This window comes from Psammomys obesus, unplaced genomic scaffold (genome assembly GCF_907164565.1).
Source record: "Psammomys obesus unplaced genomic scaffold, mPsaObe1.curated_primary_1811, whole genome shotgun sequence".
Taxonomy (NCBI): domain Eukaryota; kingdom Metazoa; phylum Chordata; class Mammalia; order Rodentia; family Muridae; genus Psammomys; species Psammomys obesus.
Window position 1 is genome coordinate 3,455,199 of NW_026585691.1, and position 144,179 is coordinate 3,599,377.

At 41.4% G+C, this 144,179-nt stretch overlaps 4 protein-coding genes across 7 annotated transcripts in view; 3 read left to right on the plus strand and 1 right to left on the minus strand.

Moving 5' to 3' along the window:
• Pclaf (PCNA clamp associated factor) overlaps positions 1-1,128 on the plus strand; it is a 14,248-nt gene extending 13,120 nt beyond the window's left edge. Inside the window, exon 4 of the mRNA XM_055597703.1 lies at positions 667-1,128. Within this exon, the coding sequence (XP_055453678.1) occupies positions 667-712 (46 nt within the window). The 3' untranslated portion in view covers positions 713-1,128. The remainder of the gene's footprint in view (positions 1-666) is intronic.
• A 3,554-nt stretch (positions 1,129-4,682) lies between these two features.
• On the plus strand, positions 4,683-119,662 carry Csnk1g1 (casein kinase 1 gamma 1). Of its 2 annotated transcripts, XM_055597716.1 has the most exons (13): positions 4,684-4,840; positions 35,162-35,556; positions 46,554-46,594; positions 54,379-54,448; positions 75,083-75,234; positions 77,523-77,757; positions 83,681-83,766; positions 85,850-85,934; positions 86,214-86,362; positions 88,168-88,275; positions 95,087-95,197; positions 106,493-106,599; positions 114,074-119,662. In XM_055597716.1, exons 2-13 carry the CDS (start codon positions 35,376-35,378, stop codon positions 114,126-114,128), a joined length of 1,380 nt encoding a protein of 459 aa, XP_055453691.1. In that variant the 5' UTR covers positions 4,684-4,840; positions 35,162-35,375; the 3' UTR covers positions 114,129-119,662. The 2 variants fall into 2 exon arrangements, with proteins under 2 accessions (XP_055453699.1, XP_055453691.1); XM_055597724.1 differs by lacking the exon at positions 95,087-95,197 and having other exon boundaries at positions 4,683-4,840.
• A 13,720-nt stretch (positions 119,663-133,382) lies between these two features.
• Ppib (peptidylprolyl isomerase B) lies at positions 133,383-139,415 on the plus strand. Its single transcript, XM_055598793.1, has 5 exons — positions 133,383-133,634; positions 134,536-134,649; positions 135,896-135,989; positions 138,196-138,380; positions 139,071-139,415. The coding sequence occupies exons 1-5, from the start codon at positions 133,500-133,502 to the stop codon at positions 139,191-139,193; spliced, it is 651 nt and encodes a 216-aa protein (XP_055454768.1). The 5' UTR covers positions 133,383-133,499; the 3' UTR covers positions 139,194-139,415.
• A 56-nt stretch (positions 139,416-139,471) lies between these two features.
• Snx22 (sorting nexin 22) lies at positions 139,472-142,386 on the minus strand. Of its 3 annotated transcripts, XM_055598794.1 has the most exons (7): positions 142,277-142,386; positions 141,856-141,939; positions 141,420-141,524; positions 140,897-140,991; positions 140,554-140,586; positions 140,304-140,371; positions 139,472-140,003 (listed from the first exon to the last, which is right to left on the minus strand). In XM_055598794.1, the coding sequence occupies exons 1-7, from the start codon at positions 142,349-142,351 to the stop codon at positions 139,885-139,887; spliced, it is 579 nt and encodes a 192-aa protein (XP_055454769.1). In that variant the 5' UTR covers positions 142,352-142,386; the 3' UTR covers positions 139,472-139,884. The 3 variants fall into 3 exon arrangements, with proteins under 3 accessions (XP_055454769.1, XP_055454771.1, XP_055454770.1); XM_055598796.1 differs by lacking the exon at positions 141,420-141,524; XM_055598795.1 differs by lacking the exon at positions 140,554-140,586.
• Positions 142,387-144,179: the final 1,793 nt, after the last annotated feature.

Below are 144,179 nucleotides of genomic sequence, written 5' to 3' on the forward strand. Positions count from 1 at the left end.
CAGTTAGCCATCTCTCCACCTATCATGTCTTCATTTATTTGTAGAATCTTTCTTATGTAGTACAAGCTGTTCCACAACTTAGTATGCAATCCAAGGAAGACTCAGGATTTACAGCAATCTCCATGTCTCAGCCTCCCAATGCTAGAGTTATAGGCCAAGATATGCATTTTTATTTTTTAAAGAAGGTATTGAATCCCCCGGGGCTGGAGTTATAGGAAGTTGTGAGCTGCCTTATGTGTGTGCTGTGAACTAAACACCTTTTCAAGAATGGATGAGCCATCTCTCCAGTTTGTTTCTTGTTTTGTTGAGACAGAATCTTACCACATAGTTCTGGCTGGGCTACTTGGTATATAGACCAGAGTAGCCTTATTTTTGGCAGTCCTATTGCGAGCTTCCTCTAGGTGCTGGGATTAAAGGCATACACTGCCATGCTTGGCTAAGATACTTCTTTAAATAAAACTCAGAACGAGAAATGATGATTCCATGAAACCACGGAGAATAATGTAAAAAGTTTTGTTGCACTAGTTCTTGGAATTTGTTTACGCTTGGTACCTAGTGGAATTTAATTTTTTCTCATTTCTAGTTGTGCAGACCTACCGCATTATTAATGTTCTGATTTTACAACAGCGGACCCTTGAGTGATGTGTAGTTCTCTTCTTTTCACAGAGCATGTCCTTTGCAACCTGATCACACAGATGATGAAAATGAATAGAACTTACTCATCTGAATAATGTCTTCAGTTTACTTACGTATTCTAGGATGTAAATTTGGATAGATGGGTTTGTTTAATTGGTTTGCTGAATAGGCATTTAAATTAAAAAACAAGGCTAAAATTTGGCCATTCAAAAGCAATTGGCTATGAAATTGGAGAATTTTTATAATCTGTAAATTCTAATTACATACGTGAATTTATGTCATATGCTGTTTATTTTACCTGTTAAGCTTCTTCCTAAAATCTATTACAAGATGCTGTAATTACTAATCTACTGTCTGAGATTTGCTTGGATCTTTGTACTGATGCCATTTTATGGGCATTGATTATAGAAATAGTGACGTACTGTAATGGCTTGTTTGCTTTAAAAAGCTGACTTAGTCTTTTTCACATTAAAAAATTCAGTATTAATTAAATCTTATCTCTTGTCATTTATCAGCATGGGTGGGGGACAAAGATAAGATGTTGAAAGTTAGTTGTGTATCTTTTTAAAAAAAGTCAGCCAAGTATGGTGATGCATACCTTTGATCCTAGCACTCAGGAGGCAGAGGTGGGCATTCCCTGAGTCCCTGGATATCAAGGGCATTCCAGGACAGCCAGGGCTACACAGAAAAGCCATGTCTCTAAAAAAGAAAACAAAAACATACAAATAACAACAACAACAACAAAAACCTAAGAAAAGCCTAAAGACCATTTTTCTTAAAAATCTGATAACCAAAGAGATAAAATACTAACACAGTTAGGAACAAAAATTCCATGGACACATTAAAAACAGGAATTTTTGTAGGGTACACATTGAATTCAGTATCATATTATTTTTTTGTATATATATATTTTTTTCCTTTTATTCCCCCAGAGAAAAAAAGAAAAAGCCCTGGATACCATGGAACTTACTGTAGATCAGGCTGGCCTCAAACTCAGAGAGACCTACCTGCCTCTGCCTCCCGAGTGCTGGGATCAAAAGCGTGCACCACCACCACCAGGCTCAGGTTTAACATTTTATTTTTTGTTATATATCCTGAGTTTCTTTGAATCACTTGTATAAAGGGTTATATCTTTTCAATGGTTTATTGCTTAGTCACAAAAATGGTTAACTTGGCTAAATTTCTTCTTAAACCAGGGTATTCATCAATGAACTATGCATTTCTAGTTTTCTTACTTTTTTTATGCTTAGAGAAACCAGATAAACTCTAGCAGTACGTATTTTATTGTGTGTAACTCAGATTGGCCTTGAACGTGATCCCCTCATCTGTCTTACAAGTGCTGCTGAGATTACAGGTGTGTGTTAGCATACCTAGTACTCAATGTTTCAGAACTAATTACTCTAGAGTATTGAGTTTCCCCCCAAAAAGCATCAAATGTGCTCTTTTTGTTGTTTAGTCCAGGCTGGGTTAGAATTCATGTCAATCTTCCTAACTTAGTTTCTGAAGTGCTGAATTACAGGCACCATGCCCAGCATAATTTTTTACATTATTACAAAGAAAATAAAATTTAAAAAATGAATTTAAAAAGACATTGTTGGGAGCTTGAAAGTCCCATATTAGTCATACATGATGAAGGTACTGTCTGGCTTATGAAGACTATCTGCAATACAGCCTCTGTATATAGTACTGTGTTACAGTTCGAGTATAGATTCCTGTGCTAGCAAAGTGATTCAAAGGGAAGAGCAACCGCTGCCAATGCCAAGCCTGAAACCCTGAGCTCAATCTCCGGGATCGACATGGTTAAGAAGGGACTTCTTCAACAAATTCTCTGACCTCCACGTTCACAGTGGTATGCTGGCACCAACTCACTCACACACAAATAAACATAAGAAAAAGAATACCGAGTCCTGTAATATTATTTACAAAACTCTAAAAATGTTAAGCTCACACATGTAGTTTTAACATTAGGACTCTGCAACTCATCTTTCAAAGTCTCTAAGCAATGAATTACAAAAGCTCATATGATCATTTAGGACTTAAGCCAGATTTTCATATACTAATAGAAAAGTGAATTTTAAAAAAGGTCTATGGAAGGAGCTAAATGCTGCTTATAAACCACTTAGGCAGTGGATAAAATGAGTTACGCAGAGGGATGTGCATTTCTGTGTTAGCTTAAGCTCATGGTTGATTATTACTCAATTTCCATTTAATGAGACAAAAAATTCTATAGGCCCCATCTTTTTTAATACCATAGACATATTATAGTTCTTTAGATACACCACAAGCTGTTAGCAGTTGAAATACTAAACTATGGTAACACATTTATCATCACTGTGTGTTTGTGTGTATTTCCATGTGTAGACACGATGATGGCAGGGTGGAAATATTTTAGACTTTTTAAACAACCTACTACTGGCCTATTTGTGCCAAAGATTGTTTCCTAAAAGCTTTGTTCAATTGACTACCTAGGATGAATCAATTTAATTGCCATGAGCCCAGGAAATGAATAGGCCCAGTGTTTCTTTTAAATTAGCAAAATTAGTTTTCTGTCTTATCTGAAGAGAACAACAGTCTACAAATAATTTTGCGACCAATAAAATTAGGACCTGTAGTTGTAAATGTTTTCACTGGTGCAGAAGAGAAAAATTCAGAAGTTAAGATAGAAAAGCCAGTCCATCCCAGTGGTGCAAGCTTTAAATCCCAGCACTCAAGAGGCAGAGGCAGGTAGATCTCTGAGTTCAAGGCCAGCCTGGTCTACTTAGTTCCAGGTCAGCCTGGGCTTCAGAGTGAGAGTCTGACTCAATAACAATAATTAACAATAATAATAAAGTCACGTGATTATTTTATTTTTTTTTTTACTCAGATTTTTTTCCATATGTAATTACAGTAATTATAGGGGTCATTACATAAAGAGGACTATTTTATTGGCTTTGGTTCCCGCCATAGTTTTCCAGTTTTTTTCAAAGGTAAGACTGAACCTAGTGCCTGGGGCAGGTTAGGTAAAATCTTTTAAAACTGGAACTCACCATTGCAGCCTAGGCCTTGTACTCCCTATCCTCCTCTCTTCCTCTGGAGTCCAAACATTACAGGCCTGCTTACCATGTCCAATTTAAATGAGGCCTTTGTTTCCCGCTCCCCCACTTCCTTTCTTCGGTGCAGGGATATTGCGCTTGTCAGGCAAGCGCGGTACCATACAGCTACACCCCTAGCTTAAACGACATTTTTTTAACGAACACCTTTCTTGTTCACCGTATAGGTGTGATGGTTTATTCTGAATGGAGAATTAGCTGTTTTCCTACTCAAGCTTGATTACCGGCATTCTTTGTTTCGTTGTCTTAAAAGAGTAAAAGAAAAAAAAAATTACTCTGGTCATTTGCCTAAACATCCCTCCCCACGTCGATACAGCTAGGTTATTTCCAGGACACACATAAATACGCTAAATCCTTTAGAAAAAAAAAAAAAAAGACAAGCTGAAACAAAACTTTTCTTACTCACTTCACTATTTGACTTCTGGGGCCGTTTCAGAACGAAATGCATGCAAAAGTCTGGTTGAAACGACAGGAAATCCACCAAAGGGAGATGCTTGCTAGACAGCGAGAAAGAAACTCCCGCAAGGTACAGAGAGGAGCTTCGGGAGGAGCCGCCGGGTTGGCCTAGGACTCGAAAGGGGCGAAGCGTGTGTAGTTTGGCGCTGGCATCGGAGAATAGCTGAGGGGCCCAGCTACAGGGCCGGCAGCGAAGCGCTTCCTCGGCCTAACGTAGTAAACTAAAGGTCTAAGGGTGCTTCCAAGGGAGAACACCAAGTTCCCAACCTACCTCCCAACAGCCCCCGAAGAAACGGGGGCGGGTATCGAGAGGCACTTCCGCTTAGCAACCCCACGCTGTTGCTAAGGCGGAGCCGCAGCTCGGACGACCCGGAAGTGGTGATCTAGATTTCACAGTGACTGATGGGGGTTTGTCTTATCAGGAGAGGGGCGGAATGCGCCGCAGCTCCGGGAGATGGGCGGGGCCAGCACTAGTACTTCCGGTTCGGCTCCGGCCGCCCCTCAGCTCCTCTTCTTCCCCCTCCCCTCCGCCTCCTCGTCTCCCTCCCGCTCCTGGGAAAGCGAAGCCGCCGCTGAAGGGGTGGCCGAGGGAAGCACTCGCGGTCTCGGGGAGGGGACCGCCTCCGCCCCCTGGGAGCCCAGGAGCACGGCCGAGACAGGTAGGTGTTCTGGCTTCGACGGGGTCTGGGAGGCTGGAGCGAGGAGATGTGTGTGTGTGTGTGTGTGTGTGTGTGTGTGTGTGTGTGTGTGTGTGTGTGTGTGTGTGTGTGGTGTGTGTGTGTGTGTGAGAGGGGGTCCTTTGGGGGCCCTTCGCTGGGCGGGGCATTGGACGGCGGGATCCCGGGTGGGGCGCGGGCCTGTCTGGAGGGTTGCGGGGGTGGGACGGAGGGACATGTCCCCGCGAACGGAGAGGGGCGGGTGGCGGGTTGGACCCGTCGTCGAGGCGCCCTTTCTGAGGCGCAGACTTCGGCCAATGCAGAGCAGGAGTTTCCCACCTGGAGTCCCCGCTCCGAAGAGGGTGGGGGAGAACCATCCGGGGCCGAAATCAGGGTATGGGCAGGAGGCTGCGGTCATCGCGTGCTTCACGCTGTCCGCGCCGCGGACCCTCTCCGCCGGGACAGCCGGGCTTGGAGAGCTTGCAGGGGTTTCGTGTCTGCTGGGCACCGTGGAGCCGCCCTTGGCAGAGCTAGGGCAGCAGAGTGGGTAATGAGACCTCCTTCCACCCAACTTCCGTGCGCTTCCCCCGCTCCTTCCTTTATTGCTCCCTCGCCGGGGCGCTCCACAGGAGCGGTGTCCCCCAAGTGGGCACGCATCACATCGTAAAAGAAGAGCGTGCAACTGGGTTCGCTGCCCCTGGATGGTATTTCGGGTGTTTGTGGAGTGCCAGAATGGCATACTCTAGCAGTCTCCCAGACCGATATGCATCTGGTATATTGCACTTTGCATCTGACTATATTCAAATGTAGCTTTGTACATGCTTAAAAAAAAAAAAAAAAAAAAAAAACAACTAGGAAATCCATATATAGAGGTCTAGATGAGACATGTTGAGGCAAGCCTTTTCCAAAACCTTTTTCTCACCTGCCGGCAAACCTGCTATGGTTTAAACGAATCAGAAATATTCTAATGTTTAAGTGACCGAATTGTAGGTAGTGTAGTGATATATCTCTTAGAATAACCAGTGAACATTCGGAGATACGAGAGTCCCTTTTGGTTGTTGAGCTGTCTCTTAATCTTTTAAGGAGATAATTGTACTCAAGTGGAAGTGTTGGCTTTGAGAAAGATAATTCTGCGAATGAACCCAGCCTGTGCCTCTTGCTAGTTGTTGACCTTGGCCAAGTCATAGATTGTAACAGTTTCAGTCTCTTCACAAGTAGGAAATAAATTCTAATCAATGTCATAAAAGATGTGATTACTTATATAATTTCATTTAAAACAAGCACCTTTAAATTTTAAGATTGTCATTAATCATAGATCAGGGAGCCCACCTTAGTGGAAGGGGATTTTTGAAAATGATGGTAATATCCAGAGTATACAACAGGAATTCGAGGGTTTTTTATACATCTTATTTTATATTATTACTACTTTTTTTTTCCCCAAGAAAAGGTTTCTCTGTGTAGCTTTGGTTGGCCTGGCACTCACTCTATAGACCAGGCTAGCCTCAAACGCATAAGAGATCCACCTGCCTCTGCCTTCTGAGTGCTGGGATTAAAGGTGTGCACCATCACCACTCAGCTTTATTTTAAGATTTATTTTATGTATATGAACACTGTTTTCATGCACAGCAGAAGAGGTAATCAGATTCCATTACAGATGGTTGTAAGTCACCATGTGGTTGCTGGGAATTGAACTCAGGCCCTCTGGAAGAGTAGTCATTGCTTTTAACTGATGAGCCATCTCTCCAGCCCCCTATTTTGTTTGTTTGTTTGTTTGTTTGTTTGTTTGTTTTGAGACAGGATCTCGCTGTGTAGCTCTGGCTGGCCAAGAACTCACTGTGTAGCCCAGGTTATCCCTGAACTCACAAAGGTCCACCTGCTTTCGACTCCCCAGAGCTGGAATTAAAGGCGTGCACCATCATGCCCAGCATTATTATTCTTTTTTTCTCTTTTTGTTTGTTTCTCTGTGTAACAGGCCCTGGCTGTCATTATTTCATTTGTAGTGCTGGGCATTCAACCAGAAAGGTGGAATACATGCTGTGGTTTTCAACTACTGAGCTACGTTAGCCCCTAGAAATTGATCATAAGTAGCACAAAATACAATTATCAATAGTTTCTTTGTAAAAAGTTTTTGATAATTTCTTTCTTTTTTTTTTCTTTATAAATATGCGTTGGTGTTTTGCTTCCATGTATGTCTGTATGACGGTGTTAGATCTCTGGAATTGGAGTTACAGACGTTGTGAATTGAACCAGGGTTCTCTGGAAGAGCAGCCAGTGCTCTTAACCTCTGAGCCATCTCTCTAGCCCTATCAATAGTAATAAGTACAATATATTTGTTTCTTGAAATGACCAAAGTACATTTTATAGGGTTTTCTCAGATAAACTACACTGTTTTATATATAGCATTGATTGAAATAAAAAACATTCATAAGTAACTTATTTAAATCTTAATCACGTGTCTTCTTAAAGGCAAATTAGACTTGGGATATAAAATAGAAAGTAGTTGTAATTTTAAGATTAAGGTCAACATCACTTGCATGAGTCATCTTAGTTAGATTTAGATTATAATATTAGCAACATTTAATTTTTTTTGTTTTGTTTTTTTTGACACAGTCTCAGCATGTAAATCAGGCTGGTCTTGATCTTGACATACTCTTTACCCTTGAATGCTGGACTTACAGCTGTACTCTGTTTCACCTGACTGCCAGAAAAATCTTGCATATAAACTGTAAAATAAATGAAAATACAATAAATTTTCCCTCTAAATCTAATGATATCAGAATGTAGAAATTATTTTAGAACATGAAATCTTGATATATACTTACTTTTTTGTGGATTTAAAATAATAGTTCTATGTAGCTTTTTATGTGTGTGTGTTTGGGTTTGTTTCCGTTTCTTGTTTTGTTTTGTTTTGAGAAAGGTTCTCACTGTGTAGTTCCGGATGGTTTGGAACTTGTTTTGTAGACCAGGCTTACCTGGAATTCACAAAGATTCATCTGCTTCTGTCTCCTGGATGCTCCACCAATAGCAAGCACCACCACACCCAGCTAATGTTGGATTTTCAGCTAACAGGTTTTCTTTGTGGCTAGTAATTTAAAACATTTCCAGTGTACTTTATACTCGAAAGAAGTGAATATAAATAGCTCCCTTTAAAAATTTTTGCATGAAAAGTGGGTACAAATTTTGCAATTCAGTATGACCTTTCAGAGGTGTACACATTCTTTTGTAAAATTGACAGAAAATTTCAATATCTCTGTTTTAAGCAGAGTTGAAACCATGTTTTGCTATAGTTGAGGATTTTCACTATGGTGATTAAAATTTCTAAATGGCCCTTCTAAGGGAACAGTCTTATATATATCTAGGGTTTTTACTATTTGTTTGTTTGTTTGTTTTATTTTCTCAAGACAGGGGTTCTCTGTGTAGCCCAGGCTGTCCTGGACTTGATTTGTAGACCAGGCTAGCCTCAAACTCACAGAAGTCTGCCTGCCTCTGCCTCCCAAGTGCTGGGATTAAAGGCGTAAGCCACAACCATAAACCACCACTGCCTGGCCCTGCTGTGTTTCTTGAATTGTTATTTTTTTTGTCACTTTTGAATATTAAAGTTGATGTCACATTGTCTTTGCTAGTTCTCAGCACTGCCTATTTTTTTACCTTTTTATAAAATGTTAATAATCCATTTATTTTTGTAAAAGGAATAGGATAATAGCTGTTACTATGAAAAATTCTGCCTAAATGAGAATGCCACATAAACTGTTGGAGATAACTTTCCCTGGTGATCTCTTCCATAAAAAGTATGTGAACAATCCAAAGATCTTTGCAGTTGTCAGTTATGGTATTTACTTGTGAAGGAATCTAAAAACTACTGACTCTCCCTTGAACAACTCTTTGATTATCTTAAAAGTTTAGGCATGATAAACTAGGTATTTGTAGGGAAACATACACACATACATTTGTATATATGCACCATACAGTAGAATTATAGAATGAGAATGAGTTAATTATGTTGTGGTGCTATTAAATCAGGAATAAAAGAGTTACTGTGGAAATGGTAAAATTAAAAAAAAAAAAAAAAAAAACAGTCCAGAAAGTACTTCGTTTTTACTCAGACCAAGTGACTTTTCTCTCCTGAGCTCAATTGAGCTTGTTTCTGTGTTACAGCATATTTTATGGAGATAATTATTTAGCTTCTAATCAAGTTAAATAATCCTTATTTTAAGAAGAAGGAGAATGCAGCTGGATTTTAGAAGACCAGTTTTGATAGAAACTGCTTCAGTGGCTTTACATGCATAGTAAACTTTCCTGGAAGAACTTTGAATTTGTAGAATGATAGTTTCTTTCGTAACAGCAGCTCCAGCCATTCGTGTTTAATATAGAATCTCTGAAAAGCTGGGAAGAAAAGGAGTGAATTTACTTGAGAAATACCATTTTAAGTTTTATAGATTACTTATTTAGAAAGCTAAATTGGATTTTGACATTATTGGGATTGTGTTCAAGATGGACTAAGGAAAAAAATTAGATGCCATCTGTTTCCCTTTCCCTCTTTACTCACCCCTCCCATGTTTTGTGGCTTTGAATTCATCAGATTGTTTTTCAAATATACAAACCTCAGTAGATTTAGATTACATAATATCAACTATCAGTGAATGTGTAACTAAATAACTTGGATTGTTAAATTGAATTATATAGGATGATAGCAGGCATTACATAAAGGTAATTGTTTTTGTTTTGGTTTTTTTTTTTCTTTTTCTTTTCTTTTTTTGTTTTTTTATGACAGGGTTTCTCTGTGTAGCCTTGGCTGTTCTGGATTAGTCCAGGCTGGCCGAGAACTCCCAGAGATCCTCCTGCCTCTGCCTCCCGAGTGCTGGGATTAGTGCTTCAGGCTTGCCCCATCATGCCTGGCTTGTTGATAAATTACTTAACATTCCCTGGGCATGAGTTAGCTTCTCACAACATCTTAGGGTCTTCTGTAGCCCAAGCTTTTGATCCTCCTGTGTTTCTCATAAGTGCCAGCAGGCCCAGTATTGATAGCTATTTTTGTCATTCCAGCTTACTATAGTTTAATTACTGGTGAGAGCTCTGTTTTTTTTGGTTTTTTATTTTGTTTTGTTTTTGTTCTTATTAAAAAGAGTATTAGAATAAATGAAGGTATTAGAATAAATCTTTATTCATTTGATAGATTACAACCAGAAGAAAAAATATACTGAGAATTTTTATTTAGTGACAAATTTAGTGACCCACTTCAAATTATCCTTGTAGGGCCAGTTTTTCCTTACCTGTATACCTATGTCTTGGTTTTCTTCTAAAATGTATGCCCAATTCGATTTGGATCATTTTGGCAGGCAGGTGCTGGGCACATTTGAATATAAATAAAGCCCAGAGAGGGGCTATTGGATTTCCAGAACTGAGAAAAAGCATACCTGGCTGAGGCTGTAGTAGTTGGTACTCAGTATGGCTGGGGAGACACTGGCATCTTGGGTAGGCTGTAAAAGAGAAGTAATGTGTATCCCAGAGATGGCCTGAAGAGAGAGCCATCTGGACAGAAGAGACTCATGCTTTGTCTCCAGCAGGAATGTTCTGGTGAGGTAGGAAGACAGATGGACTGTCCCTATACCACTCTAGTCTGTCCCTTACTTAAGCTTCAAGTGGGCAGCGTAGTTATGTGGGGGCTGGGATGCCAGGGACAGGAATTGTTCTTTATTTGCCTGTCACAATGGAGGTGTGGACATTCTGGGAAAGGATTTTCTCTTGGCTTTTACAGCATGGCCAGAGAAGGTGGGTGGACAAAATAGTTATGCCCTTTTCACCAAAGAGGATTTTATACAGCATCTCTCTTGGTGCTTGGGCAGTGCTCAGTGCTTGGTTCTTACCACAGGTTCATATCTCCATCAAAATGCTGCCGAACTTTTCTAGGAGACATAGCATTGGGTCTCCGTTTCTGCCACATATAACTCCTTATTATAGTAAAAAGGACTTCTGGGCCTCTCAATAAAAGTATCATAGATGTATACTCCTCTCACTAAATCTTGAAATAGTTGTGATTGCCAGGTTGGAAGGGGATGTGTGCATGCATACGACGCATACGTGAATGTCTGTGATAAGCTCTCAGATTCCTAAATCACTGACCATTACAGTTTCTTCCAGCTTCCCAGTCGAGTTTTTCTTCATTTCCTGGAGGTCATTCTGATATAGATGCCAGTGAACAGAGGAATGATCAATGGCAGGGAAATGGAGGGAGTATTACATTTTCTAGAATTTATTTAGTCTACAGTAGTACCATCTGCCCTGTATGGCTGTGTATGCCTTACTGTGTTTTTCTTGCATGTGTGTTTCCAGTTCCTTTTTTTATTAATACTTTTTTTTAAGTTTTTTTTTTTTTTTTTTTTTTTAATGTGTATTAGTGTGAGGGTGTTAGACCACCTGGAACTGGAGTTACTGACAGTTCTGAGTTGCCATGTGTGTGCTGGAGGTTAAACAAGGGTCCTCTGGAAGAGCAGCCAGTGTTCTTAACCACTGAACTGTCTCTCCAGCCCTGTTAATAATTTTTAATAGTTTAGTCTTACAGAATACTTAAGCAGATAGTACAGAGTTACGTTTATGTTGCCTTTTTTATTAGTTTCACCTATTTCACCTCATACTTTACGTTAGTGCTGTGTGTTTGTTACAATAAATGAACCAACATGTGGTGCATTGTTAACTACAGTTCATAAGTTCCTTTAGGATATGTTTTTGCCTTGTTTGGTTTTGAAGGCTTATAGAAATACCTATCATTTTAGTTTCTGCCCTTCCTCCCCCTTTGTGAGACAAGGTCACACTCTAGCCCTGGCTGGCCTTGAACTCACAGATTTGCCTGCCTCTGCCTCCTGAATACCGGAACTGATGGACAACATGTATTATTTGTTTTTGTTTTTGTTTTGTTTTTGAGAAAGACTTTCATATAGTATAGGCTGGCCTTGAACTCCTGATCTTCCTGCCTCTATCTCAAGTGCTGGGGTGTAGATGGATGATCACATATAGTATGTATGTACATATGAAGTCCAGAGCTCAGTGTTGGCTGTTTTCAGTTTTTCTGTATTTAGTTTAATTAGTTAGTGTTTTGTGTATGGATGCTTTGCCATCACGTATGTCTGTGCATCACATGTGTGCCTGGTGCCCTTTGGAGGCTAAGAGAGGCTGTCAGACCCCTTGGAATTAGAGCCTGTTGTGAACTAGCATATGGTTGCTAGGAATAAAACCAGGTCCTCAGGAAATCAGCCAGTGTTCTTAACTAGTAAGCCATCTCTTCAACCTTTCCACTTTATTTTTGAGATAGGATCTCACTCTGAACCAAGGGCTCACCTATTGGGCTAGGCTGGATACCCAGAGAGTTTCAGGGAGCTTATTTTTCCTTCACTGTGTTGGGATTACAGATATGAGCTTCTGTGCTTGGGTATTTTGTTTTGTTTGTTTAAGACAGAGTCTTATTTTGTAGCCCCAGCTGCCTAGAACTCAGGGAGGTCCACCTGCCTCTGCTTCCCTAGTGCTGGCATTAAAGGCACACGTCATCAGAGCTTAATTGGCTTTAAAAAAATTTGATGCTCATATCCTTATACACTTTACCATCTCCCCAGTTTCTTTCCTTATGTTTTGTTCCATAATATATATTTTGATGCAAATTTTTCTTTTAAAGATTTATTAATTATGTATACAGTGTTCTGTCTGCATGTACACCTGTACACCAGAAGAGGGCACCAGATCTTATTATAGATGGTTGTGAGCACCATGTGGTTGCTGGGAATTGAACTCAGATCCTCTGGAAGAACAGCCAGTGCTCTAAACCTGAGTGATCTCTCCAACTCTTAATGCAAATTCTTCTTCTTTTTTTTAAGCTTTATTTATTTATTTATTATGTAGATGAGTGCTCTATCCGAATGTACACCTGCATGCCATAAGAGAGTATCAGATTCCAGTATAGATGGTTGTGAGCCACCATGTGGTTTCTGGGAATTGAACTCAGGACCTCTGGAAGAGGAGACAGTGCTCTTAACTGCTGAGCCATCTCTCCAGCCCTTGATGCAAATTCTTTATCACACTTTCTGCAACTTTTTTTGTCTTGCTTATCTCTTTGAAAAATGTCTGTGTATTAGTGTCTCTGCGTGTGTGTGTGTGTGTGAGAGAGAGAGAGAGACAGCACACATATTTGTGTGTGGAGGGAGACAGTGTGTATGTACCAGCACCCATGAGTACAAGTAGATGTGTCTCTGAGTTGGATGCCAACCTACCTTATATGTGAGTTGAGGCCAGCCAGACCTAAACTGGGAGAGTCTGTCTGAAAACAAAGTAACAGTGAAAATCTTAGAGTGTGTGCTTATGAGCCCATGCTACAGTGCTTATGTGACGATCAGAGGACATTTTGTGGGAGGCAATTCTCTCCTTCCACCATGTCCTATATAGGGATGGAACTCAGATCATCAAGTGGACAGCAAGTGCTTTTAACCACTAAGTCATCTCCCCAGCCCTAAATAAAATGTAAAATTAAAAAACAAGCTGGTAGATGGCTCAGTGGGTGAGGGCACTTGCTGCTCTTACAGAGGACCTGAGTTTGTTTTCTAGCACCCACACGGCAACTCACAACTGTCCAGGACTCTAGTTCCAGGGAATTTAATGCTCTTTCCTCTGACCTCTAGGGACACTGCAGACACATGGTGCACATACAAACAAATAGGCACACACACACACACAAAATAAAGAAAACTGTGTGTGTGTATGTGTGTGTGAACATGTGTGAGAGGATACCTGTGTAATTGATTCCTTTATTCCACCTCTGCCTGTGTCCCCCAAATAGAATTCATGTTATTCAGCTTGTGTGGTAATTGTCTTTATCCACTGAACTATCTTGGTGGCCAATTTTTAATTTTTAAAAAGATTATTTTTGTGTGTTTTGCCAGAATATATTGTGTTTTACCATGTTCTTGCAGTGCCTGTTGAGTCAAGAAGAAAGCATCTGGACCCAGAGGGTTAGCTGATTATCAGCTGCTATGTGGTGCTGGAAACTGAACCCAGGTCCTTTGGAAAAGCAGTCAGTGCTCATAATCAGTAACCCTTCTCTTTACCTTCCATTTTTTAATGTTTATAAAGTCTAATTAGTCATTTTCCCTCTATGGGTAGTACTGTTGGTCTTGAATCTGTGAAGTTACTGCTGAGCCCGAGATTTTCCTCTGTACTAACTTTGAAATATTATCATTTGTTGAAAGAACTGTGCCTTATTTTGTCCTGTGGATACTGTCTTTTCTTTGGATGTTAGTGTTAGGCTAAGCCCTGTGCTTTGGGCTTACTAGATCACACATATTCTTTTCCTGAGCCAATTCAGTCACTAGATTCTGAAAGCAATAGAATGATGTCCTAAGAGAGTTCTGTCATAGACTGAGTGTTAATTGCTAACCAGATCTTCTTGTACCTGGCTCTGTATCTGTTCTATCCCCTTATAATTTTTCTTGTTTTCCAAAACATATTAACCTTAGTTGGTATCATAATGTCTAAATATTATGACCATCTAAGATACAATGCAATAATAGTTTACTAGCCCCGTATTTAGTGGCTATTTTATCCCCATCCCACCCCCTTTTTTTGAGACAAGGGCCTCCCTGGAACTCTCCCTGCAGACCAGTCTGGTATGGGACCCAGAGATCTGCTTGCCTCTGCTAGGCTTAAAGATATGTGCCACGACTGCCTGGCAGCCCCCGTCTCCCTTTTTGAGACAGAGTTTCATGCTGGACAGTTGCTAGAGGAGGAAGACCTTGAACTTGTGATCCTCCTGCCTATATTTCCCAAGTGCTGGATCTACAGGTATTTTCCACTATGCCCAGTTTTATGTAGATCTGGGGGTGGAACCAGGGCTTGTGCATCTAGGGACAGAGTCTACCAACTCAGTGATGTTCCCATCCCTTTGTTTTCACTTAGTTAATAACAGATTAAAGGAACTGTCCACTAGGTTCTCCAGAGACAGATGCTCCCCAAATCAATTAGTATATAAGCTCACACTATGTTTAATGGAATCCATTCGCTTAATGCTTCTGTTTGTTAAGTTTCAAACATTATGAAATTGGGCCAGTGAGGTGTTACTGCACAGGCCTAAAGACTTGAGCTTAGTGACCGGAGTTTGAGTCTGTGATCCCATGCTCAGCTCCATACTCATCATACACATACATTATAAATAAAATTTAAAAACAAAAAGATTATGAAATCATAAGGCTGAAAGAAAGCATGAAGAAAGTCAAGTTAGATGCATTACTTTTCTAGCTGTGACACTGAAGTCCAGAAAAGTTAAGTGATTTGCTTAGAGTTGTATAGCTAAGGAACTGGACAGACTTTCAGGGTTCCTGGCTTCCACTGTAGTCCTATTACAGATATAACTACATTTTAGAAAAAAAAAAAAATAAGTGAAGAAATAAAAGACATACATTTTTCAATAAATTTAATGGACCATTTACAACTCTTGTTGGTGTGAGAGAGACTGCTTGTTAGTTAAGACCATCCTCAGCTCTTGTTGAGGCCCAGGTTTAATTCCATTATCCACAAAGCAGCCACAACCATCTATAACTGTAGTCATAAGAGCTCGGACACCCTCTTCTGACCTGAGGGCACAAGGAATGCATAGATCACACGCACACAGTTTTTTAAAATGCCTTAAACTATTGTAGTATTTTTCTTCCTTTTCTTTTTGAGACAGGGTCTCACTGTGTAGATCAGGCTCTGCCTTCCTAGTATAGGACTGACATTAGCTTTAGTTTCTAGCAAATCCATTATGTTTCATATTGTAGATAGAAATCAGCAAATGCAAAAATAATGGTGAGGTTATCATATCCTCTACTTAGTGAGCAGACATTTGGCTGTATTAAAATGAATTTTAATGTATTTTTTTATTTTGTATAGTGGGAATAACCTGTTAATATTTAATGCCATAAAGCAACAGCTGAATTTTGCTTTCATGTGATAGTGTATTTATAAAACCAGAATGGGGTGTTATGTAAAAACTTAAAGGACAGATTAATATGCATCTGTTGCATTCAATGTTTGAAGTATGCACATCTGTTGAGAAAACAAATCATACAACTATTCAGAGCTTTAATATCTTTAAATGTGTGTGCTTTGATTCTTTAATTGTTTTGAAACAGTCTTTAATGGATTTAGAAAAGCTTTTTGTTCTAAGGAAGCAACTTGTGAAGCCATTTGGAAACCTATTAATTATTTTATTATTCATATCATTTTGGTATATTAATATTTTCTCTCCAATTTATCTATTGGGTAAGGAAGGAGTTAACTGACTCAAAGAAAAAGAGTTTATTGTGTAACTATATTTAAAAAGGCGGAATGCAGTTTCCTGAATTAAATATACTAGACATATTTTAAGGCTCTGAATTCTAGGTTAAATCAGTACTCAAGGAATAACTAATGTCAGATTTGATACCATGTATCCATCACTATCCTTGTACTATAGTGATACAAGAAAAGGAGATATGGCATGTACATTTATCAAGTTGGAGAAACAAGACTTCAAAGGTAGAGTGACGATTAAGTGCAAACTTGATAAAAATTTCTGAGTACTGTAGGAATATAAAGGGAGAAAACCCAATATTCATTATTCTGATGGGAAGAACAGCAATGTTCTTAACTGATGAGCCATCTCTCCAAGCCCCACATTTTTTATAGTACATGCAAGGTGCCCTCAAGAGATGTTAGGTCACAAAGCACAATATATTTTATGAAACAAATCGTATAAAATATCTTTTACAATCACAATAGAATGAAATTAGGTAACAGTTAGCAAACAATAAACAGATAATTCATAAATACATTTAAAAGCTAAAGGATGCATTCATGACCAACAATTCCAAAAAGAAATCACAAGGAGAAAATGAGAGATTACCACTCAAGACTGAGGTAGGAGAAAAAGTTCAAGTCACTAAGATCTGCCTACTGTCTTGGGGGTAAAAACAACCAGAAGATCTGTAAGTTCAAAATCATCCCAAACTCAACTACATAACCTGGGGATACCTAAGACTTTGTCTCAGAAACAAGGAAAAAGAAAAGAATCAGAATCACTTGGCTTCACAAGTAAATTTCAACCAAAATAGCCTGGGTTCAGGACCTAGAGCTCGTATCTGCTACTCAGAAGGCTGGGGTAGGAGAATGGCTTTAGGAGAGAAACAATTCCCACAAGTTGTCCTCTGACCTCCATACACACTCTATGACATAAACAACCACACACACACACATATTACATTACATTAATATTATTTTAAAAAACAATTTTAAGTATTTATTCTCAAAAGAATTGGTGTTTATAATAAATTTCCAGCTGATATTAATGCTGCTGGTCAAGAAAGAATATCCGCAAAGGGTGCATCCTTTGATCCCAGCAATCCAGGAGGCAGAGACAGCCGGTCTCTTATGAGTTTGAGGTGAGCTTGGTCTGCATAACAAGTTCCAGGCCAGCCAGGGCTATACAGTAAGACTCAGGCACAAAACAAAACAACAAAAACAAATCACACAAATCTGTTCGGCTGCACTCAGGGGTATATAGTGTTTGTCTATTATGAACAAGAGGCTTGGGTACATTTTAAGAGACAGACATATCTTTTACAATCACAATAAGATTAAATTAAACAATTAACAAACAAACAAAAAAAGGACAAAAATATAAACGTCTATAATTCCAAGAAGAAATCACAGGGGAGAAATGAAGACAATCATCACTTAGGAGACTGGGATAAAGAGAAAAAGTTAAGGCCACCAGAACTACTTAAAAAACATATCCCCAGATCCTGGCTGGGCTATGGTGACATACAACCTTAATACCAGCATTTGGGAGAAAGAGGCAGGAGAATTCTGAATTTGATGCCAGCCTGGTCTACCGAGCCAGTTGCAGGACAGCCAAGGCTACACAGAGAAACCTTGTCTCAAAAAAAAAAAAATCAATCAAGCAAACATGCAAGCAATCATCTAAGCTTACAGCTCACAATACTGCCTGTCCACTGCGAATACTGGAAAAGCCTTGTTGTTTTAAACATTTGCTCACTGTGTGTATGTGTGTGGACACATGCCTCAGCACACGTGTGGATGTCAGAGGAGAACTTTGTGAAGCTGGGTCTCTCCTTCTATCTTACACAGGTTCCGGGGCTTGTACAGCAAGCAATTTTACCCTCAAAGCTGTCTCGCCAGATCCTGAATAGGCTTTTAACTTCTACAGATAAACTCCAGGCCAGTGGTGCACATCTGTAATTTCCATACTCAGGTGACTCAAAGTAGAAAAATTTTGAGTTTGAGGTCAAAACAAGCCACACAGAAAGATGAAATACAAAGATTCTATTTCCAGTGAATGAATGAATATATTTTCCTCTTAGGTGAACAGGCTTCCCCGGATGAATTTAATGAACAGCCAGTGTTCATTAAATACGATCCTGATCCCAGCACCCACAGGACAGCTCACAACTGTCTGTAACTCCTGCTCCAGGGGCTCTAACACCCTCACACAGAGAGAGGCAGACATACAGGAAAAACACCAACGTACATTTTTTACAAAAATTGTGATTGGAGGTAGTGAGGCGCCTTCTCAAGTAGAGGTACTTGCCCAAGCCCACCAACCTGAATCAGTCTCTGGGAACCATGTGGTAGAAGGAGATAACCAGTTCTTACAAGTTGTTCTCTGATCTCCATGTGTGCTGTGCCGTGTGTGCTGTGCCATGTGTGCCCCCACATGCTCATACGCAAATAGGTGCAGTTTATACAGTGAAAACATGAAGTGTTCTGTGAGACTTCTGCTGTTTAGCTTTCGTTTTCTGTCTTTTTATCTTTTTTGGTTTGTCTCTTTTTGTAGTCTTTTTTTTTTTCCCTGCAGTTAGATTTTCTACTCATTTTGCTTCTATATACTCCCTCCTGTAATAGCTATTATATAACATAAATATAAATATGTGTGTGTGTGTGTGTGTGTGTATAATGTACTTCCGAAGTATATCTTAAAATCATTTATTGTATGTGATTATTGAAGCCTATTCTCTTAGTATTTTGAAAATTATGGTTAGTATTTTGAAAATTTTCCCATAAGTACAGAAAAGGAAATGTGGAAAAGCTGGGCATGATGGCACATGACTGTAATCTCAGCAGATACCTGCCTGTCTACAAAGGGAGTCCAGGACAGCCAAGGCTTCACAGAGAAACCTTGTCTCAAAAAACCAACAACAAAAAAGTCACTAGAGAAAGGGGAGGTGGAGGGCTGTGTTAGGTTTGGTTCTTTGGTGTTGGGACATTCCTATAGTGCTTTGCATGGCCATTAACAGCTCTGCTTAGCTTTATTGGCTAAAGTAGGGACTGAATATCTGCTCTAGAAATGTGAGATTTATTAAATATAAGTAGCATTTAACAAAGAAGACCTACTTTTTACTGATTTTATATAGTTAAGTTTCCTTTTGGTCTTGAAATTCTAGTCTTCTCACATGCAAGTATGTGCCATACCTTGAAATTTAGCTTCTTGTTAGGACAGTCCTGACAGCATAAATGTGTTTATTCACTCAGTTGTGTCACACTGTGCTCAGCCCCTGAGATCCTCCTCTCAGCTTTGGAGCATACTTGCGGTCTAAGTTGCCACACTTACAGTACCGATTTCAGGGTCATTGGGATTTATCTGTGTGGAGCAGGTTAGGACAATGAATTTTTTCCTCTTTAGTATTAAAAAAAAACAAACAAACAAACAAACAAAAAACCAAACAACTTTTTAACATTTTCAAGCATTATATAATGTGTATTTGAATAGTCACACCGGTTTGTGATTGAGAATTGCTGATTTGGGTCGGGGGTTACCTTTGTTTAGAACTCAGAATTTTTAGTCCTTAATTCTTCAACATTCCATTCCTCTTCACAATGTATTCTCTTTCATTCAACTTTGGGTTTCTTGTATTTTCAGCATGAAAAGAAAAATATACTGAAGTATATTAGGATATACTGGATTATTCAGATTCATCAAATATTTTTTTTATTTGGGGGTTGCCAAGCATCAACTCTACTTGGTCCATAATACTCAAAAGTATCTTCTTTACATTATTAGAAAATCCTACTTCTAGGATTACCAGTCACAGAGTGGGAGAATTTTGCTGTAGTTTAACTGGAGTGACCAAAAGAGTTCACGCTTCTAGTTGAGATTATTCTCTGGTGTGCTCAATAAAAAGTGATGTTACACATGGATATTAGTCATGAAATAATAAAGTGCCAGTCCTAGAAAAAGGGTACCAGGGAACTTAATTCTTCCGTACCTGTAGCATATATAACGTACATGATTGTTTTATAACACTCTGAATCTAATGTAACTTAATTGTCATGTCATGAACTGTCCTGGAACTAGCTCCGTAGATACAGTAATCTGACTTTTGACATGTTTGTTTTTCCTCTTATTTTACTGTGTGCGTAAAGCAGTCACTGCATGTGTGGAATGCACCCACACTTGTGGAGGCCGCAGGAAGACACCAGCTATCTCTGTCACTCTCCCTCTTATGCCTTCAGACAGGCTCTCACTAAACTGGACACTTGGCCTTTTGGCAAGGCTGTCTGACAGCAAGTTCCCAGGATTTACCTCTTTGCTGACCAGTGTGGGGTTGCAGGCAAGCACAGTGGCCCTTTATAGGTGGATGCTTAGGATTTGAACTCAGGTCCTCATATTTTGACAGTAAACATTCTGTGTTAACTGTTCTCTCTAACCTCACTATTTTTTATGGTGGTAATTTTCATTGGGTTGTTTTGAAAATATAATTTTGATTTAAACAGTAACATTCAACTATTATAAACAGTAATATTCAACTATTCAAGACATTCAACTTTTGTAAGGCACTACAAAGCTAAAATGATGTGTTAGAACTTTAAAAAAATATAAATAATTGTTCTGACATAGATAAATTTTAACAGTTTGGTGATTTGATATTTTGTGTGCTGTAGGTACTAGCTCCTCAAACGCTACTTTATTTGGGGGTTTCTTAATGCTTATACCTCCCTTCTAAGCCCCCCGCCCCAGGCAGGGGTAAAAGAATGTTGTAAGGGAAAGGAAACGTTGCTCTCTCTACTTCTTCCTGATGGGTAAGGTGGTAGGATTCTTTTGAGGGCAATACCAATATCCAGGAAATCCAGAAGTCCAGGTAACCAGCAAACCAGCAAATGCAGCAAGTAGTCCTCTGCTCTCTCCAAGCCGCCACCCTTTTTTCCTCTGGGCTATCATGTTTACACCCCTCAAAGTCCTCAGAATTCAATGAATTCCTCTGGCAAAGACCACGCTCAGCAGGAGACAAGTAAGGTGTGGACAAACTAAAATCCCCCACTTGGGATTATAACAAAAACATGTTTACAGATCATAAACTGAAACATCCACAACAGTGGGTTTTTTGTTTGTTTGGTTGGTTGGTTTTGGTTTTTTTCAAGATATAGTTTCTCTGTTAGCCTTGGCTGTCCTGGACTTGCTTTGTAGACCAGGCTGGCCCCTAACTCACAGAGATCAGCCTGCCTCTGCCTCCTAGAGTGCTCATATTACAAACTTGCGCCACCACACCCGGCTTGTGGGTTTTTTGTTTTTTAATTTGTGGGCTTTGTTATTGTTGCTTTCCTTATTTTTGAGACAGTTTCAGATAGCCTGGACTGCTGTTGAATTTATTTATCTGTAGGATTTTGTTATTGATTTTCAGAGGTTCACACAGCCTGGACTGTTGTTGAACTAGCATCCACAGATTCTCCTGCCTCCATCACACAGATACATGTGAAGGCTGACGTGAGCCTCAGGTGTCTTTTCTCAGCAGCTTTCTACCATGTTGGGTTTTTCCCCATTGTTTTGGGGTTTTTGTTTTGTTTTAATTATAACTAAGTTTTGTTATAATTATAACTAGGGTTGGGTGTGTGTCTGTGGAAGCCAGAGGTGTTGGCTCCCCCTGGAGCTGCACCGTAGGTAGTTATGAGCTGACTGATGTGGGTGTTGGGAACTGAACTCAGGCCCTCTGGAATAAATGCTCTTAACTACTGAGCTATCTTTCTAGCCCAAGACTTGTTCCTTATTTTTATTTGTGTGTGTTTGTGTGTGTGCACGAATGCCCCCAGAGACCAGAAGAGAGGATTGGATCCCCTTAAGCAGGTAGTACAGGTAGTTGTCAGCTGCCCAACGTAGGTGAATGTTACCTCTGTGAGATGAGTCTGCATGCTTTTAGCCATCTGTCTGTCTGTCTATTTATTTTAGTTATTTAAACAGGGTCTCGCTGTGTAGCCTTGGATGGCCTAGAACTCATAGAGATCCATCTGCCTTTGCCTCCTAAGTGCTGGGATTAAAGGTGTACAACCACCAAAGCTGGCACTCTATAATTTTTTTTAGGTTTATTTGCTTTTATATGTATGGCTGTTTTTGCCTGCAGGTATATATGTTTATCTTATGTAGGCCTGGTGATCACGAGCTTTAGAATAATTTATAGACAGTGTCTCTCTCTGGGACCTGGGACTTACTTCTTAATTAGGCCAGATTTACTATCCAACCAGCCCTAATGATTCATCTAGCACTTGAATTATAGTTGTGTGCCACCAGGCCTGCCTTTTTCTTGAGTGCCTAAGATTAAACTCAGGTCCAAATGTTTCTTCACTAAGACTTTATAGACTAAGCATTTTTATAGCCTCCATCATAATAGCTCCTTGATCAAAGAATTTGGCCGAGGGTCATGGGACTCTCTGGGTATATTTGTTGCTTCTGATGAGTAGTTTAACTTCTGAGCAAACTTACGAGAGTGGGGTTGATGTTTCCCAAAGCAACGCTGAAATAGGGGTTTTGGTTTTATTTTGCTCTGCTTGTTTGTGGTGGTCCAGTCTTTTTTTTCCGCCTCCTAACTTTCATTGCTCTAAGAAACAGCTATTTTACTCAGACTCTGTGTGTGTGTGTGTGTGTGTGTGTGTGTGTAGTTATATATATATATATATATATATATAACATATATATTATATATAGTGTGCGTGTGTGTATGGTGTATATATATATAGTGTGTGTGTGTGGTGTGTGTGTGTATTGTGTGTATGTGTGTGTTTGTATAGTGTGTGTGTGTATAGTGTGTGTGTAGTGTGTAGTGTGTGTGTGTGTGTGTGTGTGTGTGTAGATACTGGCATGTGTATGATATAGTGTGCATATGTAGGTCAGAAGACAACTTTTGGGAGTCACTTCTTCCCTTTCATCTTTTTGTGGGTTCTAGTGACAGAACTCTGATAGTAAGGTTTTGTGTCAAGCACCTTTATGTCTGAGCCATCTTGCCAGCTCTTTTTTTTTTTAAAGATTTATTTATTATGTATACAATGTTCTGTCTGCATGCACACCTGCACACCAGAAGAGGGCACCAGATTTCATTTTAGATGGTTGTGAGCCACCATGTGGTTGCTTAAATTGAACTCATGACCTCTGGAAGAGGAGCCAATGCTCATAACCATCTCTCCAGCCCCTCTTGCCAGCTCTTACTCAGTCATTTGTTTATTTTCTCAGTGCTTTTAAGATTTTGAAATGTAGCTGGTGTATTTACGCTTTTGGTGCTGGGGACTGAACCCAAGGCTTGTGCGTGTGTGCTCTACTGCTGTTCCCACTTGTCTCTTATTGTGTTGCAGGTTACTTGCAGTTTTTCTCTTTGCTTCTCTCAGACAGGTTTTTCATCTGATTTTTAGTTGGGGGACCATTTCGTAGGCACTTTTCCTTAATGATTCTGGTAATCTGGATTGGAGCCAAAGGCAAGCCATTCATTTTTACTCCATTGCTTTGCTTTTCATATTGCTTTTTTAATTTTCAGACAGTTTCATGTAGCCCTGCCTGGCCTAGATCTCACTGTGTTACTGTGCTGGGGATTGAACCCAGGGCTTCATGTACACTACCTAAGTACTCTACCAGTAGAGCTAAAACCCCAGCCCACATATCATTGTCATACTACACATAGACTCAAAAGTCATGTTGATGCTCTTATAGGTTCATATGCAGTCACACAGAAAAGAAAGGAAAAGGTTCCAGTTCTTTTCTCAGTTGTAATGAATAAAGGTTAACTAGTGCCCAAGCCAGAGCAAAACAGACTGAAGCTCTTTTCAAGATTGGAAGCTTAGTGTGAATTCATAAGGATCAGCTCCTTCAGCCTGTTTAGATCCTGTGGATCTGAGGAGAGGTCTCTTAGTAGGTTTTGGATATTTTGTTTCTAACTGATTTTATTTAATAAGTTCTGCTTTTTCATGTGTTGCTTTGAAACTGTTTTACAGAATGAACAGAGATAAGGGTAAAGAACTCTTGGTGGGTAGGCCCACATCGCTCATCAGATTTGTACTTGTACTATGGACATTCTCACTTTACCAGTAAAGAAATTAATGCATGTATGTTCTGATGTTCCTATTTCTCTCGATTTGCTGCCCATTGCTTTACCATTTCAACCCTTCTGCGAATTAGTATTTTTCTCTTACCCTTGATCTTGGGAAACCATTTTTATTTCTCTATAGCAGAAATATGTTGAAGTGATAGTCGTTTACTTGTTAGTGATTTCAGCCCAGTTCCTTTTGTTAGCACAATGCAATATTGGGATTGCATTGGTTTCGATCATAAAATACATTTCTGAGTAATTTTTATAGGTCACGAAGAGTGAGATGTGTGTGGCTCTAAAATAAAAACTCACTTTACAATGATTGTTTCTTTTTTCTTTTCTTTTTCTTTTTTTTTTTTTTTTTTTTTTTTTTTTGTTTGTTTCTCTGTGTAGTCCTGGCTGTCCCAGAACTCCCTCCGGAACCACCCTGGCCTCGAACTCAGAGATCTGCCTGCCTCTGCCTCCCAAGTGCTGGGATTACTGGTGTGCACCACCACCACCACCCGCCCATCTATAATATGGAGAGAAAGACCAGAGATCAACCTGCTTAAAGTTAAAACTGCTCCCAAAAGACTATGCTTGCTGGGGGGGGGGGGGTGGTGGTGGTGGTAGTGGTGGTGGTGAGCACAACAGAAAAGAATTAGCCTAGCAAAAAGAAATGCCCATGGGACTGGAGAGCTGGCTCAGAGGTTAAGAGCACTGGCTGCTCTTCCAGAGGACCTGAGTTCAATTCCCAGCCACCACACATGGTGGCTCACAGTCATCTATGATGACATGTGGTGCCCTCTCCTGCATGCACACATACTGACAGAACATTGTATACATAATAAAGAAATACATTAAAGAGAGAGAGAGAAATGCCCAAAGAACGCTTTCAATCTTAGCTATGACTAGAGAGAGAAGGAAGTTTGCCCTGAGCATTTGTAATTGGAAATGCTCTGATTAATATTTAGGACACTATTTGCTGTTGAAAAAAAATTCTAGGCTAAAACTTGTTTCAAATGAGTAGTCTTGGTATTGTTTCTAGGAAAAGAGAGAAATAAATCCCAGTCCTTGCTGGAATATTGCCTGAAAGGTCTCAAAGAATTAGAAAGTATTTCAGAGAATCTGTGCTTTCTGTTTAGGCAACTTTAAAATGTTTATAATTTTAAAAAATACTTAATAACTCCTAGGGTTGTAGAAAACATGATGAAAGTATAATACTTAAACTGAATGATAATGGCAATATAACATCAAAATTTGTGGTGGTAAAGATGTATTTTCCTCTGGGCAGGAGTAGTTCACACCTTTAATCCCAGCACTTGGGAGGCAGAGACTGGGAGATCTTTGAGTTCAAGGCCAGCCTGGTCTACAGAGTGAGTTCCACAGGGTTACACAGAGAAACCCTGTCTTGAAAAACACGAAAGAATGTACTTAGCAAATGCAAGGCCCTAGCTTTTGTACCCATCACCAGAAAGCAAGTAAGCAAACCAAAATATTGGTGATATAGGTCAGTGGTTCTTGGCCATGGTGCATAGTTGTGTTTTGTCAGTATTCTTTGGAGAGCTTAAAAGAATATATTTTTCAGTTCCTGAGAGCAGTGCTAATTAAAAGGAACAGGGCCTCAGAAACTGAGGTCTCTGTTCTTACTCCTGATTTAATATTAGCATACAAGGTCCTTGCACTTGAAAGCACATGCTACCACTTCCTTTAATTAGGTGTAATTCTACTTCTTTAATCAGACTAGCCCAGTGACTCTTGTAGTATGAATCAGAATCCCTTGGAGAGGTTATTAAAGTTTCATTGTCAAGACTTTCCGATTGAACTCTTCTTGCACAGGATCCCAAAATGTTTATTTTAAACGAATTAGCAGAAGATGCTCATGCTGTTGGCCACAGAGGTTTGAGAGCCTCTGTACTTGAGTCCAACTCTCTTAACCAAATGTCTTTGTAATTGCTAATTATTTTTCCTGCAGTCTTCCCCCACCCTTTTTTGAGACAGAGCCTCACTGTGTAGGCCTGATTTGTCCAGAACTTGATATGTAAACCAGGCTGGCCTCAAATTTACAGAAAGGTGCCTGCCTCTGCCTCCTGAGTTCTGGTATTAAAAGTGCCACCACATCTTTGGTTTTTTAAATTGGATCTGCTGTGTAGCACTGGATGAATTGGCATTCACTATATAGATCAAATTGGCCTCAAATTTGTGGGCAATTCTCCTGCCTCTGGCTCTTAAGTTCTGGGATTACAGGCCTAGATTTGATGCTTTGCTTTGCTTTGCTTTTCTCTTCTTTCTTTCTTTCTTTCTTTCTTTCTTTCTTTCTTTCTTTCTTTCTTTCTTTCTTTCTCTATCTGTCTCTATTTCTGTCTCTCTTTCTTTTCATGTAGTTTTTGAGACAAGAACTTACTATGTGGTCTAGGCTGATCTGGAACCCCACCTCTGCCTCCCAAGTGCTAGGATTAAACCATCCTTCTTCCTGGCACGTTCTTAATTACCATGTTGTCAAATCTTTCTCTCTCTCTCTCTCTAGCAATCTATTTATTTTGGTTTTTCAAAACAGGGTTTTTCTGTGTAGCCTTGGCTGTCTTAAACTCAATTTATAAACCAAGCTGGCTTCAACTCACAGATATCTGCCTGCCTCTGCCTCCCAGAGTGCTGGGATTACAGGCGTGCACCACTGTGTCCAGCTAACTATCTCTTGTCTGTAGTTGTACTTACTGTGTTCCCACATACTTTGTGTCCTATACCAAGTATCACCTGTAAATCTTTCTGATGGCTGCTATGTAAAAACATAGATGCAGAAAAGATGGTATTGTTGAGAATATGATGAATTTAGAAGTCTTTTTTAATTATTTGGTTAGCATATAAAGAAATGGGTTTCACTGTTAATGTTTTTTTTTTTCACTGTTAAGGTTTTATACATCCATGTCATTACACTTGATTTTTATTCTCCAGCTATCCTCCCCTGCCCTTCCCCTTTTCCATTTATTGACTATACTGTATTAACCTCTTGTTCCTGTCTCCCACCTACCTATAGATTTTTTTTTCTTTCATAGTCCATTCTACTTTCGTTTCCTACATATACAGAATTTTTTTTAAATTATATTTATGTGCATTGGTGTTTTTCCTGTCTGCATATCTGTGTGAGGTTAACAAATCTCTTGGAGCTAAATTACAGTTATGAGCTGATTTGTGAGTGCTGGGAATTGACTGAGGTTCTCTGGAAGAGCAGCCAGTGCTCTTATCCACTGAGCTGTCTCTCTAGCCCCCATATACAGAATTTAAATACAGATTCCACATGTAAGAAGAAAACAAGCCATTTATGTCCTTTTGATTCTGGATTATTTCACTTAACATAAAAATCTCCAGTTCTAGCCATTCTCATGTGAATGTCATAATTTGACTTCTCTTTACTACTGAATAAAATCCTGTGTATGTATATACCCCATTTTCTTTATCCTTTGTATGTTGATAGGCATCTAGTCTGGTTCTGTATCTCAGCTTGCTGAGGTTAGTACAGCAATAAGCATGAATGTGCAAGTATCTGGAATATGCTCACTTAGAATCTTTCAGATATTTGCCCCAGATGTGTGAGCTGGATCATACAGTAGTACATGACAGGGTGTTTTTGTTGTTGTTGTTGTTGTTGTTTTTCTGGTGATGATGGATGGTTTTATTTTATTTTATACTTCTTTTGTTTGTTTTTTTTGAGACAGGATTTCTCTGTATATCCCTTGCTGTCTTGGACTTGCTTTGTAGACCAGGTTAGCCTGGAACTCTCAGAGATCCATCTGCCTCTGCCTTCCCAAGTGCTGGGATTAAAGGTGTGCGCCACCATGCCCAACTGCCTGGGATCAAATGCATGTGCTGCCATGTCTATCTGAATTTATTTACGTAAGGACATATTTTCCTCCTCTTTGTTAAAATCTCCCAATATTACAGTGAGCATACTTTACACTGGCAAGTCACCAGCATACTTATGTTGACAAATTTACAAGATTTAAAGGTGAGGCCCAAATGTGATTGGGCAGGTGTGCAGAAACACTGTAAAGGTAAATGGAGAGCCGACTTCATGAAGTTGTCCTCTAACCTCTGCATATATGCTATGGGATAGTAACCCACACATACATCGTGTACACACATGCAGTAACAATAAACCTCAAAAGCTTCAGTAGAAGCCGTTTGAACTAATTGTGAGCTAAGGTATGGTATACTCGAAATCTTTGCCCTTGAACATTATCTCTCTGATAGGGATAACATTTATTATTTGTTGTTTTTGGGAGGGGGTTATTTTGGAAACAGGGTCTCATGAAACCTAGGCTGGACTCCCAGCTCACTGTTTCGCTGAGGATAACTGATCTTCTGATCTTCCTCCCCCACGTACCAAGTACTGGGATTTCAGATGTATACTACCATACCCACCTTTTATTTAGTTTGTGGGGTTGAACCCTGGGTAGCATGTATACTAGAGAAATACCTGTTGAGCTACTACGCCCTCTACCCTTATCCTTTATATAGATGGATCATATAGTAGGTGAAATGTTTCTAAGGAAAAAAAAAAAAATCAATTTTCTCCTTTTTCTAGGCTTAAAAAAAAAATAGGATCCCATAAAGAAATTTTGCCATAAAGGAGTATATTTTAGGTACACTACTTAAATAGTAGGGGCATGTTCAATGTGGGGAAACAGAAGAAACTAAGTTGCTCAAGGGAAGGAGAATTAGCTTGCCCAGCAAAAACTTTGTGAATATGTTCTAATGACACTCTATATGTATTTGTTTTTTGTTGTTTCAAGAGGACAGTGTACTTTTGGCTCATCGGGGGTTGATGGGTGAATAAGTGGATGGGAAGAATCCTTTGTTAGTATAGCAGAAGGAAGAGAAAGCTTACGCTGGGGTTCTTCCAGCCTAGATTGGCATGGCTGATGCAGAAGGGACCGTATCTTCTCTGTTCCCATGTCCTCTATGAAAAGCAGTAATTACACTTTTAGAAAGCAGGCACATTAAGGTTGAACCTGCTTAAGAGGTGATACAGCACCTAGAGCTAATCATTTAAGAGAAAATTTAAATGCCTCTTACAAGTTAATATCCTTTTAAATATAAATGTCATTCCCTGATTAAATGGCCTCTTACTGCTTTCAGTGACCTTTTAAAAAATGTTGAATAATGGGCTCCTGCTAACTCGTCACCCTGTTGATCATGGTGCCCTACCTCATTGGTCGTCCTTTACCAAAAGCCTTTCATCTCTAGGCTAGTATTTGCCTGTATCTGTATACTCTGTCTCTAGTTCTTGATAAGGCCCCTATCCCTCAGGACACTTTAAACGTAACTTAGTGGGGCTGAACCAAGGCCTTAGTATCCTCTCTGTGCCCTTGTGCTCATCCCCTAGACCTTGGCCTGGGGACCCAGGGCTTTGTGCATGCTAGGCAGGCCCTCTGTCATTGAGCTGTAGTAGTTCTAGCATCTATCTGAAATTCATCCTTTAGACTTAACTTCATTATTTCACCAACTCATTTAATTTACAACATGATCCCAGTAGTTGTTGTTCTTTTATTTGTGTGCTCATTTGTGGTTCCTCTTCTGTATTCCAAGCTCCAAGAACAAAACAGCTGTAAATGTTGAGTTCACTGTTACACTAACAGTGACTATCCCAGTTTTAGGTACATAGAAGGCACTTTGGAAATATTTGCTAGTTTAATTAAGAATGCTTTGAATAGGGCTGGAAAGATGGCTCAGTGGTAAGAGCAGAAACTCCTCCTTCAGAGGACCTGAGTTTAGTTCCCAGCACTGGGCTGTTGTGAGTAAGGCAGCTCACAACCACCTGTAACTTCACCTTCAGGGCATCCGACACCCTCTTTGACCTCCACAGGCAACTGAATGTACATGGGCACACTCCCACACAGATATACTTTTCCTTCCTTCCTTCCTTCCTTCCCTCCCTCCCTCCCTCCCTCCCTCCTGCCTTCCTGCCTTCCTCCCTCCCTCTCTCTTTCTTTCTTTCCTTTCTTTCATTTTTTTTTTTTTTTTTGTTTTCAAGTCAGGGTTTCTCTGTGTAGTCCTGGCTGTCCTGGAACTCCCTCTGTGGACCAGGCTGGCCTCAAACTTTATTAAAAAGATCTCTCTGCCTCTGCCTTTAGAGTAATGGGATTAAAGCGATGACACACATCCTTAAATAAAGTAAGTTTTTAACAAAAACAATGCTTTGTGTAACCATAGGTACTTATTATTTTATTTTTGGCATCAAAGAACATCAAACTTCTTGAGTAAGTGCTGTCATTCTGTAGAAGTCACATTAGAAAATTCAGTACATGTGTGTGCATTGTTTTCTTCTAAAAGCAATTCTTCAGCTGGGTATGGTGTCTTCTTATAACTGTAATCCCAGCCCTTAGGAGGCCAAGGCAAGAAGATTGGTATTCATTTAAGGTCAGCCTAAGTTACATAGTTTAAGTTGCCTTGGGTTACAATGAGAGATTGTCACAAAAATCAGAACAAACAAGGAGCTTGCTCAGTGGTTTTCCAATTTTGAAGAAATAAAACACCTCTAAGACAGGGTAAAGCATGGCAAATAAGGTGATGAATGCCTGTAACTCAGAACTCTAGAAGCTGAGACAAGAGGATTACAAGTTTGAGACCAGCCTGGGCTATTAGAAGAGTTTTTGCTCAAAATAGCCCCCACCCCAAACAAAACAGCAAACAACAAATGAAGGAGCTTCCACAGGAGAATGGCCAGGAACAATCACTAGACAGGAAGAAAATCAGGAGGAAGTAATGCTGGAGGTTAAAGGACAAGAGAAAAGCCACTGTGCCTGGAGGTGAGGATGGTAATGCAGATTTTCTAGCACAAGCCTAAGATATAGCTCTCAGCATTCCAAAAAAAAAAAAAAAAAAAAAGATAAGGGCTGGAAAGAACTTTTGGTTCAGTTTCAAATATATATGACTTACTATGACAGAAGAGAGATTTGGTTTGAGGAGATAAAATTAAAATGCAGTTACTGAGTGCTGAAGACTGGAAATAAAAACAGGGCAATTAATGTGTTTGTGTGGGGCTTGTGGGAGGGAGGAAGGTAGATAGGAAATGGTGACCAGGAGATGGGTATTAGTGTATTTTTTTAATGGAAGACGGTAGTTACAGGTGAGAGGGAGTTCAGTGAAGTTTATTAAGTAATTTGCCTTAGGCTCCTCATTGAGATGACAAGAAGATAAAATAGTTTTATAGACCTGTTTTGCTAGTTTGGCTGTAGAAAGTTGGGGAATTTTCATCTTACAGTTTAAAAAAGTTCTGTGTCTCTGTGGTATACGGTTGTGTGGGCACATGCGTATGTCTACGCCTGTTCCATGTGTTTGGACATCATGAAGCTCCCTTGCTTGCTGCTCTCATTCATTGAGGCAGGATCTCTCAGTTGAACTTAGAACTCTACTTTCTGGCTAGTCTAGCTATCCACTGTACACTCAGGATCTCCATCTTCAGGCCTTCCAAGCACTGGAGTTAGCCTTGTGTGCACACCTGGCATTTGTATTGGTGCTGGGGATTGGAACTCCTGTCTCCATTCTTTATTATTAGTTTATATTACAGTTGATTCACTGGCCCCTCCCTCGTCTCCTCCCAGTCCCACCTTCCCACTCTCATCTTCCTCTAGGTTCCTTCCCTAGTCCCCTGATAGGGGAGGTCCTCCTCCCCTTCCATTTGACCCTAGCCTGTAAGGACTCATCAGAACTGGCTGCCTTGTCTTCCTCTGTGGCCTAGTAAGGCCTCTCCCCCCATCAGGGGATCCTGTCCTCATTTTTGGGGGGGCAAGCACTTTATCTACTGATCATCTTCCAGCCTCCTCATCTTAGAATTTGTTTTCTGTTTATTGACAAGATTTAAAAAAAAAAAAAAAACTGTGTGTGCAGGTGCATGCACGCATATGCACACACATGCACATGTGAGGCCAAAAGAGCATGTTGGATTCCCTGGAACTGGAGTTGGAAGTAGTTATGAGTTAATCGATGTGAGTGGTAGGAACTTAGGTCTTCTGGAACAGTAGCAAGAGCTCTCCACCCTGAGCTATCTCTCCAGTCCAAGACAAAAGTTTTTATTGCTGAAGTAGTTCATTCTAGCTGAAGATTATTTATAAGGAGGCCAGGGCATGATGACTCATACTTGTGATCCTAGTATTTAGTAGGGTAAGGGTAGGGAGCTGCTGTGGGTTCCAGGCCAGCCTGTGCTACATAATGAGTTCTAGAGCAGGCTGGGTTACTAATGAGACCCTGTGTCAAAAAAATAAAAGTTTTATTTTTATTTTCTTATTTTATGTGTATGAGTGTTTTGGGTGCATTTGGAGGCCAGAAGAGGGAGTCAGATCCCCAGGAATTGGAGTTACAAATCATTGTGAGCAGCCATGTGGGTACTGGGAATTGAACCTGGGTCCTCTGGAAGAACAGTCAATTTTTTTTTCTCTCTTTAATAATAAAATAAACCTAGAAATTTAAAAAAAAAAAACAAACTGTGGGGGTGTTAGCACACACTTTTAATCCGGACATTGTGGAGGCAGAGACAGGCAGATTTCTATGAGTTCAAGGCCCCTTGCTCTGCATACTGAGTTCCTGGACAACCACAGCTACATAGAAGAACCCTGTCTCAGGAAAAAAATTGTGTGGGGTGTATGCATATTTTGCAGACGTGTAGAGTGTACATGTGGAGAACAGAGGATAATGTTAGGTGAATTCCCCGATTCTTTTTTTTTTGTTTTGTTTGTTTGTTTGTTTGTTTGTTTCCTGTGATTGAGTCTCTCACTGAACCTAGAGCGTACCATTTGGCTGGCCTGCAAGTCCTCAGGATCCTCTTTAAGTTCAATCACTGCCCAGCTTTTGCCATGGGTGGTGGGCATCTTAACTCAGGCTCCCATGTTTGCACAGCAGGAACTTTACCCACTGAAGCAGCTTCCCCGTGGCCAATAGAAAAATTGACATTTTTTTTCTCGTAGCCCTATTATTTTGTAATTAATTGTTTATTTTCTGATGTATTTGCTTGGGCTTCTGAGATCATGAAGTCATTTTCACAGAAAGGTGTTTGCAAAAAGATTCTGGTTTTTTTTTGTTTTTTTTTTTTTGTTGTTGTTTTGCTTTTTAGTGGGATCATAACTATACATTATACTCTCCAGCAAGTATTTTTTATCGTACATTTGGTGCCTTCTCAACCTTCCCTCACCTTTCAACAATTGTAATATTCCACAGACAAGATATGTTTGAATTTATTCTCAATGCCATTGAAGTTGGCTGTAATTTTTTTCTGTCTGGATCCTGTTTTTACTTTATAGATAACTGGTTTTATGTCAGTTTGACATAAGCTAGGCAATTTTGGAAGAGGGAACCTTTAAAAAATTGTAATTTTTTTTTATTAATTGCAGTTTATTCAGTTTGTATCCCAGCTGTAGCCCCCTCCCTCATCCCCTCCTAATCCCACCTACCCTCCCTCATCTCCTCTCATGCCCCTTCCCAAGTCCACTTATAGGGGAGGTGGTCCTCCCCTTCCCTCTGACCCTAGCCTATCAGGTCTCATCGGGAGTGGCTGTATTGTCTTCCTCTGTGGCCTGGTAAGGCTGCTTCCCACTCAGGGGGAGCTGATCAAAAAGCCAACCAAACAAATTAGAGCTGACAATTTTTTATGGTCATTTTCAAAGCTGGGACTATGAAAGTATATTTTGATTTGTGTGACTTACCTTGGGGGAGGCGAAATTGTAATTTCTATGGTCTGCTTTGGGGAGAAAAGGGAGAAGATAAAGGTGAAACAAAAGCCCTGCTTACTGAAGCTTATTCTGGTCTTTTAGGAAGGAACTGTGGCTGTGTGAGTTAAGAGCCAGGACCATGGCCAAAATCTACGTGCATCATAATATCACAACTACATGAATTATCAAATCATCTTATTGTCAGCTTTTGTCTTGGGCTCAGTTTTTATGTGAGACACTAAAGAATTCTGCTGAGGATAAAGGTTAAGATTTTAGATTTATGGCTTTGTTTTCTTTTTTTCTTTTTGGTTTTTCCAAGACAGGGTTTCTCTGTGTGGTCCCTTGCTGTCCTGGATCTCGCTTTGTAGACCAGGCTGGCCTCAGGTTCACAGATACTGTCCTCCTCTGCCTACCAAGTGCTGGGATTAAAGGCTTGAGCCACCGCTTCCAGCTCACATCTCATTCATTCATTCATTCATTCATTCATTCATTCATTCATTCATTCAGGTTTTTTAGTTTTGTTTTGAGACAGGGTTTCTCTGTGTAGCCTTGGCTATGCTGCACTCACTTTGTAGACCAGGCTGGCCTCAAACTCGCAGTGATCCACCTGTCTCTGCCTTTCTTGAGTGCCAGGATTAAAGGCGTACACCACCATACCTGTCTCATTTCTCTCTTTTGAAGCAGAGTTGGGGTTTTATGAAATAGAGTATCTGCTTTAGCATAAAGTTAAGAGAGACACTTGAAGAGAAACAACACCAAAAAACAAAAGTGTGAGCTTCTGAGAGACTGTTGCCAGTTTGTACATTTTGGATTGCATGATTGCTGCCAGTACTTGGTAAAATGGTGAGTAGAGGGAAGAGAAACACTGAATAGTCTCATTTCTAATAAGTTTTAGACAAATTTTATGTGGAGAGCCTTGAATTAAATTGTCTACAGTTTATTAAAATTAGCATTAACCCTTTTTGCTGAATACCATGTTACACAGTGATTTAAGAAAACAACTTAGCAAATATTTTTCTTTCTGGCTACATGGCCATCACTAAGAAAAATGTTTCATCTTAAATACTTAATGTGTGCTCCCCTAGCTCCCTGGTTTGCAGTTTACGTAGCTTGTGCTAACTTGCTAATCCAGACGGCTAACAAGATGGAAGATATAAAACCAAAACCTGTTTTCAGGTGTTTTGAAGATCACTGTGCTAATCATTGGATAGGATCCATTCTAATTAGTGACTTTATTAGTTTGCGTTAAAAATTATTTTTTAACTCTATTTTTGTTGATTTTTATCCAGGTTACAAAATGTCCTCTTATGCTTGAAACCTGCAGACTACATGTTCTTCAAGAACTGATCAGTGGTTTTTCATCTTCTGGAAGTAAATTAAAAGCATAAATATGGTGCCAAAACTCCTTCTTCTCTGATTGTGGTTGATTTGGACATACTTCTGTGCTAAAGAGAAGTATACACACTGAGGTCACTCATTGTTCAGAGACTACCGTGCAGGATCATGGACCATTCTAACAGGGAAAAGGATGACAGGCAGCGGACAGCTAAAACCATGGCACAAAGGAATACACACTGTTCCCGACCATCTGGCACCACAACATCCTCTGGGGTTCTCATGGTGGGACCCAACTTCAGAGTTGGCAAGAAGATAGGGTGTGGGAACTTCGGAGAACTCAGATTAGGTAAGAGCTTGGTTACATCTGTGGCTTCTGCTGACAAAAGTAACAATTACTGTACTCTGTTGGGTTTCAAGATAAGCATTGGTGCTTTGCCTATGTGTATATATGTGTGAGGGTGCTGATCCCTGCAACTGGAAGTTACACACAGTTGTGACCTGCCATGTGGGTGCTGGGAATTAAATCCGGATCTTCTGAAAGAGTAGTTAGTGCTCTTAACTGCTGAGCCATCTCTCCAGCCCTGGCTTTTCATGTGTGACAAGATTTTTAATTTTCCACCAATATAGAGTATGCCTTTATTAATGTTTACATTTTAAAAGTTATTATTATTATTATTATTATTATTATTATTATTATTATTATTATTAATTGGTTTGTCAAGACAAGGCTTCCCTGTGTAGCTCTAGCTGTCCTAGATCTTGCTTTGTAGGCCAGGCTTACCTCTGCCTCCTGAGATTAAAGGAGTTTATCACCATGCCCCGCTGTAAAAATATTCTTTTTTGGTTTTTCAAGGCAGGGTTTCTCTGTGTAGCCTTGGCTGTCCTGGACTCACTTTTAGACCAGGCTGGCCTCAGACTTACAGAGATCCCAAGTGCTGGGATTATAGGCATGTGCCACAGTGCCTGCTGTGAAATTTTTTTATATTTAATTTTGAGACATATTTTGTTCTGTGGCCCAGGCTGACTTTGAACTCATTATATAGCCCACACAGACCTCAAAGTTGTAACTCTCCTATCTCAGTCTCCTGAGTGCTGGCATTATAAGAAAACATCATCACATCAAATACGAATTTGTGAATAGTAATGAATAATGACAGAATTAATCAGCTGGAAGATATGAGATTGAAAAGAATGTATACTGGAACTTACATGCTTTTTAATATGCTATGCTATATTAATGGAGAATTGAAATTTTTTTTGTTGATTTATTTTTGAGACAGGGTCTCCATTCAGCCCTGACTAGCCTAAAACTTACTATGTAGACCAGGCTAACCTTGACCTTCTGGATATCCCTGTGGTCTTAGACCCCTCTTCTTCCCAAGTGCTGAGAGTACAGGCATGTTACCACCACCCCAAACATAAAATATGTGCAGCTACCCAAAAGAGGCCAGAAGAGGACATTAGATCCCATGGAGCTAGAGTTACAGGTAGTTGTGAGCCACCATATGTGGATGCTGGCAACTAAATTAGGGCCCTCTAGAAGAACAGCAAGCACTCTTGACTGTTGAGCCTTTTCTCCAGCCCCTAAGTAGTTGTTGAAGGTATGGATTATTATGAAAATTAATCATAAGAAATTTTGACCTTTGGACCATTGTGAGGGTAGGAACATGAGCTGATTGGGTGTTTGTTTTTTAACTGCTGCTACTTTTGATGATTCTTTAAAAAAATGAAATATTATATAGATATGATTACCTTTTTCAATCCTTAGCAAAACATCCTCTACTAGCTACATACCTCCAGGTCTGGAATTGAATTGGAAGATGCTAAGAATGAAACCATTTTTAAGTATAGAAGGCTGGTGACTTGGAATTGACCTGACTGGGATAATAAAAAGGCCTTCATAGTTAGAACTGTGTTCCTGCTCTGATTTGCTAAACCAGATGCTCCTGAGAATAGAAGGTGTGTGATTTCACACTGCATGCCTTCCTAACAACTACTTTGGTTGCTTTAGCAATTAGTTTTGCAAATACACAAAATTATGGCTGAGAGGCAGTTTCTAATACATAAACTTGAATATTCTCAGAGCCCAAAATGGCTTAATTTCTTTTAAGCCAAGACAAACCGTAGCTACGGGAACTGGAAATTTGTTTTCTTGAACTCTAAGATTTATATTACAAGTTTACATGAAAATAAAAAAGTCCATTCAGTAAAAAAAGATAAATTTGAGCCTGGTGGTGGTGGTGTAAGCCTTTAAACCCAACACTGATGAGGCAGAGACAGGTGGATCTTTGTGAGTTCGAAGCCAGCCTGGCCTACAGAGTGAGTTCCCGGACAGCCAGAACTGTCACACAAAGAAACCCTGACTGGAAAAACAAACAAACAAACAAACAAAATGTAGCCCTTTTCTTCTTTAAGAGTACTAGATTTTTTCCCCCCCTCTGGTGAATCTAGATTAATTTTGGTATTTCTTTTTATTTTTTAAAAGACTGTCTCCTGTGGAAGCACACGCCTTTAGTCCCAGCACTTAGGAGGCAGAGGCAGGTAGATCTTGAGTTCAAGGACAGCCTGGTCTACAGATACAGTTCCAGGACTGTATCTGTAGCCAGGGCTACACAAAAAAGCGTAGTCTTTTCTCAGACTAAATACTCTTGCTTCAGTTTCCAACATGCTGTGGTCATAGGCTGACACATCTTCTTTTGACTTTGTAGTTAGAAGAAAGGACTTAACCTTTCTCTGCAGCTGCCTTTATTCTTATATTAACCATAGAGTAGAGTAGGTTGTCTGACATCCTTCTCTCTTTCTGAAGTCTAAGGAGAAGATTGTGCAGAAAACAAGATTTAAGTAAGGTAAAAAAGGTCACACATAAGCAGTATGTACACCTCTGTTTGAGCTCTTCTGTGTCAGGTGTGTGGATGTGTGCTCAACACACACACACACACACACACACACACACACACACTTGTCTTTCACTGTGTACATGTGGAGCTGAGAGGATAGCTTTGTTGAATCAGTTCTCTTTCCACCTTGAATGTATTCCAGGGATCAAACTTGTGCTGTCAAGCTTTAATGACAAAAACTTCAGCTGCTGAACGTCTTCACTGAGCCCCAAATTCCTTTGTAAGAATTCATTACATTGCTCACTATCTAAAGTAAAAATGTTCATTTCTATTCTGTAAGTGAATTCTCCTTACCTGATCTTTCTTTCTTCATTTCTTTCTTTTTTTTTAAGATTTATTTATTGTTTATTCTGCCTGCATGCCAGAAGAGGGCACCAGATCTCTCTAAAGATGGTCATAAGCACCATGTGGTTGCTGGGAATTGAACTCAGGACCTCTGGAAGAACAGCCAGTATTCTTAATCTCTGAGCTATCTCTCCAGCCCCTTCATTTCTTAATATGTTTTATTTGTTCAGGCTCCTCTCAAAATTGCTGTGTAGCCTAGGCTGCCCTTCGATCTCTGATTTTTGTCTTTTATTTCCCAGATGTTGGTATTGCAGATATGTGTCATGGTGCCTCTCCTTTCAAGTTCAGGAATTTTTTTTTTCTGAGTATTTTTAGTTATCTATTAAGTAAATTGTCAGGTAGACAAGAGGGTAACTTATGCTTCCTTTGTTCTTTCCTTATATGACAACTGTAGCAGTGTCATATAAGCAGTATCTTGTAAGCAGTGGCCTTAACGTTTAAGTAATAGACTCCTCTTCCCCCAACCCCCCAAAAAACCTTGCAGAATTAGTCCACCTTCCCCTCCTTACTCTCATTACTTATTCTCACTTTCACCTTTCTTAAAACATTGTTTCTCTATATAGTATCTTGCCTCAGAGCTATGCTTTTGGCTCTCGGGATCTTTTTGCCTACTGTTTTACGATGATCTCTTAGCCTAGCCTTGGTGGTGTGGTAGGGGGTAGTATAAGTGTCTCACTTAAAGTTGAGTCCTCCACAGTCTGTTCGCTGCACTCAGGTGTGGGTATCCATATAATTGCCATCTATAAAAAAAAGAAGCTTCACTGATGATGTCTGAGAAATGTACTAATCTGATTGTATATTTGTATCTGATGTAGATACAAAGATAAGAACTGAGGAAGCAGTTTTATTACTATGCCCATTTAGCAGAATAATAAATAGTATTACGTTCTCTCCTCCAGCTCGTGACCTGGGCAGCCATCTGTTTTGGCCCTAGTTTACAGTACCAGGCAGTCATGAGTCTCATTGTGTAGAGCAGACTTTAAATCCGATCAGAAAGGTACTGGTTACTCCCATAACATCTAAGCCTCTATTACACTAGTGGACATATCTTTCCAGGCCAATCATTACTGTAGCTCATAGGATTCACAGCTGGGTAAGCTGATGATTACTCTTCTTTCCCAGCAGTATACATGGATGGGATGGCAGGGTAGAGGAGATAGGAAAGGGACAAATAGCTAATACTAAAGACCTTTGATAAAGTAATATGGGAACTTACTTCACCATAGGCTATCAATTTTTTAAATGCCCAGGGCCAGATATAGGTTACCTCTTTTTGAGTTGATGGTCAGTGGGACTGTGTATACCAGCTCCTCTCGTTCCCAGTTACCAGGAATTGCCATTGTTTGTGGTTACCCTCCAAAACTTGATAATGAGACCCTGTTTCTGGGGACTGGAGAGATGGCTCAGCAGTTAATAACTCTTACTCTTCTTGCAGAGGACCTGGGTTCAATTTTCAACACCCACACAATGACTCACAACCGTTCATAACTCATAACTTCCGGGGATCTGGTGCCCTGTTCAAGCCTTTCAAGGGCATCTAGACATGCATGTGATGCGTAAACATGAAGAAAACACTCTCTTACATGCGTGTTTACAAGGAGAGACAGACAGACCAATTGAGACCCTATTGCTGAAGACACTACCTACCTACTCAGTCATAGGACATGACAAAATCAAGCTGTTACCAACCTGGAAGTTTCATCACTACTGCTTAACTTTCCTAGTAGTGGAAAGACTTTTTTTTTACTTATTTTCCTCTCTCTTTTTCTTCTGTTGTTTGTTTGTTGTTTGTTTGTTTCAAAACAGGGTTTCTCTTTATGTAGTCCTGGCTAACCTAGAACTCACTCTCTAGAAATATAAATATTATATATGAAGATAATGTTATCTGTATATCTTTATAATATATTTATATTATATAAATATAAAAATTCTATAAATATAAATATTATATAAAGATAATGTTATCTTTATATCTTTATATTTATATTTATATCATATAAATATAATATATCTATAAAGGTAAGCGGGTAGGGAGAGATTTTTTTCTTGGGTGTGCCTTTGAAACTTGAGTTCCAGACCTAGGGAAGGGGAGAACCCCACCCTCTGGAGTAAGCACAGTGGGGACCTTAGGCCGCCGACTGAGGGTGCTCTTACCTGGAGCCCATTTGACCTGTGAGAGGTGGGTCCAAGTGGCTTATCTGAAGCTCACAAGAATCTTTTTAAGTTTATAAAAAATAAGTTTTAGACATGTTTGAATTACCATTGTTTGTAATCTGTACTGAAATTGACATTGTGGAGAAAGTCAGTAGAGACACATCTTTGTGTCATTGTAGAGGCTTGGGAGATAATTTTGGGTTAAAAGCACGAAGGTGAGCTCAGAGAAGACAGAAACCTGCTGAGCAGAAAGGGCAGGAGCTCATTCGGTTCTCAGTATGGCTACTGACTGAAAGAGGAGCTTCTTCCTTCAGAAGACGGGACGTATATAGATGTAGCCCAATGAGAAACACAGTCTACACTTCGAAGACAACCAAAGAAAATTGAAAATCTTGCGCTTGTGACTATGCTAGTGGATCATATGGTGGAAGGCTTTACCAGAGATAGACTAATAATTTATTAGAACTCTAACTGTTTAAAGTCGTAATACAACAGTAGCATAGTGAATGGAAGAAATCTAAAGCATTTTTTCTTTTCTTTTTTTTTTTTAATACCTTAAGCCACTTTCTTAGCACCATTTAAGCTTTCATTTCCATTTACCAATCTTAAAACACCTTCTTAGATCCTAAAATATTTTCTTAGGTCCTCATAACTTAAGCTTCTGTATCCTGAGGCCTTACTTAAATTTACATCTTTTTTCCTATCCAATTATTTACCATTAGACACAGGTAGTTTATTACTGGGAGCAGTCATTGTAAAGTAAGTTCCTTTAGATAAAGGAATAGTAAAAGTTCCATCTGAAACTTGTTTACCTTTTAACATGAAGCCTGTAAGCAAGGCAAACTGTAATTTTAAGTAGCTCATGAATTGATCAGTGAACTTACACGGTGGTACATTACCTTGGGTAAGGAGCTAGTTGCCTGTTCTTTTTCAGCTGTCAAGCTATAGTTAGCCTAGCTGTCAATGTGATCAGAGACCTGAGAAGGATAAATTATAATCTTAATGGCCTATGTATCGATTAAAATAACAGAGACTAGTCCATAGTCCACTACCTAGACAGTTGTCCTAGGTTCCTGTGGTCTCCATAGCAACATGGACAGTGGCAATCTGGCCATCAGGCCCAGAAGATAAGAGGAGAACATGGGAGAGACGTAATTCTCCTTGTCTTAGGCAACATAGAACAATTAACTCTCCAGGTGTCCTATTTGTCCACAGTTCAGGCCATGCCCTAGCAGTGGTCAAGGCATTGGGGCAGTCTTTCTCAGTGGTTAGTGTATCCTAATCCAGGTGGATTTCTTGTTGTTGTCCCCATATTTTCTAGGAGACCTTGTGGGGGTCACTGTTAGGATTTGGGAGTCTGTCATATTAGGTTTAAACATCTTAAATGGCATATTCAGCAAGTCTCTTGACAGGCTTGAGGACTAGTACCTACCAAGCGTATTCATGTTAAACAATCTTTGTCGCTTTTTAGTTATCTGCTCCAAACTGTACCTTGTAAACGTGAAACAGGAAGCTAAATAAGGCTTCTTCCTGTAATTAATTACGTTAGTACTTAGCATGACTACAGATGTAGTTCTGAACTCATTGAAGGATTTGGTCATTCATAAAGTTACTGACTACAAGCTTGTACTTCTTAGTTATCCTTAACAGTTTACAATAATTCAGTAGTTTTCATAAGATTAGGACTTTATGTTTTAACTCTGTTAGGTTTAGATATAAAAATCACGACTGATTTGAAGCTCTTCTAGTATCAAAATAAAACTTTTTAATCCATAAGCATAGTCCATAACTAGACCGGTAACTTTTCTGACCTTTATTTGGTGTGTAATTATGGAATATAAAAGTGTCTTTGGAGACATGTTTTTTTGTTTGTTTGTTTTTAAGATCTATTTAGTGACTTAGTTACTTAATGTATAGGAGTACTCTATCTTTATGTACACCTTCACACCAGAAGAGGGCACCAGAGCTCATTATAGATGGTTGTAAGCTACCATGTGGTTGCTGGGAATTGGACTCAGGACTTCTAGAATAGCAGCCAGTGCTCTTAACTGCTGACCATCTCTCCAGCTTGAGATCTGTTTATTTGATGAGCTTATATATTGCTGTGCTTAGTCAGGATGGCGGTGAGACCATGATGTCCACCTTCTTTATCCCATTATGAAGATGGCAAGCAGCCACGCGTTTTTATCCCAGAATGGAATCATGTCACATTGTTTAAGATTATGTAAGCACAGATTTTCGATTACTAACCCTGAGTTAGGAGTTTTAAGTTAACATTTTGTTATAAATATTACAGATTTTTAATCATATCCAATATAAGTCAGTAATCCTGTAGTTTTTTACCCCGGGTTTTAAAAACATGCCTTGGTCTGAAAAATGGTGAACAAGAGCTCATTTTTAGAGCCAGCAATAAATTAGAACAGTGTAGAACAGCATAAAACAATTTTATATTACCCGTATTTAAATGTTAGATTAGATTAGATCCAGTGACCAGAAAGCTCAGAGGTAAATTCTAAGCCTAGGCAGCTGGCAGCAGAAGAAAGAAACAGCATTTTTCACACATTCATGAACAGTCCGAAACAAGCATGCAATGGCCACATCTTAAATTAGTTTTTGTTAATCCAAATAGACTTTTATAGCCTTGAAATTTCCTCATCATATACAGAATATTTTAAACCAGGGTTGAATCATATATACAGTATATTGTAGTAAATATAACTTTGAATTTCTATCATAATGTAAAAATCTGTACCAATCTAAAATATGAGACATTGTTTTGCTATAAAAGTGTTCTGATTTTCTTCTAGTTATTCTCTTCTATTTTATATAGTAGGGCCAGGATAATGCTTTTAAAATGCCATAACAGTCTTAGCATAAGACTGTTGGTGATTCTCAGTAAGCTGAGGAATGAAGTAAAAATGTATTCATATGTTAGTTTCTCATAAAGAACATACAGGAGGGGTTTATCTAGTTCATGGTTCCAGATGCTTCAGTCCATGATTCCCTGGTTTTGTTGCTACGGATCAGTGTGAGGCAGAACATACTAAATTTTATAGTGTAGCAGAACTATACACCTCTTCAGGTCTGGAAGGAAGAAAGTCATAGAGACAGAAAGAGAAAATATTCCAGGAACTAGATAAACCATTCAAAACTATGTCTTGGTGACTGACTTCCTGTCATTAGCCCATTTGCTAGTTTTTATTACCGGACAATAGTTTTATCAAATTGTGAATTAATCCATTGTTAAGGAGGCCTCTCCTGATCCAATCAACTTCTAGTAATTGGACCCACCAGCAAGGACTAAATCAGTTTGGTGATTTTAAGAAACATCTGTTACTATATATGTCAGATACTGTATTTGTTGCTGGGGATATAAGAAGTATTGATGTTAAGTGATGTAGCTTAATGATAGAACTTTACCTATTCTAATAGACAAGGCTCTGAATTTAATCCTCTCTCACTCTCTCAAACATGCACGCACACACACACACACACACACTGAACATTCTTGTCCTCAGGAAACATATTGCCTCCCTAAAGTAAAAAGAAATACATGTAACATACCTGACATGTATCTGACATCTGCTATTGAAAGGCCGAAGTAGGAAGAGTGTGATGATGAATGAAAGGCTAGCCTGGGCTACATTTTGAGACCCTGTCTCCAAACATAGACAGACAGACAGACAGACAGACAGACAGACAGATAATCATGCCTGGTAAGGCATGGTTATACATGCTTTATCAGGACTAGGGAGGCTAAGGCATTTGGATCTCTGAGTTCCAGGCTACTGTGTTCTACGTAGCCAGGCCTGTCTTACCAAAAAAAAAAAAAAAAAAAAAAAAAAAAGACATGACATTACATTACTTTTTTCTAGAAACTAGATGTTCGTTTTTGTTATTAAGTTTCTTGAACCTTGTATAAAAAGCCAATTCTAGGTCACTTAGGGCTACATAGTGAGAGTCTCTGCCCCCTTAAAAATTTCTAAAGAAAAATTATTTTTAAGGTTGGGGATTTGGTTCAGTAGTAGCATAGGTCATGCCTGGCATGTGGAAGGCCCTGAATTCTATCCCCAGTACCTCAAAACACAAAAATAAAAACAAGGGGAAATAGCCTAGGCACAATCTGATCATGTGACATGCTAGAAATGTAGAATCTAATATTCTGTGACTGGACTCATAATTAGAGGCTGTAGTACATGAGAAGAAATGTTAAGAAGCCAGAAAGGCTCATTATTGACAGTCTGGACAGCCTTGGATAGCCTTACTCTACAGTAAGCATATCTGAGAGCATGTGGTGATAGATCGTGGCCTCTGTGTACTAAACTGCAGAACAAATTAGACACATTATTCTTGGAACCTTTTTTTTTTTTCACTTGTAGATTTAAGGAAAAATTTATATTAAAATGAATTTACAGTAACATAAAAATCAAGACTTTTTTTTTAACCCAAGTGTTCAAATAAATGAAAAGTTTCTCTCCCCCCCCCCCCCTTTTTTTAAGGGAGGGTAGAACCTTACTCTAGCGCTCTACTTGGCCTGGAACTGCTGATGTAGACCAAACTGGCCTTGAACTCTAAGAGATCCACCTGTCCTCTGACTCCCCATTCCTAGGGCTAAAGGTCTATGTCATCATGCCCTACCTGGATTTTTCTTTTTTTCTTTTCTTTTCTTTTCTTTTCTTTTCTTTTCTTTTCTTTTTTTTTTTTTTTTAGTATAAGAACTGACCTTTTCTAAATGTCACTTTCTAACTTGAAATGTTGTTTGTACCTAAATTATCCAGACTCTTTTATGTTCTTGTTCATATTTTTGTCTTAACATCATCACATTATATGATTTACTGGCTGAGTTTCTAATCAGATACACTGTACTGTGTGAGGAGCGAGAAGATATTCTCTAAAGTTGGAGAAGTGGCTCATCTTGGGTAGATGGTGTTTGTGTGTGTCCTTCAGATGCATTCCTCTCCTGCTCTCCTGCGTTTTCAGTCAGTTTTTATGCTGCCTCATATATAATCATTCAGAGTCATAGATCTGATTTTGTGATTACTCTGCCTCCAAATCTTCTGTTTTAAGCTTCGAATGGTATTATTAAGGTTTTCCTAATACAGCCACAACCTTCTTCAGTCTCTGCTCTAACCACTTCTGGTTGACCGTTGCCCTTCCCTGGAGTTCCCTACAGGCTGCACTGCTCTCAGTCTGAGGCTTCTCCTACTTTATTTTTGTTTGCTTTTCAGGGTTCCTCTTCCTGAAATGATCTTACCCATCCTTCAGCTGTTAAAATACTGCTTGTTCTTTGATACTTTGTGGAGGAGGAGAGGTCAAAGGGGGGAAATTCAACTGAGACTTCCCTGGTTCTGTCATCTACAGTAATTGTTTTCTCTTTCTGTTCATAGTGCTGTCCAGGTTTATTCCTTTGCTGAACGTGACTACCACATCGGTTCACCTTAACTATTAGATCTCTTCTTTCATCCTACCTCTTAAGTACACCCCTGATCTAAGTTTAATTTTTTTTCTAGAGATAGGAGATTTGAGACAAGAGCTCATATAGCCCAGGCTGACCTTAAACCAGTGTATAGCCAGGGATGACCTTAAATTCCTGATTCTTCTGCCTCCAACCTTTTCCACGCTTAAATTTCTAGTTTTGAAACTGTGGCATTTCTTTTCGTTTTGCTTAATGCCATAATAATTGAGAAATAGTAAGGTTGCATGTATGTGGGGACATAAAAGAGAGAAGCGGGGGCTGGATTTGGTTGGTTTTCTCTTTTTAAAAACAAAACACAGTCTCTTGTGTAGCTTAGAGTTTTCGATTCTCAAGCTCTTTTTGTCCTGGTCCTGCTGTTTAGCTTTTTACTTAGCTCTGGCTTCATATATGGGAGCCCAGTTAGAAAATCCACCTTTCTCATGACCTTGTAAGCTAATGTCACTAAATATATACATTCTCTTTTTCCCTTAGGAAAAAATCTCTACACCAATGAATATGTAGCCATCAAACTGGTAAGTAGAATGTGTGTGTTTGTGGTCTTTGTGTTCGGGCGTTTTTGTTGCTAATGTCTTCTTACAGGAAATCATGGTAGGCATTCACAATAATACTGCTATTTTTACTGTGCATATAATGCCAGATAGTCATTTTTCCTCCATCAGGATGTTATAGTAATAAATCGCTATATGCCGTGTAATGTATAAATGGTATACTAACTATAGTGCTAGCAAAGATGAGGCAAAAGTTAATTGATTAAAAAAATAGCTGAAAGAACAGGTAATTCTCTGGACTCTTTCGTGGTCCCAGTTTGATATCTAATTTTGTTGTTAATGCTTTTTATTTTATGTGTATAAGTGTTTTGCCTGTGTGTGAGAGAGACAAGAGAAAGAGGGAAAGAAGCACTTTGTATATGTCTGGTGCCCAGGGAGACCAGAAGAGGGCGCTCCAGTCCCCTGGAACTGGAGTTAAGGGATGGCTGTGAACTGCATTGTTGGTGCTGGGAATTGAACCTGGGTCATCTGCAAGAGCAACAAGTCCTTTAAACCACTGAGCATTTTTCTGGAGCCTTTTGACATCCATTTTTTAAATATAAGGTATTTACTAATATATTTAACTGAAAAAAAATCTGACCATCTCGTTGATGCTTTAAAGCAGTGCTTCTCAACCTTTCTAATGCTGTGACGCTTTTATATAGTTCCTCATGTTGTGGTGCCCCCCACAATAAAATTTTTCATTGCTACTTCATACCTGTAATTTATTACTGTTATGAATCATAATGTAAATATTTTTGGAGATAGAGGTTTGCCAAAGGGGTCACAATCCACAGGTTAAGAACAACTACTTTAAAAAGCTGTCAAGCCAGGTATGGCAACACATTTTCAGCACACGTTTTCAGTTCCAGTGCCTGAAAGGAGGAGGCAGGAGTATCATCGTCATCTTCAGGTATATGTTGAGTCTGAGTTTAAGAAGCAGGTGGATCTCTGTGAGTTAGAGGCCAGCCTGGTCTTCATAGTAAGTTGCAGGCCAGCAGGGGCTACAGAGTGAAACCCTGTTTCAAAAACAGAAAACAAAACAAAAAGCTGTCAAACTGGTTATGGTGGTGCATGTCTGTAACTCCAAGGATTGGGAGGCAGAGGCAAGAGATCAGGAACTCAGCATCATTCTAAGATGCATAGCTAATTAAAGGCTAGCCTGTGCCTTGAGACCTAGCTTTGTTTGTTTGTTTTCTTTTTCACAAGGTTTCTCAGTGTAGCTCTGGCTATCCTGAAACTCACTCTGTAGACCAGGCTGGCCTCAAACTTACAGAGCTCCACCTGCTTCTGTCTCCCTAAATGCTGAGACTAAAGGTGTGTGCCACCCTAACTCAAGAAACAAACAAACAAAACTTTCACCAAAACGTCCTCTCTGGTTCTGCTTAGTCTTTTTGTCTTCTTTAGATTGTCAGTTTGTGGGGCTGTTAAGGTTCTTTTGTGAGTCATAGTTGCCAGGTTAGTTTCTCTATGAAGGAGAGAACAGAGGAATTTAAAACAGGCAATTTGTTAAACTCCCAGCTCTGTTCCCATTTTTGAGGTGTTTCATGTAATTCAGGCCAGCCTTAAACTCAAACTCCATGTATACCTGAAGAGCACAGTGAAATCCTGATTCTCCTATACCTTCTGGGACTTGAGGTGTGTGACACCATGCTCAGATTTGGGTTTGTTCGTTGTTGTAATAGAGCTTGATCCTAGGACATCATGTGTGCTAGACAGGCACTCTGCCACCAGCCTACGTCACAGCACACACATGCACTTTGCTGTTGTTATTTTTCGTGTTTGAAACTGGAGCTCATGTTGTAGCCCTGGCTGGCCCAGTTCTCTATGGGTAGTCAGGCTGACTGTAAATGTGCTAGAGGACCATCAGTGCTGGGGTTGCATGCTTGTGCAACTGTCCTTGCTTTGGTTTTGTCTTTGCTTGGAGCTCTTAGCAGAGAAACTAGAGCAGGGAAAGAGGCAGAGTGTGCAGTGACGCAGGCCGCCTATCTTCTAAAAAGAACGAGTAAGGGGCTATCTGCTTGTTCTGCTGTGCAGACACTTCGCTGTAGGAAGGTATGCTCCAGTGTGTTTGCCCTTGGCCTTTTCCTGTTTCACACAGAACATAAGTACCTAAGGCTACTCAACAGGCAGAAGCAGCCCTCACACCACTGAAAGCCACATGTGTTAGTGGCCACTTGGAATCCCAGCACTGTGGAGGCTAAGGCATGAGTATTGTAAGTTAGAGGCCAGGCTGAGCTATATAATGAGTATAGTGAGACACTGTTTCAATAAATTGAAAACAAAACAAAACATTTGCAAAAAAAATACCCTAAAACAATATAAAAACTTGTCTATTTAAAATTCTATGTTATTACTATATATTTGACATTGTCCATTTATTTTTTTCAAGTCTTTTTTTGAGGCTTTCTGCTAGATTTCTTCTATCAAGTTTCATACCACTTTGACCTCTATAGTTATATTTCTGTGACATATTATTAATATCATTGATAGACATTTTGCTTTTCCTTCATTTTCTTTTATTAATCTTTATTCTGCTTTGTATGGCCAGTAAAGAAAGTAGGATTAGGGGCATGAGGTTATAGCTCAGTGGGAGGGTGCATATTTAACATGGGTGGAGTCCTGGGTTCAAAGGAAGATGGAGGAAGGTAGGAGAGTAAAATGAGAATTCCTGTTTAGAGTATAGCAGTTCCATCTGTGCATCACATCCCTTGATGTTGAAATTATTCAAGGGACAGGACAATAGAAATTGATCCCTTTCCTTGTAAGCAACATTTTTGTGAACTATCAAGATTCTATAAGACAGCCATCTGTCATTGATCTAGGATTTCAGGCAGGCTGGCATGTTCCAGAAAAGCCGTGATTCTGGCAGATGGCCAGCTCTCTGTTCATAGGCAGGCACATCTGCCACAGAATTACAAGAAACTTGGTACTGCTTTTTTTGTTGTTTTTCAAGGAAGGGTTTCTCTGTGTAGCCCTGGCTATCCTGGAACTGGTTCTGTAGACCAGGCTGGCCTTCAATTCAGATTTGCCTGTGTGTGCTGGGATTAGAGGTGTGTGCCACCACAACAAGGCTGGTACTGCAGTTTTAATTCTACATTGGATCTTCATTATAGCTTTTAGTTTTTAAAAACTTTTAAAAAGTCATAAGATACAGGCCAGTTGGGGCAGCTCAGAAGGTAAATATGCTTGTCATACAGTCCTGACAACCTTAGTTCAGTACCCAGAACCTGCATAAATGTAAGCAACCAACACAGAGTGTCTTCCTGCCTACACACACACACACACACACACACACACACACACACACACAAATGAAAGGTAATTGAAGACTGCTTAAAAATATACAAAGTATGCAGCCTTGCCAGGCCACAGAGGAAGACGATACAGCTAGTCCTGATGAGACCTAATAGATTAGGGTCAGATAGAAGGGGAGGAGGTTCTGGGGAACAGGCATAGGCGGAGAAGAAGGAGGGATGGTAGGACTGGGAGGAGAAGAGGGAGGGGCTGTAGCAGTAATACAAAGTGAATAAATCGTAATAAATAAATAGATAGATAGATAGATAGATAGATAGATAGATAGATAGATAAATGGAACTTAATAAATAAATGAATGATGTTTTTAATATTCAAAAAAGTACAAAGTAGGGGCTGCAGAGTTGTCTGAACAGTAAAGAGCATTTGTTCTTGCAGAGAGCTGGAGTTCAGTTCCAGCACTCATGTTTAACTGCCTTGCACTCCAGCTTACGGAATCTAGATCTCTCTTCTGGCCTGCATGGGCAACCCTACATACGTGCACATACTACACACAAGGATACAAACATATACACATAAGTAAAAATAGAGTAAATGGTAAACATATACAAACCAGGCATGGTGGCTTCCATCTGTACTTCCAGTACTTGGGAGGTAAAGCAGAAGGTTCACCAAAAGTTCTAGGTCATTCTGAGAGCTTACCAAAATAAACAATCAAAAAACAATGTAGGTGTCTGTCTCATGGCTGTGGTCCCAGTACTCGGGAGTTAGAGGAAGATCTGGACTCAAGGTCATCCTCTGCTTTTTAGCAAATTCAAGGCTAGCCTAAGCTATATGAGGCCCTGCCTCAGAAAGAAAAAAGGTATCTGTGTGTGTACATGTACATACAAAGTAAATGCCTCTTTTATTAATTAATTACACCTGGAAAGAGTTAGATAAAAGTCTGTGTATGTTGCTCATCTTGCTGCTTTTCTCTAAAATGCTGTTTGTATGTTTAGAAGGCTTTATATTCTTAATGCTTTCAGAACAGGTCCTGTAGCCATGTTCCTTGAGTAGGGTTCAGCCGTATGTTCAAAAGACTAGCTGAAGGGTATGCATTCCTGCAATTAACAAAACAAAACAATCATCTTGTGTGAATATGTGTGAGTTATAAGCTCACTCTCAACGTTAGTATTCTATGAAGATAAGTAGTTGGGTTTTGTTTTCTTTATTAACTAAGCTATTGAAGATTAGATTGAGTATTTTCTGTTAAGGTTTCTAGCTTGAAATTCAAGTAAAGATCCTGTGGTTTTTAAATTCATTTCCTTTGTGCTTTTCCCCATTCTCTAGAGATTACCTCTGTGGAGGTAGACAGTAGTTTTTCTGCTCTAGTTCCATCTATTTTGTCTTTTCTGTTTCTCCTGAAATTATTGCGGATGATTTTGCTGTTAGACTTGCTCTGTAACTGGCTTCTTCGCTGGTGATAAATTAGATGGCCTGAAACCAAATGAGTGGTTCTTCTATCTGAAGACAGCAGTAAACTGACTACCATGTCCATTGGCATTATGTACTTTTCTCTTAGCTATGGTCTATGATCTTGGGAAACACAAAGTTCAACTCTAGTGATTGCTGAATGCCGAAAGCTCTTCATTAATGGAGTTCCCTGAGGGTATAAAATACCCAGCGTCCGAATTGATGTAGCTTAAACTTTCCTAAACAGATGAGTGAATTGGGTAATTTGAAAGAAGCTTCCGAGTTCTGTGATTTACAGATTCTATGTCCTAAGAAAATGTAGACTTTTTTTTTAGGTAACAATAATTTATTGTCTATTTTGAAATAAAAGATAAGTTCTTAAATGTTGCTATTACAAAAATATGATAAATGTTTGAGGAGCTAGGATGTAGCTCAATTGGTAGAATGCTTGCGTAGCATTCATGAAGTACTGACTTTGATTACCTCATACCACATAAAACCAATTGTAATGGTACATGCTTATAATCTATACTCAGAAGTAGAATTGATTGACTACAACATTTAAAATTGCATCTATCTATCTGTCTGTCTGTCTATCTGTCTATCTATCTATATATCTTGTTTTCTGAGGTGTAGGTTAAGCTTGCTTCAAACTTAGCCAAGGTTAACTTTTAACTCCTGATCTTCCTTACTCTTTCCCAAGTGCTGGGAAAGTGGGCGTGCTGGCAGGCAGCTGCACCATTTTAAATTAGGCTAGCAACATAGAGGGAGTACTTTCTCTGTAGTACTCATTCATTAGCACTGCCTTTTTGCTTTGATAGTATGCATCCTAGTTGAGTGCACATGTTCAAAAAGGTTTGGTTGTGGTGGTTACTTTAGTTTTGTTTTTAGTAAGGGTCTGATTCTATAGCTCAGTTTGCCCTCCACATAGTCCACCATATACCCGAACCAAGACTCTCCTGCATCATCAAATCTTAAATACTAAGGTTATATAAATTATAAACATATCTGGCTTGATTATGAGTTTTGGTTGGTTGATTGGTTGTTTTGTTTGTTTTTGTGGGTGGTTTTGTTTTGTCTTAAGACAGAGTCTCACCATGTAACTCTGGCCTGCAGTTTGCTGTGTAGACCAAGCTGGTCTCTAACTCAGAAATCTGCTTGTCTGTTTTTTGTTTGTTTGTTTGTTTGTTTCTCCTTTTATCTTAAAGACAGGGGACACTACACCTAGCTGATAAAGAGGTAAGAACAACCTCGTGGTGGTTTTTGCCTATGATTTATATACCAAATTGACAAACTCTTATCTTTTTGGATGGCCTCTGGCTGCCTTGTTAGCTATTTGCCAATACTACACCTGTTTAGACCAGTTAACCATCAATTCTTAGGGTGGTATAGAGCAACATGTGGTTGTTTGCCTGCTGCATAAAGGCTAGAAACTGTTTTCATTGTTGTTGCTGTTCGTAGTTAGGGCCTCACTCTAGCCTGAGGTGGCCTGTAACTCATTATACAGCTCAAGCTGGGCTCAAGCTTGTAGATGATCTTTCTGCCTCAGCTTCCAGATACTGGAATTGAAGGCGTGACTCACTATGCTTGACAAAACTGTCCAGTTTTTGTCGGAAAAAACTGAAATGAACCATATGGTTGGTTTTGTTTTCGTCGTTGGGTTTACATACATGAAATCTAGTTTTTAAAAAATCCGATATATGAAGAAAAAGGTGAACTATTTGGGAAAAACAAAGGGACCTGTGAGACTGTAGAGAGGGCAGTAAGGTGTGTGTGTGAATTTCCATCACATATGTGTGTGTGTGAAACTGGCATAATGAGTTCTATTATTTTATCCAATTACTATATGTTTAAAAAAACCTTCTAAAGGCCTTTTTCCTAAATAAGGAAGAAAATTATTGTTATTAAAAATTGAACACAGCCAGGTATGATGGTGCATGCCTTTAATCTCAGCACTAAGGCAGAGGCAGGTGGATCTCTGTGAGTTCAAGGACAGCCAGGACTGCTTAGAGAGACCCTGTTTTAAAACAAAACAGAAAAACCTGAATACTATATTAATCAAAGTTATTTATGTATGCTGCATTTACAATCTTTAATTTTTGTAGGTATAAACAAATACACATAGGAATGTTTGTAACAGTATGTTTCATAACATTGAAAGCTGAAAACAGTGAGTGCATACACACACAGAGTATATTTCAGCCAGTACAACTGTTGCATTCCTCACATAATAGTAAACAGCAAATATACCCAGATCTCCTTCATATAAAATGATCTTACAGGAATGTCTAGTATAATAGATACAGATAAGTACTTGGAGCCAATGATGGTGGTATACACCTCTGATCCCAGCTTTCAGGGTACTAAGACAGGAGATTTGCAAGTGAAAGGCTAGCCTGGACTATATAAAGAATTCATAGTACATAGTCTCAAAAAAATTAATTTCTACCCACAAAATTTACCAAAGCTTTAATAATGATTATTTAAAACAATATATCCTCAGATTATTTTTGCTTTCTTCTGAATTTTTGTGTAATTTAAAGTATGTTTTAGCATGTACTAATTTTCTAAAAATAAAGTGTTTACCAACCAGAAATCATACTAACACAAACAAGAAATATCCGCTGTTTTTTTAAGATTTGATATCTGAACGAAACACAGCAGTGCACACCTATAATTCTAGCACTCAGGAGTCAGAGAGGCAGGAAGATTTTGAGACTTTGAAGTCACCCTGGACTACATAGTGATTTATTGGCAAGGAGGAAAAGAAGGAAAAAAAGGTAGATGGGTGATTGAGCACATTTTGGAAGAGCATTTCATGCTGAGAGAGCTGCCAGTGAGTAATGGTTCATGGAGAGGTCTGTCTTTGCCTATGAAAGGGGTTGCACATAATACAGCTTTTAACTGTGCTTTCAAAGACAACTGTGGTAAGAACATACTGTCATGTGGAGATCATCTCTAAAACATGAAAGGATCTTTGCCCTGTTTGCTCTGAAAATCTAAGATTGGAAAAAAAGCCCAGTTGTAGAAATTTGATCATAGTTTTTCTTCTTGGGTTTCAGGAACCAATAAAATCACGTGCTCCGCAACTTCATTTAGAGTACAGGTTTTATAAACAGCTTGGAAGTGCAGGTAAGTCCTTTAATTTTTCTCCCTTTATTTATTTGTTTATTTGGAGTTTATTTGGATACCCTAAAGTAAGTTTGTTTGGTTTGCCTCTTTTCCTAGACCACTTATCTCCTGTTTATTGGATAGGTGATAAACATGGCCCACCAAAAGATGTTTGCTGTCTGGCTCCTGGAGGTGCAGTTGAAGGGGTTGTTAATGCTGTGACCCTACCACAGGTCAACCCTTAGATGCTAAGGGTTAAAGCTGCTTAAACCACACAAGCTTTAGGGATTTGGGATTTATCTCTTCCCTGACTTTACATGCACCAGGGGGAAAAGGAGAAAGGACTTGTCATTTGCATGCTGTGCTTTAGAGCTTAGATTGAGATAAATTCTAAAGTACAGTACCATGGCTTTACTCATTGTTTTGTTCATTTTACAAGATCCACTCATTGGCTGGAGAGACAGCTCAGCAGTTAAGAGCATTGGCTGCTCTTTTAGAGAACCTACCCAGTTTTGTTTTGTTGTTGTTTTGTATTTGATTTTTTTCGAGACAAGTTTCTCCATGTAGCCTTGGCTGTCCTGGAACTCACTCTATAGACCAGGCTGGCCTCAGGCTGCCTTTGTCTTCCAAGTATTGGAATTAAAGGCCACCATCAGGCAGCTGACCTACCCAGTTTTTATTTCCAGTACCCACATGGTGACTCACAACCATGTGTAGCTCCAGTTCCAGGGGACCCAGTGTCCTCTTGTGGCCTCCTCAGGCAAGAGGCCCGCATAAAGTGCACAGACATCTATGCAGGCAAAACCCCATAGATATAGTAATAATAATGTAATTTTAAAAATTGCAACTGGACACTAAGTTCTCAGATATGTGTAAAACTTGAGGCTGATTTCTCTAGCCTGAGAACAAAATTGATGGAATTTTGGTGTTGTTTGTTTGTTTGTTTGTTTATAAATAAGTAGCTATATATATTTTTTCTCTATATAGCTAGACCATATATATTGAGAAACCTTTTGAGTTAACAAGGAAACTTACATTGTAATTCAGGGCTTCCAGAGAATTTCTAGTTACTCCATTGTTTTTTTGTCCATATGAGAAAGTTAGTTCTTCCACATGATGACTTATTTGCCAAACATTTATCTTTAGCTCTTCTCCATATCTTGCCACTATTTTTCCTGTCCTTGGTTCTCTTCTGACATTTTTGCATTATTTTGTAATAACATTACGGCATGTATAGCCATCTTCGTTGTATAATTTATACATGTAGAATTTTATTCCATTTTAAATAATGGATTATCTTTTGAAACCTATAAGATTCTCCAAAGGACACTAAAGCCATGCTTGTTGGCTTGTTCATTTTGAGACAGGGTTTCATAGCCCAGCTAGCCAAGATTCCTTATGCTCCAGTGTTCACCTCCTCAGTACTGGGTTATAGGTATGCACCACCACCCCTGGTTCTCAGTTCTTACTCCTGGTGCTCTTCCTAGTGTACTAATGTTGGTGTGGTCTAGTTGGACTTGGCTTGGTTGAGATAAGGCTTTACATTGTCACCACAGGTGGTTTGGACCTTACTGTGTGACCCAGTCTGGACTCGAATTTATGGTAGTCCTTCTGCCTTAGTCTCTCAAGTACTAGGATTACAGGTGGGTACCATAACATCTGGCTCATAATGTTGTTGAGTTGCAAAATTTTTAGGGTAATAACAACAGTCTTAGCCTAATTATGAAAAACACATTCACAAACAAACACATCTCACAAATCTAAGACATAGGCTAAAACATACCTAATCCATCCCAGCAGATGGTTGAGTGGGCCTGGGGAAGTGACCAGGCCAGTTTCTAAAATTTCTTCTATAAGCCCTTGCAGATAAAGCCACCAGAACAGGCTGTTCTCTTTTTTTAATGCGAAGCCATACACCATGACGCACACTGCAGTCCTAGCAGTATGGGAGGCTGAGGGGGAACACAGCATCTGAAAATGCAAACCAGAGCTAGAATATAGGTCAGTGGGAGAGCGTTTACCTGATCTGCGCAAGGCCCTGTGTTCAACTGTGGGAAAATTCTCTATATGAGAATAAAATCTGCTATTAGAGTCATGCTCTTCACAAACACGAAACACTGCAGTCCAGGGGCTTGGACATTCTCTATAAAGAAGTGTTACACAGAGACCATAAGAGGAGGGCTGTTAAAAAAATCGCATATTGCTTAAGGGAGTGAAGAAAAACTAAAAGCCCTGAGATTTGTATGTCTGTCATTGCTACCAGTGAGAATAGGAGGGCTCTGCTGTTCTTTTCAGGCCAACTCTCACTGTGTAGAAGACTATCTTGGTGGCTTTTATCCCAGTGTCAATTCTGAGCGATCATCTAAAGTTACATCTTCTGCATTTGTGTGTGTGTGTGTGTGTGTGTGTGTGTGTGTGTGTGTGTGTGTGTGACCCAGAGTTGAATATTGTGTGTCTTCCCTTATTGCTCTTCACCTTATTCGCTCTGTTTGTTTGTTTGTTTGTTTGTTTTGTTTATTGAGACTGTCTCTCAGTGAACCTCACCATTCTGTTCAGGCTAACTGGCCAGTGAGTTCCCTACCTCTGAGCCATCTCTTCAGGGTCATCTTTATTTTCTGTGAAATTCAGTGGTGGTTTCTGCCCTTTTTTTAATTTTTTAAACTTTTGAGCTTGCATATTGGCTTTTTCTTTTCACATATTTAATTTGTGTTTTACCTGCATGTATGTATATATACATTGTGCATTCCTGGTGCTAGAAGAGGGTGTCAGATTTCTTGAAAGTGGAGTTACTGACAGTTTGCCAGCTGCCAAGTGAGTGCTAGGACTCTAACCTGGGTCCTCTGGAAAAGCAGCCAACACTCTAAACTGCTGAACCATCTCCAGCCCCCCTTTTCTTTTCTTGCATTTGTTGTTTGTTTGTTTGTTTGTTCGTTTTGACAGTATCTTGGTGTGTATCCCAGGCTGGGCTTGAGTCTTTCTATGTATCTCAGGCTATTCTTGAACTGAAATCCTTCTTTGTTGACCTCTTGTATGTTTAGATTACAAGTGTGTAACTCTGCCCAATTTTACCCACTGCTCTTAAAATAACTGGAGTGCATGTTGTCTTAGTACTCTTGTCTGCAGCTAACAAGTGGGCAGGTAGTTTATCCTAGAGCAGTGGTTCTCAACCTTCCCAATGTTGCCATTCTTTAATATAGTTCCTCATGTTGTGGTGACCTCAACCATAAAATTATTCTCGTTGCTACTTCATAACTGTAATTCAGAGATTAATTTTTAATTATGTATACCCTTCCCTAAGGGTATAAAGAAATAAATGCAGGTCTCCAAGGGGGGCCAGCGGTGTTGGATCACCTAGAGTTGGAGTTATAGGCAGTGGACTACAACTAGGAACCAAGGTAGGTCCTCTGGAAGAACAGGACACACTCTTAACAGCTGAACCATCTTTCCAGCCCTCAAGTGTATTTTAAGGTCTGACGTTCAATCTTATGGTGGCTGGTCAGTATTTCAGTGGCAGGAAAAAGTTAGGCTAATTCCTAAGTCTGCCTTTTTACATTTCTACCAAGTTACTAATAAAAATATTCCTTTAGGATGACCAAAAAAGGAGAAACATAGTTTGAGTTAAAAGAAGATAAACAAGATTTCAGTTACTCTAGCTTTCTAAACTAGGCCACCCAGAAAGGAGGATGGAAGGGTGTGTATCAAGTGTGTCTGTGTGCTGTATATAAACTCCTGGGGAAAATACTAACATTAACATCTCAGAAAAGGGCCGGAGAGATGGCTCAGAGGTTAAGAGCACTGGCTGCTCTTCTAGAGTTCCTGAGTTCAATTCCCAGCACCCACATGGTGGCTCCCAACCATCTATAGCGAGATCTGATCCTGTCTTCTGGTGTGGAGGTATGCATGCATGTAGAACACTACATTAAATAAAAATTTAAAAAATCTCAGAAAAATATCTTAAGGAAAATGTTAATCACTTCACTAACTCCTGGGTTCAACGGAACCTCCTGCCCTAGGCCAGTATCTCAAATTGCAGACAGGCAGCAGAGCATGAACTGGGACTGGTACCAGTACTTAAACTTCGCAAAGCCCACTGTGTGTCGCAAAGCCCACTGTGTGTGACACACTTCCTCAACAAGACCTCACCTGTATTGAGAATTTTTGTTTTTAAAAACACAGAATGTTATGGAAGTGTGTGTGTGTGTGTGTGTGTGTGTGTGTGTGTGTGTGTGTGTGTTTAATCCCAGGTGTGGGGCATGAGGCTGCTTCAAAGTGTCCACAGCAACTGACTATGATTTGAGTGGTGCTCTAGTAGGGGTGTGATTTTGCCAGCTGCAGATACTTGCTGCAAGTATATGACATTTAGAATTCTGGGGACTCCTGAGAGTGTAGAAAAATGCTGAGAGAGGGTGGTAGCTGCTGCTGCTGCTGCAGTTGCTGGTAGTAGTTGCTGGTTGCTGTTTTGTGGTTTGTCAGGTGGTCATGTGCAAAGAGATGAGAAGTTGAATATCCTGACAGCAGAGATCAAAGTTGCTCCAAGGAACTCGATGCCCCTAATCAGCCAAAAGTAGTCTAACGAAAATGATGCACCTTTCCCCTTCTATCCTTGTTTCCTACCTAGTGTTAGGGGGTTGGAAGGGTGGAATAATGGTGGAGAAATAGCAAACAGCGGCTACACACACATCCTCATTCTATCCCCAAAGTGCCTCCAACTGGGGACCAAGCATTGAAATGCTTGAGTATGTAGGGACATCTCATTCAAACCACCATTCATTGTGTGTGTGTGTGTGTGTGTGTGTGTGTGTGTACAATGCATGCACGCGTACATGCGTGTGCTACCAAGTGCATGTGGAGGTCAGAGGATAAGTTTCAGGAATCAGTTCTCTCTTTTCACTTTGTGGGTTCCAGTGATAGAACCCAGGTTATCAAGCTTGCAACAAGGACTGTACTGGTTGGTTTTGTGTGTCAACTTGACAGAAGGTAGAGAAAGAAATTCTCAGATGAGGAAATGCCTCCTTAAGGTCCAGTTGTAAGGCATTTTCTCAATTAGTGATCAATGGGGAAGGGCCCAGCCCATTGTGGGTGGTGCCAACCCTGGGCTTGTAGTCTTCCATTCTATAAAAAAGCGGCTAAGCAAGCCACAGGGAACAAGCAGATAAGCAGCATTCCTCCCATGGCCTCTCCACCAGCTCCTGCCTCCAGGCTCCAGTTCTTTTCATGACTTCTTCAATGATCTGGAAGTGTAAGACAAATAAACCCGTGCTCTCCAATTTGCTTTTTGGTCATGGTGTTCTTTCGCAGCAATAGAAACCCTAACTAAGGCTGGAACCTTTACCTGCTAAACCATCTCACCACCTGCCTTAAAACATTTTAAACAATTATATAAGAATAGGATGTAGCTAAATGGTAGGGTACTTGCTTATCGTGTGCAAGGCTCACACTTCTGTTTCCAGCTCAGGCATTCATGAAAGAAAAAGAGAGGAGAATGGGAGAGGTTCCACTGTTTTGCCCTAGGGTAGTGAGTCCTCCCAGAAAAATGCCCTTTCAGAACAGACTGTACTCAACCTGCTCTTGTTGAAAAAGAATCAACATGGGAGACACAGTTAAGAGAAGCAGCTGATCTCTTTCTCTGAAGGAAGTACAACGATGAGTTGAGGTTAACACTTGACTTTCCTGCTTTGCGGCTTGCTCCTCTCTGTAGAAGTGGCCTGTGTGAAATATGTAATATTTCCTCATAGAAAAAAGTTACAGTCCTGTTTTCTAAGTTAGATATCTGAGCTTTCGCATATCCTTTGCAGAAAAACAACACACCAGTGTCACTCTTGCTCTGCCTGGGAGCAGAACCTGCATACATGTGTGCATGAGTTGATGAGTCAGTAGCAAGAACCTGAGACTGCTGTATGGAAAGTTGCTCTGAGCCTGGTGTGGTCATGCACACCTTTAATTTCAGCACTGCTTAGGAAGAGGCAGCTGGATCTCTATGAGTTCAAGGCCAACCTGGTCTACAAATCGAGACCAGGACAGCCAGGACTACACAGAGAAACCCTGTCTCTAAGAAAAAAGAAAGAAAAGAAAACAGAAGAAAAGCTGCTGAGTTACAGTAATATAGGACAAGCTTCAGATAAACCAGTGTGTGGCTGGGCAGGCGCCAGAAAGGAGATACTACAAATCTACCTATGTTGTGTATACCTATTCCTACCTACCTTATACTGTGTGGCCAGGCTGGCCTCAGACTTGTTACCTTCCTGTTCTAGTCTCTTGAGTACTAAAATTATATCATGTCCAACTCAGAAAGAATTGTAAACTAGCATTTAAAAGAACATTGATGTTGTAGTCCAAGTCCAGTTAATAGCTGATGCTGACGCTGGGGACGGGAGACGAGATAGTAGGGAGTAAAGGGAGTAAAGTGGTTTTATATACTAAACTTAAAAAGTTATAAATCACTTACTTGCCACTAGTTATTCATTTTCAGTTTAAAAGTATTTATTATATTTTTGAGTGTGTGCCTCTGAGCATATTTATAGGCAGCACATACATGCAGGAATTCTTGGAGGTAAGGTGGGGTGTCAGATCCTTTGGAACTAGAGTCATAGAAAGCTTAATTGAGTTGTTTCTAAGTTAAATCCTAGAAAAATTTCAAGTTTATTTTATTGTGTTAAAATAGTCTAAAATAGAGCTGGAGAGATGGCTCAGCAGAAGTACATACAGTCTGCTCTTCCAGAGGACCCAAGTTCAGTTGCCAGCATCTATGTCAGATGGCTCCAAACCTGTAACTTCAATCCCAGGGATCCAGTGCCCTCTTCCTGCCTCCAAAGGTACTGCATGCACATGATGTAGAGGATGTGCCAGCAGAACAGCTGTATATGTCAAATAAAAGGAAAGAAATTAAAAGATAAAATAAATTAATTTGGCCACGTGTGGTGGCATATGTCGTGACTCCTAGCGCTGGGGAAGCAGAGGCTGGCAGATTTCTCTGAGTTCAGGATAGTGCAGCCTACATAACAAATTTCTGGAAAACTATGGATATATAGTTAAGATCCTGTCTCAGAACAAACAAACAAAATTAATAAAATAATCTAAAGCTAAATCTGGATTTTAAAAAACAGTCGTACTATGAGTTTCCATCTATAATTTCAGGAATAACACAGCATGATATTACCCCTTAACTATGTTAGTTGGCCAAAATGAATAACTGATATCTGAGACCCAACACTGGGATCAGGATGAATTCTGTGCTTGTGTCTGCCATACAGGTCGTCAATCTCGAGACCCAGAATAGCTGTGAACGTGACCAGTATAAAAATCATGACCTTAAAACATTGTGAAGGTTTGGGTATATGCATTAAGCAACTGTTGGGTGTGAGCTGTGTAGGGACCTGAAGGTAACTACACCATGTCACAAAATTACAAAGATTAGACACACAGAGAGATTTCTTTTACACTGGGACCTTACTCATTAACTCTACTCTACAGTGATATGCAGTGCTGTCAGAGACTTGCGCCTCTTGTAGAGCCAACTGCAGTTGACCCTTCTTTTCACTTTAGTACTCATTCAGGCTTGTTGGCACATGCTTATAATGCCAGGACTCAGGAAGCTACATATTGAAATCCTGTCTCAAAGGGGATTAAAAAAAGAGAGGTGAGGAGCTAAGAGAACTCAGCAGGTAAAAGTGCTTCCTGTGTAAACCTGACTCCTGAGATCAGGCTCCAGAACTCATAGAGAAAGGACAGAACAAGCTCTCTAAAAAAAAAAGTTGTCTTCTGTTCTCCACAAAAGCATCATGGCACACATACACATATAAACAAACAAACAGATAAATTAAATTTAAAGTTTTTAAATTGTTTATAAAAGAGGAAGATATAAAAAGCCACTTGGTTTTGTTGTTTCCTTTAGTGGTAAAAGTTTGGAAAAATCTCTCTTGCAAGAGGAAAAAAAAAACACATTTTACTCATATCATGGTTTGGGTTTTTTTTTTTTTTTCAGTTACAGCAGAGTGTTGTGAAATTGTTGACCTGTACATATCTCACAGTGACACAGAGTACTGACACCCTTGCAGCGTGTTGTTTTTGCATAGTGCAGACCAGCTGGAGGCATTTGCTCAGTGAAGGCAGTGTTTGTTACTTGAAATTTGTCTTTTACATTCAAAACAGAAGGTAAAGTTCTGGAAATAAGCCCAGCTAACTTATGTAGAAGGTGACTGTACTGGAGGGTTATAGTTAGTTCCAGAAAATTATTATTGTGCTTACATGGGCAAAGATTTAGGAGAGTTGAGTCAGTCGCCAGTTGCTAGTCGGGGCTCACTTTTCAGAAGAACAGAGCGGTTCAGTTTCTGGTGCCGCTTTCTGTCCTTTAACACTAAGTTGTACATACTAGTACTGTGTTGTCTTCATACCATCTTTCTTCCTGCTGGCCTATATGTTTCCTTTCTTATTCTCAAGCCATCTTTGGGCATAGTAACTACTCTAGACCAGTGGTTCCCAACCTTCCTAATGCTGTGACCCTTTAATACAATTCCTCATATTGTGGTGATCCCCAACTCTAAAATTTTTGTTGTTACTTCGAAACTGTAATTGTGTTAATGTTAGGAATCACAATGTAAATATCTGTGTTTTCCGATGGTCTTAGACATCCCTTTTGATTAGAGAGCTGACTCAGCAGTTAAGAGCACTGGCTGCGCTTCCAAAGGACCCAGATTCAATTCCCAGCATCCACACAGCAGTTCCAAACGAGTTAGCAGATCTGACATTTCCATTTTAATAGTTTTTGTAAGGAAAGTATTTGTTACTTTAGTTCACAATCTATCAGCATTATCATTCTTCAGGTTAAAAATCTGTAGGATAGATTAATTCACTTTGCTTTCTTAAATATATTCATGCCTTTTAAAGGAACCAAAATTGTAAGCTCATCTGAGTGTTCTGTCAGGTCACTTCTGCTCTAATAGAGTCATACTTGAATGAAAGGTAAAATGAAAAAAACAAAACCACAGCAGCCTTTAGCATCTGTTCCATTGGGAAGTGTTCTGTGGCAAACACTCTTACCTTTCCAGGTAGAAAAAAGTAATGCTTAGCTTTTCCTTCCCAAGGTAAAGAAGAAGGTTGAGTGCTGGGGTCATTATGGCTCTGTGCTCTGATTAGTCATTGTGCCTTAGTGGGTGTTAGAGTTAATTTTTTTGTTGCTATAACAGATACTTAAAACAGTAATTTGGTTTTGTTTGGGTGGTCTTGGTCTTGTTGTTTGGAGGGTTTTTGTTCTGCTTTGTTTTCCAAGACAGGTTTTCTCTGTGTGCCCCTGGCTGTCCTGGAACAGAGATCTGCCTGCCTCTACCTCCCAGGTTCTCGGATTAAAGGTGAGCACTACTACGCCCAGCAGTATATATATATTTTTTAATATTTTATACATGTTTCTGGATGTTCAAGAGCATGGGTGCACACTTCTGTTCATCTTCTGGTGACGACATGCAGTTTCAATTCGTGGTACAAAATAGAAGAACAAATGAGTGTGTATAGAAGACAGGCCAGGGAAGCCAGGCACATCATAGGCCCGGGCATTTGTTTCTGTGGCACTGAGGACCAGACGGAGGCAGCCCATGCCGGGTAAGCACTCTATTGCGGAGCCGTTTCTTCAACCCAAATACTTAGAGTAAGTGGCTCTTTGGCTCTTGTGGGAACTATATTTCATTCCTGCTCATTCTTATGCAAGCAACCGTCAGTCTCACCTAAAAGCCCAACTTCCAACACTACTACACTGACCCAAAATTTACCCTGAGCTTCGGTGGCCACTTCCACAATGTATGGGCTTATTTTTGCAGTTGAGACAGTTCTTGGAACGATTTGTAATATGGACCCACAGGGAATAAAAACATTCTTTTTTTTTTTTAATAAAAACATTCTTAATCTGCCTTTTATAGTTCCTGTATTATTCTAAGTATGTCAGGTTGTGTATTTGCTTGTTTGTTTGTTTGTTTTTAAGTTCTTCATGATGTATCTAACTTTTAGGCTTAACTTGAAAATTGATTTCTTGGTCAGATTTGTGTGGTTGGTTGGTTGGTTGGTTGGTTGGTTGGTTGGTTGGTTGGTTGGTTGGTTTTTTGAGACAGGGTGTCACTGTATAGCTCTGGCTGGCCTGTAACTTGTCATATAGACCAGGCTGGCTGGCCTAGAATTGCAGAAAATTGTAAGTATGCACCACCACATCCAGGAAAAAAGTATTTAGAGCTTTTCCACTGAAATCTTAGCTGTGAATCTGTAACAAAATTATTTTTCTTAATCATTTGCATTAATAATCTATCAACCTAATCATCAGTGTTTTCGACTGTCATTAGGGTTTGTACGCTTCTGTGGTAGTGGGGGGAAAAAGGTTTTGTTCCTGTCAAGGTAATGTTCATGCCAGAGTTCATGCCATCACTTTTATTAAAGTCTATGAATTAAGATCACGGTTAAGTAGATGTGATGTAGCAGAAAAGCCTGAGACCAAGATTTGGAGGCAGAAGTCAGGATTTTAGGACTTGACTGTTGCACTTACCTGAGCAAGTCACTTCAGGACAGTTACTTATAAAAAAAAATTTTAAAAGCTGAGCATGGTGGCACACACCTATAATCCCAGCACTCAGGGAGACAGAGGCAGGTGCATCTCTTAGTTCAAGGCCAACCTGGTCTACAAAGCAAGTACACAGGGCTGTTACTCAAAGAAACCCTGTCTCAAAAAACAAATAACAAAAACAAACAAAAAACTTATATAGTTAGTAGAATCATCTGTAGTAGCCTTATATAATAGTATGATTGAGGTTTTCTAAGTGTAACATTAAACAAATATTGCAAGAAGGAGTCTCCTGATTTTGAATTGTCAGTGATACATTGAATGAAAAGACAAAGACGATTTTACACACACATGACTGTGTATAAAAAGTAGTAACTTCAATGTTTGGATGGTAGGTACCCCTGAGCTTAGATCCCCAAGTAATGGGACCATAGCAATAACTGTTGAATGTAGGCCCAGGACTAGAGACAGAATAAAGGGATTTAGGACTGCAGTAGCTTTGCTTTCTATACTATTAAGATTTGGATCTGAAGTGTGATGCCAAGCCTCACGTTTAAAGGCTTGGTAAGCTGTGTGCAGCAGTTGGGAGGTGGCAGAACTTTTTGAAAGGTGATATTGGACACTTACCTTTTGCTCTCTCATCACTTATTGGCTATCATGATGTTAGCAGCATGCCTCTGCTGTGATGTTTTGCCTTGCCACAAGCCCCAGAAGTATTGGGGCCAAGTGACTGTGGAGTGGAACCACTAACACAAAGTAAACATTTTCTCCTTTTAAGTTGTTTTTCTCAGACATTTTAAAACAGTAACTTGAAGCTGACACATGTGCAAAATGTTAAAGTATATATACATTTTAGCTCATCATTTAATCTTCAAAGAATTTACATTCAAGACTTGTTTCTATAAATGCCCAAGAATGAATGTTGGGTTCATAACTCAGTAAGGGAGAGTACTAGTGTAGCATACCAAAAAACCCAGGTTTGACTCTCTAGCACCTCAAAAGTAAGAGCAAAGATTTTTATTTCCCAGTATTGTATAAATGTTTGTCTGTATTCTTTCATTTGCAAAGGCTAGAAATGCCATTTCAAATTCATGTGAGAAATATATTCTTGGTTCACAGGATAATGAGGTCAGAAGTATAATGTTCGGTTTTCCAGGTATCCATTATTTGAAAATATTACATGAAAATTTTTAGCAGTAAACTCTTCTTCAGTTTTAAATTACACACTAAATTATACACTATTTGAATGGTGTGATGAAATCGTTGTCCCTTTGCCCAGCTTATCCATGGTTCTTTAGTAGCCATCTCCATAAGTTCTGATGTTACGGTATTATCACTTGGTCATATTATTTCACAGAGTTCCTCAGAGATTCTTTGTTATCTATGAAATATGGGATTAGTAATTTGATTTTATCTTCATGGGATGAATGAGATTCCAATGAGGTAGGAAAGGGCTTCTTAAGTACTGTGGAAGAACAAGATAGACAAGACCAAAGTAATCTACCTGTAAATGGATAGAGAGAGGCAAGACAGAGAAAGATGGGTATAATCAAGTTTAGATAAACTGTGTAGATGGGACAGCTGATAATGGGTTTTGTTGTTGTTTAATTGTTTGTTTTTTCAGAGAGGGTGTTTAAACTGACCTTGAGCCTGTGGTCCTTGTTCCTCAGTCTCCCTAATAACTGAGGTTGCAGGCCATTGCTGCCACCTTCAATTCTGTAGGTGCTGAGAGCATAAAGACCTTTCAGTGTAGCTTTTAGTGCTGTTAAATAAAGTGATTAATTTTGCATGGCTGTTCACCTGTTTAGGGGGAATAATACAAGTAAACTACAGGTACCATAAACAGCTACCATCAAAAGAAAGTACAAAGGAAAAAGCCAAAATGTGAAAGATTGCAACTTTGAGTTACTTTCAGTCTTTTTTTTTTTTTTTTTTAATTGCAAGGAAATTGAGACAAGATCTCAGGGAAAGGAGGATCCATTTAGTTTGCATTCTATATACATTTAAAATTTGTTGTTTGTTTTGCTTTTTGTATGTGTGTGCATTTTAGCATTTGTAGGTAAACATTGCATCCCAGGTAGAAACTCACATCATTTTTCATCACATTGCATTTGTTACTTAGTACTCCATTTCCTCAAATCAGCTGAATGCCTGGACCAGTGCTAAATACTAACATAAACATATTAACATACAATAGTTACTGCCTTCAGATAGTCTTCTGTTTATAGGGAAGACATACACAAACAGAGACAAATATGGCATGTTTGTCAGGAAGGTGAATTGTCAGACATTGGTGATACTTGGTTAACCTCATGTTTCTCTCATTTATTCCTTCCGAATACTCACTAGAATTGTCATGACTTTGTAGTTTTTGTTCACATGTGTTTTAAGAACCAGCATCTCTTAGCTTTCAGCCTACTTTTTGAAATTCAATAGCTGTTCTGTCTTTGTAAGTCAATCTCAGGGTTGGAGAGCTGACTCAGCAGTTAGGAGCATGTACAACTCTTTCAGAGTTTCTGAGTTCAGTTCTCATCAAGTGGCTTATAACTGCTTATAACTCCAGCTCCAAAGTGTGAAACACTCACAGACAGGCACACACACACACTTAAAAAGAAAGTAAATATTTTTATAAAAACTCTTAGTCTGGGCATAGTGGCACATGCCTTTAATCCCAGCACTAGGAAGGCAGAGACTGGTGGATCTCTGTGAGTTCAAGGCTAGCCTGATCTACATACCAAGTTCCAGGACATCCAGGGCTGCATAGAGAGAGACCCTGTCTCAAAAAAAAAGAAAAAAAAGAAAAAAGAAAAGAAACAAAACAAACACTAACAACAAGCAAAACATTAATCACAAGTGTGTGTGTGTGTGTGTGTGTGAGAGAGTGTGTGTGTGTGTACATGCTTTTATGTAATATGTATACATGCATGCATACATGTACACCAAAGTCTTCACCTTATCCCTTGAGGGAGGCATTTTACTGAATCTAGAACTGATGGGAGCTCCAACAATCCTGTCTCTATCCTTCACAGAGCTGTCATTACTGAGTTTGAGGCCAGCCTGGGCTACAAAGTGAATTTCTCATTAGTGTAGACTACAGTGAAACCACCACCACCTACCAAAGAGAAGAAATTATAAAACTACATTGTTTTTTATGTTCCAAAATCACCATGCTGGGCATATGAAATCATATGCTTCCATAGCAAATACTCTCACCTGTTTGTTTTTGAGAGGAAACGGTAGCCCTCACTGGCCTCACAGCAGACCTCCTGTCTCCACCTTTGAATAGGTGTAACTATGAACCACTGTACCTAGATTGAAGTTTTAAGTACTAATTTTATATCTGAATAATATTGTAGATAGAATTTGCTTCACAATTAGACAATTTAGTTTTGGTTGCTTTTTGTTTTTTAAAGATTGGAGGCTAATTATTGGGTAATAAATATGAGCAAATTACCAAAAATTTCATGTGTTGTAGAAAATATAAAAAATTAAATTAATAGTGTTTATTATCAAAACCTATAATCATTGAAGTGGTTTCATTTAACCTGCTATCAAATCAGACACCTGATAGATTTCAGATAAGCCTGGGGCTGGGCAGATATTAACCCCCTAAACTACCCTTATCTTTCAGCTCCCATTCATGCCGATCACTCTAATAATTTCTGTCTGGCCTACTTCCTATCCAGAATTCCATAACTACTTGCTTATGATTTCCCTCTGGGCCTCTTCTCTCCACGAAGACCCTCAGAGTTCCTCCTCCTGGCCCGTGTGGTTCTTTTCCTCTCCCATGGCGACTCTGCCCTCCTTTCTCCCCTACTACCTCTCTTTCCCCACAATCCTTTTATCCTCTAAGCCCATGAACCTTAGCTCCATCCTCATTCTGTCCTGCCCAAGTGTAGGCCTTTTATTCGCTAATCAGGAAGGCAGGGTTACACAGCAACACTTGGGGTACGGTACGTGAGTGTCTGCTCATAAAGACAGCAAGCAGACCATGGGGAGCAACATGGTTAACAGCCAAATGCAAAGCTTTAGGCCATGCTGTTACATCTAGGTGCTTCTAGTTCAGTTCTTAGCCTGATACACATTTAAAACATCTCTGCATAGGGTAGTTACTGTTCATAGTACATTACGGAATCTTTTTCGGTAGCAGCAGCTTGGATGATAAATTAGCAGTTAGTGTTGGTATGGTATTTTTAGCCCAAATTAAATTTATGATGATTATCTGTTGTATTGTAACCTTACTTCCTATGGCATACAACCTGATATATATGTGAGACATACGGCGTACAGGATTTACAAGAAAATGCTACTGCTAAATGGAAAGGCTATTTCTGGGAAAATGGTCAGGGTGATGTGATATATAATCTCGTACCGTGGTTTTACTGAGGATTTCACCTCTGATTAAACTGTTTCTGTTCCCTTGGCTCACTTAATGGGAGACCTCCCTTTAGAATTCAGTGTTTCCAAAGCAGATAAAAGATTATAAAGCTAGCCTGATGTGTGATTTTAAGCCTGACATCCCAGTACTAGAGAGACAGAGATATACCACTTCTAGTTGCATGCCAGTGTTAGCTAACATTTTTTTCAAGTTCAAGGTCAGCCTGAACCAGAGTGAGTTCTTTAGCCTTAGATGACAGTGAAACCATGCACCCCTCAGAGAGACAGAGACAGAGATTATAAAACTGCCTAAGTTTCTGATATGCCATAATCAAAGAATTCAGTGCTTTGCTCAGTTCTGCCATCCTATTTCTTTCGCAATTATTTATAAGAAGTGCCTTGTTTACCGTGTATACAGCTTGTATTACCCCAAGGCTTATTAAAGAATTTCACAACATAATGTGAATTGGAGATGGCTGTACAAAACGGTGAAAAATTCAGAATTTTCACTTGCACTGAGCCCAGAGATGGGTAAAACATTATTGTATGATTGTCTCTATCATACAATAGTGGAGGTCTGTTGCTGCTCTAGGGGCAGACATACAAAATAGACAGGTACAGAACAGCACTTAAACAGGCAACTCTGTACAGACAGTTCTATTAAATTACAGCTGCATCTCTTGAAGACACTTTCCTACTTGGCAATCCATTTCTTGTAATAACCGAAGAAACTTAGGATAAAAAGCTGCTCTCATCCCTAGGAAGTCTTCTAAGTAACCTTAAAATTGTTTCCTTTAAAACATATTTTGAAAAATAAAATAAAACATATTGTGTCCAAGCTGGATATGGTGACATGCCTGTAGTGCCAGCAGTCAGGAGGTTAAGTCAGGAAGAGAGCAAGTTTGAGGCCAGTCTCAGCTGTATATAGTGAGACGTGGTCTCAGATGACTAGACAGATAACTTTAGTTGTTCCAATCTGAAAGAACTGTGTAGAAACCGTTTGTTTGTGTTTCTTGAGCCCTGGTACTGTACTAGGCGTAAAGCAAAGCAATGCCTTGTATCTCTTCTCTCCAGGTACAGTTTCCCGTTGGGGCTGCCCAGCACTTAGAGAGCTTTGTTGCTTCTGCCCCACTTCTAGAAATTCTAATTCAGAAGGCGTGAAGCAAAGTTCATCTGTTTTTAAGTTTTAAGAATGTTTCAGATGAACCTTTTTCTAGTTGCATGCCACTGTTAACTAACTTTTTTCATTTATTTATTCAATTTTATTCTGATCGTGCCCCCCCCCCTCCTAGTCCTACCCTCACAGCCCTGTCCTCCATCCCCCTCCTCTTCTCCTCAGAGAAGGGGAGGACACCCCCCCCCCCATGAGTACGAACCTGCCCTGGCACATAAGTCACAGCAGAACTAGGTAGCTTACGTTTGTTTGTTTGTTTGTTTGTTTGTTTGTTTGTTTGTTTTTCAAGACAAAGTTTCTCTGTGATGCCATGGCTGGCATGGATTTACTTTGTAGACCAGTTTGGCCTTGAACTCTAGAGTTCTGCCCTTGTGAGCTCTAGGGTTACAGGCATGGGCTACTGCACATTGGCCAGGTAGCTTACATTTTAATTGCTACTCCATATGGAATCTAAGTTTAATTCATAGGGATTTTGTGATCTTACAAAGTGTGAGCTAGAGGGAAATTATAGTGATAATTTAGATTTAAAGAACTAGTTTAAATTCTTCTGTATTGCAAAGATTAAAAAGCCAATCTACAGAGGGAGCCAAAGGAATTTGCTAGAAGTAGTAGCAGAGGCAAATACTAGATAGAAGACTCTTGACTTAAGCTCTTTCTGCACTAGTTTCTTGGAACTAATACATTCCAAGAAATACTGTAAAACTACTTAGCAGTCTGGAGGTGGTCTTACACATCCCTATATTCACTAAAGCTTTCTGAAGGCTTTCATGCAGCAAAGGCTTTCATGCAAAAAATGAGGAACTCCTCATTCTGTGAAGTTTCTAGGCAGAATTTATTATTGACATAGTTAGAAATTATAAGCATTATCCAAAAATGTTTTTGTGAGTCTTTAGTAAATATGGAAACTTGTAACAAGGGGATACCTAGGTTTGATATTGAAGGTTGTTAAGAACAAGCAACTTACTACTCTTATTTTTAACTAGATCTGACTTGGAGACTGTGTTTTTAAAAAAAGGATAGGTAAAGGAACAATGTATTAAGTATGGTTAGCTTTGTTTTTCCTTTCTTTAAATGAAGCATGTAACTGTAGCTCAGTTAGATTTAAAACAAAAAACAAAACTAAAAACAGCTCTGGAAAGGGTTTAGTGATAGACCAGCACCTCAAAAAAAAGAAAAGAAAAGAAAAAGACAGAAAGGAAATAAAGAAGGAAGGAAGAAGGGGGGGAAAAAGTATTGGACGGACAGAAAGCCCAGCTTCAGTGTGATTATTCCACAGACATCAGACCTTGTGCTCCTTTGGTTGCTGTATTTTATCCTGAAGGTGCTCATGTTTCTCCTTCTGGAGTTCCATATGTTTTCCTTCCACTTGAATCAAGTCTCTTGAGAGAGCTTTTCTAGATAGAACCACCCCACCCAAAACATTTTTGCTTCCATCTCATTGACCATCCTATAATCAGTTAAAACTGCTGGTTGCTTTTTGCAATGATCAGAAGTTCTAGGGACTGGAGAGATGCCTCAGTCGGTAAATTTAAGACTAAAAGTTCGACATCCCACTCAGTGCCCATGAAAGCCAGGCACAGTGGTGCATCCTTGTAATCTCAGTGCTGGGAAGGCAAAGAAGGATCAACACCCAAGACTGACTGTGACCTGCACACAAGTGTACACACCCGTACACACCCATCTGCAGTGCACATTCATACACACACACCAAAAAGTTCTTTTAGTAAATAGGGAAGGAGAGACTGAATGTTGGCCAGACAGCTAACAAACCCTGCTACAACTAGCTTTGAGGAATATAATGCTAATGTTAGGAAAATAAAATTTTAGAGCCATTTACAAACTATTAAATTGTCTTCCTCTGTGGCCTGGTAAGGCTGTTCCCCCTCCCCCCCAGGAGGAGGTGATCAAAGAGCCCACCACTGAGTTCATGTCAGAAACAGCCCCTGTTCCCCTTACTAGGGAACCCACTTGGAGACTAAGCTGCCATGGGCTATATCTGTGCAGGGGTTCTAGCTTATCTCCCCGTGCGGTCCTTGGGTTGGAATATCAGTCTCAGAAAAGACCCCTGGGCCCATATTTTTTGGTTCTGTTGGTCTCCTTGTGGAGCTCCTTCTTCTCCAGGTCTTTCTATCTCCCCCTTCTTTCATAATGCAGCCAGTTCTGATGAGACCTGATAGGCTAGGGTCAGATGGGAGGGGAGGAGGACCTCCCCTATCAGTGGACTGGGAAAGAGGCATGGGAGGAGAAGAGGGAGGGAGGGCAGAATTGGAAGGGGCTCAGGGAGGAGGCTACAGCTGGGATACAAAATTAATAAATTGTAATAAATTAAAAAAATAAATTTTTTAAAAAGGAAAAAAATCTATTAAATTGCGCATAAATTCAAAATATCCCCAAATTCCATCTATTGTGTGTTTGAAAGCTAAAAGCAATTAACCTCTTGGATAAAATGTTCCTCATTGAATTTCTCATCCAGACTCCTTGAAAACAACTGTTACACTTCATAAGTTTAAAATTAACCGAAAAATGACTTCAGAACAACAAGAGGAAGGGGGGGGGGGCAGGCAATTCAGTTAAATCCTTTTTTTTTTTTTTTTTTTTTTTTTGGATTGGAGACAGAATAAAAATAACTCCAGAATTAGTAGGAGCCAAGAGTATCTTTATCTTGTTCGATGATACAAACTAGCCATGAACATATTGAAATTAAGTTGTGTAAGGTCTAAAAGGAACTAGATAGATTAATGCAATATATGAAATAGCTAATATGTATACCTTGTGGCAGTGAATCACAGCAACTCCAGCATTTTCTTGGGAAAAGGATGGTTAGATGTACATTGCTTCTGCCTGTATTTCATTCATATAAATTAGAAAAGAAGGATGGCTGGAGAGACGAGACAGTTCCTGCTTTTCCAAAGGACCGGGGTTCACTTCCCAGCACCCCTGTTTCATAACCACCTATTACTCCAGCTCCAGAGGATCTGATGCCCTCTTCTAGCTTCCTTGGGCACCAGTATATGTATGACATATATACACACATACACATAAATAAAAATCTTTATTTTTTTGGTTGTGAGCCTAGCCTTTAACAGCTGAACTATCTCTCCGGTTTCAAAAATCTTTAAAAAATAAAAAGATAGAGGCCATGCATGGTGGCACGTGCCTATAGTCCCAGCACTCGGGGAGCAGAGGCAGATGGATTTCTGAGTTCGAGGCCATCCTACTCTACAGATCAAGTTCCAGGATAGCCAGTGTTAGTATTTATATAAAAATGCCATGCACACAACCGATCTTATATGAAAGGGGTTTATTGGATGGAGATGGAGAGAGAGAGAGGCATGGTGGGGGAGGGGGTGCCCCAACAGAGAGAGAAGAGATAGCAGGAGAGGGAGAGCAAGGGCCAGAGTAAGAGAGTAAAGGGGGGGAGAAGAGTGGCGGACAGGTCACTAAGTATGTCGTCCAGATGATGTCATAGGATGCAGATACTGACATAGGATGCTGTCAGGACCCTAAAGGTCCCTAAGAGAAGGCCAGTTGAATTGCCTGCACAAATAACAGCCAGGGCTACACAGAGAAACCCTGTCTCCAAAAACCTAAATAAATAAATAGATGGATAAAATTGTACTTTCTTAAATTTGGTAGGAGAGTAATTGACAGCATGCATAGCTGTAGACTAATAAACACATATGTGTGGGGTGGAAATGTTGCTGCTAGATTAAGATGAGATACTTTTCTTAATATTTTACAGCTTTCTAAGTATCTACTCTTCTCATGGTATCACTTTATAAGCATTTACTGAATACCTTGTTTTTATGATTCACTGTAAAGAGGAATTAATTCACAAGTTGCTATTTAGGTGAGAAAACCCAGATTTTTAGTTTCACATATCTATGAAATTCAAATTTGGGAAAACTTTAGCTTTTGAGATTTTTAGTTTTCCCCCTTTTCTTTCATAATTACTTAACAGCAACCAAATACTAAGTGTCTACTGACTCCTAACTGAAAAAAAAACAAAGGCCTACAGAGATTCTACATAAAAGCAAGCTAGTTGTGCTAGCGTAGGGCCAGGCTGTACCTCTTTGACCTAGCCTCTTCAATCCTATTTCTCCAGGGGCAGCAGTTGTAAGCAACTCCTTTTGGCTTTAGCAGTAGATCCTGGGAATGCTAATGAAACCAGCTAATGTATGTAACAAGGTTTGTTAGCTTGGATTTGAACTCAGTGAGGCTTCCTATGAGCCTTTTATGATACTGTGCTTTCAGGCATCCTACGGGAAGAATAGCTTACACTCTGAACCAATAATGTATCAGGGATCATTTTCTTTTATATAGTAGTGGAAATGCCTTTGGCACTCTGGTATTAAATAGCTGCTTATCTGAATGTATTATACAGTGACTTAGCCTTTTCCACCCAGTAATGGTTCCCACTGAAGCTATTATATACTCATTTTAACTTTTCCAGCAGGGACTGTGAAAGGAAATTGATTACACTTATATTACATTCATTGCTAATGCAGTTGTCTTATGTTTTGGTTTTTATGTCTTCTACTCTATACCCCATTTCCTGTTCTGCTTTCAGGCGAAGGCCTCCCACAGGTGTTTTACTTTGGACCATGTGGGAAGTACAATGCCATGGTTCTGGAGCTCCTTGGCCCTAGCTTGGAGGACTTGTTTGATCTCTGTGACCGAACGTTTACTTTGAAGACGGTATTAATGATAGCCATCCAGTTGGTAAGTTGGTGTGTTGTTCCAGAAGATAACTATATCCTTTGCCCATCTCCTCATGGACCTTTTGGTGATATATTAGCTATAGTGACATCTGGTGAATTAGTTTTTACAGACTTAATGACATTCTAGAAGGATCTAGCAGACTTCTGAAAGGAACTGTTACAATTGCTGCTTTAGCTGGTTCCTATGTCTAATTTGGCCAGAAAGCCATTTGGCCAGTATGTAATATGCCAGGCAACTAAGGTAAGTTTTTAGTCACACAACTTAGACGGTTACGAAAGAGTTAACTGAGAGAAGTCAGTGTACTGCAGTTTACTCTATTTTAAGAATTTGCACCTTGAAGCATAACCATTCCTGTAAGTGAAGTGGAAGAATATAATTTACATTAGGGAAAAAGAGGACGGATAGGTGGGGTGTGCAAAGTCAAGTAATGCTTCAACACTTTATTTATAGGTCTTAGGCACGCAGCTATGAGCTTTTACCATGCCCTCTTTTCCTCACTGTTGAGAACTAGAAAAGACTGAAGGTACTATTCATTGTACTAAGCTTTATTCAAAATCATATGACTGAGATCTTTAATTCTCTGGTATATTATATACTTTTGGGCTGACCAAGAAGCTTTGCAGCCAAATTACATACTATTTCCATCTTAGCAGTTAGAATAATCTCTTTTGAGAAGTTTTTTTAGAGCCTTAAGGGAAGAATTCAGATATTGGGGGAGTTATTTTGTTCTGAGGTATAATCTCACCAGCTTAGACTGTCTTTGAACTTTAGATCCTCTTATTCAGCCTCCTGAGCGCTAGGATGTTTGTGTAGCGCCACCCCACCACAACCTTCAGGTACATCTTAATTCATTTGAAGTAGTGATGGTCTCACCATCATCCAATAGCAATTAGGAAATAGTTGAAAATTGACCAAACTCCAGGTATTTAAGGTTTCCTTTCTAAGCTAAGTAGATAGAATTATTGAATGAAATTTGACACAATGTTACAGTTACTTATTTTGAGCTGTGGTCACTAGACTATGCATTCCCTGCTGCTGCCAGCCAGCTGGCTGATAACAGGCTAGCATTGATTTCACTGAGCCCCTGCTGTCTTACTTCTGCAATTGGGGGTAGAGAGCCCTAAGTAATTGACAGTAGAAAGTGTGGACAGGAGGTGAGGTGGCAGTGGTGCCTGTCTCAGAGGCATGTTTGCAAGTTACAATATAGAAAGTAAAAATGGACTGTCTCATTTTTTTTTCTCCTGATATTAACAGTTGTTATATATTTCTTACAAAAGTATTTTGGGGCAGGGGAGTGCTAAAGATAGACTCAGAAGTTAAGAGTGATTAGTGCTCTTGCAGAAAACCTGAATTTGATTCCCAGGACCTACATCAGTCAGCTAATACTACCTGTAACTCAAGTACCAGGGACTCTGACATCCTCTGGCCTTACAGGCACATTCACAGGATTGTTACATGTAAACTCAGGAAGGCACATATACATATGCATAAATAAAATTAGAAAACAAACCTTAAAATGTAGTTTTAGTTTATAAGTCAGTAAAGTGGGAGATGAATAAGAGTGGATTTTTGTGTTGTTATTTATTTTTTTTTTGGAGACAAGATCTTACTCTGTAGCCCTGACTGGCCTGGAACTTTCTTATGTAGACCAGGCTGGCATTGAACTCATGGAGATCCATCTGGGATCAAAGCATGCATCACCACATCCCAGATGCAAACCAACCAACCAAGAGATGAGTTTTAATCTTAGATTAAACACTGCCAGGGGCAGTGTTATATCTACAGTAGCAGCTTCTTAGGAGACCCAGATAAGAAGATTGCCTAAGTCCAAGAGCTCAAGGCCTAGCCTAGACAGCAGAGTGATACAGAATAATGGGAAAGAAAAAATAAAACTGAGGGAGGGGGGATCAGGAAGGTGTGAAATGACTCAGCAGGTAAAGGTGCTTGCCACCAAGTCTGACAGCCTAAGGTTAGCTCTCAGGTCTACATGGTAGAACTTACTTCTACAAGTTATCTTGTGACCATGACACACATGCTCAGGAATGCACTTGTGCACACATGCACAAACAAATAAACAAGTAGACAATTTTAAAAAGAAATGTTTTGGGCCAGGCCTAGTTCCACATGTCTTTGATCTCAGCACTTGGGAGGCAGAGGCGGGCAGAACTTGTGCATTCCAGGAGAATCAAGCTACATAGTGAAAACCTGTCTCAAAAAAAAGTGCTTTGGATTTCCCTCCTCCAACATGGTTATTTCATGGTATTTCCATTATTTTTTCTTTTTTTTAGCTTTCTCGAATGGAGTATGTACACTCAAAGAATCTCATTTACCGAGATGTCAAACCAGAGAACTTCTTGATTGGCCGACAAGGCAATAAGAAAGAACATGTAATACACATTATAGATTTTGGTCTGGCCAAGGAATACATTGATCCTGAAACCAAAAAACACATACCTTACAGAGAGCACAAAAGCTTAACTGGAACTGCACGATACATGTCTATCAACACGCATCTTGGCAAAGGTATGTTTAAAGGGTGGGTTATGTGAACAAGCTTCTTTTCCAGTGACACTTTACTGTGCATTACATTGTGCATCACAGCTTGTGCCGCTTGTTGCATCCTAAGGTAAGTGACTCTTTTTGTACTTGAGAGATGGAAATGGTAAGTTAATGATGTTCCCAAATACCTTAATACTGTGTTTTCTCATGTTTTATTCTGCAGCAGCTTAAGAACTTGAATTACTGCTGCATGATAGTAGTGTCTGAATGGGTTTAGTAATGAATTGTGTTTACATGTATATGATACTGTATATGAGCAGACAAAAGGAGGACATCAGGCTAGTGCCCGTGTTAGTGAAGAGGTTTCACTAAAACAGATTAGGGGGCTGGAAAGATGGCTCAGCAGCTAGGAGCACTGGTCCTCTGCTCTTCCAGAGGATGAGGTTCAGTTCCCAGCACACTTGTGGCAGCTCACAACCATCTTTAACTCTAGCTCCAGGGGATCTGATCTGTTCTGAACTCTTTGGGACCAGGAACACATGTGGTGCACAGACATACATGCAAGCAAAATATATGCCGATAGAATATTTAGCCCAGTGGGTCATTCCATGTTGTGGTCCTCCTTATTACTCTATAAAGTATGTTCTGAGCATTTACCCTGTGTGATAGTGCAGTACTTCTTGCTGTGCTGCCATTACCACTAGAATTATTTCACAAGTCAGATTTCATGAGGTCCAAGTGTTCCTCAGGTCAAATCGAATGTGTCTTGACATTTTCTTTGTTCTCTACATATTGTAAAGAATCTTCCCCCTGCCTCTCTGCTCTTTTGTGTGTGTGTGGGGGGGGGGTATTGTTTTTCAAGACAGGGTTTCACTGTGTAGCCCTGACCAAACTGGCCTTGAACTCAGAGATCTACCTGCTCCTGCCTCCCAAATTCTGGGATTAAAAGCATGTGCCACACCAGGCTCAGTGCCACATGCCTGTAATCCCAACACTCCGAGAGGCAGAGGCAGGTGGATCTGTGTGAGTTCAAGACCAGCCTGGTCTACAAAGCAAGTTTTAGGTAGCCAAGGCTACACAGAGAAACTTTTTGGGTGGGGGGAGGAGGGGGAACATGTACCACCATGCCTGGCAAGGATTCTTGTAATTCAGTATTGTAGTGCACATCTTTAATTTCAGCAGTCTGGAGGCAGAGGCTGATGGGTCTCTGAGGTTCAAGACCAACCTCATCTGCATAGCAAGTTCCAGACCAGCTGGGGCTACCTTGTGAGATCATGTCTCAAACAAAGCAAAACTCACAAGCTCTATCTTGGGTATCACACTAGAGAAGTTTCCATAGGAACTCTAATGTTTTTGGTTTTGAAATGTGTTAAAATTTCTAAGTTGTAATGAAGAAGAGAGATCCTGGGAAATTTGTTATCAAATAACTCAGAGAATTGCTTTTCTTTGTGTAATAGAAGTGAGCAGAGGAAAATATTTCCTACCTGGCATTATATCAGATGAGCCACCGCCCACAGATTAAGCACTGATTGAGACAGCCCAGCTTGTATTATATAATGGTTAAAATTAGAGAATACTCTTTTTCTTTGAGCAAAGTATGTTTTGTGCATGTAAAGCAAGCATATCTTTTTATAAGTTGAAAGTGTGCCTTCGCCATGTTGAAGACATTTTGTCTTGTTCATTTCCTGGTAGTGAAACTTCATTGAAAACAAAAATACCCACCCTGAAAAAGTGAGGAGGACCTGTTGAATTAAATGAACAAATAAGCAAGTGCAGAATGTCCAGACAAGGATGAAGAAAGCTCATGCTTGGTTTTCACTTTAAGTAATGTCTGGGTAGTGGTGGCACATGACTGTAACCCCAGCAGAGGCAGTGAGTTCACAGACAGCCAGGGCCACACAGAGAGACCATGTCTCACTCATATAAATAGATGACAGGTAGATAGGTAGATAGAGAGATAGACAGATAGATAGATTGATAGATAGATAGATAGATAGATAGATAGATAGATAGATAGATAGAATTTAAAACCTAATAGTTTAACACTGATTACTTTAAAATTTTAGAGCTCAAAAATGATTTTCAAATTATCTAAAATGACTATTTTCATATAGGAAACTGAGGCTTGGATGTACTTTCATTTCACTGGACTGAGAAATAGAAATAGAAATGGTGAGCCCAGACCTAGGTCTCACACCTGACTTAGGTACCATAGTTTTTCTATTCTCTGTTCCACAGATAGGTTTTTATTCTTTTCAGGACTCAAAAAGCTACATCCTTTTTTTTTTTTTTTTTTTTTTTTTTTTTTTTTAAAAAATCTATTTTTTTTTTTTTTTTTTTTTTTTTTTTTCTGTGTTTGAAAAAATATAAATCTGTGGAGAGTTTGCCCTCTAGTGCTCACTTAAGCATTTGCCTAGGGAATTTTTTTTTTTTTTTTTAATGAAGAGGCTTCCCATTACATACAGGAAACAGATGTAAAAAAGGAGAGGTGTAATACTGTGTGAGAAACTTTCCTGCTGTGTCTCCCTTTCTGTTTCGCTCACCTCGAACACTGTTTTTGTCCTTATTTCTTTTGTTCTAGTAAACTTTTTGTCTACTTGTTTTCAATCATGTGTAGTATTTTATTGCAAGTTTTAGATAACCAGGTAGACAAAAGTGTCTGGAGAGCTTGCTGTTTTATTTCATTCTTTTCAAGACTTTTTTTTCCTTCCTTTTTTTTAATCCTAGGGATTTTTAATCCAGGACTTACTCATTCATGACAGACCTTTCCCACACAATTATGCCTCAGTTATGGGGTCACCTTTTTCTATTAGAAACTACCTTTTCAAAACTTTTCTTGTCAGGCATAGTGGCCCATTCCTGTGATCCCAGTATTGTATAAGCAGGAGGCAAGAGGATTATGAAAAGTTCAAGGTTTGCTTGAGCTTTCATAGTGAGTTCTAGGCCAGCCTGGGCTACCAAGTGAGACATCTTCCTCAAAAACAAAACAAACAAAAAAACAAAAATAATCCAGGAAAATCACCCTTCTGTCACAATACTATTTACAAAGTTGCCTTTTCAGAAGAGGGTGCCCTGAGATGAAGAAGATGACCTGGAAGGTGTATGGGATTAGGAAGAGTATTTGAAAGGCAAATAGGAAGTAGCAACAAGGCACAATGATACATGCATGTGAGTGATAGAACAAAAGTTTTTAAGTTGAAATTGTTCATCTACCCTGTAGAGTACTATTCATTTTTTATTAAAAATATTTCTTATTTATTCAGCAAGTGTGTGTGTGTAAAAATCTATTCTTATATTATTAACCACCTCAGCTCCTCCTGAACCTCCTCCAACACATGCTCCTTTCACCTTCATCTCCTTCTCTTTCTCCTTTTCCTTTTTTTTTTTTTTTTTTTTTGTTTTGTTTTGTTTGTTTGTTTTTCAAGACAATGTTTTTCTGTGTAGCCTTGGCTGTTCTGACTAGTTATGTAGACCAGGCTGGCCTCAAACTCACAGTGATCTGCCTGCCTGAGATTAAAGGCATCCGCCAGCACACCCAGCCCTCCTCCTCTTTTAAATAACCCACTGAGGCAAGTTAATGCTGCCTTCATGAGCACAGGCCATATCCCAGAAATAAAATGACTTCCCTCTTCCTCCAGCAACCATCAGTTGCCAATCACTCCTCAGCCGAGGGTGGAGCCTCATGAGCATCTCCCCCACCAATGTTGGAGTTATTGACTGGCTTGACCCTCTACAGGTAACTAGCTGCTGTAAGTTCATGAGTGCAATGGCCATTTCATATTCAAAAGACAGCATTTACCATAGCACTCTTCCCTATCCCTTAACCTTTACATTCTTTACACACCTTCTTCCTTAATGGTTCTTGAGTCTTGCTGGAGGGTAGAGATGTCCCATTAAGGGAAAGCACTCAGCAGTCACTTATTCTTAAAACTTTGAAAGTTATGAGTCTCTCAGAAACTTTTTTGACAAACGTTGAAAGCAGCACTAATATGTAGGTCTAAACATAAATATTTAGAAGGCAGTTTGATGTATCTTTAGCAAAAAAAAAGAAAAAAAAATAGTAGGTTCTCCATTTAGGAACTATTTCTTCTCTGGCAGGGAGAATTTGACCAGGTTTACAGTATTACTACTCATTTCTTTTTGTACAAGTTTCCCATAATTTGAGGCAGCAATCATACATTGTCCTGTACTTTTAGTTATTCTGTGGATTTCCCAGCCTAGATGACAATCTTGGATTTTACTTTCTGCTTAAAGATCAGAATCAAGTTGAAGGTGATACATAGCAAAATGATGTGATGCATTCCTGTAATCCCAGCAGTTGGGAGGCTGAGCTATAAGGATCATGAGTTTTAGGCCAGCCTGTCTTTAAAAAAATAAAACAAGTTCAAGGTAGTCTCTTAGTTTTCCTTGTGTACTCTTCCCTGCCTTCAACCATGTCAGTTAGGGTTTCATGTAGCCCAAGCTGGCCTTGAACTCACAGAGATCATCTGCCTCTACCTTTTTAGTGCTAGGGTTAAAGGTGTACACCACTAAACCCAGCTGTAATTCCTTTTGGGGAAGCTCTAAATTTAGCTAAAACGAAAAGTAAACACACAGATCATGTCTGTATTTTTTTAACACTTGAGAAGTGGAGGCAGGGCTTGGAGAGATGGCTCAGTGGTTAAGAGCAGTGACTGCACTTCCAAAGGACCTGAGTTCAGTTCCCAGAATCCACATGACAGCTAACAACCATCTGTAACTCCAGTTCTAGGAGATCCAACTCCTTCTTCTGGATCCCTCAAACACCAGGCATGAATGTGGCACACAGCCATGCAGGCAGGCAAAACACTCATAAACAGGATGAAATGAAATTAAAATAAAATAAGCAAGCTGAGAAGGAGGATCATCCTGAGCTACAAAGCAAATTTGAGCCCATCTTGTGCTACATGAAACCCTAGCTGTATAAAACAAGAACAATGAATAATAAAGATATCTGTGATGAGCCATAATTGCTAAGTTCAAAGTAGATACATATGCTATTATTTAGTTGACATACAAACAATGTTTTATCAGATGAAGTCACACATTTTTATCAACTTCTTCTGCAGTTACTAATTCGTCTTCCTATTTCAAAGGAAAGAAAACCCAACAACTTGTTTTATCCTTTTTAAAGGATAGCAACTTATTTTGTGTATCCATAGACGACACCTTCAGTGCTAAATTTGCTGAGTTTTTTAAGATGGTTATGGGATACATGGTATAAATGGAATGTTAACCAAGAAGTGATACATTGTTCTCTCCTGACTTGAAACTAAACTGTTAATTTTTGTGATGAATTAAAATTGCTAAACATTGCCAGGGGAGGTAGTGGTGCATGCCTTTAATCCCAGGCTCAGAAGGCAGAGGCAGGTAGATCTCTGTGAGTTTAAAGCCAACCTTGTCTATAGACCGATAGACAGACAGCACTATACAGAGAAACCCTGTCTTGGGGAAAAAAAAAAAATTGCCAAACATGTGTGCCAGACATTCTGCAGCTTGTATCTTTGCAGGCTTAGCCAAAGTATTTTAAAGTAGCTTCAGCTGCTCAGACTGATGCTCGCTTCCCTTGTGGTAACCAAAGGGTAATGGCAGCTCATACCCTGTTAAGTCCTGTTGCATTTATGTATTAACTCACTCTCAGGCAGGTGACAGTGTTGAGTGAGGAATGCTTTGCCTAATGTCTAGCACTGGACCTTGGTTTTAATTTAGAATTTACTCTTCACTTACTATTTATTTGTTAAAAACAGAGGAAGGCCATCTACTGTTTTTCAGTTTTGATCTAAAATATTGTTCCTGGTTTATGTATACAGAGATTAGTAAGCAGAGCCTTTCCAGAGCAGAAGGGCTTCAGGGGGGATTGCTTGGTTTTAAAGCTCGTTCTGCTTTAATAACTACAAACATAATGTCTGTGATCTGTCTTTTCTCTTAGAGCAAAGCCGGCGAGATGATTTGGAAGCCCTAGGCCATATGTTCATGTACTTCCTTCGAGGCAGCCTACCCTGGCAAGGACTCAAGGTATCCTTGAACGTGTTTGTCTCTGCTCAGTGGATAATTAAAGAGCTGCCAGCATGGTGTCTCTAAAAAGCACAAAGGGGAAGGTTGCCTTCAGAGATGAGAAGCAGGGATTAGTCCACATTGTAAGTGTTTACCTGGCTTTGGGAGCTCCAGTTTATTCACATTTGGCCTGCTCACCGAAATGCCTGCCGCTTTGTGTTTGGGTTTTCACAATCCTTCCCTCCTTCCCTCCAGGCAGCCTCGGCAGTGCTGCTCTTCTCTGCATGCTGGTGTCTGTCCTCCATTGTCATTGTAACAGGAACTCTGTTCCCCGGGTATCGGGGAAATTTCAGGACAAATTGAGGACAACAGCAGCAACACATTAACCAAAAAAGCCGGCAGGGTTTTTCCAGGCCACGGAGGAGAACTGGAAAATATCTATTCATCCTACATAGGCAAAGGACTCACCTTAACTAAAACAGCAGAAAAAATTTCAGGCTTAACACTGCTGTTCAAAATATTACTGAATAAGTAACTTTTCAAATAATAGCCATTTTTTGCAAACATAAGTTTTAGTCACTTTGTTTAGGTAGATGTTATACAGTACCTGTGAGTAAACTCTTAATTAACACACTTAATACACTTATGAGCATTATTATTACTCTGTGACTGTTACTAAAAAACTTTACCTCCTAACTCTTCACAAGGCCCTTTACATTGTCACATATAAGATATGTTTTTAGTTGTAATTTATTTCAACATATTAGTGTGAAAAGAATCTTAATCTATAATTTGAAGTATACCTCCTTCCTCCAGGTGGGCAGAATAATTCATTTTCTTTTGCTTTCTAGGACATGATTCCTACACCCATTCATTCTCTGATTGAACACAGGGCCTTGTATGTGCTAGGTAAATGTTCTTTCTCTGAGCCAAAACCAGAGCCTCCCATTCTCTCTGAAGTTTTTCTCCTAACACTTCTCATCTCTAATGTCTAGTCATGTATGTCTTCTCATTGATCGTGAGTGACATGTTAGAAATAGCTACACATCCTTGTTGCTGGTCACATAGCTGACAGTTGATTAGCCCTGCTTACTTGCTTGGAACTAGTATAGACTATGTGATCCCGTTTTAATGATAGAAGTGGATTTAGAATCTCTCCAACGTACTTTTTCTCGCTCTTACTTAATTCTGAGTAAAGCAGGCTTCCTAGAGCCTAATGCAGAGTCCAAGGTCCAGAAGCCTCTTGTGTTCAGTCCTGTGTGTTGTATTTGGACTGCTTTTGCCCACTGGCACACACATATTTGTTAGCACTGCCTATTCTGCAGGTAACTTACTATGTGTGGGAAGGTTTTGTTTGTTGGTGTTTTCCCAAACCTGGAAACGTTATTTAAAGGATTTTCCTCACTTCTGGCCCTTCTGTGCTTTTCAGTTTGACAGTATATATGTAAATAATTTTTCTCTCCCTTCAAGTAGGAAGATGAATTACTAACTGCAGAAAAGTTCACAAAAATGTGTGACTTCATCTGAGAAAACATTTTCTTTGGATGTCAACTAGTATATGCATCTGTTTTGGATTTGTCAGAAGCTGGAACTGACCTTAGAGGGAGAGGGGCTAAGTCACTGTTGAACTCTTAAGTGGTCATGGGAGTTTTCTAAGCAGCTGCAGTTTTTAAAATAATGTTTTGTTTTCTTATCCTGTCTGTCCATTTCATCTGAGACTTTCTAAAGCTAAGCAGAGGTTTGTATGCATCTAAACACAGCATGTCTGTACATCCTTATTTGTTTAAGAGAAAATAGATCCACTAACAAATCCTGCCAGTTTGAATGAAAATGACTATTGTGGCTAGAGAGATGACTCAGTGGTTTAAGAACATGTACTGCTGTTGTAGTGCGCCCAAGTTCATTTCCTAGCACACATACACATCAGTTAGTTCACAGCCACCTGTAACTCTAGCTGCAGGGAACTGGCATCCTTGTCTGTCCTCCTTTGGCATATATTCCACACATATCTTAAAAAAGACTATAATCCCAGTGTCTGAAGCATATTTAAATGTATTTACTTACTATGTTTTTTGAGGTAATTTTCTTTCTTTACTTTCTACAGGCTGATACATTAAAAGAGAGATATCAAAAAATTGGTGATACCAAAAGGAATACTCCCATTGAAGCTCTGTGTGAGAACTTTCCAGGTAGGATGCTAAAAGGATAATATACAGCCAGTGTGACTGACAGTTTGAAGTAGGTAATGTCACAGTGTCTATAAATACTAATAGGTGTTAGCCAGATCATTTAAATTTCTTTGAATTTAAATTTTATTATTCAGCCCAAGGAAGATATCACTCTTATTTGGTCCATAAAGAAAACATTACTGTCAAGTAATTTGTACAGATCGCTCTTGTGTGGCAGATAGCTTAAACTCTAGGGAGTCATTCAGTTAACAGACATGGCTTTTTACCTCTTTCTAACAGAGGAGATGGCAACCTACCTTCGATATGTCAGGCGATTAGACTTCTTTGAAAAACCTGATTATGAGTATTTACGGACTCTCTTTTCGGATCTGTTTGAACGGAAAGGCTACACCTTTGACTATGCCTATGACTGGGTTGGAAGGCCTATTGTAAGTATCCTTTAAAAAAAATTCCCAGACCAGTACTGCCCCATCTTTTTTTCTAGCCTGTCCTATCTAAATTGCTTGCATTTACGAACCATTTTCAAGTAACACTATAGGTTGCTATCCTTAGGCTGGAGGGATGACTCAGCAGGTAAGAGCACTGCTGTTCCTATAGAGGACACAGGTTCAATTCCCAGAATTCACACAGCACCTGACAACCGTCTGTAACTCCAGTTCCAGGGGATCCAGTGCCCTCTTCTACTCTGGATACCAGGCACACATATGGTGTTTATATATACTTTTAGCCAAATACTTATATACATAAAATAAAATTCTTGTGGGTTATTAATATTTATTAATTTATATTTTAGTTAAGCAGTGGCTATTCCTAAACCAGCTGTATACCCAAATCACCACAGAGACTGCAATTTATTTAATTAACCTAGAGCACAATGCTGAGCAATAGTTACTCCATCCTAAACCTCCAAGCCCGCATAGTTTCCTACCATTCAGATTTCACCCATATACTTGCTTTTAGTCATATCTTAGGTTCATCTCTCCTTGTATTTCAAAGTCCTCTCCTACCCATCCCTGCTCTCCGACTTCTCCCACTCCTTTCTTCTCCTCCCCTCAGGACCAGGATGTCCCTATTCTTTCCATTTGCGCTGGTCGTTTAATTGAAAATACAGAGAACAAATGGTGGCATTTTTACACAAACTTGAGACAGGTGATGCTTAGACTAAGCATCACAATGGAATTTCCTGGATTGAAACCAGATACTGGGATAGAGAAATCAGCATTTGAATAAACAAGGGTAAATTGTCCACAAGAACATATATCAACATAAAATAAATCTTGAAAGATTATTATGTATATCCTGAGATACTAGAATTTTAATTAAGCTAGTGTTTTACACATTTGTTTTGAATGATCCACAATTTAGCACTATCTGTGCTGTAGAAAAACTTTGACTTCTGTAGGAGTAGAACCTATCCAGTACCAGTATGAAACCTGGATTTACTATTCTGGCCAGGAGTCCACAGCATCAGAGAGTGTGCTAATAGATAATGCTGTAGAATAGTTTTTTGCCTTTTAAGATACTCTCAAATGGATTATTGAGAACCAAATTACCTTCCCTTCTGCAAATGACCAAACATGGGAAAACAACAGAAAGAAAAACAGCAGGGACTAGAAAGATAGTTCATCGGTTAAAAGCACTGGTTGCTCTTCTAGATGACCTGAGTTCAATTTCCAGCATCTACCCGGCAGCTTACAACTCTGTAACTTCATTTCTAGAGAACCCAACACCCTCTTGTGACCTCCTGGGGCACATGCGGTGCACAGACATGCATGCAGACCAAACCCCCTTAGACATAACTTTTGTTGTTGTTGTTGGTTTGGTTTGGTTTTTCAATACAGGGTTTCTCTGTGTAGCCTTGGCTGTCCTGGACTTGCTTTGTAGACCAAGCTGGCCTGGAACTCAAAGTGATCAGCCTATCTCTGCCTCCCTGAGTGCTGGGATTAAAGGCATGCACACCATCACACCCACCTAAATTTAAACTTTTTTTTTTTTTTTTAAAGAAATAGAAAAGACTGATTCCTAACAGCAGAGCTATTACATTAAATTTGTTTTCCGCATTTGACTTTTTTGGGGTCTCAATCTATAGCTTTAACTGTCCTGGAACTCACTGTGTTGATCAGGCTGGCCTCAAACTCATAGAGATCCCCTGTCTCTGTCTCCTGAGTGCTGGGACTAAAGGCATCTGCCACCACACCAGGCTACCCTTTGACATTTACTTTCATTCTTCTAGCCTACTCCGGTAGGATCAGTTCATGTCGATTCTGGTGCATCTGCAATAACTCGAGAAAGCCACACACACAGGGAACGACCATCACAGCAACAGCCTCTTCGAAATCAGGTATGTGTTAGTTTTATAGCTACTGTTAAACCCCAAGTTCTCCCTCTTCTTTGTGTTAGTATTTATATGGAGTTAAGAAAAGTAGCTGATTTAGTATGACATTGGAACAACTGTTAGAACATGTGTAAATGCATTAAGATGAGGCATATAGGCTAAAGAATCTGGGCCTGAGCTAGGTGGTAGTTTGAGCCTTTAATCCCAGCACTCCAGAGGCAGAGGCAGTTTGATCTCTGTGAGTTTGAGGCTTGCCTGGTCTACAGAGTGAGTTCTAGGAACCCCAGGGCTACACAGGTAAACGCTGTCTCGAATAACCAGGAGAAAAGAAAGAAAGAAACGGAAAGTAGGAAATGTAGGCCTGACCCAACAGGTATGTGTCATAGGCCTTTAATCTTAGCATTAGGTAGAAGTGGACATCTGTGTGAGTTTGAGGGCAGCTTCATTTGCATAGGGAGCTCCAGGCCTGCCAGAACTGGGTAGTGAGACTATGTCTCCAAAAGAACACAAGCAATCTGGGCCTGAGGGAGAACTCTGGTTTTCAGGAGACCTGACCACTGACCGTGAGTGAGGATTGCTGGACATGCAGAGAGACCATTTGGTATGCCCAGGGTCCTTCTGCATTTGGATCTGGAGGTTATGCCAGTTGTACTCTTTGTTTGCTGATAAGAAGGATGGCAGTTTGGTTTTTCAGCTGACCTGGTATAAAATGCAACCTGCACACTCATACCCAGGTTGACTTGAAAGTTGTATAAGATACCTTAAAGATACTGTTCAGGTGTAGTATTTTCCTGGCTTGTAGCGAGCCGTGGATTCTGGCAGCAAAAAAAGGAAGACTCATCTAGTTTGAGCCTTTGAAATTGGAAACAGTAAGATTTCTTTAAGTAGAGGCCAGTGCAACTACATAGTGATAGTAATCTCAAAAAGCCAAAATAAGTGAGTCCATAAATCTTCACATTTCCTCTCAGGGAAGGGAGGGTGAAAAAATCAATGAGAAGTGATGTAAAATATTAACAGAAGTAATGTGGGAAATAGATTTCTGTGGGATGTTTTTCTGATGAGGTTTCAGTTTTCTGATGAAGCAAATATATAGAGCCAGGTGGTGGTGGTACATATCTTTAATCCCAGCACTCTGGAGTCAGAGGCAGGTGGATCTCTGATAGTTCAAGGCCAGCCTGGCCCACTGAGTGAGTTCCAGGTCAGCCAAAGCTACACAGAGAACCCCTGTCAGGACAGATCAAAAAAAAAAAAAAAAAAAAAAGAAGAGGAAGAGAAAAGAGATAAAAGTAAAATCGTAATCATTGTATCTCTGCCCTTTTTTTTTTCTCTGCCCATTTTAAAAAAAGATTTATTTATTATGTTTACAATGTTCTGCCTGCATGTAGGCCTGCATACCAGAGGAGGACACAGATCTCATTATAAATGGCTGGGAGCCACCATGTGGTTGTTGGGAATTGAACTCAGGACCTCTGAAAGAACAGCCAGTGCTTTTAACTGCTAAGCCATCTCTCCAGCCCATCTCTGCCCATTTTTTAGTAATGGTTTTTAATTAGTGTACAACAAAATGAGTTTCATTAAGACAGTTTTATTCGTGTATTTTGTTGTTTTTGTTCAGCTACCCTTAATCACCTTCTTCTCTTCTCTCTCACTTATCCCCTACTTCTAATAATGCAGTTTATGCTTTTACACAAATACACTTTTTTTATCTAGATTGTCCATATGAGACAATTTGTCTCCTGCTCCCATTACCCTTGCTTGTTCCTACCTTCACTACTCCTCACCTCTTTCATGCTGTTTAGTGCTTGTGGTATGGCTTGTCAGGTATAGGCACTTGCTGCCTAACTAATGACCTCAGTCCAATGCCCAGGACCCATGCAGAGTGGGAGGAGAGGGATAAGTTGAGAGCTCTTATTTTCAAATAACTGACAAATAAATAAGACATGTAACCAGGTAACTATAACATAGGCAGAACAAATACGCATTAAAAAGTATTACCACTTGGAATTGTTTGTTTGTTTGTTTGTTTGTTTGTTTGTTTTTGACAAGGTCTCTGCAGTCCAGACTGGCCTCAGACACACAGGAGATCTTTTGAGTGCTGGGATAAAGACATGGACTACCATGCCCAATCTTATTTGGAATTGGAAGGAAACATTTCTCCTAGTTGAAGCATAACATTATTTCACAGGGATTAAAAAAAAAAAAGCTGCATTTGAAATTCTCTTGGAAATAGAAAGGAACAAGACAGTCCAAGCAGAAAGAACATTAGCAACAACAATTATGTATCTAATAAAGAAGTCCTAGGAATCAAGACTAGAAAAATAGGAATCTCCCAAAATCCTGGGCTGGAGAATAGGTCCTTAACCTCAGTAGGCACATGGGCTAGAAAGCAGAAGACTAATAGTGAAGAACTTCGGTTTAAACTTTTGGGGTTTGTTGTTGTTGTTGTTGTTGTTAACTTGGCAACTATTACTGCAGCCAATAAGAAAGCAGTGGACTCTCGGCTGGAGAGATAGCTCAAACAGTAAAATACTTGCTGCACAAATGTGAGGACATGTTTTTGACCTGAGCTGTTCTTGATGGCATGAGTCTATAATCCCAGGCAGGGAGGCAGAGATAGGACGCTCCCTCGTGCCACTGACCATCGAGCTGGTGGAAGCCATCAAGCTCCTGGTCCCAGTGAGAGACTGACTCCTGAGGAACAAGGCCTCAGAGACCCTTTGGTTCCCACAGGTGCACGTACATTATGTGCACCTGCACCCACATAACCATGTATGTCCAAATATAAACAAAATACACACAGCATATTTCAGTACCTATCTGTGGCTCTGCATCAGTCAGAGCGCACTGGCTCAGCCTGCACACAAGTTTGGACTCAGTCACCCACACACATATAGGTGTAAATTAATGTACATTACAGCCCTTTTTTTATCTTTCATTTTAAATTATTTTTAATTTACTTCTTGTTCTAGAGATCAAACTGAGGACTTTAGACAAGTATGCTACTGTCGAGCTACATTCTTAATACAAGCCTTTTTTTTCCTCCCCATTTTTATGTGATGTAAAACAAATGCAAAAACAACTTTTATGGAATGGGTGGTAGCTCAGTCGTTAAAGTGCTCGTCTTGCAAGCATGAGGACCTGAGTGGTATCCCCAGAAGGCATGTGAAGAACAGCTGGGGCCTGAAGAGGTAACTCCATAGTTAGGAGCACTTGCTGCTCCTCCAGAGGACCTAGGTTCCTTAAAATCACAACAGCAACACAAAGGTGGGTGTGGTGGCAGGCACACACCTGTAATCCCGGAAGTGTGGAGACTTGAGACAGGCAGTTCCCTGGAGCTCACTGGCCAGACAGCCTGTCTTACTTGGTGGGTTCCAGGCCAGTGAGAGATTTCTTTCATAAAAAAAAAAAAAATAAACTGTGGATGGCCATTGGGGAACAGCACCAAGGTTGACCTCTGGTCACATGTGCACATTCACACACCAAAACAAGTAGAACAAAACAAGGATTTATGGGAGATGTAATTGTTTTGTGCATGGCTCATATAACCCTAAAGAATGCTAACTGGCCAGTAAATGGACTTTTTGATGTTTTTAGTGGCATATGTTAGTTATATATGATGGTGGGTTTCCTTGTGACATTTTCATGCATTGATATAATGAATTTTGTTCATATTTCATTATTCATCACCCTGTCCCTTCCCCCCTCACGCCCATTGATCATTCTCTCTTCCCAACTAGTTTTCTTTTACTTTCATAATTTCTTTTTTCAAAGATTTACTTACTTAATGTGTATACATGTGTATGTGCTTGGAGACCCACACGCACATACACACACACAGTCATGTAAGTGAAGGTGCCTGCAGTGGTCCATAAGAGAGTACTGGATTTCAGAAACTGAAGTTACAGGAAGTTGTGAGCTCCCCTTGGGTCTTTTGGAAGACATGAGTGCTCTTTACCTTTGAGCCATCTCTCCAACTGCCATATCTTCTTTTGTTTTGGGTTTTTTTTTTGGGGGGGGGTGTTATTGTTGTTGTTTGTTTTTGACCATTGAGCTTAATTGGGTCTGGTAACAGGGGAATGGGCAATTTACCAGTGGCTACAGGGCTGAAGAAAATGTGTTCTTCCCCCAGCAACTAGAAACTGCCTATAGATCCTCTTGTTGCTTCTTTTTAAAATTTGTGTGTATGAGTGTTTTTATAGACATGTATATCTTTGTGCCTTGTATGTGCCTGCTGCCCGCAGAGGTCAGAAGAAGGCTTGGATCCCCTCAAATTTGAGTTATAGACAATTATAAGCCACCATGTGGGTATTGGGAACTGATCTCAGGTCCTCTGTAAGAGCAGCAAGTGCCATAACTGCTGAGCCATCAGCAACTTCCAACTTTTATATTTTTAAGCATTTAAATTTTGGTAGAACTTTTGTTTAGCATATACCTGAAGCAAGGGAATAATGAGTTTGAGGCCAACCTGAGGCTACATAATGAGACCTTGTCTCAAAAAGTAAACAAAGTTAGCCAGGCATGGTGGCACATACCTCTAATCCTGGCAGAGGCAGAGGCAGGCAAATATCTGAGTTCAAGGCTAGCCTGTTCTACACAGGCAGTTCCAAGACAGTCAGGGGTGCACAGAGAAACCTCGTCTCGAAGAAAGAAAAAAAAGTAAACAAAGTTTTGTAGAACTACTGCTACATAATAGTGTAAGAACTTAAATATTCTGCTTAAACCTTAATAAGTTGTATATATTCTAATGTTAGAAAAACATTCAATTGTCTAGACATCACACAGTGTCACTGGGTTCATAACATGGTATAATTGTGCTATATACCATATATTTTATTTTGGAAAACTGAATATTTATCAACAGAAATAATTAGAAGGGAAGCATCAGGGTAGTGTATACTCTAATACCAGCTACATAGGTCACTAGTGGGGTGTTGATTTGTCAGTTTAAGGCCAGCCTGAGCAATTTAGCAAAACTCCATGGGGTTAGGAGGGAAGGAATATTTATAATAATTTGAAATCTTGTGGTGCTGTCAGCATGGAGCCTAATCCCCTTCCCATCCCCACTTGTAGAAATTACATAGTAAGCAAGTTAATACAGCTATATTGAGCCTCCTCGTCCCCTGCAGGAAATAACAGCAAATAAGATCAGGATCTTCTACACTGCTGTTATTATCCATGTGACCTCATCGTCTGTCAATAACAATGAGAAAATTGTAGCTCTGTAAGAAATGTCTTTTAGTGACTTACCGGTGAGCTTTAAGCAGTTCCTATCAGTGAAATCCTTAGAGAGAGATAGTCAATTTGGAGCTTTAAGCTATAGAATACACATTTATAGTTATCAGCATTTCTGAGAGTTATAAGTTCCTTACCTAGTATTCATGGAGAGGAGAATATTGTATCCCAACCCCTGGTACTGTTGATATCAACAGCAATTAAAATTTGATTTACTAATCCCACATTCCTCCTCTGGAACTACTCATTTTGCATTATTTAGAGCTTTAGGGCTGTTACAGCTGTGAGGCATGATGTTAGCATCTCCTCAGCCATCTCCCAGGGCAAGAAGCACGTAGTTCAGATTCTTCAGAACAGAAAGTCACACACCAGCGAGAGCAGAGTAGCATGAGATCTTAGACAATAAACAGGTAAAGAAGACATGAAGACAGCCTGAAAGGCAGCAAAAATAGAAGCAGTTGGAAGAGGTTTTTCATTGAAGGCCCTATTTTTGCTGAATAAATATTTGCCTTTTGCCTTCTAAAAGAAAGTAATTCACACCAGCCATGTCAATTAGTAAATTGTTTCTAATTCCAGATTAGATGCAACTGGCTAAGGAAGCTTTATTTTTTTTGTCTTTCTGTGCTTGCTTGTTCTTTGCATGTGAATCTCCCTTAAAAAGATATTTTGGGGCTAGAGAGATGGCTCAGTGATTGCCAACACTGGCTGCTCTTCCAGAGGACCTAGATTCAGGTTTCAGGACCCACAAAGTGACTCACAACCATTTGTAACTCCAGCTCCAGGGATCTGACACCTTCTTCCGATCACTGTAGGCACATGGTATACATACATACATATATGTAGGCAAACCACTCATATATAGAAATCTAAAAAAAAAGTTTTTTAATTAAGTAAAAAAAATTTTTAAATTTAAAGAAAAATACTTTGTTAATTTATTTAGATAAGAAAGCATATTCCAGCCACTGTTAACCTAAGTAAATGTCTTGAGGTCAGATATGCTGTTTTATGCCTATCACCCCAGCACTTGATAGGCTGAAGTAGAATTGCTATGACTTCCATATCAGTCAGGTTTACCAGCGTGAGACCCTGTCTCAAAAATGGAGGAGGAACAAGAGGGAAAGAAGAAAAAATAAGTCTCATGAACATCATTCTTGAGAGGAGTGGGCTACCTATTGAAGGAAATGACATTGGCTTGGTTCCTCATATGAAGACTTTTATCTGCTCAGCTATTTAATCAGTGACATTATTTATAAGTTTGACTATTCAACATCTTTTAACTTTCTGAATTTGATCTGCTTAGTAGCTGCTGGAATTACACTAATGTGGAAGCTGAAGGATGATTCCTAGCTTTTGGTTGGTTCCCTCCCTACTCTCAGTCAGTGGAGGTTTTCATTCACTGATGTGTTGGTTTGTCCGTGGAAATGAGTGCAGTCAGGCAATTTCTCAGTACTTTGCAGCAGTTGTTAATGTCGGGTCCCAAACGGAAATCCTACAGGAGCAGTAATGAAGTGGATTTTGTTGTTGCTTTCTGTTGCTTTACTTCTCCTTCCATATCTTGCTGCCACGCTTCCTAATGCCTAAGCAGACTACATCATCAGAGCGCCGAGGAGAGTGGGAAATCCAGCCCAGCCGGCAGACCAATACCTCATACCTGACGTCTCACTTGGCCGCAGACCGCCATGGGGGTTCAGTACAGGTACCTACTGTCTTCCCTGGCCTTCTCAGCCTGGCTAGTAGAATGTTGGCTTACTCTTGCAGTTTGGTTCCTATCACATGGACACTTAAAGCAGGGGTGAGTTGCTTCTGTTTAAATGATTGTCTCTGTGCTGATTTTCTATCTATGTGGACTTTGGTAAAAGTCATTTTTTTTAGATAATTGCTGCTTTTTGTCATTGACTTAGAAACATCTGTATAATTTCTCCATTGAGTTAACTTTCCCTACAATCTTGGTCTACTCATGATCTGCAAAGTACCAGCAAAGTAGAAGTGTGTTAGTGTCTGAATTGTAAAGTCCTGAAACTGAAAACTGGAGCCTTCTAGTACTAGAGGTATACATGTTTGACTCACCTCAGGATGATGGATGATTTAGTACCTAATTGCACAGGAGTAATGATGGCAGGGATTTCCTGAGTAGATACCCAAGAAGTTGAGCTGGTTCCTTTTTTTTTTTTTTTTTAACTTTGGAGTAAATTTGGTCTTGGAAATTATTTCTGTTTTTATTTGGGCTAGCCTGAGTCTTTCTTCTCTGTGAGGTACCAAGAACATCTCCTGTCTCTTCATTCTTTTTGTGTATAATTTTTAAAATCATAACGAGAAAAAATTCAACTGAATATTTTTCTCATAGTGATGACCCACTAGTTGAGGCATAAAAATGAACTACATGCATATAAATAAATCTTAATAGGCCTGATCTTCTAGAATATGCTTTTATAAGAAATGACTCACTTGAAGATCTTTTATTCAAGCCAGGCGTGGTGGTGCATGCCTTTAACCCCAGCACTTGAGAGGCAGAGGCAGGTGGCTCTCTGTAAGTTTGAGGCCAGCCTAGTCTACAAAGTGAGTCTAGGACAACCAAGGCTACACAGAGAAATCCTCTCTCAAAAAACAAACAAAAAATGTTCTTTCATTCATAGGAAGTTATGACACCTTTAGCTCTATAAAGTACTTCATAGAAACATGAAGGTAAAATGATGAATTGACCATAGATTTTCCTTTATCTCCTCCTGAAGCAGTGTTAAAGAAATATTTTTAAATACACCTTTAGCTCCAGCTTTCAAGGGGCAGAGTCAGGTAGATCTCTATGAGTTCAAGGCCAGCCTGGTCTGCATAAGTAAGTTCTAAGCCAGCCAAGGTTACATATTGAGACCTTGCCTCAAAAAAGAACGGTAGAAAGAAAAGAAAAAGATAAAAGAGGTACAGGTCCATAGAAAGGTGGAGGAAACAGTAACAGCAACAAAACGTTGCGACTTGAAAGGCAGATTAAATAACAGAAGTCCCAAAAATTGAATCTTAGGTCTATTCACCCTGGGATTTCCCAAAAGGCTCAAGAATTGGCCTTAAAGTTCAGTTGTAGAAGCAGGGCATATGCAAAAAAAGATTGGTTGAAGGGCTAGAGAGATGGTTTCGCGGTTAAGAGCACTGGCTGCTCTTCCAGAGGACCCAGCTTCAATTTCCAGCACCCCCATGGTAGCTCACACCTGTCTGTAACTCTAGGTCCAGGGGATCTGATGCCCTCACACAGATATACATGTGTATAATCATAATACAAAAATAATTAAACAAAAAATAGTTTGGAAGTCTAAGAAGGCAAAGATCCTGCATGTTCTCCTTTCTTCATCAGAGACCAAATCTTTATTTGGAGAGGGGAAGTGGGGAACAGTCCACACCAGTTGATTCTCTATCACCCCCACACCCACCTCTCATCCTCCAGGGCAGACCTCACCTTGTTTCAGGGGCAGCATCAGCCAGGACCTAAGACAGTTCTGGGTGTTTGAGGATGGACAGTTTGTGACATACAGGTGGCTGATTTCTTGTTCAACTATGATGTTTCACATCAGAAATGCTGAGTAGCTAACACTGAAATGAAAAACTAAGTGGCAGATCTGGAGAGGTGGCTCAACAGTTAAGAGCACTTGTTACTCTTTCCAAGGACCTAGATTTTGGTTCCCAGCACCACATGGCACTGTAACTCCAGTTTCAGGAGTTCTAACACCCTCTTCTGCTTCCATGGGCAGGCTCACATGTTTTGTACAGACATATATGCAAGCAAGGTGTTGATACACGTAAAGAAGTACTTTTTAAAGAAAGAAGTACAAAGGAGAGTTTGAGAGTTTTGTTTGAGAACAAGGTTTAATTTTTCTAATAAAAAAGCATGACAAAAGCATCAAATCAAAGAGAAAGCAGTGAAATAGTAACAACATAAAATAAATTATCCAAAAGTGCAAAGATCTCTCACTGTATAAAAGTGGATGTACTTCCCTCTTCAGAATTAACTAATAAACAGTGTGCTATCAGGTTATGGATCAGTCAGTGCCATGGAGAAAGTCCTTGGGGAGTTAGATGATTTCATTCCTGAAAGTTTAAGATATTTCACATATCATATTCAAAATGAAAGTAACATGTCTTCTATAAAAACAAATTAAGGAAGTAAATAGGGTTTTGTTTGTTTCTTTTTGTTTTAAAGTGAGTCTGTAGACTAAAGGATGTAAGGCGCCCTTGGAGGCAAGGTGCAACGAGAGAAGAGTAGGCGGCTCGTATTCTTACTCACTGACTGTCTTTCCATGTAAGGCTTTAGAAAGCCAATAGCTAGGTGTGGACATTCTAGGCGAGAAGTAAAAGAATATACTCAGCAAAATATAACCAACCAGAAATAAAATTGAAAGGTGCTAACAGCATTATTCTCCCGATGAAATGGCACAGCCAAGTCATCCTGAAATATCCAGAGTTGTCAAGACCTACCTATTCTTACAGTGTCAACTGACATACACCCTCTTCTTTTAAACAGTTTTTATTGGTGCCTTGGAGAGATGGCTCAGCAGTTAAAAGTATATACTGCTCTTGCAGAGGACCTAAGTTCATTCAATTTCCTGTATATCAGGCAGCTAACTCCAACTCTAGGGGATCTCACACCTTCTGGTCTCCCCTGGGTACCTGCACTCATGTACACTTACCCATTGTCCCAATTTGCTTTCTTTGATAAACACCATGACTTAAAACTTGGGGAGGAAAGGATTTATTTCTTCTTTCATCTTACAGTCACTGGGGGAGGCAGGAACCAAAGCAGAAACCGTAGAAACATTGTATACTGACTAACTGGCTCAGCCTGCTTCTTTAAACAACTCAGGGCAGCCTGCCTGCATGCCCACTGTGGCCTAGACCTTCCTACTGCAATCAGTAATCAAACTGAGGCTCTCTTTCCAAATGACCCCTTCCTTCTGTCAAGTTGACAAAAAAAATTAACTGGCACACTTACGCTGGACATACACACATATATTTAGAAACAAAGTGGTAAAACATTTTCATTAGCATAAATTATATAGAATTGTTTTCATTGTGACATTTTCATATATTACATAATGTATTCCCCACCCTCAACCCTCTTTTCCCTCTCCCTCTACAGACCTCTTTTTTACAACTATTGTAGTGCTCCTGCTCTCCAGAGTGTGTGAGTGAGTGTGTGTTTTGAGTGTGTTTGTGTATTTGTATGTATGCCACTGAATTTAATTACAGTTTACAGGAACATGAGCAACTTACTGGGGCCTACAACATTGAAAGAAATGTCTCTTCTTTCGCACAGCAATCATTAGCTGTCTATTAATGCTCACGGAGGTGAACACTCTGCGTCCTCCACTTACTTACAACATATGCAGATAATCCAGATAATCAATGATCAGGTTATCAGGCTTCTGAGAAAACTTTAATAAGAATGGGGCCACAGCCAACAAACTGCAGCAGCAATATTTGCAAAAGCAACAATCTCTGCCTGGCAGTGGTGACGCACACCTTTAGTCCCAGCTCTCAGAGGCAGAGGCAGGCAGATCACTGTGAGTTTGAGACCAGTCTGGTCTACAGAGTGAGTCCAGGACAACCAGGGCTACACAGAGAAACCCTATCTTGAAAAATAAATTTAAATAATAACAATAAGAGAGATCAAAACAATAAGATAATTTCTAAGTATATTAGTTCCAGAGAGAACAGAGAGGAAATCATTTGCAGAATTATTTCCCAGTCTCAAAGATTTGTTTACAGAGCACAGAGACCTACTGAGTACCAGAATTAGTGGATGATAGAACCACACGAGGGTGCATCATCATGAAATGCTAGAACACTAAGGACAAAATTGAGATAATGTCAAGCTTCCAGAAAGTCACTAAGGGTCAGGAATTAATGTTATAGGTTCAGATTTCTGAATAATACTAAAAGCTAGAACGCAGTGGAAAATATCTCCAAAAATCTGAGGGTAAATTATTTCTAACCTAGAATTCTATACTCATCCAAACTGCCAGTCAGATGTAAATAGTAAAAAGATAGTTTTAAAAAATCAGTGTTCTTGGCAACAAGATGGCTGAGCAGGTAAAGGACCGCCAAGCCTTGATGCCTTTGGGAGTCTAATCCCTAGGGCTCACATGGTAGAAGGAGAGACCTGACGCCTGCCAGTCGTCTTCTAACCTTCACTTGTGCAATGTGGCACATAAATAAATAAATAAAAAGATGCTTTCAAAAATCTTTACTCTTGGGCCAACAAAATGCTCTGTGGGCAAAACACTTGCTGGCAAAGCCTGACTCTTGTGTTTGATCCCAAGAACCCACATAGAGGCAGAAGGAAAGAACTAGCTCTACTAAGTTGTCCTCTAACCTCTAATGTGACATCCACATGTAGCCTCCCCATAATCATAGCACACCGTACAGATATTTTAAGTTTTCATGACGGTTGAGAGAGATGACAAGATGGCTCAGTGAGTGGAGGTACCTGGTGCCAAACCTATAACCTCCGTTTGATTCCCAGAACCCACGTGTTGGAAGGAGAGAACTAACTCCTGAAAGTTGTCTTCCGACTTCCATGTTTATGCAGTGTCTCCCCCTCATGGGAATTTAAAATATTACTTTAAGAGAAGGTGGTATGTAGAGAAAAAGTAAGGTAACTAGGAGAATGAATGTGGGGCTTTTTAAAGATAGTTTCCACAACCCTATTTTTTTTAACTCAACTTAAAATTTCTATACTTCATGAACTTTTTCATATGACTCTACACAAGGATGTATGTTATCAAGATGTGTGAAAAAAGAAAGAGGCGTATATTGAGTCTAGGGAACAAGACATCCAACCCAACAAAGAATCAAGAGACTCACCAGTATAACGAAAAGCTAGGAGATTCCCTGGTTGATAGTTGTTGCCAGTCCAAGAAGGGCAGCCTTCCCCAAACTGATAGTCAGGAGTTTGGGGAACTATTTCACCAAAATGGTGAAAACTCAGGTACAATGATCTTGTCATAATATTTTTAAATGAGCTATTTAAGTAAATGACAGACCTAGAGATATAGCTCTGTATATTCTGCTTGTCTACAATGTACGTGACTTTGAGTTCAATCCCTAGAACTGCAGTAAACAGTGGATGGATGGATAGATAGATAGATAGATAGATAGATAGATAGATAGATAGATAGATAGATAGGGTAGAATTAATGCTTTGCCACTAATATATGAAAATAAACTTAATGTATAAAATACATTTTTAACTTTTTAAAATCACTTTTTAAAATCTGTGTGCCTGTATATATACCACATGTTCAGATGCCCAAAAAGGACAGAAAAGAGCATAAGATCTCCTGCAACTGGAGTTAAGCGCACTGTGAGCTACTTGATGTGGGTGGGTGCGGGGAAATGAGATCAGGTCTTAGGAGGAGCAGCAAGTGCTCTTAACTGCTGGGCCGTCTCTCCAGACACACTTTTGGGGTTTTAAGACAGAAGCTCACATAGTCCTGGCTGGCCTTGAACTTACTATGCAGCCAAGACTAGTTTTGAACTTCTAATCTTCCTGCCTCCACATCTTGAATAAATATGATTATAGGCATGTGCTACCATACTTAGCCAAGACTATGCTTTTTGCAAATCAGTAATATTTCTATCACAACAGATGTTCCTGTGCTTTGTTTGTTTGCTTGGGGTTTTTTTTTTGTTTTGTTTTGTTTTGTTTTTCAGACAGGATCTCACAGACAGGATCTCACTATGTAGCTCTGGCTGTCCTAGAACTCACTATGTAGACCAGGCTTTCCTGGAACTCCACTATCTCTGCCTCCCAACTGCTAGTATTACAGGCATTCACCACTGTGCCTGGCTTCTTGTTGTTGTTCTTCTCTTCCTCCTCCTTTTCCTTCTCCTCCTCCTCCTCCTCCTCTGTGTATCCCAAAGTTGCCTTCAAGTTGCAGTCATCTGGCCTCAGCCTTCTGAGCACTAGGATTTTGGAGGTACACTGCCGTGTCTGGATATGTGTCTGCATTATTTCACTCTGCAGAGGCACTTGGTGGAGCCATGCTGAGCTTAACCTGGATAACCTGCAATATCATTTCTCTTGGATTGAGTGCAGATTGCCAAGATGAAGAACATTTGTCCTAATAAAATGTCAACATTCTGGTTCTAACCAACTTAATGGGCAGGAGACCCTCGTTCCCATCCTTCTAGCATTCCACAGATCTTCTGTCTGTAAAGGCCTAAGTTCTAGAAATCAGAGCACTTTTGTTTTTCTAAAACATTCCTTTGAAGTTGTTCAAATTAAATTATATTGGGAATTTTGAGAAATCTCTACAACAAAATAAGGGCAGCGAGACTTAAGCATTAACATTTGAAGCATTAATCACTTTGATTAATGATATATGGTATCATTTTTCTTGTGACATTTTGAAAAATAGGAATTATTTTTCAAATCTGTGAGATTTCTACAGGGGATATTACCAGTACTAAGCAATAAAGATCCTGTATCGTATATTTTCTAAAAATTATATGATTAAAGCTAATATGGTTACAGCAAAATGAATGTACATATCCCTAATATACAAGCCTAATTTTTCAGTGAAGAGTATACTAAAATTTTAGGAGAAAAATTATAAGTGATAGTGTTTAAAATACTAGTAAATTGAGACCAGGCACAGTGGCACATGTTTTTACTTCCAGCACTCAGGAGGCAGAGACAGTTGGATCTGCATGTATGTGCCTGGTTTGTTTGAAATCATATGCTTTCTGATACAGATAAAAATGTTGACTATAATGTGAGATAACCTCTTCCTGAAAATTGCCCAGGGACATTGCTTGTATGCCAAGTAGCAGTTCATAGGAAATTACATGTGTGTTATAAAGTATAGGACATATAAAGTACAGCAGTTCTTTCATGTTAGAACTGAAGAGGTGGATAGATAGATATGCAGCTAATGCTGGCTACACACTTCGAATCCTCTTGCCTCAGACACCTGAATGCTGGCATTATAGGTTTGTACCACTTCACTTGACTTTTAGCCAAGACATCGTAAATAACATTTATTAAGTTCCTAATTGTTTGTTAAGAAACAGTGATTCAGGGTTGGAGAGATAGCCCAACATTTAAGAGCACTGGCTGCTCTTCCAGAGGTCCTGAGTTCAATTCCCAGCACCCACAGGTTGGCTTACAACCATCTGTAATGGTTGTGTGTATGTGAAGACAGATCACTCACACACACACACACACACACACACACACACACACACACACATTCATATGTGTGTGTATAATTATTATTTTAAGAATCAGTGATTTGGGGCTGGGGATATGATTCCATATCCCCAGAACATATACAACCTTTGGTTTACTTCCCAGTACTGCAGAAATTAGTTAGTTAGTTAGTTAGTTAGTTAGTTAGTTAGTTAGTTAGTTAGTTAGTTACTTACTTACTTACTTTAAGGTGGCTGCTTTCATGTGTGACTATGTTTATAGGATGAGCCAGTTACCAGTGTTAACAGTGATGTATGCTAGAAAATATGTACACAGGAATCACAGCAGAACTGAGGAAATAAGCAGGATGTAGCTAGCTCTCAATCACAACCTTCTCTGCCTTGTTTTATTTGCTGGACTTCCTCAGCTTCTATTATGAAATTTTTAACTCTACAGAAAAGTTGGGAATATCCCTAACCTAGATTGACATATTGTTAAGACTGTGCCACACTTACTTTAGGTTTGTGTGCTTGCATGCCTGTGTGTTTACATCTGCTTTCCAGACCATTTGAAAGTTAAACAGTACATCTTAGCTCCCATACATCTCCACCTACATCTCCTGAGAGCAAAGGCATTCATTCCTTTCCATAAACGATGACTCCGTTGCCTTCTCTAAGAAAATAATCTCATAATATCCAACAGCCCAAATTCCAGGCTTAAAATACTATCCATAATGTAACTAAGACTCCTGCTTTCCATTGGTTGTTTTGCCTCTTTCATCTCTTTCAATCTTTTAATCTCTCTTTCTGTTTTGTTTGTCTATTTTGGTTGTTTTGAAACAGTCTGACTTTGTAGCCTAAGCTAACCCACATCTCACTGTATAACCCAGACTGGCCTCCAACTCATGGTTATCCTACTGTTTCTTCCTCCTGAGTCCTAAAATATTAGATGTATGCCACTATGCCTAATTCTTTAGTCTCTTTTAATACCCCACCCCACCCCCTTTTTTTTCTTTTATTCTGCATGAGTGTAAGAGCACCACATGTGTGCCTGGTGCTCTCGGAAAATTAGAAGAGTGCATCAGATCCCCTGGAACTAGGGTTATAGATAATTGTGAGCCACAGTCTAGAAACTCAACCAGGTCCTCTGCAAGAGCAACAAATGGTCTTAACTGAGTCATCTCTCCATCCCTTTAAAGGTTTTTATAACATGGTCCTCTTTGAAGAGTCCAAGTCTTATACAGTATCTCACATCTTGGATTTGTCTTATTTTTGAAATCGTGATTAGATTCGGAAGAAACCTGTTTGCAGAGAGGGAAAAATAATGTGTTGTATAATATGCATAACATTAGGCTGTCCACTAATCAGAGGTACTAAATTTGATCACTAGCAAAAATTTGAGTCTTCCTCAGGTAAGTCCAAATTTACTGTTGTAGGATCTTTTTTCCCATTAACCATATATTATTGTAATTTTCTCAGTTGTGCCTTATTAACAAGAAAAAAGCCAGCTGTGATATTCTAGACCTGTCATAATCCTACCTCTATGGAGATTGAGGCAAGAACAGGGCCATACATTTATATAGTACCAGGAGTTTATATAGGCTCTACAGTGAGTACCAGGCCAGGACTACAGCATGACACCCATGTCTCAAAAAAGAAAGGAAGGAGAAAAAGCCCAGTGAGGATTTTTATGCAGAAGTAATGGTGGTTATGCATTGCTAGTGGGTAACATTCACGCTGTCTGCCCCCAAACTAGTAAACATTTCCTTCCACTTTCCTTTTTATGATTATTTAGGAAATCTTGGCAGATTGGCTGCTAGTAAGGACTCCATAGCTTGAAGCAAATAAGAGTATCAATAAGGTGAACATTTTTGAGCCATTAGTATGTCTCTCGGCTCTGGGCTGAACACTTACTGTGGCTTATCTGCCATTGTGACTCCATTAGGACAAGCATCATTGTTTTCCCATTTTACAAACTAGGAAGCTGAGGTACAGAAAGATTGAGGATCTTGCCTAGCCATCCACAGCCAGTAGAGCTAGAGTTTAAAACTCATGGACTCCCTGATTTTAGAACACTATTCTTACTCCCCCCCCCCTTTTTTTTTTACTTTCTCCAATATTATATACAAGGTATCATACCCAGTTCTGTCTCACCCATTCCTTTATAAGCCTCACATCAGTCTATAAGGACAGTCTCAAATAGATGACGTTATTTTACCCAGTAGCATAAGCTGTCTGAACCATTTATCCTATTTTGTGGTTCTCTCCCATGTTTCAGCCAAGATCTTTAACAGCAGAGTGTTTTGTGCTGGGTCCCTTTTCCCACTCCCCAGCACCCACATAAGCAGGAATCATGTGCTGGAAATGAAACCAGGTGGCAGAAGCAGCTGCACAAGCAAGACAAGCGTGATCGGGTCCACATTAACCAGATGACAGGAATGAGAGAGCCTTCATTTACAGTTCGGGGACCATCAGTGAGCAGTGGGATGACAGTGAACCTGAAATAAAGGCCATTGAAATAAGCTTTGTTTTCCAAGGGAAGTTTGTCCTTACCGTCTTCCCTCTCACAGAGAGGGTACAGCAGTCTTGCTGTTAGAGTAACTTCAAACTATTGGTCAAAGCTATGAAGAAATCTCTGAGAGAAAGTATGATTGTTCATGGTTTCTGGTATCCATTCTTGGTTTCCTTTTGAGATTTTTTTAAAGTCATCATTACCCAGACTATGTAATTGTGTAGTATAATAAACTGAGTAGTAGAATTTGCGTGTCATGATCAAGGGAACAGAATGAATTAACCTTTAGAAATCAGTTGTACAAGTATTTTTAAATACAAAATTATACACATCTTTGGCAAATGAAAGAATCTTTAAACAGATGGAAGCCATAGACATCCTAACCCTAACTTCACCTTGGTTAAGTCATTTTGTAGCATTCCCATCAATTAAAAGAGAATACCTGGGGTTGGGGAACAGCAGGATGGTACAGTGGGAAAATGCACTTGACACCAAGCCTGAATTCAAGTGCCAGGAAACACATAGTAGGAGAGAGCCACCTCCCTCAAGTTGTCCTCCAACCTCCACATGCACATAAATGTGATTTGCTTTCTTTTAAGTAATTGAGCTAGGGATAGGTCAGCTGGTAAAGTATTTGCTGCCGGCATGGGGATCTGAGTTGGAGCCCTAGAACCCATCTGTTTGATTTTGGTTTTGTTGTTAAGTTCGGGGGCGGAGGTTAATTGGGTTGTTTTTTTTGGGGGGGGTTGGTTGTTTTGCTTTGTTTTGTTTTGTTTTGTTTTTCCCAAGGCAGCTAGTGTTAGCTTGTCCCTTGTAATCCCAGCACTGGAGAAGTAGAGACTTGGGAATCTCTGGGTTTCATGGGCCAATGTAGCCTAATCAGCAAGCGGCATGTCCCAAAATGAGGTGGAAAGCTCCTGAAGAATGTATCACCATTGGTCTGTGTGGGCATATGCATATACATACACCCTCATTCACACATGAACACCCACAAATAATTGTCACATATTAAGTAAGGATTAAATTGATACATACGCATACAGTGTAGCAAAGTTCTGAGCACAAAGTAGGCACTCAATATGAAAGTGATTGTCATCATTGTATGGTTATATCTTTGAGCTAAGTGTTCTGACACGATATAGGTCTAGGAACCCTCTCTAAATCAGGACAGTGTTCCCTTAATCCAAGTAAACACACATTCTACACCCTGCCTGGCTAGTACCTAAGCCTAATTTCTCTTCTACTGTGGTGGTGGTGGGAGCTTCATAAAACCATGGTGCTTATTGACGTCTGTCTCTGTTTCAGGTGGTTAGCTCAACCAATGGAGAGCTGAATGTTGATGACCCCACTGGAGCTCACTCAAATGCACCAATCACAGCTCATGCCGAGGTGGAGGTAGTGGAGGAAGCTAAGTACGTTCATCTTTCAAAGGGGTTGTGTTGTCTCCTTATGGGTTGGAAACTCTTCTGTCTCCTCTGTGTGCTGCTCATCACAGACTGGATCCTCACGCTTGTGTCCACAGCTTTCTTCTTCTGACCACTTTATTTTTTGCATGGTGCATTAAGGTTGCTGCCACCCTTCTTTTTAGCTCTGGATTCCAGGATTTTTTTCTAGCTTGTCTAGGGCAAAAGACTAAAAGAACTAAAAGAACAATGCAGCAAAAGCTACAATAGATAGTAACCACCTGTTTCTTAGAATCTCTGGAGCTTCTTGCTCCCTATGGGTTACAGAGAAGAAAAAAAAAAAAAAAAGTTAAAAACCATGGGCCATGGTGAATAGTATCATTTTTCTAGTTGTTGCCTAACCATTCCAGATGGATGGTCCTGAATATAAGAGGGTTTGGGAGACATTTTGCTGTCTTTCAGAGAGTCTGGGCTCAGGAAAACTAAGTAAAGCAGGCAAGACAATTGTGCTTGTAAATATAAGAATCTTGAGACAGCAAAGAAGTGACCCTAATGCCAAGAAAGCCAGGCAGTTCCGCACTTCCTGTTCTGCTCCTGCATGTGTATGTCTCACTGTGCTCTCCCATTAGCCCCTTGGTGCTTTTTGCATGGTCTGTGTTTAAACTCTAAGATCCTGGGCTGGAAGGTGATGCTGATTCTGCTGCACAAACAGCAATTTCTACCACTTCATTTTCTTTTTTCCCCTATCCCAAACTCAGATCCAGCTTTAAACTACAAGAAGACATCAGGTAGGGAAAGCTAGAGAAACATGAGTCAGTAACTATTGCCATCATTCCTGATGTGAGTGACCTTTCTTTTAAGCTCTTTGAAAACATTCAGTGTCCAGATGTATTCTCAGCAAGCAGTATATTTTTAGTACAAACCAGGACGTGCTTACACCTCTGGGCATCAGTCAGGGTCACCAAGCGCTGCCGTCTTTCTTCCAGATATCCTTTGCATGGTTGTACTCATGTCCATCTATCCGGTGAGCCCACTTGGCCTTTAAAGGGTCTTTTCCTACTTAACAGGTAGAAAAATGAATGAGTATGACTTCAACTCTATCTTGTTCATACCTGTACACAGGGGTTGGATAGGAAGGTGATGCCAGCAGGAAACTATTTTTAGTAATTAAACACAGTCCTTCTTCTCAGGAGCTTGGGAGATTTTAATAGTGCTTATAATTTTTTCTGCCTACTCTCAATAAATCATATGATATTCTCACTTTCTGAACTCTCACCATTGGCTGTACTTGGAATCGCCTAGAGTATGTTAGAAAATACAGATATTTCTTTATGGCCCCAGAGATTTGAGGCTAATTTATTCATATCTAGCCTGATAATAAACATATTTAAAAGTGCAGGCAGTTCTAATGTACAGTCAAGATTGAGAACTACCACACTCTGCATGAAAGAGAGCCACACCTTTTCCCACCCCACCCACCCGACTCCCCATTTCACATTTACACCTATTATTTTTAGAAGTTCAGATCTGGATCTAATACAATCCTTTGAGCACCAAATTCATGTGAACTTATTTTAGACCCTGAATAGATTTATGGACCTATTTATTTCATTTCATTTCATTTTGGTAAATGTGTACCATATGTATGTGAGTGTGATGGTAATGTCCATTGTGAAAGATGGAGGTCGTTCAGAAGGAGCTCAATCTGTTGTGTTGTATTCTGTCATATTCTAAACACTAGAATATTAAGGGAGATTAAAGTCTTCCCATTTAGCAGATAGGACCACTATTCTCGCCTCCAGCTCCAGATTTAGGCCTTCTGAAAATTGTAGAAATGAAAAGAGAGCAGTTGTCTTTGACCAAATGTCACTCAGAGCCTGTGCTTGAGGCATTTTGTATTCTGGTTCTGGTAGCGACTTCATGAGCTACCAATCCATCTTGCCTTAGGGAACTGTCATGGCTCAGCTGCGTGTCTGTGGTATATGTATGGTGGTATATATGGAGTAATGACACAGTAGCCATATATCCACCAGATCATTTTAATGGAAAAGTAAAAGCTAGAGAGACATGAGGTGTCCCAAAACAACTCCTCACTGTGCATGGCTATGATGCCATTTGTTCATGTAGCCTGTTGATGGGTTAAGGAAGGCTGTTGCCTGTATTAGAGTTAAACTCAAATACATGGGAAGTGTGAAATCTTTACTGCCAAGCTTTTGATTTTAGGTTCCTTTTCCCAGCTTGTTTTGTGTAAAGGCAGAACAAAATCACAGGATGATGGCTTTTGTTCAGTGTAAAAAATGGACACTTGATTTCCCTTTTCTTCTAGCTACAAGATACTTTTGTTGAAGTGTGTTTGAAGGAATGGTGAGGGCAGACAATTTTTAAGTTGATTTTTGTGATAGTAAGAATTTTTATTATGGATATTTTGGCTATATCTTGACAGTTATGGGCCCGATTTCTCCTGAGAATGAATGTGATTGATAGAATTTAGGTCATTCTCTGGCAGTTATACCTAAGCAGTGAACTCCCTCTGTTTTGTATTCTAGTATTATAAAGTATCTCTTAAACTTCCCCACTTGTAAAAAGAGCTAAGTGCTAGCTGCTGCTTTTTTTACCTGCAGTATAGAAGTTAGCTGAACATTGCCCAAGGTCTGATGTGGGAACAGATGATTCAGCCTTGATGCTTGAGTTCTCACAAACAAGGCTCATTTATTTGCTCCTTCCCCTGCTGCCTTCCTGGAAGTTGGGCTGGAAAGCCCACTCTGAGGCTTCTACCACCTCTTTGTGTTTTGCATTCCCCTGAGATCCATCTCCCACATTGATGCTCTGTCAGGCTTCTGACACTTGACTTAAATGTGAAGACCAAGTGGCCTGTCAGCCTCCCTCAGGTGGGGGAAACTAAACACAGACACATACTGCATGTCTGCATGGCTCACAGGGAGTCACTTCATCTCACCGGTGGACTAATACCTCTCTCTTTCTTTCTCTCTCTCTCTCTCTCTCTCTTTCTACTTTTTCTGTGTTTTTTTTTTTTTTCTTTATATACTCTGTAGCTGCCTGAAAATGCTCAACCTGTGGTGAGTCCCTCTCTCCAGTCCACACACAAGGGGAGTGGACCAGACTAGACTGGGATTGGCAAAGCCTTAGAACTACTGAATGGATCCATATACCTTCTTATGCCTTAGCCACCCAGACTGGGGAAGTTAGGTCCTCAAGGTGGGGTGGGGAAGGCCTGTACTCAGAAATCAATCTATTCCTTTTCTTTCAAACCTACCTCATTTATCACTGCACCCTCCCACCAAACAACAACAACAACAAACTAAAACCAAAAAATCCCGATATCTTACAATATCCAACAACTCACTTTTGTTTTTTAAGCTGAATGAACTTCTTTTCAAATTTTTCTCCCTAGATTATGACTAAAACTATCAGGAGAGAACAAGTTTAGAAAGATAAGGTTTTAGATGTTTTGATAACCATAACGTAATGTTATCACCAGATAATTATTCTCACCTTTGGCAATTTGGTTTGTAAAGTGGAAATAGACCATTTGGAGGAATCTGTAAGTTCCCTATTGAGTTCCTTGTTGATTTCAGTTGGTTTTTTTTCATCTATGGTAGGAGTCTCTAAAAATGGAAAACTCGTTGAGGGAAAGATCCCCATTTTGTTGTTGGTTGGACATTGCTGGAGCATTGTTTTTGTTGCTGCCTTTATTCTTTGATGAGAGAATAGTAGGTCAGGGGCTGACAGAGATATGGGAGCCTGTCTTCTTTTCCCAAAAAAAGCTTCTTTAAATACTGATGTAGGAAGTATGGTATGTGGAAAGAAAATGCAAGGATTGGTGTTGATGACTCTTTGTAACTACGGTACTCTTCGTGCACATAAGGTCATATCCTGGTCTGTTCTAGTCTAGTCTGTGATAATAGCCTGCTGGATTCTGACTATTTCATTTTGCAAAATTCTCTTCAGTAACTAGATTGGGCCCTGATTTCTGAACCCCAACTATCTAAACCAAATTGTCCATAGGGGTTTGCCTACTGAAGATAGGAGGTTTTAGGGCAATAGGATTAATAAGCTTCAAAGACGACATTTGGCCTATTCATGTGTCTGTGTAATCTAATGTTGTCATGGTCTATTCTTTTTCCTGTGAGGTGTCAGTCACATGATCTCAGTTGCAAGTACTTTAGGTCCTACTATGCTTATCTAACCTTTTTCATAGAACTCAGGGACTGGGGATGACAGGGAGGAAAAGGGCAAGAGAAAGGGAGGCCCTGTCCAAAGGGCTTAGTTTTAACACATCTATAAATTGAGTGATAGGATGTGAAAAGATAAGGACTTCTACAGAATTCTCAAGTTAGTCCAGGAAGGCTGAGAGGCTGGGAATTCACTGAGGTCTCCAGGAAGACTTCTTAGACACAGTAGGACTTGAACCAGTTTTAGAGCAGAGAAGACAAAAAGTGTGGTAAAGAGGAGAAAGGGAGATAGTTTAGATGGGAGTGCTAGATGATACAGTGCAAGAGTGACAGGAGGGAGCAATGGGTCAGGTCAGAGGCCTGTGGGAAGACTGTTTAATGGCGTTGAGTAGAATCATGGATCCATTTTGGCTCTAACTTGTTAAGAATTTCTGGTCATTCAAAGGATTAACTGGAAGGAAACCTAAGACACAAAGGGAATTGGTCATTTGACCATATTCTTAACAGAGTGGAACATATCTGTGTAGTTTCTCAGTAAACTTGGCCTCTAGTCTAGACCCTTTTGCTGGTGGTCACCATAGAAACCAAAGCCTTTAAGAACAGACTGTGGGATCTCCTTCCTTGCTGGTAGAATTAAAAGCTTCTATTCCTGCTGAAGCTGTATAGGGCTCTAAATGCAAACTACAGTCGTCCTCTGACCAACAACCTCTGCTCATGTGCACTGCAGTGATTCAGCAGAAGCACATGTTAACCCCTGTGAATTGCCCTGGAGGAAGTAAAAGAATTCATTGGACATTTGGAAATGGGCCCGGTATTTAAAACTTTTTTTTTTTTTTAGTGTTTTTATTTGAAAACACAAATCATCTTAGGATCCTCCACACAAAAAGTAAGAACAGAAATTAATTTTAGAGTTAATAAACCCACTGAAAATTGTAGTTGAAAGGAAACAGGTGAGACTGTTGAAATACTGGTTTTTTATTAGATTTGACTTATCTGTAAATACTAAGTTCTAAACATACAAGTTGGCAGTGTCTGGGGCTGGGGCTAGAGAGATGGCTTGATGGTTAAGGTTAAGAGCAAGCGGTTTCATTTCTCAGCACCCACATGGTACTCACAACCATCTATGACTGTAGTCCCAGGGGTCAAACACATTATTCTGACCAGGGGTATACCTGGTCTGTAGACGTACGTGCAGATAAAACACCCATACACATAAAGTGAGTACAATTTTTACAAACAAATGTGCATTTCTAATGCATATGTATAATTTTTTTCTTGTTCTTCCCCAGTGTTTCCATTCCAGACTATTTTAAGCAAAAATGTTAAACATTTTTATTTAAAATAATTTGTTCACTTTCCGGATATATAGGACACTTTTGTTCACAGCTATTAATGGTACTTACAGATAACATTGATGCACGGGGCTGATTGGGATGGACAGACACACACTATCAGTCTGTCTCCTGTCTATTGCGACAAGGTATCCTATACCCCAGATTGGCTTCAAACTTGATATGTAGCCAAGAATGACTCTCCACTCCTGACTCTTTTTCCAGCTATCAAGAACTGGAACTACATGGCCAGCTTTTGAAGAAAATATAAAACTCTTATGAAACTACTGTCTGAAATTTTCACATTTCGTTCATGAAATTGCAGTTAAATGTCACATCGCTATCTGTGTAAATGTTCATTTCTGCTCTAAGAAACTTTCTTACCCCAGGTGTAGTGGCACACATACTTAGACCTAGTATTCTGAGAGTACTCTGAGAAGTTGAGGCCAAAGGATTGTACTTTAAATTTGAAGCCAGCCTTGGCCTCATAATAATGATCCTGTCTCAAAAGAGAACTTCAAGAAGGAAACTTTATCCAAATTTCTAATGATGATTAGAAATACCATTAGGAAGTATAGTAACACAATGGGTCTAAAAGGAGGGGAATCAGCCACAGGGGAGAATGTAGGAGTATGGGAAGGGGACAGCACTGTCTGTTTCTGTATGACTATCCCTTACACCAGAACCTAGGAGGTGGGGCTAGAGAGAAGGCTCAGCACTGAAGATCACTTGCTGCCCTTCCAGAGCATGCAGTTTCATTTCCAAGCACCTACAGCTCATGGCTATCTGTAAGTTCAGTCCTACAAATCTAACGCCCTCTTCAAGCTTCTGTGGGCACCAGGCACTCATGTGATACACAGATATACTTGTAGGCAAAAATATTCATACACATAAAACAGTAAAAGTACTTTTAAAAGATCCCTGGAAGGATTAGGTAAGAGGCTTAAAAATAGTTTTCTCAGAAAAAGTTTTCTTTCAGGGAATAAGTATCTGAGCTTTACTTACAACTTTATTCTCCTCCATCATCTGATATCCTTGACTCATCCACCACCTTATGCCCACCCTTCTCACTTTCCATTTGTCATTTCTGAAAAGAACATAACTTCTGTATCAACCTTGCTATAGCCCTCAACACTTCTTCTCTGTGCCTGTCCGACAGCCACACTTCCTAGTCCAAAGGCTGGAGCGAGGAGGGCATCCTCAGGTTTAGGGTGCACCAGCACTGCCACTCTTGTACAGGCTGTTTCCCCAGTGGCGCTTGGAGGGCCTCATTGTCAACCTTAAACCAGTTGTTAGCTGTGTCTGGAACAGTGGCAGTCTCAGGGGAACTAATTGGGGAATTCCCTGTGACTAGAGTTTCCAGTGGATTAGCTCCTGGGCTTTGGGCATTGGTCCTTTTGGGAATTAAAAGGTTCACCCCTTTATGAGCTAGAGCTTCTGCTTACTCCAGGCGTCAGGTTGGGGACAAGAACAAGGTAGAAAGGATCTTAATCTTTTCTTGACATTGTGTGACTGTATTTGCCTCAGTTTAGCCTCCTTGCTTGCTGGCCAGTGAGCTGCATTGAGCTGCTGCTGGTACCAAGGGGCATACAGTGCAGGCTATTTTTATGATACTGTGAGCACCCTCCATCTTGGTTCCAGACAAAGATGGAGTATCTGGGTTGGATGTTAGTCTAGAAACAAAGCCTTCTTCAATCCTTTTTCCAGAAGTGCCTGTGACATCAATGCCTTCTGGACAGCCAATCAGGTAGAGTGGCTGCAACTCAAATGAGCTGTTGCCTTTAGCTTTCCTGACAGACACCTGCCAGCTACTTCCAGTGTATGTGTACTGTAGATAGTGGGCAGCTGTGTGGGTTGGCACTAGAAGCAAACAATCCCATCCCTTGCAGTAAGCAGAAGCAGTCAGAGAACTAAGAGCTAGGGGCTTCTAAGCTGACTTAAATTGTTCTTGTGCTCCAGGTGCTGCTGTTTCTTTAAGAGGAAAAGGAAGAAGACTGCTCAGCGACACAAGTGACCAGTGCCTCCCAGGAGTCCTCAAGTTCTGGGGACTCTGGCTCCAATTGCACCTGCAGCTCCTGCCATTTCTCATTGGAAGGGCCTCCTCTGTGGGGGAGGGTGGAGATCCAAACCAAAAAGAAGAAGACACATGCCCCCAGAAGGAGCCATGCAGACAGCCAGGGCCCAGTGGGCCAGTGGCAATCCCCTCTGTCTGAGCTCTGAGCGGGTCCAGAGCTGCTGCTTCTCCACTGCTTGCCCTTGGGCTATCTGGTTGACTCTCTTCCCATTGTTTACAGTGAAGGTGTCATTCACAAAAACTCAAGGACTACTATTCTCTTCCCTCCTCTTCCTTTACTCCTGGTTTTGCACCACCCTCAACCCTCTCCAGCATAAAAACTACTAAGCTAAAGACTGTCAAGAAGCTGGTGGTGTGGCCAAGAAGGTGGGAGGAAGATGACGACCCTGGACTGGAGAACTTCTCCACTTCCCAGGCGTGTCTGGAAGTACGGCTTCCTCTCTCTCTGTGCCTGGGTAACCCCCAACCCAGCTGGCCACAGGGTTCAGGTCCTTCCCTCCCTCCCTCCTCCCCTCCTGTGAAGTTACACTGTAGGACACAAGCTGTGAGCAGTCTGCAGTCTACTGTCCCTGTGTGTTGGCGTTCTTAGCTTTTTTGACAAGCAAATCCCTTGCTCCGGACTGTAGCAAAACATGCCTGTGGTTCTGAGCAAAGGAAAGGAAACTGACTTTATTGCACTTTTAGTTTTTGGGGTTTTGTTTTTGTTTTATAAACAACATGGCAGATGCATATTGTGTCTGGTTATATTGGGGGGGTGCTTTTTTCTGTTTCAAGGGGATGGGCCAGCCAAGCCATTCAGAGAAAACATGGGTCCAGAGGACATTCTTGATGGAAAGAGTCTGACTTGCAGCACTTGGAAGAGAAGAAGCCAAACTCTGCGTCATCCTGAGTGAATACTCAGGTTGATAAGGAAACATACTTGAATTTTCGTTCATCTTTTTCGCTGCAGAAAAAAAGTCCCTACCACAGCCCCTTGACCTAATCAGCCTAGAGTTTGAAAGCCCAGCTCCTGAGCACTTGGGATGAGCACCGAGCCAGACTGTGACCAACCAGAAGGCAGCTCATCTCAGAGAGGAGATCCTTAACAACAACAGCAAAACAAAATTTCTGTTTCCTCCACTGCCAGGGACTTCCTACTAGATAGCCATGTGACTTTCTGTTGACTCGAGGGACAAAGTTGATGACTATACAGCCACCACCATATTGCCAGTAGTGGACAAAAGATAGCAACAAATCTGCCTTCCAACTGCCAGAGGAGCCTCAGGATGCAGCATCCTAGGGCCAGCAAAAGAAAGTCAGTATGTCGTGTCTGCTCCAAGTAAGTTAGAACATTTGGCTGGTCTGCCTTAGACCAAGCCTATGGTGATCTTGGAGCAGGTCCATAGCAACAGGCTTAGAACTTGGTACATGGAGCTGCAGTAAGCAGGGAAGGTAAGATTGGTTGGTGCTGGGAAATTTCAGGGAAAAGGAAACTGTAATGAAAGGTCTAAAATTTTCTTTTAACAATTGAACAGAGACTCTTTCCAGATAATATGACCCCCATATCTTAGCATGTTTTCCCCAGGACACACTCTCCCTGCCACCATGGCATCTTCACTGGACATACCATCATGAAGCATCACTGGTCGCATGGTTAAGAGTGTGTGGGGTTACTCTTCTCATGTTCTATTTTCACTTGAGATTAGTGGCATTTCCAAACAGTGACTTCGTATCCTAGTTGTGGCAAGAAGGATTACTTATGTGGGGAAAGAGGTGTTGTATCTGATATAAAGAGATGACCACATGGACAGTGGCTAGTGACTTAGTGCAGCACAGAACGCTTTGCTTGTATATGTAGAGGACTGGAAGGCTTTGTGCTTTGATCCATGCTTTGTGCTCATGGATCAAATGTAGTATCAAATGAAGCAGACTTTGTGGTCCTTACCTGTTCTATTGGACCTTGTCTAGGGAATCTCTCTTCACTGGCTTCAAACCTGCTCAGCGTTTGTAAAGATTGCCACCTGGCCATTTCTTTACAAGAAATGTTTTTGTCTGTGAAACAGAGTGGCAGAAAGAAGCCAGGTCAAACCCCTTCCCCATAAGGAATTTGAGTATTAGGAATTGCTTCCGTTTTATTAGGTAATAGTTAAATTTCATCACTGAAACTTATATAGTCCCTTGTTTAGCATGTGGGCAACTCTGACTTCCCCTACAGAAACTTAAAAATCCTCATCCTAGGAAATGGTGGCAAGGCCTAGAGCATCCTGGCACATTCTGCCGCACTAAGTGCCTCCCCCACCCTGCTTCCACAATAAAACAAAGGCAGTGACCAGCTTGGCTCAGGGTGGGGTGCCCTGCAGCTGGGCTTAAGACTTCTTTTTTTTGTCTTAAAATATTTTTATAGGCTAGCTCTTGAGGGGTTGAACCTGAGAGGTTTGTGGGTGTGGGGGAGGCTCTTTCCTAATGCACTCTTGTCATCCTCCAACCCCCACAAATCCCTTATTAGATACTTGGTTTTTGTAGCAAAGGTCCCTTGAACATGCAGGGTGGTGATGATCCTTTCAAGGCCATTGACACTCCAAGGTAGTCCCAAATATGAGTAATTCTCTTAAGGTGTTCTTAAGATTTAAATGTAACTGAACTCCCCAGAAACAATCTGCTGATCATTTCCGGCCCCTCCAGCATACCAGGCTTCATGCACACCACTGTTTCTGTTAGGTGCCTGACTGCAAGCTCAGCCAGATCCTCAGGCACAGGCATTCCCTCCATCTCCTTGCATCTGAGTCCACTTTCTCCATCTCAGTTACGACACCTAAGGACAGTTTTGTTTTTTGTTTTTTTTTTTTTTTAGGATTAATGCATTTACTTCCTCTTAAAACTAACTCATCTATTCCCTGAGATAGAGACCATTTGATACTATACTATTTGAAGTTTCCGTAAGCTTTGCTGTCCTTGAGGTAGTGCAACCGGAGCAGACTTAAGGTGCAACAGGCCAGGGTTATACCAATGTGTCAAGTATCCAATCATACAAGTGGATTTTCAGAGTTCTCACTCCAGACTTCCCACAAGGCTGCACTGAATGTGCCAGCAGCTGGTGAGCACTCATGACTGCCTTAGTTAACATTCTTTGTTTTGGGTCTGTCTAGGAGCAAACAGGGTCTGTGATGGTATGTATAAATCAGGTGACTAGGTAAGTCTCCAGTTAAAATTCCCATTTCAGTTGGAACAAACTCTGGGAGACAGCAAGGATCCTAAGGTTTCTGAAAATGTTAGTTTCCTGACTATTTTTAGTGAATGACAAGAACTCAGAAACAGCCTGTGTCCATCAGTCAGATGGTGCCCATCCTCTGTAAAGTAACTTCCAGTTTAGTTCAGAGGAAAAGTGTACTGTAGTGCTTACTGGCGTTGATGTTCGATGTTAGCAGCCACTTGTAATGCCAGAAGTATGCAGCAATGGTAATGTTATGTTAAAGTGGTTGCTAAGGATCGTAGCCTTAATTTAAAACAATAATGTAAAAAATAATCCATTCCCCTCCATGGTGAACCACCCTGACTGCATTTCTCAAGAATAACTTCCACAGAAACCTAGGAAGCTTTTCCTCAAAGGAACTTGGTCTTTCTTTTAATGCATCCCTCCCAAGCCCACATGACTCCTGTGGCCCAGCCACCTCTTCCATGCACATACTGAAACCAGTTTTTCATTCCTGTTTAGTTGCCCTGGTAATGCTTTGTCCAGTGTCAGTCATACCAAGGCTTGAGTTTTTAGGACCAGAAGTTTACATGGTCATAAAACCAACATTGCCTTTGCCTGGTCACTGCTACCATCCCTTCCATTGCCCCAAGTGGGCAAGTTGTTTTCAGAGACCCTCAGGGAGCCAGGATATCTAGGTACCCATCTGGATTGGCCATGTGGGTGACAACCACTTATCTCCGGGTTTCTTGATTTAGACTTCAAGGAAGTCCCAGATAGAAGTTGAAGTCCCAGATAGAAGTGATTCCAGCCTTCCCCATGATGGGTTGGTAGGAATTAAGTTATAATTCCTTTGCTTGTTGGATGATTTTTATTTTAAGGGGGTTAGTTTTTTATTTTGACGAAGAGGTCACTATGACTTTTCTGTGAGTTTGTAAAGTTTTGAGCAGTGTTTTCATCACCAGTCTTGGGAGTCTCTGATCCAATAACCAGTCTTAAAGTGTTTTTCCTATTTTTGCAGGTAACTAAGTACAGAAGAATAGAGTTCCTATTGTATTCAAAATAGTAAGTAGACCCCCGAATATAGGCAATCGTAGTTGACATATTCTCTCAAAAACAAAAAACAACCAGGAAACCTACTCCAGTATTTACAGATAAGCTTATCAAGGGAAATTTTAAAAAAGTAAACATGCACTCCATATTTCTCTAGTTCAACTACCAAACTTGATGCTATAAAGAAACCTCAGTTGTGTGGACAGCATATCCCCACCCCCACCCCCGTCTCCAGTCACTTTTCTGGTACCATCACCACCTTTAAGGTCTCAAAGCAGAGGATTATCTGTGGTAATAAGCCAGCGTGCACTGTAGTCATCCCAGCGACACACAGACGACTGCCATCCTGACTGCCCCCAAACTCACCTTTCAGGGCAGGTGAAGGCTTGTGGTGCCCCTCTTCGGAAACTCTAGACCAAATCCCAGGCCAGTCTGTGCACCAGAAGCCTTTTAGAAGGCTTGCAAGTCTGTTAGGAGTGTCTCAGGAAACACAAGCCATTTCTTGGGGATATATGTATTTACGCTCATCTGTGTGTGCTATTCTCTCAGAGACTGTGACAAGTGAGCTGCTCAGATTAGTGAGTAAGCTGGCTCTGGGGAGGAGCCTTGTTTATCAAGCAGAGAACAGCAGGAAAGATGAAACCAAAAATCTGTAACCCTCCAATGGAAAGTAATGTTGATGCAGCAATTCCCATTGGATACATTACACTCTAATTTATTATTTATCTTTTTTTTTTTTTAAGTTTTACCCATTGTACTCTTTAAAAGATGTTGGGATGTTGGTTGCAATTTTTTTTTTAAGTAGATGATGTATAAATCAGCTGTGGAAATCAATTTTAATTCATGTGTGGATGTTTCTAGTTATTGTTAAATGCCTTTTTTCTACTTTTTTTTAAGATACATAACGTTTCATAATTCCTAGCACTGGTCAAAAAACAAAAGCAAAAACCACAGCTGTGAAAAATGAAACTTGTAGTATTTTTTAAATGAATGTCAATTTCGAGTGTATTTGGAATGTTTCCTCCAGTAGAGAGATTTGAACAACACTGGGGAAGACTCCTCTGCAGAGGAGGTAGTCTTTGGAGAAAATGGGATGTGGATCTGGATGTGTTATCTCACAGTAGCCCATTTCATAGGGCGCCATGAACAACACAAATGTGGTCTTTAAGTATACCTCTTCCCCAGCTTGGGGAAGAGAAGACTCAGTTTGCACCCTTTTTGTATGTAAAATAAAATGTCCTACCTTTCTTGACTACTTTTACTTCCTTGTTTCATTAGTTGGTTTTTGGTCTCCCCTGGTTCATTTCTAAAAACATGCTAGGACTGACTGATGGGAATCAATTCATCTTTAAACAAAAACAATGTCTGTTATTTTGGCATTCTACCTTCATTTCTTGGGCTGAATATTGCCCTGTCTTCTGAGTTTCTTTAAAAATAAATTATTCCAGGGACATCAAAATGACCAAAAGGGTAAACGTACTTCCTGCATAAGTCTGGTGGCCTGAGTTTAATCCCCAGAACCCATATTAAGAAAAAAAGGGGAGGGGGGAGGGTAGGAGAAAACTGAATCCACAGTTGTCCTCTGACATTAATGTGTGTGCCATGACATGTACCACCACCCACACAAACATTTTATTTTAATATTTCAGGGCTGAGAAGTCGGCTCAGGTTGGTAAAGTGCAAGCCACTTTATGAGAACCCAAATTTGGTCCCCAGCACCCATGTGAATAGTTGGGTATAGTGACACACTTGTGATCTCAGTGCTGGAAATGAAGAGACCAGCAGATCCCTGGGGCTGTCTTATGAGCCAGTTCAGCCCTAAGACAAACTCCAACCTTGTCTCAAAAAATAAGAGGAGGGGGATTGAAAAGATAACTCAGCAGTTAAGAACTGTTCTTACAGAGGACCCAAGTTCAGATCCTGGTACCCATGTTGGACAGCTTCAAGGTCTCCAGTGTCATCTTCTGGCTTCTGTGAGCACCTATATATACTCACACAGACAAATACACATAAAAACACAACAGCAGAGGTTGTCCTCTGCCCTCTCTGCACAAGTACACACATGCAGACACCAGATATTCCAAGCTAGGAATGTTAATGCACACATCTAGAATCCCAGTACTTGGGGAGTGGAGGAAGGAGAGTCAATTTAAGGCCACATTGAATACATGACAAGTTTAACTCTTATTTAATGGGAATATGAAAATAGCTCTGGGAAGTACTTTTTGGTACTAGGTGATGGGCAGAAGCTAGCTCATATATGTACATACATATGTATGTGTGTGTAAAGATAGATAGATACATACATACATATAGGTAGTAAAGAGCCATCACTTCACATTAGGGGGAGAAGCTGAACACTCCTGCAACTGGGACCTACTTTATTACTCCCAGGTAGCTGGGAGGCTAAGACAGTATTTAAAGTTTAAAACCTGTCTAAGCTACATAGGAAGATTCTATTTCAAAACTAGAAGATGAAGTTTTCTAGGAGGACAGTTGGTCGTGGCACACACCTTTAATCCCAGCAAGGAAAGCAAGAGGCAGGCAAATTTCTTAGGTTTGAGGCCAGCCTGATCTAGATTTCCAGAACAGCCAGAGCTACACAGAGGAACCCTATCATGAAAAACCAAAGGGTGAGGGAAACAAAAGGTATTTTATGCCATTCTAGTACTAAGGTATGTGTATAAGAAACTACTTGGGACACAAGGTTTGGTAAATATCTCTGTGGCTGTAGGCTCAGAATTTGAATGTGATAGGCCAGTATTCAGATGGAGAAAGGTTCATCCCACCTCCAAAAAGCAGGGGTAGGAACTTGATTTCAGAACATCCCTTAAGTAATCTAACTACTAGAAGCACCTGCACCTGATTTTCTAAATAAAGGTTTAATAACAGGAGATAGCAAATGTTATGTTTACACAAAGAAATTTAGGATTTAAGACTGGAAAGGTTACTCAGTGGTTACGGGCACTTGCTGCTCTTGGAAAGGACCTGAGTTTATTTCTCAGCACTCACATCAGGCAAGCTCTCATTACCTGTAACTCCAGTTCCCTGGGATCTAATGCCCTACTTTGGTTTCCATGGACATCTGCACTCATGTTGACACACATACATACTATTTAAAATATTTTTTAAGAGGGAAAGCTGGGGTGGAGGCACTTGGCAAAAGCCTTTAATTCCATCACTTGGGAGACAGAGGCAAGCATATCTCTGTGAGTTCAAGGCCAGCCTGGGCTAAGGAATGAATTCTAGGACAGCCAGGACTACACAGAGAAATCTGTCTTAAAAGACCAAAAAAGAAAAGAAAAGGAGGGAAAGCTAGTCATGCTGCCAAGGAATGACTAAGATAAGCCACCAGTTTTGATGTGTGTGTTTTGGCCCTCTATCCCCCTTCCCTCAGTGGTAATGTCTGCCTTGGCAAAACGCTAGAGGTTCTTATGGCCTTGACTATGGTCCAGATGTATTAACCAAAATAATCGATAAGTTGTTTCTAAAGTAACTACTATGCTGTGCCAGGAGTAACTGTTTCAAGGTCACACACCCTCATCTACCTTGGTCCACATCTAGCTTTGACAAGTCTTCATGGTTTTACCTTTAAAAGCTCTTGTATCCCTGAACTTGGGCACCAAGAGACTTTTCAGATGTTCAAGCTCACTCTTGGCCTGACCATCAACGAATAGGACTTAAAACTTTTTGATTTATTTATCTTTATTTTATGTGCATTGGTGTTTTTGCCTGCATGTATATCTATGTAAGAGTGTCAGATCTTGGAATTACAGGCAGTTGTGAGCTGCTATGTGGGTGCCGCGATTTGAACCCAGGTCCTCTGGAAGAACAGCCAGTGCCCTTAACAACGGAGCCATCTCTCCAGCCCAGACTTCAAACTTTTAATTGGTTTAATCAGCATGGTTGTCAATAACTATCTCAACTTATTACATTGGAGGTTTTCCAAGATCTCCCTGCTCCATGGGATTCTGCCCTGCCTAGCCAGGGCCAACATTACAGGGGAAGTAACAGGAGCCCCCTAACAGAAGTTCCAGGGCTCCACTCTTACTGAGTCTGGAGAGGTCAGGAATGACAGCTATTTTTCTAAACACAAAAGCAGAGAGTCTTTCTGATGCTCTAGGAGGTAAGTCTGTGTTCAGAACTCAGTGCTAGCTCCACAGGGAGCCCTCTGGAGAAGGATAGGCCCCAAAGGGAAGTCGGCTTCTTCTGGAAAAAGGGGATAGGCCCAAGGGAGATCCTGAGATCCAATCCTTTTGGGAGCCCTCTTCCTGGTTTGGGAAGGGAAATTACCTTTCAAGATAGGGACTGTTTCCCAGTCCTTCCACGCCAAGTTGAGGCACCAGTAATGGGGGACTTTGTATTTTGGTGATGCCTCTCATGAGTGATCTGGTTTCAGTTTTGCTTGAATGTCTGGCTAACTATATTAATGATTAAATGCATGATGGACAAGTTTGGCCCAAATATTGTAGTTGTTTATTTGACTTCTTGATTTTGTTGCTGGTGTTTTTGTTTTGGATCCAGCCAAAGGGTAGCTGAGATGCTGTTGGGGTTTTTCCGGATATTACGAGTAAGTGGCACCCTCATCACGCCATTGTTCTTTTTGTCTCTGGCTTGTCCAATGGTTGGTTGGTTTGTTTATTTGATTCTGCCACCAGTGGCACCCTCTATATGCAATTGTTGTGTACCTTTTTGTCTAAAAACAAAAACAAAGACGTCTCCTATACTCTCCAGGATGAGAAATCTCTAGTCCTATCAATCCACTCCCAGAATCACCTCTACAGGCCCCAGATTCCCTTGTATTTATGGCTGTGAGCCTAGCCTTTAATGTCTGAGCCTTCTCTCCATCCCCGGGCCCCAGATCCTCACTAGCGCCCATAACAGAGGAGATGTGGCAGGTCTTCTATGGTTATCTTCTCTTCATTGCCAGATCTGCTGGCCATATTAATCTTTTACTTCCTCGAGTCACCTAAATTTTCTCCTAACATGAGTCTAGACTCTTACTCCTTCAACGTATGCTAAAAAATTCACCCAAGGCTTTGAGTTTGGGAAGGAATCAGGGTTGCACATCAAAAAAAAAAAGATGATAGTGATATCGAGTAGCCCTCTTATAAAATGGGATGGCCATCTACCAGTTCTCTGAACCCAGATATTGTGAAGACAGTTTTTGACTTAAGGTCACATCCTGATCTTATACTGATGAGTGGTTCACTCTTGTTCCACACTGGGCTTAGGGGTTTGCCTTTAGGGATTATTCTGATGTTTTGGTCTCTTAGAAAACAACAACAACTCCTGTGGTTCAGTGAAGTTTTCAGTGTAAAGTGAAGAAGCATTTCCTCATAGTACAGGAGGCTGCTGAATCTGGCCTATCTTTACTCCAAAGGATTCTCTGAATTCATCCCAATCCCATCATTACCCTTGCAGCACAGTAAGCTACTTTTACATTACTTGCTAACATTATATCATAACTCTCACAATCTTCTTTCTGTCTAATCAGCTAAAGTCTTCATCTGTCTTTCAAAAACAATTGCCAGGCCTACTGTGAAATCAATCAGAAAATCCCACTTTGATTTAAATATCTCTCCACTATTCTATGTTCCCAAATTATGCAACATTTATTCAAGATCTTACAGTACTCTGTTTCATTCCATATGTGACATGATCTTTAATGTGTGGGTTTTACAATGGATAAAATCTGTTGTATAGAGTATTATTTCAACATTAACTTAATGCAATAAGTGACATTTTAATTGATCAATGGTATCTTGTTATTGAATATTTTACTTGTACAATGAAATGTTCACAATATATCATACATAACAAGGGCTTGTTTTCATTTAAAAACAAAACAAAAAACTCGCTGTCACCAGCTTTCTGCTGACTGTCCTGCCACCTTTACTGGGCTTCCTTCCTCCTGTCTACAACCCATCTTCCTCATCTCTCCCCCTCTTCCAGATTCATCCTCCTCTCCCACCTCAGGCCCCTCCATTCCCTCCCACCTGACTATCCACCTCCACACCCTACCCCCATTTACTTCACCCACTTCCCCTCTGTTTTATACCCCTGTTTCCTCTCCTCTGTGGTTATTTCTGTGCCTCCTGAGGGAGATAACCCAGTTTCCCCAAACCTCTTACACTTCCTTCACCTGGTTGACAGCCTGTCAGCCCCTGGCCAGCTCAGATCCCAGTCTGTTTTTCTGTTGCAGGAAGAGCCAGCTCCTTCCTGGGGCAGAGAGCAATGACTTAGAGAATGGTATTGCCCTTTTCTGATTTATGTTCCTTTTCCTTTTTTAAAAAAGATGTATGTATTATTTACACAACATTGTGCCTGCACACCAGATATTACTATAGATTGTTAGGAGCTACCATATGGTTGCTGGGAATTGAACTCAGGACCTTTGGAAGAGCAATGAATGTCCTTAACCTCTGAGCCATCTCTCCAGCCCCCATTATGTTCTTTTTCTACTTCAGATAGGCTATAGGTGGGGAACCTTAGGCTGTTGGTTGACAGGGGTACTTATCTGGAGTCCTTTTGACCCTTGAGGGGTGGATTCAAGTCAGTTCCTTGAAGCTTACAAGAATCTTTTTAGGTTTACAGAAAGAGATGTTTCAGACACAGCATCACCATTGTTTGTAATCTGTAATGAAACCCACAATAGAAGCTTGGGTAATGATTTTGGGTTAAAAGTGTGAACACTCTTTAAGGTGAGCTCAGGGAAGACAAAAGCCTTCCGTGCAGCAGAAGGGGCAAAAGCTCACTTGACCTAGATTTTCAGTATGACTACAAACGATGAGAGGCTGCTTCCCTCTGTCGGAAAGACTGGATATATGTAAATTCAGTACAATGAGAAGTCCCTTTTAAGTCTGTACTTAGAAGACAACCAAAGGAAATTTAAAATCTTGAACTTGTGACTATGATAATAGTGGATAGTATAGTGGCAGACTTTACCAGAGTTAGACTAATAGCTTATCAGAACTCCATTGATAAATGCTAGAACTCCGAACTTTTGAAGTCTTAATAGAGCAGGAAGATAGCAAGGTGAAGAAATCTGAAGCATATTTTTTTCATTTTATATACCTCAAATCACTTTCTTCTCTCATTTGAGCTTTCACGTTCTTTAGCCTTCATAACCTGCATTTACCAACTGACCCTAAAACACTTTTTTAGATCCTTACAACTTAAGCTATTGTATCATCAAACCTTACACTTTTTTTACACTCTTTTCCTATCCAGTTATTCATCATGAGACAGGCAGCTGATTACTGTAAAGCAAGAACTGTATCTAGACTTGTGGTAGCAGCTCTAGGAGAATGAGGCTTGAGGCCTGTTTTTTACACATGAAGAGAACTGAAAAGGCATCTGAAACCTTGATCTCTGCTCTTAAACTGATAAATCTTTCCCTAGTCTTCAAACCCATCAGAGACCTAAGAAGGATAAATTTCACCTGAGTAAACAGGAAGTGCAGACCAGGTCTTGAAAATGACAGAGACTTAGCAGCTACCTGAACAGTCACACAAGGTTCCTCTGTGGTTGGTGGGGGCATTCATCTTCAGCTGCCAGGCCCAGAAGATCTGACAGATTTTCCTGTGAAGCAGGAATTGGGGGGTTGTCTCACCTTTGTCTAGGCAAAGTGAAGCAGTCAACTTCCCAGTGTCCTGCGTGTTCGCAGTTTAGACAGGGAGCTGTCAGCAGTCAAGGCAAATGGCAGTCTACAGCCCAGTGTCCAGCTTTGCCATATTTAAAGCAAGCTTTAGGTGGAGGCTCTTCTTTGCCCATCTTCTTTGGAGGAGATTGGAGGTGCTGCCAGGAGCTGACATGTTTACCACAAAAAGCTTTTTTTTTTTTTAAATTAAACATTTTAAATGCCATGTTCTACAGATCTCTAAAGCGTTTGAGGACCATCTGTCTATCTAAAGTACATCTAAACAGACAAACTTTGCTTGTTTCTAGTTACTTGTTTTCTGCTTAACCTGGAAAACAAGTACAGGAGTTAGGATTTACTTATTATGTTTACAGTGTTCTGCCTGCATATATGCCTGTACTATAGAAGAGGGCACCATCTCATAAAGGTTGTGAGCCACCATATGGTTACTGGGTATTGAACTCAGGACCTCTGGAAGAGCAGCCAGTGCTCTTAACCTCTGAGCCATCTCTTTAGCCTAACTACACATTTTCATTTCTTAATTATCATTAACAGTTTATAATAACTTTGTAGCTTTCATAAGACTAGGACCTTTTCTATCATTCTTGCTGCTCTGAAGATAGTCTTCCTGCAGGCTGTGATGCTTGCAGAGACCCCCACATCTGACACCCAGTGTGAGGCTTGGTCCTCAGGAAAGGTAAGGAAAATGTTCTTTAGAAATTAGGGGTTCAGAACTGTTGGTAAACCAAGAACCACCCACATCCCAGAATCAGGTACCCCCTCTCCGCAGCCTGCCTTTAATAACTCAGTGCCGGTGGCCATGTCATGAGCAGCACCAAATGCAACACATTTCCACTGTCACATGACTCTCAAATTCTCCCTATGCTCACACACTACAGCCAGTGTCTTCACAGCCTGCTCTTTCTTCCATTTTTGTTCAGGGGCAGCCTCCATACACCCTCTTACTCAATCTCATGTGAGGCCTGTTGTGTGGTATGACTTTGTGGCGTTCCTTGGCCCTGATTCACCAAGGTACTCTTCTGCAGCTAAACCCTGACATTGGTGGGATATCCTGATGCCTGTCTGTGCACTCTCTCCGTGAAGGTTTAAGCTACACTAGGACCCTGTCCCTTATCTCTAGTTCACGTGCAATAGACTCCTCTTCAGGTTCACCAGTCACCGGGCACCCCAACCAACAGAGGCAATTGGTAGGAAGTTCACCCCTTTGGTCAGCATAAATGCTTCCCCGGGGTCCAAGGGAGTGACCATTAAGCATCTGGCACCCCTCTGATACTCTTGTAGGTAGAGGTACCTGCAGCCACAGGCTTGAAGTTTATGGTTGACCCTCTTCATTGACTCCACCTCTGACTCTTTCCCCTGGGTGAAGCTTTGTTTTTGAGCTTATTTTGTCTTTTTTTTAGTTAAACTTGTTTTTATTTTATGTGTATTGGTGCTTAGCCTGCATATGTATCTACACAAGAGTGTCAGATCCTGGAGATACAGTCAGTTGTAAACTGCCATGTGGGTGCTGAAAATTGAACCCCAGATCCTCTGGAAGAGCAGTCAATGCTCTTAACCACTGAGCCACCTCTCCAGCTTCTTGAGCTTGTTTTTTGCCTTTTGGCTTCATTCCAAAGTCCTTGTACCAGGCACAGAGTCTCTTCAGGCTTTTAGCCCTTGGCCCCTCTCCAGTGAGGTGATGATCCTCTGAACAGCTTGTGTCTTCCACTTTGGTCCTCCCTTGGTCTTGGAGACACATTGGACTTCAGGCCTATGACCTTCCCTTCTTGCTCACCCATGGGAATGCTGGTTCTCCTTTGGGATGCCTCTTGGGGAACCTTCAACCCATCCACCTACCACCTGACTTAAGGGCCTCTAAACTTATCCACCTTTGCAGTCAAATCTGGCCTCAGTCCCCTTTAGATAATCAATCGAAATGGCCCTCCAGTAGCACTCTAAATCCTGACATTATTAAAGACCTCTACAACTACTGCCAGTGACTGGGGAAATGGAGAGAGATTCCCTATGCCCAAGCTTTCTTTGGTCTTTGTTCTGTTCTTCCTGTTCCTCCACTCAGCTCCTTCTAGCTATGAAGTCTGAACAAGATGATTCTCCTGCTACTCTTGATCCTGCTAATGAGTGCCCCATTCTCTTACTGGCCTCAACCTCACAGCTCCCTTCTCTTCTGGCTTCTTTGGCCTCCTCCCTCTCCAGCAACAGACTGCTGCTCTAACCATCCCATTGTAGCACCCACTTTCACCCTACCAGCAGCCTTGAGTCTTTCCAACTACTCACTCCCACTCAACAGTGAGGCTCCTCTATCTCTCCCTACCTGACCTAACTCAGCTCTGGTTCTCCCTCTGTAAGAGGTTGCCAGTGTGGATGGCCTGGTCAAGGTACATGTCCTCTTTTCATTATGCTAACTCTCAAATAGAAAAAAGATGGAGTCTTAAACTCATCTACTTTCATTAAAGAATTCTGATATATTGCCCAATTCTGTAGTCTCAAGTTCATGACACATATATAATTCTAACTAACAACCTACTTCCCAAAGAGCACAGGCAAGATTGGGAACAGGCTAGAGCACATGCAGACAAAATCCGCCAAACTAACACAGCACACCCACACCCTCAGCTGTGGCTGAGGCACTTCTCAATGGATCCCTAACACATCTACAATATTCCAGGGGGACATTTCTAGTTAGACAGCAGTTTACAAATTGCCTCCTGGCTGCTCTCCATAAGGCTTCCCTTAAACCAGCAAACTGTAAGAAACTCCAAGAGGTCATCCAGGACAAACATGAAATCTTGTCTCAATTCCTAGAACACCTTACAAAGGCCCTCTTACAGTATTATGCCAGTCTAGACCCTGAAAACCTAGAGGGTAAACAACTCCTCATTACCTGTTTTTTTCCCAGAGTTTCTCTGACATAAAGGCCAAGCTTAAGCTCTTGGAGAGAGGACACCTAACTCCACAGGCAGAAGTATTGGTATAGGACTTTAAGGTGCACCATGGAGATGAAAAAGCCCATAAACAGAAATACCAAATCTTGGCCAAGATCATTCAACCAGCTTCAGTGACTACCCAGGCTCCCTGCCTCCTAAGGCTCAAGGACCAAAGGATCCCTGCTTCAAATATGGTCACTGGGCCCAAGGCTGCTCTAACTCCTGAAGGCCACTCTGGCCATGTCCAAAGTGCCATCAAGAGGGACATTGGGATCACTGTCATCTCCAACAGGGAGCCCCTGGTAGTTATTATGGTATCAGGGTGAACCATCACCTTCCTCCTAGACACTAGGACCACCTAGACACTCCTGATGGAGTTTTGGGGATGCACCTCTCCTTGTTTCCCTGTTGTCGTGTTTGGGGACAGCCTTACCAACTTTAGACTCCACCATTCAATTGCATTTTCAGAGGCGTTCCTCTTATTTTTTCTTGATGGTGTCAACCCCTCCTATCCCCTTATTGAGAAAGGATCTTCTAGCCAAAGTGGGAGCCTATTTCTTTTGCTCCACCCAGTCACTTGGCCCCAAGCTTTCCAGCAGCCTTCTCCTCCTCCTAGCCTTTCAGCCTACTGGTTCCAATGTATCATTTTGTCAGAATTCCAGGTAGACCTCCCAAGTCTGGGATACCAGAAAACCCCTGTACTGCCAAACATCTTTCCCCTGTCATCATCCAATTACAGAACCCTACCTGGTATATCACTCAAGCCCAGTACCCACTCTCACTCCAGAACCTCAGGGGACTTAACCTCCTAAGGGGAGCGGGGGAGGCTGCCTCCACTTCTTCCCCCTTTAATACCCCTATACTTGCAGCTAAGAAGCCCAATAGAACTTACCACCTGGTTCAAGATCTCTGGCTCATCAATTCTGCAGTGGTCACCTTCTACCCTGTCATAGCTAACCCTTACACACTCCATTTCATTATCCCCTCAGAAACCTCCCATTTCTCAGTCCTGAATGTGAAGGATGCTTTTTTTTTTTTTTCTATCCCCATTGATACCCAGTCACAAAATATCCCAGTCAGAGAGGACTGACCCCACCTCTACCCAACTCACCTGGACTGTCTTACCCCAAGGGTTCTGGGACAGCCTACACCTGTTTGATCAGGCTCTGGCCTCTGATCTACTCTCTTTTTTTCTCTTCAATCTAAACTTATACAATATGTAGATTACCTTTTCCCTGAAGTTTGTCCCTACAAATTAGCCAAACTGACACCTCTGCTCTTCTGAATTTCTTGTCTAGCTAAGGCTGTATCTCACCATCTGTGTGGTTTGAATAGGTTTGGCCCCCATAGATTCATGTGTTTGAATGCTTGGCCATAGGGAGTGGCACTACTAGGAGGTGTGGCCTTGTAAGAGGAAGTGTGTCACTGTGGAAGCAGGGCTTTAAGGTCTTAAATGCTCAAGTTATGCCCAGTGTGAAACACAAGGAGTCTCCTTGCTGCCAAGATGCTGATTAAGATGAAGAACTCAAAAGAAAGAAAGAAAATCTGGGTGTGGTGGTACATACCTTTAATCCCAGCACTTGGGAGGCAGAGGCAGGTAGATCTCTGTGAGCTAGAGGCCAGCCTGTTTTACAGAGCAATTTCCAGGGCAGCCAGGGCTGTTTCACAGAGAAACTCTGTCTGGAAAAAAACAAAACAATAACAAAAAAATACGTAGAACTCTCCCAGCACCACGTCTGGCTGCACACTGCTATCTAGCCTCCCACCATGATGAGAATGGACTAAACCTCTGAAACTGTAAGCCAGCCCCAATTAAATGTTTGCTTTTATAAGAGCTGCCTTGGTCATGATGTCTCTTCAGAGCAATAAAACCTTAACTAAGACAACACCTAAGATCCAACTGTCTCACTAAGATCCTTCAGGTCACCTACTTGGGACCTGACCCAACCCACAAAGCCATTTACCTTGGATAGAAAACACCTAATCCAGGTCCTGGTGGTCCCCTCTACCAAAGAAAGTCTATCAATCTTAGGAATAGCTGGATCCCCTATTTTTCCCTCCTTGCCCACCCCCTACATGAAGCATGTTGTTATAAATGATGAAAATCCCAACTGTTCTATCTTACCAATGAAGACCCAGGAGGCAGAGGCAGGGAGATCTCTGAGTTGAAGACCAACCTGGTTTGCATAACAAGTTCCGGGCCAGCCAGGCCTAAATTAAAAAAATAAAATAAAAATTGGGAGCTGGAGAGACAGCTCAGTGTTTGCACTGGCTGCTCTTCCAGAGGAGCAGAGGTTCAATTCCCAGCACCCACTTCGCAGGGCACAACTGTTGGTAACTCTAAACCCAAAGGATCTGACACCCTCACGCAGACATGAATGCGGGTAAAAAACTAATGCACTAATGCACATAAATTTATTTTTTTAAATAAGAATACAAAATTTTAAAGGAGATGTTAGGGAATGTCATTGATCATCCATAATTCAAATGCACACCATACATAGACCAAGTTATATAGTTCCAAACTATGAAAAAGTTCTAAAGCAGGAGCTTTTTACAGCGGTAAAAACGACACTGAGAGACTTGTATATAGTTTAAAGCTCGGGCCTTCACTGGGGTGGTGTCCCAGCGACCGTTTAAACTTCACCTGACTACTCCAGCCTTCAATCCGTCACATGCTAGCTCTTTTACCTTGCTCCTTCCTGTTCCCGCATCTGTTCCCTTTCACGCCTGCCGCCTTCTCCCTTCCTCCCTCTCCCAGAAGTTTTGCCTACCACTTCCTGTCCCAGATCTTTGGTGGCTAGCTCTTCATTACAACCGATCAGCACTGAGACAACACCTAACACATCTCTTAGACTGCCTTTAGGCAGGTGAGGAAGAACGAACATTTACAAAATAGAAAATCTGGTGATGGGCCATAGAAATTACAATACCAAGATCCTGCCAGCACTTAGCTCTCTGCAGGAAGCATAATGCTAACAGGGACTAGTGTTCAGCCTTGACACCTCGAATCTCACTGTGCTTCCTCCAGCAAGGCCACACCTCCTCAACCTGCCCCAAAAGTGACACAACTGGAGATCAAGGATTTAACTGCCCAAGTGTACAGGGCAAAGTACGTGTGTTATAGAACGGAGCGACACCAAGTGTGTGTTACCACCTGAAACAGCCCATAGAAGCATCTGCTGACTGCGAGAGCGCAGTGTCAGCTTCAGGCGTTTACACGCGTAGCTCCCCACTCCTGTGTTAACGTAAAGCCCTCCCAACCGGTACTTGCTGAGCAGAGGCCTGCAGAAGGGCTTGGGAAGGTGCACACAGACGACGTGCAACTTGGTCCCCTCTCCCAGAAAGAAAGGCCAGGAGCTGTCAGGATAGCTCAGCTCTTAAGTTGCCTGCCTCTAAGCCTGAGGACCTGACTTCAACCCCCAGAACCCATGCGATAAAAGAACCAACTCCCTCCTCACATATAATCACACACATGCAGAAATGTAAAAACGAAAAAATAAATACCAAAGTATACATTGGTTCGTAGGTTCACACAGCAGTGAAGCACAGGATTCAAAGGGGAAACTGAGTAAAGTGGCAAAAACTAAAAATGGAAGCCAGTTTGTATGTATGCGTGCGCAGTTTATGCCTGCAGTTTATGTGTGTATGGTGCATGCACACGTGTGCAGAGGCCAGAGGAAGTCATCAATCCTCCACCTTATTTTTGAGACAGGGTCTCTCCCTGAATCTAAGAACTCGTCTGGCAGCAAGCCAGACTACCAGATTATCCTATCCATGCCCAGCACTCCTACAGCACTAGTGTTAGAGCCCCAAACTCACAGAAATCGTCTGCCTCTTCCTCCCAAATGCAGGAATGAAAGGCACCGCCACCGCGACTGGGAGTGTTTGTTTTGAGGCAAAGTCACACTCATTCTGTAGCCAAGGCTGGCCTCGAACTCACCGTTACCGTCCTACTTTACCCTGCCCAGCGCTGGGATCACGGGCGTGAGCCACTACTCCCGAGCCCCAAGCAAGGTCAATACTATAGAAGGCGCTCTAGAAGGCTACGCTGTAAAACCCAACCTAGCACTTGGGGTTCAGAGTGTTTTTCAAAGCCCACCCCCATACATGGTAGTGACCGGCCTCCACCCTCGGTGGCAGACCACCGAGGGCTGGCGGGCAGGTCGGGCCGCAAGGCCTGCTGAGTTTCGTAGTCTTTTCCGCTCAGACCAATCCGGGCGCCGCCTTCCGCGCACCTCCTTGGCATAGGCGGAGGGGCAAGGGGCGCCTCCAATTAGAGGGCTGTAACGTGGCGGCCGCCCGCAGCCCCGCCCGCCGCGGCGCCTACCACTCGGCGCTGCGGCGCAGGGGAACCGCCGCTCGCTCCCCGCGCTGCCAGCCTGCCGGCGGCCCCGGGCCCACCCCGCGCCCGGCCGCTGCGCGCACGCCCGCCCGCGTCCGCCGCGTCCACACCCTCTTCCGGTCCGCGCCGCCGCGACCGCGCCTGCTGCTGCCGGTGGATGCTGCGCCTGTCGGAGCGCAATATGAAGCTGCTCTTCGCCGCCGCCCTCATCGTGGGCTCCGTCGTCTTCCTTTTGCTTCCAGGACCCTCCGTGGCCAACGATAAGAAGAAGGGACCCAAAGTCACAGTCAAGGTCTGGGCTCTCCCTCACCCGACGAGGCCTGCCTTCCGCCGCCTGCCGTCCGGCCCCGGCCCCGGCCCGGCCCCGGCCCCGGCGAGCCCTGCCCACTAGTTTCGACCTGACCATCCTTGTCCTTGTTCAGCCCCTATGACCTTTTGAAGCCAGGCCCGCTCCACCCACTCAAACTAGAGAATGACTCGGACACCCCCAGCCCCCAGCCCTGATCCAGAATGCCCGGCTACGGACAGCTTCAGGGCAGTCCGGTTGTAGCTGCCCTGCAGGCCAGGGAATGGTGAAGGATCACAAGTGCCGAATCGTCCATGGTGGCCACTTCCAGTGTACTGTGCTTTGTAGCACGCACAGTGAATACAGTTAAACTTGCGAGCATAGTGATCTCCTTGTGTATTTCCCCCTTTTAATGTCTGTTTCTATAGTCTGGAGTCATTGTAAGAGCTCAGACTGTTACTCTGTAGTCTGCGAACCTAAACTTTAAAAAAAAAAAGTTACTTTAGAAAATATTTTTAAAAGTCTCTGTCTCAGACTATTAATTACTGGGGTAGTTAGCTCAGTGGTAGAACGGTGGCCTGCCCATAGTGGGCAAGGCCATTTCGTCAGTCCCTCGTTTTGGTGTCGGGATAGTCTAGAGCGTTCGTTAGACAGATGGTTGGGAGGCACTGTCTAGGTTCTTTTCTGCTGAGAACAGAAGTGTCCTCTGGGAAAGCAGCAGATGCTCATAACAGCTGAGCCATTTCTCTAGCCTGTTCACTGGATTTGTGCAAGGGTTTTGCCTCCTGAAATCAGACTCAGCTATAGCTTTAGGCTTCCTTCTCTCTCCTCAGGGTTATTTCTTGGGTACTTCCTTCTCTATCAAGACCCCTCTAAAAGGCTAAGCTCGGATTGTTCTTTTCCGTAGGTGTACTTTGATCTCCAGATTGGAGATGAAGCTGTGGGCCGAGTGGTCTTTGGACTTTTTGGAAAGACAGTTCCAAAAACAGTGGATAATTTTGTAGCCTTGGCTACAGGAGAGGTAAGTGGCTGGTACAAAGGTAGCCAACTCCACGTGGTAGGGATGGAAGCAGCTGGGACTTCAGAGGGTGGCTTACACTGGCTTTTCACTATCTGGCTTCCCTGAGGACCAAATATTTTTGTATATTAAGAATAAGCAGGCTGGAGAAATGGCTCAGCAGTTAAGAGAACTGTCTGCCCTTCCAAAGGTCCTGAGTTCAATTCCCAGCGACCCCATGGTGGATCACAACCATCTGTAATGAGATCTGGTCCCCTCTCCTGGTGTGTACATACATGCAGGCAGAACACTGTATAATAAATAAATAAATCTTTAAAAAAAAAAAAGAATAAGCAGGTCCAGTTTTTAACTTTTGGAGAGGGCCCTGGAGAGCTGGTGTGACTTGCTCAAAGCCCCATTTGCCCACATCTTGGCACCACAGGAAGACTGAGCTGGCTCTTGCAACCCTGCTGTTAACTACAGCTATTCATAGCACACACACACACACAAAAAAATCCCAAGGCGCTAAAACTGGTAGCTTTACAGTTAAGGAAGATGTGCCAAATGGTTGAGTGGCTGCTGAGGTGTTACTGTGGTTTACATTGTGGAGAACACAGGCAAATATGGCTTTAATGTTTGAAGAGTAATCATTATTGTATCTTATTTGAGTTCTTAATTGAATGTTCTTAGAACACATGATGCCACTACTGCTGGAATAAAATAAGAACTATCAAATTTCTAAAAAGAAGAAAAAGGGTCCAAGGAACTTGATCTGAGAATATGGCACAGAATTTTAAAGAAACATACATTCTATTTTATGAAGTTTGTATTCTAACTTCTTTGTTCATTTTATTTTGTTTTTCCTGAGACAGTCTTATGTAGCCCCTGGCTGACCTTGAAACTAATGGTAGCCAGGGGTGATCTTGAGCTGATATGCTGCTCCTGAGTGCTGGGGTCACAGGCAGGCACCGCCATGCTCAGCTCACACGGTACTGTGTACCCAGGCCTGTTCACGCTAGGACAAACACTGCCAGCTGACCTGTATCCCCAGACCTCACATTTGTTCTTGTGATTAGAACAGAGAAGGAAAAGGCATGTCATGGCCTTGGGTTATATCATTCAGGAACTGTATAAGAGCAGGGGCTAGAGGTGTGGACTTTACCGGGTGTTTCTGCTTTGTGTTTGCCCCTCATTAAATGTGCCAGAAGGAGCTGCAGGTGAGGGACATCTGCCTCATTCTACCCTCTTGTCTTCTCATCCCTCTTTCCAGAAAGGATTTGGCTACAAAAACAGCAAGTTCCATCGTATCATCAAGGACTTCATGATCCAGGGTGGAGACTTCACCAGGGGAGATGGCACAGGAGGTAACTTCAGGTCCTCTGAGCAGAGGAGTCCTGACACTGCAGTGTTCAAGGGGGGTGGGCTGGTTAGCCGAGGCATCTTCTTTCTCCAGCTCTAGGGGCTGAGCTGAGCAGCTTCTCTCCTGCACTGAGGTTAGCTGCACCCTTCTTTGAAGAGGGAACCAGTGCAAAGGAGAGGGAGGTGGGAAGCAGGTAGACTTGTGCTCTCTTCCAGGTATCCACTGTTGATACAAGTCTACAGCTTGTACCACACATTCTATTGCCTGTATTACATGCGTGCACATAAAGCAAAAAGGCCAGCAAGGTGGGCAAAGGTACTTGCCGCCAAGGCTGATGACCTGACTTTGATTCCTGAGGCTCAAACACTGGAAGCAGAGAACTGATTTCTGCAAGGTATCCTCTAACTACTACACATACACTGTGGCAAGAACATGTGCACGCGAACACACACACACACACACACACACACACACACACACACACGAACTAAAAATATATAAAAGTTGGGGACTCCAGGCAAGAGTAGGGCTGTGTCTGTAACACCCACACTCAGGAAGTTAAGGCAGGAGGTTCCAGCATAACTTTAAGGCCAGCCTACTCTGTGTGAGAACTTGTCTGAAAAATCAAACACCAGGGGCTGGAGAGCTGACTCAGTGGTTAAGAGCACTGGCAGCTCTTGCAGGGGACCTGGGTTCGATTCCCACATAGTCACAACTGTTTGTAATTTCAGTTCCAGGGAATCTTGATACCCTCTTCAGGTCTCCTATGTGTGGTACACAGACATACATGTATCAAAACATCCATACACTTGAGACTTAAAAAACAAAGAAGAAAAAAGCTGGGTGTGGTGGCAGAGGCAGGTGGATCTCTGAGTTCCAGGACAGCAAAAGTACACGGAGGAACCCTGCCTCAGGAAGAAAAAAAAAAACAAAATTTAAATGACGACAGACAACAAAAATTGGTTGGCATGAAGCTTAACCGTTTGCAAGGCAGCTGGGTGGAAGTTCCGGGACAGAAGATTAAGTGGGATTGATACTTACCATCATAAAGATGAAAATGCAATTTATTTATTTATTTTGTGACTTGAGAGCTCCTTGTGCCTTGGAGAAGAAACTAAGGGTGTAGATTGGGCTTTTTGAATAGGAATAATTGAAATCCTGTGGCTGCCTAAGGTTTCCAAGGAAGTTTCTCACTTAGGAAGTTTGGCGATCAGTGCCCAGCCAGACGTCATTGCAGGAAATAGGCCGCCTCACTCCGACCTGCCTCCCCAGTTGCTGCACAGTCAGCCACATCCTCCTGATCAGTCTCAGACCAGGGCAGTCACTGACCTGAGGCACCCTGAGGAACTGTGGACCAGCACAGGTGTGCTGACAGCAGAGGTTTGCGTGCAAGTGAATCGAAAGGCCCTGAGCCAAAGGAAATTAGTTACTGTGTGTGGGCTGGCACTCAGAGATCTGCCTCCCGAGAGCTGGGTTTAGTGTTACTCTCTGTCACACCTGATCATTTATAAGCATATGTATGAGGTTGGTAAGCACATGCCGTTGTGTGCATGTTAAAGTCAGGAAAACCTACAGGAGTCTGTGCCAGGCAGCTAGTTGCCTTATGTGCTAAGCCATCTCACCAGCCTGAGAAGATGCTGCTTCAGTGCTAGTATTCACAGGACCATTAGTCCACTGATGGGTAATGGGGAAACCAACGTTGTAAGCAGGACCTTGGGAATTGTGTAAAGCTCTGTACTCGCTGTCCTGGTCCCTGGACCCCTGCTTCACAAGACAGTGACACACGTTCATAAGCATCTTTTATTTTATGGTCCTTGGTAAGAGGCTCTTGGCTCTTAAAAAAACAAATAGCAGCCCTATTTCCTATGTTTCCTCCACCAACCAACCCCATCTGCTGTTCAGCTTTGCAGCTGCAGCAATCTTGTAACCCTGGAAAGATCATCCAGGTGACTACAGCAGCCCTTTTCTGAGAGTTCCACACTCCCACACCCAGCATCCTGCATGCACCAAGGCCTCTCTTTCAGCCTGGCCTCATTCCCCAGGTGGTCTCAGTCCCAGTGGCTTGGGTAGAAGGTAAGAAGGCTGTTTATGTCCTTGTTTGCCACTCAAGCCTTCCCCGACAAGGACAGCCTGAGCCCTGTAGACCCTCCCCCAACTGTCTGCCTGTTTCAGGTCAGCCCGCTTTCCTGACCTGCTCTGACTTTTTCCAGGAAAGAGCATCTATGGTGAGCGATTCCCAGATGAGAACTTCAAGCTGAAGCACTATGGGCCTGGATGGGTGAGCATGGCCAATGCAGGCAAAGACACCAATGGCTCCCAGTTCTTCATAACTACAGTCAAGACGTCCTGGCTAGATGGCAAGCATGTGGTTTTTGGCAAAGTTCTAGAGGGCATGGTAAGTTTGGAAGTAGGGGCTAAACCTTGATAGTCCTCACCCAGGAGCCAGCCTGAACAGGCCAGGGCTTCAAGTAGGAAATTTTTTTCCCAAAGGCACCTATGCCATTGATGTAGCCCAGCACTGGTGCCTCCTAACCTGGTGTCCTGGCATAGGGGAGGGGAAGTGCCAAGAATAAACAGCCTGAACATCCCTAAGGTCCTAGCTGTGTGGGAGGCTGAGGCAAAAGGATCACTTGAACTCCCGAGTCCATAGGCAGTCTGGACCACAGGAGACCATATTCAGAGTATCCCTGTGGCTGGCTCCGAGAGACTGCTTAACCTAGCATGCATGAGGTTTAACTCCCAACACCACAGCCAGGGGGGGTGGGGGGAATGATATCTAGCCTATATCTCCATGCCCCCAAGGTTCTAGGTCCTTTCAGGCCCCCAGAACCCATCCAGAAGACCTGGTTGAATTTGTTGGCTGCAGGCTCCTCTGTTCAGCCACTCACTGAATCAGGGATGTTGAGACTTCCGCACCCATGCAGTATTGGGTCAGCTATCCAACATCCATGTTCTCCATTCACTGCAGCCATCAGCTCCTGTCATCCTGTATGGCTTCAGCCCTTCTAACCCTCTCAGGGTTGTATCCCAGTATTGTGCCTCTCGGCCCCACCCCATCCAAACTCTCCTTTCCTGCCTTTTCTAGGATGTGGTCCGGAAGGTGGAGAGCACCAAGACAGACAGCCGGGACAAGCCCCTGAAGGATGTGATCATCGCAGACTGTGGCAAGATCGAAGTGGAGAAACCCTTTGCCATTGCCAAGGAGTAGAGAGCCTCAGGGACCTCATTCCGCCAAGCAGCTGTCTGTGCGGGCCCTGTCACTACCCTCACAAGAGTGAAGGTAGCCAGTCACAAGGTTCCGCGCCGCTCTGGCCCCAGTGCTTCCATCTGACGGGGTGCACCCACACCTCACATTCCACAGGCCTGGTTTTATATCAGACTCCTACCAATGCTGATCAATAAAAAGTGGGGGTTTTGTTTTTTTACATAACTTAGGTGTGGCTGTGTTTGGGGGTTGTATATAGCACCTGTCCTGCAGCCTGGGACTCTTGTGTGCTGACAGATGCATGCCTCTTCATTGGGTTCGTGCCTCAGCTGATACCTAGGTTCTGTCTACCCTGGTCGTCAGGCTTTCTAGCTGCCACCATGCCTCACCCTGCTAGCTTCTGCCACCCGCCAGCCTGGGCTAGAAAACCCACCCGAGTCTCCTCAGCCTACCTCTGAAATTACTTTGCACTTCTTTATCTTGACTTTGCATTGACCCTGGCTCTAAGGATCTTGAGTTCTGCAAGCTACAGCTCTCAGTGCATGCCAGTTCAGAGCCCTGAGTGCAGATGGGCACAACTGAGCCTCGCCTAGTTACACCTGAGTCTAGTCCAAGGGAAAACCCAGGCTCTTACATGGAACTCCCAGGACTGAGACACACAACTATCCTGACTGGTGGCCCAAAGCCGGGCTAGTCAGGCCGTTGGCGATGGAGCAGGATGACAGTTAGCCTTTGGCTGGGCTGGTGCTGGGCCAGTGCTGAAGCCATAGAGACCCTGGAGCACACCGGTCACCACCACTTCTGCGAGAGGATCTGTGGGAGAGAAAGTGGAAGGAGGACTAGTGTGTGGTCTGCCTGGCCTTGGGCCTGGAGCACTCTGGCTCAGCTGTCTACCCAAAATGAGGCGCTGTTGGCCTTCCCTAGGCCACATTCTGTTCTTACTAGCTTTTGAAGACAGGCCCTAGAGGAGCAGAGACCAGGCGAACCAGCTGTATTGCACTAGTTTCTATGAAGCAAATTACAAAGCAGGCTACAGAACAGCAGGGGGTAGCCCCCAGCGGACATGTGCGGGGGGGGGGGGGGGGAGCTGGGGGCTGGTGACGGATGTCTCACCTGGGGAAGGAGTGTAAACGTAAGGATCCATACAGAAGCCAATGACGGGCTGGTGGTGCAGCTGTGAGCTGTGAAGAAGAAAGTTGTGAACCATTAGAGGTGGCAGGGCAAAGACACACATGGGGTTGACGCCAGGGACCAAAATAGGCGCCCACACAAAAAAAGAGGACTAGAAAGCAGGCTGCTGGCCTGCCTCCTCGCACACGACCACTAGGGGGCAGCAGGCCTTCAGGGCAGGACTGTGACTTGCCTGGTGTCGCTAGGTAGGAATTCCCCCGGGGTGCTGAAAAGAGAAAACGCTGTAAGCTGCTTGAGGATACCCAGGGGAGGTGAGAAGGGGTTGAAGACGGAATAGCCCAGGGGACTGTTGCTTCTATTTTGTAACAAGCCCATTTCCAGAGGTGGAGGCCCTGATGTAGTAGACAAAGTGGTCCAAAAACCAGCCCCTCCACTAGGGTCAAGATGAAGGAGGCTGCGGAGAACAAGGCTAGGGCCCAGCACACTTGAAAATGAATAAGGCTTGTCCTTCGGGATCTTTTTACAGCTTCTTCCTGCTGAGAGCCCTTGCCACACCCCGGCGCAGCAATCCTTACCTCCAGCTACTGGCCTTGGGGTCTGGAGGGAAGTGTCTAAGTCTCAGAAATTCCAGTAACTCCTTGGGCACGTCCTGATTCAGGTACAGGATGCCCTAGACAAGAAGAAAGGAAGCCTGCGATCAGATCCAGCTACTAATTGCACAAACCCTTGCAAGCAAAAGTTTAAGGACTTCTGTTCCAAAATAATTTCGAGACAGTGGAAACAAGTATTATTATTAGACCAGGCTCGAGTATAGACTGGAAGAACTGGCCCCATGAAGTGGGTAGGCTGGTCCAGTAATGGACATTAGTGCACACACACACACCTCATGAAATAACACAGAATCTTACCCTAGGGGTGAATCTTACTTGTTGGATGATTCAAAACTTTAAATAACCCAGATAGAAAAGTTGGTACTCAATTGTTTGGGATAATGGAGCCTTGGATGGTGAATAACAACCCCAAGTTATGCCCCCCCCATCTCTAACTGGGTCACCCTGGTCCCTCAGGCTAGGGGCAACCAAGTGTGCCCGTGCACACCTGGATATAGGTCTCCAAGCCCTGCCGGCGCTGCTCCAATCCTCTGGTCCTCCAGTTGGGCAGGCGTTTGGAGGGAAAGTCGGGCACTTTGTACCGTTTCTTGATCTGTCCATCAGTTACCGAGGTGAGATCCCAGCAAAGCCCTCAAGCCCGCTGCACCTAGCAGAGGGCTCTCCCCAGTCCTCTCTGTATACCTTTAAGCTTTACCCTGAGACAGCTAGTGAGAGGTGGCTGGGACAGAAATGACAAGCCCGAGAGTCAAGGTCGGTCTGAGCTGGAACCTAGCCACTGCGTCCTCCCCGCGAGGGGCCCCGCAGCCCTGGGGTGGTCGCCCACGGGCTGCATCCTCCCGGGCCTGGGGCAGTGGTGGGGGTGGCCAGCCGAAAGCTGGGGCCTGGCCTGGAGCCAGATGGGTGGGTAGCCCGCGCCGCCTCACCCGCTTGTGGAGAGCGTGGAACTCGCTGTAGCGCCTCGGCACGGTGTGTCTGCGTCCGCTGTAGAGCACCTCCACTTGGAACACCTGGCGGGCGGACGAGCGCGGGCGGCGGGTCCAGAGGTGCACCAGGACCCGCGCGCGAGACGCGCCCACTTTCTGGTCTTTGAAAGGCACAAAGCCGACTTGGCTTGTCTCCGCTCAGGGAAACTCCTCCCGCACCCCACACACCTGAAAGAAAAGGCTGACGGGCCCTCCCCCTCGGCCCCCCGCGATCCCTCCAGAGCCTAGACCGGGGACTGGCAAAGCCAAGTAACCCCGAACCTTTGCGACAAAGGTCCCAGCCCGGATTCTGGGTCCCTTTCTGCGCTCGTCGCGGGGGTACTCGGCGTATCCCTACACGCACTCTCCATCCATCGCTCACCATGTGGCCTTTCTCCGGACTCTGCCTGCGCCCTTCGGCCTCAGGCCCCGCCGAGGGGATGTGAACTTCCAGCATCCGCGCCCCGGCCCCGCCGCAGCCTCTCCGAGCTTCCCGGCGCTGTCACCCGAACTCCCTGGAGCGGCCGGGCGGCCCTGCGAGGTCGCCCCGCCCCCGGGCTCCGGCCCCGCCCCCGGCCGCAGGCCCCGCCCCACTCTCCGGATCTTCACCCCCACAGGCTCCACCCTCTGGTCCAGGACCCCGCCCTCGCCCCGCCCGGGGCGTTTCCTGGCGCGCTGAAGTCCTGAGGCCAGAAGATAACATCCTGTATCTAGCGAGGGAGGGCTCCGTGCCGGGGAGGAGCCCTCGGTAGGGTCACTCGATTGTCAGACATTTCCCTAGGCTCCACTGCCTGCCGCGCATGCAGCGGAGGTAAAATTTCACCCGGTCTTTCGTTGAGTGCCCTAGATCCTGTGGTGCCAGCTGAGGGCGCAGCTGGCGTCCAAGCCTGGGCGTCCCCCTAGGACCACCCTTGCTCTCAGGGAACCTGACCATGCCATCCTTCCCCGCTTTCAGGTGGGGTCACCGCCTGGAAACTCCTACCGAGGCAGTGCCTGGGTGAGGCTGAGATTCATCTAGCTTCGATGGGCACCTGCAGACCCTTCATTCATTTCTTCCATCCCTCCATCCACTAATCCTACCCAATTTGCTTCAAGCTGGTGCGTGGGAAAGAGGCAGGAGTTTAAAAACTCGGGCTGGTCAGCTTTGAAAGTCACACAGTCTGGATATCAGGAGAGAGAGAGGTGGTGGCTTCCTTACGGGCTTGTTCCGGGTGGTGATACGTAGCTAATAGATCACGGTGGTGGCATCACGCTGCCCTTATCTACCCTGCTGGTCTGTCTCGGAATTTCTAGGTAAGTTATCTCTGTGTAGCCCTAGCCGCCCTGGAACTCAAGCTGTAGACCAGGCCGGCCTCCAACTCTGCCTGCCTCTGCCTCCCAAGTGCTGTAATTAAAGGCGTTCGACACCACTGCCCAGCTATAATAGGATTTAAAAACAGAACTCTCACTTTCAGGCGCTAAAAATAGAAACGGCTTTCATGTCTGTCTCGGCCCACACCCCTCACTCAGCTTAGGTGAGCGGCTGCTGGTCAGCAGCGCCGTGTCAAGAATTCTACCCTTGAACTGGCTGTGTGCGATGGCTGTTCCCAGCGGTCAACAAGGCTACATCTGGAAGTAACTAAAAACCGAAGCGGCTAGGCACACGGCTGAGGGATTCTGAGTTAACTGGATCATTTTAGGTAGGAAGACCCTCCTGTCTCGGGGCTCTCCCATGGCAGCCTAAGTGAAGGAAGGACATGGAAGGAGGAGTCCTGCTTTCGGCCTGCTCATCCTCACTCTCCGTCGGGGTCAGATCCTGCTCTCCAGGCTTTCCACTGGAGTCCAAACACACCCTGACGTGCAGCTGAGACATCCAGCCTCATAGACTGAACAACTACTGGATTATTGGACTTCCTGTAAGTAGACAGCCTCTGTTGGACTAACTGTGCCACAGCCTGGTAAGCCACTTCAATAAATCACACACACACACTTGGAGAGGGGGAGACAGAGACAGAGAGAAAGAGAGAGAAACATTCTGTTGGTTCTGGTCCTCTAGAGAACACTGACTAATACATTTGTGTAACTGGATGTGGGTGTCTTGAAATTTTGGCAACAACAGAAAGTTTCTATATAGACATATGAAACAACTAAAACTTTTTAAACTCCAACATGTAGTGTCTGGCAGCCCTTGACCACACGCCTTTGGCCCGTGCACCCTGCAAAGTCATTTCAGCCTCAGCTGCAAACACACGTCACCCTGCACATGCTACCAGTGTGCACGCCTGAAATCCTTCAGCTGTCCCTCG

What these genes read in the sequence shown, in the direction of transcription:
- Csnk1g1 (XM_055597716.1), top strand. Translation starts at nt 35,376, where the DNA reads ATGGACCATTCTAACAGGGAAAAGGATGACAGGCAGCGGACAGCTAAA. An exon ending in CTTCGGAGAACTCAGATTAG is followed by an intron (nt 35,557 to 46,553) that starts GTAAGAGCTTGG and finishes TTTTTCCCTTAG; the next exon opens with GAAAAAATCTCTACACCAAT. An exon ending in TAAACAGCTTGGAAGTGCAG is followed by an intron (nt 54,449 to 75,082) that starts GTAAGTCCTTTA and finishes TTCTGCTTTCAG; the next exon opens with GCGAAGGCCTCCCACAGGTG.
- Ppib (XM_055598793.1), top strand. Translation starts at nt 133,500, where the DNA reads ATGCTGCGCCTGTCGGAGCGCAATATGAAGCTGCTCTTCGCCGCCGCC. An exon ending in GACCCAAAGTCACAGTCAAG is followed by an intron (nt 133,635 to 134,535) that starts GTCTGGGCTCTC and finishes TCTTTTCCGTAG; the next exon opens with GTGTACTTTGATCTCCAGAT. An exon ending in TAGCCTTGGCTACAGGAGAG is followed by an intron (nt 134,650 to 135,895) that starts GTAAGTGGCTGG and finishes CCCTCTTTCCAG; the next exon opens with AAAGGATTTGGCTACAAAAA.
- Snx22 (XM_055598794.1), bottom strand. Translation starts at nt 142,351, where the DNA reads ATGCTGGAAGTTCACATCCCCTCGGCGGGGCCTGAGGCCGAAGGGCGC. An exon ending in GTCCGGAGAAAGGCCACATG is followed by an intron (nt 141,940 to 142,276) that starts GTGAGCGATGGA and finishes TCCGCCCGCCAG; the next exon opens with GTGTTCCAAGTGGAGGTGCT. An exon ending in TTCCTACCTAGCGACACCAG is followed by an intron (nt 140,372 to 140,553) that starts GCAAGTCACAGT and finishes TCTTCTTCACAG; the next exon opens with CTCACAGCTGCACCACCAGC.